General features: G+C 44.9%; 1 protein-coding gene and 1 pseudogene across 1 annotated transcript; one reads left to right on the top strand and one right to left on the bottom strand.

The window, feature by feature from the left end:
- Positions 1 to 2,649: 2,649 nt before the first annotated feature.
- Positions 2,650 to 9,117, bottom strand: LOC131272921 (protein S100-B-like). Its single transcript, XM_058292653.2, has 3 exons — positions 9,004 to 9,117; positions 6,254 to 6,392; positions 2,650 to 3,922 (listed from the first exon to the last, which is right to left on the bottom strand). The coding sequence occupies exons 2-3, from the start codon at positions 6,389 to 6,391 to the stop codon at positions 3,782 to 3,784; spliced, it is 279 nt and encodes a 92-aa protein (XP_058148636.1). The 5' UTR covers position 6,392; positions 9,004 to 9,117; the 3' UTR covers positions 2,650 to 3,781.
- Positions 9,118 to 35,855: 26,738 nt separating this feature from the next.
- On the top strand, positions 35,856 to 121,591 carry LOC131277613 (protein arginine N-methyltransferase 2-like; annotated as a pseudogene).
- The last annotated feature ends 17,987 nt before the right edge of the window (positions 121,592 to 139,578 follow it).

Below are 139,578 nucleotides of genomic sequence, written 5' to 3'. Positions count from 1 at the left end.
TGAACCATATCAAACTGCTTCACCCCTCAAGATGGTCCATGGGCAACCTTTCCTCACCCAGGACCTAGAAAGCAGGTTCTAATCAAAACCTGTCAAGGAAACAAGCCTCCCTTCTCAATTAGAGCCAAAGCGGAAGGAACCTTACTCTGTAGTTCTGATCATTCCCACATTATTAAAGGAATTGCCAGCTGTGTGCACTTATCTCAAGTGAAGCCAGCTACCCAAGGGAAGTGCCAGCTCACCAGAAGCACCTCATGGGACGTTAAGAGTACCAGTAACTGGGAAGCGGACTTGGCCCAGTGGTGAGGGTGTCTGTCTACCACATGGAAGGTCCGCGGTTCAAACCCCGGGCCTCCTTGACCCGTGTGGAGCTCGCCCATGCGTAGTGCTGATGTGCGCAAGAAGTGCCCTGCCACGCAGGGGTGTCCCCCGCCTAGGGGAGCCCCACGCGCAAGGAGTGTGCATGTAAGGAGAGCTGCCCAGTGTGAAAGAAAATGCAGCCTGCCCAGGAATGGCGCCGCCCACACTTCCTGTGCCAGTGACGACAACAGAAGCGGACAAAGAAACAAGACGCAGACAATAGACACAGAGAACAGACAACTGGGGGAGGGGGGGAGTTAAATAAATAAATATTAAAAAAAAAAAAAAAGAGTACCAGTAACTGGACAGCCTGAAATACCTCAAGAGACAAAGCTAAGCAGTGTCTGTGCCAAGGCCATATGTTCCCTCTAACCCTAGCCCAAACACCTATTGCCAGGGGGAGTACAAGCCACGCACCCCTTACGAAATCTTGTCTGTTTTCATATCCTACAATTTCACTATATACAATAACTTAAAGGGCAATGCCTCTTCTCATCCCCCTCTTAGCTCTCAGGCATAACCGCCACCATGGAAAACAGGATTGGCAATTTATATCAAACCCCACTGTCTATTACAGTCACTCTCTACAGCTAATTAACAGCATAAAACAAGCTAGGCAGGCTTAGAAGCTCTACAACAGCAGACTTGCTTATGCTGTGGTGCTGCAAAACCACAGGACACTTGGCATGCTAACAGCAGCACAGGAAGGAGCACGTCTGCTCCTTAAGGAGGAGTGCTGTCTCTATGTAAATCATTCTGGAATAGTCCTAGACAGCATTCGAAACCTGTAAGGTAAAACCCACCAACTGTGGGAGGATGCAGCCTTTGCAGGCACCTGGTCTTTTCTACTCTTGTGGTCCAGGAGCCTTTTAATGGGACCTAGATCCTCAAAATTCTGTTTGTATCTTGCAAAATCAACACCTTGTTAGCCACATGGGAATTTCATCCAGCTCCACCCACGGTGCCAGACTCGTCTTCCCCCAACCACGACAGAATAGCAGGAAGGGTTTGCACCTTGTCAGGCAGGCCCTACTGCCCCTCCCCAGCAGGATGCAGTTACAGGAGAAAGATGACCTCCTTCAGCACCCCTTAAGAGTAAAGGTGTAAACCCTGAGGGGGAGTTGAGGCAGGCTAGTTTAGGGAATGAAAAGACAAACCTGGGGCCTGGCAGGAAACCACGGCCGTGAAACGTGGCCATGGAGACCCCACAAGACGGCTGCTGGAAGAACCCCATGAGAACCCCCCATTCAGAGCGGGATTTCATCCGGGGTCAAGGAAAAGCCCTAGATATTAGCAAGGGGCCTTGTCATTGGGCCCCCGGGGGATTGGCAGGCGGGGTAACCAATCAAAACTGCAAGCAACGGAGGCTCCTCCCCTGGCATTAGCAAAGAGGCAGAATAATTAATGCTTGAAAGGGCAGTGCAGAGACTAAACGGCCTGTTTTGCCCTTTCTCTCCCTGCCCGAATTAGCTCTCAAGTGGACCTGGGGACTTGTAACCTGCAACAGGGACTTGTAGTCTATAAACCAGCCCTTTTCACCCCTTTTTAGCTCCGCCTGGGGCCCATAATCTGTTGTTTTCTCCCATTTCTCGTCTCTCATTTTCTTAACATAACCAAGAATCTATAGGAAATCAGCAACAGGGGGTGTCAGACCTCAGGGGCAGCCTTGCGGCCTCACACGAGCAAATACACACCTGGGGGATGCGCCCCCATCCAGTGTCAGATTCCGCATGTGGCCGTGGACTGAGCACATGACTCAGTGGGGAGGGGGTCTAGGGGTGGGGGAGGGGGTTGGGTTAATAGGGAGGGCGTTTGGGGGAGCAGGAGGGGGGCTTGAGGAAGGGGGAGGGCGTTTGGGGGAGGGGGTCTGGGGAGCAGAGGAAGGGGTTTGGGGGAAGGAGGAGGGTGTTTGGGGGAGCAGGAGGAGGGGGTTGGGGAAGGGGGAGGGTGTTTGGGGGAGCAGGGGGAGGGGCTTGGGGAAGGGGGAGGGCGTTTGGGGGAGGGGGTCTGGGGAGCAGGGGAAGGGGGTTGGGGAAAGGAGGAAATGGGGGAGTAGGAGGAGGGGGTTGGGGAAGGGGGAGGGCGTTTGGGGTTTGGGGGCTTGGAGCTGGAGCTGCGCCACAGGGTCGGGGCTCCCCTGGTCCATGTAGGGGCCGCCTCTTGCTCCTTGCCTTGAGGAGGGCCTGGTAAGTTGCGGGGCCAGCGCCACATCTCACTCCTGGGACTGTCACTTGTCTTCACGGTTGAGCAGGGCGATGGCTTTTATTTAGTGTTTAAGAGCTGCAGAGACTTGTTCAGTGCTATTTTTATTTAATGCAAATGCAAGCAATCAATGGAATTTTGAAGTTTATGCCTTTAGAAAATTAAACAATAACAGGAAAAGGGATGGGTGAAATTAATTAGAACCTTCCAGGAAGTGATTTTTATTATTTGTAACTTGATTTTTAAATTATTTGAAGCTTGGTTTAATTGAATTTATGACTACTAGGTGTAAAGTTAAGCTTTCCATGTACCTTGATTCCACAGCAGCGTGAGTAGACCCTGCCTCGGTGAGGTCAAGTCAGGAGGGACATTCGCCGACATCCGGCCGCCTCCAGACACAATCGAGCCAACAGCAACCGGCTGATGGACTTTGCAGTTCATTCACACACAGGAGACCAGGCCAGGGAGATGATGTTTCTTGCCACACAACTGCTTTCTCCAGATTGGCAGAGACTAAACCCCAGCTGTGAGCAGGGGCCGCACTGCTTCCAGTGCCCCTGCAGATCTGCCCAAGGGCTGGACTGCAGAGAATTCTGAATGAACAATTTCAATTCTCAGTTTTCAGTGTCAAGATACCTGTACTTGGTTTATGAAGCATATTTTCCACTTAGAACCATTTGAGTTAGATATTTACCCAGTAATCATAACTCACTAGGGAAAGAAACACACGTGAGCATACTGTTCACAGGTGGACGGGATGGTCAGACCTACTGTAGGTTTCAGTGGCACTAATGATGGACAAACGTAAGGAAGGGCAGCCTTTCAGGTGATGGTGGACAAGGCTTTGGGAAACCACAAATGCTGCAGAATTCTTTTTGGGGGTCATTTTTGTTCTTTCTGGGTTAGGATTCTACACAGCTTTACAGGCTGTACAGAACATGCTGTATAAATGGACCTTGGCTTTCCCAAACGATTATTTCCAAAAGTTGTTGGGACCAGTCAGCTTAAGCATATGCCTAACAATACAGCAGAAATAATGATGTGAACCAGTAAAAACAGCCCTCACAAAGAGGTTTTCATTTTTTCATTCACAAAGCAAATCAAGTTTCCTAATCAGCTACAGTGTGCCCGGAAAGCTCAGCTCCTCCTAGCCTGCAAGCCCTTGCCCTCTGCTGTCTCCTCCATCTGTTATAGGAACCGTTTGACTGCTTTGTCTATTTCACTCATGTTCAAATAACTCATGGCAGGCACTGGTAACCACGGCAACGAAAGCCATAAATTCCTGGAAGTCACATTCGCCGTCTCCATCACTGTCCAGCGTTTCCATGACTTTATCCACAACCTCCTGCTCTTTGATTTCCTAAAAGAGATCAGAAAAATGTCTAGCTTCATTTAAATGGGATTTGGGCTATCAAAACGTGATTAAAAGTACACTGGCTCCAACAATGTTTCTCAGAATAACCTAAGATATAAAATGCAAAATACCAGGAAAGATTTCTTCTGTGACTTGCTAGCCAGGCAGAAGTCTCTGGGTTCTTTGCTCCTCTCTACCACCATACTTTAGGGCCAGTGGGACCTAGGCAACCAAGAAAGGAAAAGCTTCAAGGTATTGTAATTATGCTTAAAACAAACCACCTGAAGAAAGGAATACAGGCTAGATCAGCCTGAGCATGTTACATGCCAATGTCTTGAAAGAAAAACTAGAATTCTATGCCTAAGTTTTTCATGTATTTCTGTGAGAAGGTCCATATAATGAAGACTTCCAGTGGATCTTAACATTGGGAAGTTTTCTTTGTCCAAATTTGTTAACTCCTTGTGTTCTTTCTTGTGTTGCTTTCTAGTCCTCAAGACTTTCCCTGACAGTCCTGCCTGACGCCAAGCGAGTTATTAAATGATGTACAAAATCTCAAGGGCTGGGCTAGAAGTGAGATGTGGGAAGAATGTGGGCACTGGACACTGAAGAGGAGCATAATGCAAGTTGCTCAAAAGAGCAAACCTCCAGGACAAGAGAGTTGGGCCTGAAGAAGTCAAGTCTGAAGTGCAGTGGCTGCCTTGAATAAAAACACAGAAAACTGATTCCCGTGGGAGCTGGGTGGGGCCTGTGAGTATCTGCTAAAAAATGGATGGAGGATTGTGTTAATTTCAATTACATGATTGATTTGACTCCAAACTGAATTTTCTTTGAGAAAGCCGGGTCAAGAAATGTTCATGATACCTGATGCACTTACCATGAATTGTGGTTCCCATAGGCTACTCTTTCATATGTTTTTAAATCCCTAATAATAGAGGCTACCACCTATTGAGCACTTGAGAAACACTGTCTGATTTCATCCCCACAATAGTCCTATTTACCCAAGAAGAAACTGGGACTTTTTAGTTGTGACATCAGCAGACAGAAATGGTGGAACTAGATGACATGGTCGGCACTGGCGCAGCTGCCATGCTCTGAACTTGAGAACCTGAGAAGGCCAGTCCCAGAGCCAGGCTTGGGCCCAGCAGGCCTGCAGGCCCTGCCCCTCCACCCTGGCAGTGCCACTCAGGGATGGAGTATCTCGTGGGGGCGAGGACGGGCTGCCGCAGCCCCCGAGCAACCCATAGACCTTGCCCCTGGCTCGTCCGCGCTGAGAGGTCGGGCTCTGGGAGCTGGGAGGGCGGCATGGCTGTGGAACAGGGCCCTGCCCTGGGATGCTGGGGGCTTCCCAGAATTAGGGCTTGTGCAGACCCCCGTGCACTGACCCCGTCCGCTGTGTCTCCTGTGTGCACGGCTCTCTAGAGGGACCCATTGGCAGGAGTCACAGCTCAGGCCTGTAATACCGTCACTTCAGTCCGGCTCAAGTCACGAGTGAGGCAGCCTTGGCTTGGGCCCTCGGGGGCCGCCAGCTGCTGGTGGATGACTGTCCATGGCAAGGGTTCGAGGCTGGAGGGCAGCAGACACTGGGCGGGGGCTCATGGACCAGCGTGGAGGCAGTCTGGGTTGGGGTAAGTCCGTCAAATTGGGTGTCTGGACGTGCTCTCACTGCATGCCAGAGGGCGAAATGTCCGGGGAAAGGGCAGGGCTCCTTGGGAGCTTCCTAAGTCGGGGACAAAACTCCAAGTTCCCTTCTCCAGTGTCACCTCTTGCAAGGCCCCAGCGCCTGAGGGACACCCATGGACCGCCCTGGTGCCCTGGGACGGTGTCGCCATCATTCACTGACATGCGCAAAGGCAGAGGGCCCGGGCCCTGGTGGTGCCCGACGTAATGCTGGGAAACGTTTGCCAAGTGCGCCCAGTGTCTCGTCACCACGGCGCCTGTTGAACTTCAACTAAAACCAAAATATATCCTAGACCCATGGACAAAAGCTTATTTCTTAACTGATTTCTCATGTTCACTATGACTCATAAATTATTTTTCCATCCCATTCTGCCATTGTCACTGTAAAACCTTAGATTTTCAGAAAAAGGTCAGCATTATTTGAACCTGTATTTTTGCTTTTGAGAGCAATTTTCCCTTGACACACTTACTATATACAAGTCAGAGGACAACAAAGTGAAAACTGTGGTGTTCCTCTAGTCCAGCCTCCAAAGGAGTGCTCGTTTCCACAAGTTTTCAGAAGGAACCGGCATCACCTTCAGGGCAGCTCAGATGAGAACGTCTACGAGGCTTTATAAATAGAAGAATGGATAAATTGTCCATTTAAAAAACCGGACTCACCTCTAAAAAGTGGGAAAGCTCGTTGTTGATGAGCTCCTTGAGTTCAGACTTCTTCAGCTTGTGCTTGTCGCCCTCCTTCCCGGAATACTGATGGAAAACATCGATGAGGGCCACCACTGCCTTCTCCAGCTCAGACATCCTAGGGGGACCAAAGGAAAGACGCCGTCCCTCACGCATTCTGCTTGTTCGTGCCCAGACCATCTCGCGTGTGGCCTGCACAGGCGAAGGCACAGGCGGCTGACCTCAGCTCCGCTTAGAGCTGGTGGGAGCGCCCGAGAGCGTCTGGGCCCTGTGGGGCTCCGCTCCCCTGTCCTAGCCCCTTCCTTCTCTGCCACAGGCCACATCAGTAAGTCCCTGCTCGCTGGCTGCAGGCTAGGCTGGGCCTTTGGGAAACGAGTGGAAACTCAGAGGAGAGCAGCAGGGAAGGTCGGGTGGAAGCCCTCCTGGCAGGCCCGGCCCTCTGGCCTCGCAGGGCCCCAGGGTGAAGGGACAGCACAGAGGAGCAGAGCGTCAGCTGCCAGCTGTTAGAATTAATAAGAAAACCGTAAGGTGACCAGTGACAGAATTAGGGCACAAAAATCAACAGCATTCCTATATTCCATAATTAATCGGAAAATATAAGAGAAGCCTATTCATAGAGCAATGCTCACGTGTGTTGTCTAAGAATAAATTTAGCAAGAAAAATTCAAGTCCTTCCATAAGATAAGGAACATAAAATATAGGAACTTGCTTTTCCTGAGTTAAAATATACATTTAAATCATCTTTAATAAAAATCTCAGTGGGGCATTTTTTGATGGGTGAGGAATATGATCAAAAACAACTGTAAAACTCATCTGGAAAGAAATCTGGTACCTGGTAGAATTGCCTCAAATTTTTTGCAAAAGAATAATAAGGGGTGCCTCAACCTACTAGAAATGAAAATGTCATATGTAGTAAGATTAAACTGCTGTGGTCCTCACACAGGAATAGATAGAATGCAGTAGGAGGCCGAGAGCAGCCCGAGGATTTAGTTTTCATCAAAGTGCCGTTTCAAGTGATTGGGGAAATGGTGGGTTATTCACAAATGTGACTTGGATAAGTGCGGGGATAAGTATTCTCCACAAATATCAAAGTTAGAAATGTCCCACTTTACTAACACTGTATGCTTCATTCTGTGCAGACTGTGCAGACGGAGGAAATATCTGTACAATCCTGGGAATGTGGCACATTTTACAAAGGACACTTGTTTCCCAAATCTGAAAAACTCAGGCAGAGAAATTCACCAACTTCTGAGCCTGCATTCTAGTTATGAAATCACACATGAACCTTTTCACTGTCATGATTACAACAAAATTAAATCTCATTTTTAGAAAAATCACTCCTGTGTTGAATATATCACTTCTACCCTAAAAATAAGTTACAATAAAATGCTTTAAGTCTTATTTACTTCTGATGCCTCAGAGGAAACAGCTAATTTGTCTTGGTTTGATCTTGCTATAAAAATTAGGACTCCAATCTAGGAATGCTGTTGATTTTGTGTCCTTGTTTCACCCCTACCTGCCTTTCGGCTTTCTCATTAATCCTAAGAGCTTGGGGCGCCCTGCCCCCTGCGCCCCAGTCTCCACCCTGGAGCCTGCAAGGTGGGGGCTGCTGGGGAGGAAGAAAATTGACCCACGGGCCACAGGCAGAGGTCGTTCTGTCATGGCCTGATCACCAACGCCACTCTATTGATGTCGCTCTGCTCTGTTTTGCTCTAAATTGCTAAAAATCAGATACATCACTTATACAAAAAACAATTCAGATGGATTAAAATATTTAACATTTCATACTTACCCATCCAATAGAAGACTTAGATTTTCAATTACTGATCTTTCAAAGAAACAAATTAAAAAAACAAAAAACAGAAAACATTTGCATTATCCTGATGTTTTTAAATTTCACTATGATTGGGAAGGGGATAAATTGTTCTTTTTAAATGCAGTTTCCTTCTTTAACACTGAAAATTGATTTTCCCTATTTACTTCCTGCTTAATTCTTCCCTTTGACTTAAGAAACAACTGGTTTAAAGAGTACCTTTAAAAGGAATGGAAATCCTGTATCCCAGGTTTCCTTCTCACTCCATTTTGTGAATGCTCTGCATTGACCTTGTCATATGAAAAATGAGAAGTTTTTGGCTTGACTCCTCGTATGTTCCACAGAATATGAGGGTCCACTCTGCAGCAGGGCTCTGCGCCCTGCGGAAAGTCAAAGCCGCCTAGCCTGACTTCTTTGACGCAGTTCACAGTTGTAACGGGTTTCTCACCCGCCGTGTAACTTCTGAGTTCTGTCCAAGGGGGCGTAGGGACCGTGGCATGTCAAACAGGGAAACTGGAAACCAAGAAGCAATTCTGTACCAGGCCCGGGGCAGTGGTGACCAGGAGGAGGGAGAGAGCGTTTAAGGCACCGGGCTCCGCCCTTCCAGCCCCCTGGCCGATCCCCTCTCCTGGGGCCTTAGAGACGCAGCAGAGCACTCGCCTGAGTCCTCACACCGGGGTCTCTGGTCTGTGGGCCTCAGACGCACAGGCGACAAGCGCTTCCAGCAGCCGGGCCGATGTGGCCAGTGCCCACCAGCGGGAAGCAAGCTCAGCCGCAACAGTGTTAGAGCGGAATGCCAGCGACACCCTGTGCTCTGCCGGGAGTCCTAAGGGGCCCTCCAGCCACCACCCCTCCCCAGCTCCCCCGTCCCTTCACCGCACCCGAGAAACGGGTGCTCCCCTCCGGCCTCGCTCACCTCCTGCTGCGGCCCCTGCAGGTTCTGAGGCAGGAGCCCCGGAGAAGGCAGCTCTTATTGCTCCTCCCGGGGAGGGGACTGCGGACACTGGCGCAGTCCCACTGCAGAGGCGGCAGCCAATGGGGGCCCGGGGCGGGGAGCTGGCTGGCGCAGCCGGGCTGCAGCCAGGCTCCCTGGAAGTGCTCCCTGGGAGCCAGGGCTGCACGCTGGGGCAGGAAGAGGGGCGTCAGCTTTCTGTGCGACGTTTTATTTATCACCTGGTGTTGATTGCTCCTCTCAAGCCAGGCGGGAGTGGAAAGAGAGAAGGATCAATTGATTCAAACAAAACAAACGCACAGGTCCGGGCAGGAGGCTTCCGAGCATTGGCTGGATGCAGGGGAGGAGGCGGCCAGGGCTGCTCCAGCGGAGAGGCCCACGGAGGCCTCCATCTGCCACCGTGCCCGCCTGCTTGTCTGGCCGCCGCTGGCCAGCGTGAGGCCCCGTGGACCTCAGGCCTCGGCAGGGGCTGGGCAGGGCTGCCTCAGAGGAGTTAACGAGCCCAGTGTCCACAGGAGGCCTGCTAAGAGTGGTGAAAAGGATACTCAATACCTTTTGGAAAGTCCTTGTTTTTATTTGGTGACACACATACCAATCACACCCCAAGTCCTCTCCTTTCACCCTGGGGTGGAAGGTCACAGCCTGCAGGAGTTGGACGGTGCCTTGGGAATGCCCTGACCAGGTGTGCCTCATAATCAGCCACCTCCCCGCATCTCACCACCTGTGTTCACCTGCGCTCTCCAAGCACTTGTGATCTGGCGAATCATCCCAAAGAGGCACAAAAGCGGTAACAAAAATTTGCAGATGAGTAAAGTATTTTGGGGTTGACATTTCAAAAGCTATTGTCAATCTGAGAACTTTGTAACCAGCGGGACTTGTGTTCGAATCCTGTCTCCTCTGTTTACTGGCTGAATCACCACCAGCAAGTCATGCATGTTTTCTAAGCTTCCTTTCCTGACCTGAAAAAGACCAAGGGAAGCAGCTTCCCGGGTCTCTGTGACTTGCTAAAGCTCTTACCTAGCCCTGTCTGGAGGTCACTTTCTCTTTCTGTTGTAATCTGGAATAGAGTAGTTTATTTTATTTTTTCCTCACTTGGTGCTCAGTAAATGTGCGGGGGTAAAAGAACAAGGACAAATGTGCCAGCTGCCAGCTCCTGCCTCTCGGCTCCCAGTCCACCTCCAGCACCTGCTCCGTGCAGCCTGCCAGCCTTTCGGGGCGTTGCAGGGGGGAGGTTTGCTTTGTCTCCCTTGCTCCTGCCCCGTGGTTTGTCAGCAGCGTGTGTGGGGCCATCTCTGCCCCAGCCGCACGCCGGCCACCTCGCCGCCTGGACTAGGCTCAGTGGCCATCTTCCCCGCCCCTCCTGACGCGGCACCGTGAGCTTCAGCACACCTTGACTGTGCAACGCAGATCGTTTCCCAAGCAACTGTGGAACAACTCTGGCCTCTTCCATCCAGTGTGCTGGAGCTACACCTTCCCCAGCAAGGTCTACCCCCAAATGGGGGAAAGGGGTCTCTCTTCCAAGTTTGCCCTTTCCTGAGTACCCTTAGCCCCAGGGTCCCTTTAGAATTCTCTTTGCACATTTATAGTTATTCTCCTATCATAGTTTAATAATTCTTTTTATTAACCCTGCCCTGAGTAAATTACTATGTGGTTTCTATCTCCTGATTATACTGGGACTGACACAGAACTGTAAGTGGTCTCAGGAGATAGACCCAAATGATGGAATTTTGGGAATGGTCTGACCATGTCCTTGGACTCAAATGCAGTGCTGAGTTTCTCATCAGTGGAAAACTGGATGCCAATATTCCATGGTGTTCAGTAACATAATCAACCGAGCTATCCCTTGTGGTTGTGATGAAGTTATTAAAGGAAGCACATGCCACAGTGTCCCAGGAGGCTGCTCTCCATGATCGTTATGGAAGCAATGTTGATTATTTGGACTGAGGTAGGGACTGGTTGCTTTCCAGTGCTTACAGAGGGAAAACGACAAGCTCAAGTCATAGTCTAGGAAACAGAACGGTTCCATGCCAGCCCTAAACAGGACCGATATTGCTGAAAAACCAAACACAAAATCTAATTATATGAGTTGTTAAATTACAACAGTTGAATTCATAGTCTTGCCAAATTTCTCCTGTGAAAATTAGGGCATTGATGGGAAAGAATGGGATTTTGAAACTTGGAATGGGGACATCTGGTTCAACTCGGATGAAATTGAAAATCTTGAACTTCCCCAAGTCATTCTGAGACTCTTACCTTTGGAAGGAACTTTCCCGCTGCTGTCTGAGGACACTTGCCTTCCTCCACTTGAAATCCCCGTGACCATCTCATCTGGCAGATGTCCTGAAAGGGCTGCTCCTTCTCAAGGGCACCCCAACCAACAATGTTGCCACTCGACCCACAGCTAGGGTGAACCAGCATGCTCCAGGGGAGGAGGGAGGCACACACTACAACCTAGGAAGAAACAACTTACACACCAGAAGAATTGCAGGATTCTGCTAGCTCTATTAGCAGAAGCCTGGGGGACATGTGTGGGAATGGGTTGATTCTAAAAGTGTTATACTAAGGAGGAATCTATCACTAGCTGGAAATACTTCATTGATATGGGTGCACTTACTAGAGATTCCAGACTTAATTTGTTAGCCCGTGCAGCTGGAGTAGATTCTAACAGCTTACTTGATTGGCTGACTGAAATATGAATTCAGTGGTAGCCTATACTCAATGATGTGGAGGAAGCTTAGAGAGATACAAATGCTGGACTGGATTTGTCACATGTGACACTTTCAATCCCCTCCCACATGACTGAGTAAAATACCTCTACCCTTGAAAAACTCTTTGGTTTGTAGCCCAGGTATTACCCTAGGGGATACTGCCATTGGGACTGGCTTGCTGATTCTAACAAGAGCCACAATAAGGTGTGAAATCAACTCCATGGGCAGAGGGGGTACCAGGACCCAGAACGCCATGGCCCATGGAGATCTTTGTCCCTCGGAACAGCCATCTAGAGTATTCCTTAATCTCCACAATAGGAAAAACTCAGTCTGGGCAGCCAAAAACCTGTCTTGAATCACCACAGTGGTAAATCAAGATTTCTCTTAGTTTTCAGACCTGACTTGGGTCAGGCCCAGAACCTCTTGACGTCCCTTTGGGAAGTCTGCTGCACTACTGCCAGGAATACATGTCCACATGTCCCCAAAGTGCCCTTAGCCGTTACTATGTCCCTGTGTGTTGGGGAAAAGGAAATGCCTACATCTTTTGGGGATTAATAAGCACTAGTTCTGAATTGACACTAATTCCTGGGGAACCAACACAGAACTATGGCCTCTGGTCAAAGTAGGAACTTAAGGTGGCAAAGTGGTAAGTGGAGTTCCATCTCACAGTGGACACATTTGGTCTGCCTGTGGTTATTTCTCCAGTTTCTGGCTGTATAATTGAAAAAGACAAACTTGGTCACTGGCAGTAAGCCCTCACGTGGGCTCCAACCTATGGGGTGAGGGCCATTATGACAGGAAAAGCTAAGTGGAAGTCCCCTTCTCACTATGATGGTAAACTAGAAGACAGACTGCATCCTTGGGAGAATTTCAGAGGTTAACGCTACTATTGAAGAGTTGAAATAAGTAGGAGTGGTGATACCTATCACAGCTTAATTTACCAATTTGACCTGTGCAGAAGTTATGTCTGGATTATGGAGAGACACTCGACTGTCTTGAACATAATCAGATTGTGATTGACTCTAACTGTAATTGCTATACCAGATGAGGTATATTTACTGGAGAAAATAAACAGAGTCCTGGCACTTGGTATGCATCTATTGACCTGGCTAATGGCTTTTCCTCCATATCAGTTCCTGAGAGCCACCAGAAGCAGTTTACTCTTACAGGGCCAACAGTACAACTTCACAGCATTGTCTCAGGGACGTGTCATTTCTCCTGCTGTCTTCCGTGATGTGGCCTGCAGAAGTCTTGATCATTTTGACCTTCCACAAAACACCACACTGTGCTGATGATAATGTGCTGGTTGTATCTGGTAAGCAGGGAGTAGCAAGTACTTTTAGATTCTCTTAGTAAGACACAAGTAAGCTAGAGGGTAGGAGATAAGTCCTACAAGAATGCAGGGCCCACCCTCTCAGTGACGTTCCTGAGGGAGTTCCGTGGTCTGGGCTAGGTAGAGATCTCCCCTCCAGGGTGAAGGGCAAGTCGCTGCGTCTACACTGCCTGCCACAGAAAAGAAGCCCTTGGCAGGGTACTGTAGACACAGCACTACGTCTGCATGTGCTACTTCAGCCCATAAGGCTGACGTTTCAGTGGGGACCTGAGCAAGTTTAGGCTGCAGTAAAAGGCCCTTGACCACTTGGTCCTTAGGACCTGCATAGCCAGTGATGCTGAAAGTCCGTGGCATGTAATGATGAGGTTTGGACCCTCTGACGGCACCAACAGGAGAATCACAGCATAGACCTCTAGGATTCTGAAGCAAGTCTACGACCCCTTTGGCAGCTAACTATTTTCCTTTTGAGAAACAGCTTCTAGCTTGCTCTTGGGCCTTAGCAGAGACTGAGTATCTAACCACGGGACATAAGATGGCCGTGAGCCTGAGTACTACCTGACCCATCTAGCCGTAAGCCTGAGTATTTGTAGCAACAATCTATTTTCAAATGGAAGTGTTACATGTGAGACGGAAACTTGGCCAAGTATAAAGGTACAATAAGTTTCATGAGTAGGTAGCTCAGACTTCTTTGACACCAAGACCTGTCAATTGTCTCTCCCCTCTCAGTCCACGTCTGTGGCCTCTTGGGAAGCTCCTTATGCCTCTGCGCCAACAGGCAAAAATGGTTAATCTCCTGGCTCAAGCACCTGATCCCAGAATCAAGGAAAGGTTGGGTCACTGCTATACAGTGGAGGCAAGGAAGACTATGTCTGTAACCAGGGGATTTTCTGAGGCAACTCTTACTACTTCCATTGCCAATATAGTAAAAGTTAATGGAAAACTACAGGAACCGGAAGAAAAAAAAAAAGGAAACTAAAGGCTCAGACCCTTCAGGAATGAAGGGTCTCTCCACCTAAGGAACCCAGAGCAATCGAGACAGAGGGCCAGGGAGCTATGGAATGGGTAGTTGAAGAAGAAATCCATAGTATCAGCTACAACTTCATGACCACTTACATCAAGAGGACTAGAGTAGCGTGGCACATTTTCTCTTTGCTTGTTATATACATGTGCTTATTTGTATGTACTAACCATTTTATTATCTCTCCTCATTTTTATTTTATATACCTGTTGTTGGAGGTTAACTTGTCAATTTAATATTTAGGTGACTGAATATTCTGTGGGCCTACAACTGAATTTGAACAATTAATATGGCCATCAACAGATACCATGACTGCTGGGATTGTACATCTTCTCAGTTGGGGAAAAGTGAGAACATCTTCACTTTTAATAAAAATAGTTGTATCTTTTTAGGTAGAAATAAAGAATTATTTTTTTATCATGAGGGAGTGCAAATGTGTAGAAGGTTGCTTGTGGAAGCTGAGGAGCTGAAGGGATGCATGGTGCCAGTTATCAATCTGTTACCTCTAGGCTCGAATGCACTCTTCAGGACTTGCCCTAGGTTGATGGACTGGACTATTTAATTACTTTTCCTCTACAGTGAGCATGATGTTAAGCTTTACTAGTGGAGGGTATTAGAGGAGCAAGGCTTCCTCGTTCTGGGGTAGTGTGGTTGGCTTTCCTGCCCCTGCCTCAAAGTTCTCCCTCAGTACTTACCCAGGGGCATGCCCAGGAGTGCCCTGCCCTGGCCATATGCCCAGAGACCTTGCAGCCCGGCCCAGGAGACGCCCTGCTCTGTGCCTCTTGACGTGGACCCTGCACACTCCAGAACCAGCCTGCTGAGCGGCTCCAACCTCTTCTGCGCGTCCACCCAACCTGCCTCGGCAGGCGCTTCCCACCGCCTTTGTGTGGTAGCTGAGCAGTTCAGGGCTCACACTCACAAAGCCACCCCAACTCCACGTGCACCCCATCACCAGCCCTGATCCTCTGTGCTCCAGAGGTTGTGCCGAGAATTGTGAAGGATCTGGAATTCCACCATGTGTTTAGGGTAAGCAGAGAGCTGGGTAAAGTGACAGCTTCCTGCCCAACGGAGGGGGTACCTCAGACCAAAGAGGCTCAGACACGCCCAGCTTGCAGAGCAGAAGAGCCTTCAGGAGAGGGTTTCCGTGGGAAAGACCTTCACCGGGCGGCGGAGCCGAGCCTGGCTGTGGCCTGAATCCTCATCCACGGCAGCGGGCAGAGCGTGGCGCTCCCAACGCTCACGCGCACTGGCCACAAAGCAAGAGGGGCCTTTGGGGGACGTGTCTACATGCGGACGGGGGCACGTGGCAGCGCACACACCGAGGACCGGGCGTCAGTGTCTCCCAGCAGGCGGAAGCTCCCTCTCAGTGGCCACGTAGAACGAGCCTTGACAATGTTGGTCCCTAAGGCTGAAGTTACCGTGAAGGTGGTCAGACCACGCTCAGATCAGATTATTCTGCGGGTTTCCTGGGAGAGGAGTCTGAGCTCACTTATAGCCACGAGCTCAGAAACAGCCATCAAGGCTGGCCGTGTCGCTGCTAAGAAATGAAATGCCGACTCAGAGGGGAGCGCGCGGGAGGGGTGCTGGGGATCACGCAGAGCCACATGTGCCACCCCTGCCTGCACGCTGACAACTCAGCCATCACTGTGGCAGGAGCAGGCGGCAGCGGGAGGACGGAGTCCCCACGGCAGGGGGGGCCCTGCGTCCTGTCATGCTGCACTCCTCACCCGAGCCGGACGCCGCCCTGGGCCCCGAGGCGCTGGGCGGGCTGCCGGGAAGCGGAGCGCTGACTGGTGAGGCCGCTGCGCTTTGTCCTGGTCACCGAGGCTGCTCCCTGCAGAGGCACCTCCGAGAAACGTGGAAGTGGGGCGGCCCAGGACAGCGCGCAGGGCTCTTGCTCTAACCCTAACCCTAACCCCAACCCCGCGGGTGCCCGCAGGGCTTGTCCTGCCCAGTGGCCGGGGGCCAGCCTGGCCTCGGCACCAGCGCGGTCTCCGGAGGTGAGACCCAGGCCTCGGGCACGTCTGGGTGTTCCTTTATATCATGGCAGGTGCTGTCGTAGTTTAACACTCCTTTATATTAAACTTTCCCCGTTTAAATTACTGGGTGGTTTCTGTCACTTGATTAGAGCCAGACTGATGCACTGACTAAAAAGAAATACAAATAGGTTTAGTAAATTTTTGCAACTCCTTGTTAGACTAAAATGACTTAAAAATAAAACTTTATGTAAAAGAGATAATATCTAGAAAGAGTAAACTTAGACAGACAAATGGAGAAAAACAGTAGCACTGATGCCTAGAATCAGTACTTAGGTTTTAAATATGTAAAATGTCCAAACTGACATAACGAGGCATCATCAATACAAATATTCCACGTATAAAAGTGAGCAATTAATTGAAAGCTCAGGAGGGGACGTGCGGAGCTGGTCATGGTATCGACCTTCAGGCGTCTCCTCCGAGGGGCAGCCGGGGCCTGGAAGGACAGCGTCCTGCACACTAACAGGCTGAGGGAGCCGCGTGGCCTCGCGCCGGCCCTGGCTGGCCGGCACCGCATTGTGGAGAACCCCCAGCATTTCAGTCTGCGGAACTGGGGAAACGGTGGAGGGCCGAAGGGACCCGCGCCGCGCCAACGAGTCCTTGTGGCCTCCGTCCTCCCCGACGGGCCTGGGAGCCAGGCTCGGCCTCAGCCAGGGGGAAGGGGCTGTGCTGCCCGCATAGCGGCAGGCCGGCTGGTGGGCACAGGGGCCTCCTCGGAAATGCAGCACGCGTCCCCGTCCTGCCCCGAGACGCCCCTTCCCCTCCAGCCCACCCCTCGCCCGCCCAGCCCGCCTTGGCGCAGTCGACCAGGGAACGGCGTCTGCTCTGCTGCTTTTCCAGGAGCAAGGTCCAGGCACAGGTGCAGCTCCCCGCGCCCAGGGCAGCGTGTCCACCGCGCGCTGCTCACGAGGCTCGCCGGCCACGGCTGATATTCCTGAGGAGAGAGGGGCCTCTGTGCGTGGGACGTGGGTGGCATTCACCGCAGGGTGGAGCAGGACAAAGCGCTTCTGTTGGAGAATGCAGTGAGAAGCAATTGTCCTTCCTATTTCAGAAATGCTGCCCCAGCCAGCAGGAAGCCGGCAGCAAGGACCCCTGCTCTGGAGCCTTGGAGCCGGGTTCAAATTCTGCCTCTGTGGAGAGACCTGCAGCGAGTGACATCCTTTCTCAGCATTGGAAAAAGAGGGGTGTTGGAGGAGTAAATGACATTTTAAACACAAACATGTACACATGGACAGAGTAAAGTGCCTGGTATAGGTGACACGCTCAATTAATGGTCATTATTATTATAAAATTACTACTCTTGCCTATCAAAAGAACCTGGACCTGTCAGGCGAACTCCTGGCACGTGAGGCAGATAAGGTGAAGCAAAGCACAGCTCATAACAGAGGTACAGATACTGCTTTCTGAGCCAGACCAGCAGGGCCCCAAAATGCAGAACAAACCCATGGGCTAGTTCGGATGCTCGAAACCCAGGAGCCCTGCCTGTGCTGGTTTTGCACCCCTCGGATCCCATGAATGCCGTTGGTTGTTAAGAGCCATCCCAGCGCCGGGAGCAGGCCAGGCCACCGGCAGCAGCCGCGGGGGTCCCAGCTGCACGCAGCCGCTCGCCGGAATCCATGGCAACCTTGGGGCCAGTTCCTAAAAATGAGGCTTTGTTTTTGTTTTTCTGTTCTCAACTTTTTCCTTTCTTCATGTTGAGAAGCAGCTGGAGGTTGGAGCGTAGAAAGCTGGCAGCGCACACCCAAACAAAGCCGCTCTTCACGGTACCGGCTCTGGGAGGCTGCTGCAGGAAGTGCGTTTCCATGAGCCGTGAGCAGCCGGGGAAGGCATCAACACTAAAACTGTGCAGTTCGCCCCTTGTAGAACTCTACTGCCCACATGTTTATTCCCATTATGCTTCTCATACCTTTAGGTGACTCCTGGAAATTTGCCATAAAATCATGTCAAGTTTAGCTTATTTGCTGTTTCTTCAACGGGAGCATTTTTGTTTAACCCCTACGTAAGCACCACACGGTCTTGTGGCTTTGTCCCATCCTTTAGGACACAGGACTTGACACGATATTCAGCCTCAATAAGCCAAATGGAAAAACAACCCATCAATAGGTGACACTGTCAGACATATTTAACAGCAGGGTTCATGCACCTTGATTTTTAAAATGCTTCTTTGGAATTGAACCATCTCCAGCAAGAATGATCCCGGTGTCGGGAGTGGGCTAATTTATTTGGAGAATCAGATGAAGAATGTACCATACAAAAAAGAATACTTGAAAGATAAGAACGTGTAACCCTGGAAGCCTAATCCTTAATAGTTTTCCTACCACAGGGCAGTAACATCTTTTACTTTAAAAAAAAACAAGCTTTAAGTTAAAGACACTATATTTAAAATTTTAAGTATAACTGAAATATATTCACTGGTATATTCAGTATCTAATAAGCGATGCTATAAATAAAAATTTAAAGGATACTTAGATAAAATCACAGGAAGGATAGTAAAACTATGACACAGTTGAATAAGTTGGTATGATTCTTGTAATATGCATATCAACATTAAACTTAACAGTTAAAGTTGACACCTCTTATACGTCTGAATGTGTCTTAGGTACTAGTTTTCTATCACTAGCTCGGCAAGTGTTTTCTTGAAGTATTGACACCTCTTTGCAGGTTCTTACAGCAAGCCTCCGGCTGTGGCCTCCGCGCTCCCACAGCACAGGGGCCCTCAGGGTCCCTGCAGAGGCTTTGGCAGACCACCGGCCCCTCCAAAGGCCCGGGGTCCTCTCCTTGCCTTCCCCACTCCCCAGCTGGGACCACGGGCACAGAGGCAAAGGAGCAGTTTCTAAAACAAAACGCAGCACCCAGGCATGGCCCGGGCACCTCCCCACTGAACCCCAAAGAACAAAACGAGGCAGCTGCTGACGCTGCTGCCTGTGACAGTGAAGGTCACCCCCGTACTCCTGTGCTCACTCCCCTCAGCCGCAGGGCGGGCTCGGGGTCCTCCTGACAGGAGCAGGGTGGGCTTGGGGCCTCCTGGCAGGTGTAGGGTGGGCTCAGGGCCCTCCTGGCAGGAGCAGGGTGGGCTCGGGGCCTCCTGGCAGGAGCAGGGTGGCTTGGGGCCTCCTGGCAGGAGCAGGGTGCATTCCTCCTGGCAGGAGCAGGGTGGGCTCGGGGTCCTCCTGGCAGGTGCAGGGTGGCTCGGGGCCTCCCCTGGCTGGAGCAGGGCGCGTTCCTCCTGGCAGGAGCAGGGTGGGCTCGGGGTCCTCCTGGCAGGAGCAGGGTGGCTTGGGGCCTCCTGGCAGGTGCAGGGTGGCTCAGGGCCTCCCCTGGCTGGAGCAGGGCGTGTTCCTCCTGGCAGGAGCAGGATGGGCTCGGGGTCCTCCTGGCAGGAGCAGGGTGGGCTTGGGGTCCTCCTGGCAGGAGCAGGGTGGGCTCGGGGGCCTCCTGGCAGGAGCAGGGTGGCTCGGGGCCTCCTGGCAGGAGCAGGGTGCATTCCCATCCCACCCAGGAGCAGGGCCTCCTGGCTTCTCCCCGGGCACACCTTGCTCGGGGGAGAATTCTGCAGCATGGTGGTTTGGGGGCTGTGGGCCCGTGTTCAGGCAGCAGTTCTCAACTTGTGTGCTCTGGTCACCCATGTTGCTGGGGAGAGCCAAGTTTGGGATTCTGGAGAGGGTTCCTCAGAAGGCGACCCAAGATGCACCCCGTTTGGCTGGCAGACCCACCCCTGACTCAGGGAGCGGCCCCAGTGACAGGGCTGAGGCTCCGCCGGGGGTGCACATGCTTGAGGAAAGCCCAGCAAGGCCGGGGAGGGGGGTGCTGGCAGCAGGCATTCCCTGCGTGAGGGAAACTGAGGCTAGAGAAGGGAGGCCCTTCCTCAGGTGCCATCACTGATGAGGGTCAAAGGCACATTTGAACTGGGAACTGTCTCCACATCCAATTCTAACTGCTGTGAAACGCTGCCGCCAAGCCCTGCAGCACAAGGAAAGCTCCTGAGAGAGACTATAACTTTCTGGGAGTAAATTTTGCAAATTCAACAATTTATTTTGATTAAGTCTTTTGGGGAAGATATGAATGAAAGTGAAAGGCAGGTAGGCCTATATTTGATTCCCTAATCTTAATTTTTCTAAGAGCATTTCTAAAAACAAAATAAAGTTTTGAATATATATCTGAATCACTTAATTTTTGCCAGAGATTCCTTATAAATAAAAATCAATCATGAATACTCCATTTAAAAACTTTGTGTGTTTTTACTCACAACTGCCAAAGGTGAATGAAAGACTTTATTAAGAAGTGGCCAGAACTCCATCATCAGACTGACCCCCTCCTGCCAGCGTTCTGGACCACATGTGTCACACAGCAGAAGAGTCCAGTTGCTATTGCTACAAACTACTCCAACCCTAGTGGCTTAAAGCAAAAAACGTTCTATTAGATCCCAGTGGTTCTACAGGTCAGGATTTGGGCTGGCCTTGGTGGGGCTATTTTTGTCCCATGTGGTGGGACTGAGGCCACTGGTTTATTCGGGGGCACTGGGCTTGGTCTAGGGGGCCAAGGGGGCCTCACTCACACTCCTGGTGCCTTGGTGGTGAGTGGTGAGCACCTCCCTGTGGCCTCTCCAGCACGGTGGTCTTGACAGGTTAGTATAGTGAAAGGGGAAAACTGGCTGGCCGGGCAGAGCACACGGCCGGCAGGGAACACGGCCAGGAGACCACTCGGCCAGCAGACCAAATGGCCAGGAGACCACTCGGCCAGGAGACTGCCTGGAAACCTCCTGAGAGATCTTGCAAGACTCTGGCCATAAGAATCTCATTTGGAATGAAAATCTCATTTGGAACAAGAATACCATTTGGGGTCAAGGGAAGCCCCGGATACCCTCAAAAGGCCTCACCATTGGCCCCTGATAAACTGACAGGTGGGAAAACCAATCAAAACAGCAAACAGCAGGGGTCCCATCCCAGCGTTATGAAAGAGGAGGAAGAGAGACTTTAAAAACCCTGACCTGGGCCCATATGCGGAACTCATCCATGCCTCAGACCATGCACTTTTCTCATCTTCTTGTTTCTTAATAAACTCTTTACTCCCTTGCCTACCTTATGGCGTGTTCTTAAATTCTTTTATGCAACTTAAGCCAAGAACCTAGAAGCCCAGAATCCAGAGCCATCTGGTAACATTATGTGGTGAGCCAGCCAGGAGACAGAGCTAAGTGGCACTCCCTGACCCCTGCAGAGTCTGATGAGTTCTAATTAAATTCTGTCTGTGCCCTCTTTTGTTTTATTAGCGAGGCCCAGAGATTCTCACCCTGGGCCGAGAAGTTTGCTCCTTAGCCCCCAGGAAGCCCTGAAGTTCTCTGAATCTATTTCCTCCAGGGAGGGCACTGAGGCTGTTGGCCTGTAAGCCACAGAACAGTCTCTGATTTTGAACTTGCCTTTAATGTCAGGTTTAACCGTGCAACTTGGTTCCTGGGCCTGGTCATGAGATGAGTTTGCTCACTGTTATTTCCCAAGACCTCTGCGAAGCAGACAAAAGAAAGTCCTAGCCAGGCCCTTTCCTAGCAGGAAAGCCCAATTTGGAAGTCAAGGACGGGGACCGGACCCAGAGGTCTCCGTCTAAGGCTCTGGGGATGCCCAGTCCCTGGAATTAGGGACAAGAGCGTGTTCTGGTACCCCAGGACCCTGGCTCAGTGAGCAATCTGGTCAACCAGGTCTAGCTGTGGAATGCCACCCAGACTGATGGATTGTTTCATCCTCCCTTAGGATAAAGGGTGCCTTCTAATTAGGATAACCTGCCTAATGGTGGTCTGAAAAGAAAGAGGCTAATCTTTTTCTGCCATACCATGAGGCCATAGTATGGCCAAGAGTGGGCTCTGTATACAACCCTTAAACCTGTGTAAGAGAGAAGGGAAGGACAGAGAGATCTGAGGGCCAGGACCATGTGGCCATGTCTCCTTAAAGCGGTGAGGAGATGCTCTACCAAACTGGAATGTCAGGTCAATTTCAATAAGCTCCAGGCAATTACGCAGAGGCAGAACCTGGCAACCCAGCCACTCTGCATCTGATATCCACAGCTACAGAAACTTTCCCTGGGCCCCCAAACTTCCACTGACTCTCTTTTAGAAGGAGCTTTCTCAGTTTTCAATGATCGAGACCATGTCACCAAGACTGAGAAGGTGAGGAGTGACAGGCACATGGTCTGGGACAGGCTCACCTTTTAACTGCTACCATTAAAGGCACCGGTCACCCTAGGGTTACCTGAATCTAGGCTCCCTGTCAGCAGGAACCTGGACCCAAGCTATCTCACCACCCAGACCACTGGGGCCTTGCCCAGGGGAGGACAGAAGGGGCCTGAAGCCACACGTGAACCATCAACCAGAGTAGCCCCAGGTGACCCTTGATGTCACAGGTGAGATCGTTAATTTCTTAAGTCAACATGGGAGCCAATTACTTGGTCCTGGCCTGTACTCTGGACCTCTCTAAACTTGGTTGTGCCTTATGAGGGGAGTGAAGGGGGAGTTAAGATCTAGGCCGTGTATTAAACCTCCCCGACCTCTGGGCCATGATTTAGATTACCCTGGCTCTCCTAGCTCCCTGCCTATTCCCTTGTAACACTCGAATACCTCCAGTGAAAAGGCCTAGCAGGGCTTTACCACTTGTGGAAAGTAACTAATGGAATGCAGCCCCCAGAACATCCCCAATTCATGTTTGGTCAGGGGAAGGGCTTCTTGGGACCCCTTAACTCCATACTTAGTGACTACCCAGGGATTTTCTTGGAGGAACAAAGCTGGAGGGTCCTGCATGAGATTTTTGCCGTGGACAGACACTGGAAGCTTTGTGTTTAGGTGATTCTAAAGGCAGGTCTTTCTGTAAGCGTAGTAAGTGTAGAATTCTCTATTATGTTCCCATCTGTGCTTAACTTTGTTATTAACTTTTAAATCTGTGTTTAACTTTGTCAGTCTGCTAGTGCCTTGGAAGTTGAAAATCAGATTTTGGGTTTGCCTGTTACAGATTGAATAGCAGTGAAAGGCAACCTAAACATGAGTCTTAAAAGACAACCAGTGGGAAGTGGATGTGACTCACCTGATAGAGCATCCACCTACCATATAGGAGGTCCAGGGTTCGAACCCAGGGCCTCCTGACCCGTGAAGTGAGCTGGCCCATGTGCAGTGTTGCTGTGCACAAGAGTGCCATGCCATGCAGAGATGCCCCTGTGTAGGGGAGCTCCACCCGCAGGGAGTGCACCCTGCAAGGAGAGCCGCCCAGTGGGAAAAAAGCCCAGCCCATCCAGGAGTGGCGAGGCACACACGGCGAGCTGACACAGCAAGATGACACACCAAAAAGAGACACAGATTTCCATTGCTGCCAAGAATGCAAGCAGACACAGAACACACAGTGAATGGACTTGGAGACCAGACAACAGGGCAGGGGGCAAGGGCAGAGAAATTTTTAAAAAAGACACCTAGCAGATAGCAGAGTAAGGAGATCCTAGAGTTAGTTTGAGCTACAGGGCAGTTAGTAATCACCCAGAGCTATCTAAAGCACCTGTTTGGGGGCTCCAAGAGACCAGAAGAGCATCCTGCAATGTCCTTGAAAGAATGGAAGGAGGAGACTGCCCACCTGCAGAGAAGACTCATGAGTAGAGGCTCCATGCGCTGGAGGCTGGTGCCCATCCTCCACTGGAGGCACAAGCTGCCTTGGGAGCTGCTCCATGACTGGAATTGGAAACTCCACCTCCCCAGAATGAGGGAGGAAGAGACAACTGGGCACCAACTTCAGCTACTGACTAGTAAATTTGTTGGGCTAAAGTATAATCCTGAGAACAGCTAAAGTTTAAACCTTTCCAAGTCAGAAAGAGGCAGGTAGCTGCCATCTTAACTCTGCTCCCAGCATGAGGGGAAGCGGGGCTGACTGAAAATCACAGTGGGGACTGGCTTCTTCTCATCCAGATCAAATTGCAGCTCTAGCATAAGTCCCAGCCCCACCTCTGACAGGGAGGAAGCTGGGGGGACCTGCGCCAGCCTCTCTGGGAAAATACAGACCACACCATGGAGGCCAGTGATCATCCTACTCTGGTGGTGCAAGCAGCCCCAGGAGCTGTTCTGTGGCTCGAACTGAAAGCTCCATTTCCCAAAAATGGGAGGAAGAGAAGGTTGGCCACCGACTTCAGCTACTGATGAGTCAGTCCAGCTAGCTAAAGTATAACCCTAGGAACAGCTAAAGTTTGAGCCTGTCCAAGTCAGAAAGAGGCCAGTAGCCTCCATTTTGACTCTGCCCCCAGCATGAGGGGAAGCCAGGCTAACCGAAAACCACAGTGATGGTAGGGACCGGTTTCTTTCACCCAGATTGGCCTGCAGCCCCAGCCTAGGCTTCAGCCCCGCCTCTGGCAGGGAGGAGGCTGGCAGGCTCCACACCAGCCTATTCAGGTAACTGCAGGTACACTCAGCTGGTACAGACTGAATAGATCGCTGCTCACATCTGTAGCTCCATCCCTGCCAAGGGTGTGTAACTTCCTCACTTTCTCTGGGCAACTACAACTAGGCCTGTACAACTTGGATTATTACATACAGCTGTGGCTCTGTCCCTACCCCTGGCAAAGATGAAACTTGGGAGAAGCTTCGTCTGTTCCCTGGGGAAATGAGGGCAGCTTGAACCTCCACAACTTACAGCATCAATTACATCCTTGGCTCCTACTACACAACCAGCAAGGGAGAAAGGGAAAGAAAGCCCTAAATTAAAGAGAGGAACTGCACCCAGAATAAAGACATCTAGTAAGCCAGATGCCAAGACATCAACAAAAAATTACAATTGAGAACAAGAAACAAGAAGATATGGCCCAGTTAAAGGAACAAGATTAACTTCCAGATGACATTAAGGAGTTGAGACAACTAATCAAAGATGTTCAAACAAATCTCCTTAACAAATTCAATGAGATGCTAAAGAGACTAAGGTTATTAAGACATTGGATGAGCACAAAAAATAATTTGAAAGCATACACAGAAAAATATCAGATCATATGGGAATAAAATGTACAATAAATGAAATTAAAAATACACTGGAATCATAACAGCAGCTCTGAGGAGGCAGGAGAAAAGATGGGTGAGGTTGAAGAAATGGACTCCAAAAGCAAACATACAAAAGAACAGGTGAAGAAAAGCATGAAAAAAAATTGAATGAGGTCTCAGAGGACTAAACAACAGCAAGAGACATGCAAACATACATGTCATGGGTATCCCAAAAGGAGAAGAGAAGGGAAAAAGGGGCAGGAGGAATATATATTTTTTAACAAGTGATTATTTTATTTTTCAATTCCCAAAGCACTTTATTTTGTTTTTTAGAAAGAATATTTTTTAAGAAATAATGGTAGAAAATTTCCCAACACTATTGAAGGACATAGATATCCATGTCCAAGAAGCACAACATACTCCCATCTGAAAAAATCCAAATAGACCAACTCCAAGACACATACTCATCAGAATGTCAAATGCCAAAGACAAAGAATTCTGAGAACAGCAAGAGAAAAGCAATGCATAACATATAAGGGATAGCCAATAAGATTAAGTGCTGATTTCTCACCAGAAACCATGGAGGCAAGAAGACAGTGGTATGATATATTTAAGAGAAAACTTCCAGCCAAGAATCTTGTATCTGGCAAGATTGTCTTTCAAAATGAAGGTAAGTTTAGAATATTCACAGCTAAACAGAAACTGAGAGTTTACAACAGAGACCAGCCTTGCAGGAAATACTAAAGGGTGTGTTACAGTCTGAAAAGAAGATACAGTAGAGACAGGCTTGGGAGAGAGTCTAGAAATGAAGGTTATATCAGTAAAAGTAACTAAAATTGTCAAAAGAGTGGTGAAAATAAAATATGACCGATAAAACCCAAAGGCAAAAATGGATGAAATAAGAACTTCCTTTGCATTAATAGCATTGAATGTTAATGGACTAAACTCCCCAATCAAAGACACAGACTGGCAGAATGGGTAAGAAAATTTGAGCCATCTATATGCTGTCTCCAAGAGACTCACCTTAGACCCAAGGGTACCAATAGACTTAAAGTGATAGACTGAAAAAAGATATTCCACACATGCAATAACTAAAAAAAAAAAAAAAAAAAAAAAAGCCAGAGTAGCTGTAGTTTTATCAGATGATATAGGCTTTAATAGGCAAGGACAAAGAAGAATTTGAAAATCTGAATAGAAAAGTAACAGAGCACAGGGGAATGAAATACATGATAGACAAGATAAAAAACACAAAGCTATAGCAGTTTGGTATTATTTATGAATTCCAAAAATAGATATTGGATTATATTTGTGGACTGCTCTGTTCTTCTGGGCATATCAGATTGTACTGGATTCAGAGGTTTCACTTTTGCTTGATTAAATTATGATAAAGGCTTTGATTGGGTTATGTCATTGGGCCCCACATGGCAGAGGAAGGAGTTGGAGTTTTTGGATACTGGAACCCCAGAAAGTAAATACAGGAGAAGAACAAAGAGGAATAGAGATGGCTCCATAGATATGGTAGAAGCCCTGGGAAGAGAGAGAGCCTGAGAGTTTACAGCTGACCTTGTGGAGAGAAGAGAGCAGCTGAGCCCAGACAGGAATGAGCCCTGGGAGAGAGATGAGACTTATCCCAGCCTACAGCCAATATTGGAAGAAGTGGGGACCACAGAGCCTTAAGAGGAAGAGGAAGGCTGAAACCTCACAGACATAGGCAGCCATCTTGCTCCAACATGTGGCAACAGACTTTGGTGAAGGAATTAATTTACACTTTACGGACTGGTAACTGTAAGCTTCTACCCCAAATAAATACCCTTTATAAAAGCCAACAGATTTGTGGTATTTTGCATCTGCACCCCTTTTGCTGACTAGTACATAGGCATACAAAAGCAGACTCAAAATGATTGAAGAAAGAATAAGTGATACATAAGGGAGAACAGCTGAAATAGAAGAGAGAACAGAAAGAGAAAAGAATCGAAAAAAAATTCAAACAGGGGCTCGGGGAGATGAATGATAACATGAAATGCAAGAACATATATGTCATGGCAGTTCCAGAAGGAGAACGGAAGGGAAAAGGGACCAAAAGAGTATTGGAGGAAATAAAGGCTTAAATTTTCCCAACTCTCATGAAAGAAATGAACTTACATACCCAAGAAGCGCAGCATACCCCAATCAGAATAAATGCAAAATAGACCTACTCCAAGACGCATACTACTCAGAACGTCAAATGTCAAAGAAAAAGAGAAAATTCTCAGAGCAGCAAGGGAGAAGCAAACAATCACATACAAGGGATGCCCAGCAAGATTTAGTGTAGATATCTCTTCAGAACCATGGAGGTGAGAAAACAGTGGTATGATAAAATTAGGATACTGAAAGAGAAAAACTGCCAGCCAAGAATCCTCTATCCAGCAAAATTGTCCTTCAAATATGAAGGTGAGTTTAAAATATTCACAAACTGAAACTAAGAGCATTTGTAATAAAGAAATCCACATTTCCAGGAGATATGAAAAGATGCCTTATAGCCTGAAAGAAAAAGACAGGAGAGAGAGAGGCTTGGAGAAGACTATAGCAAAAGAATAGCAGAAAGTACAGTAAAACCAAAAGAGTAAAATGACAGATAAAAATAAGATTTGATATATGAAAATCAAAGGATAAAATGGTGGAACTAAATAATGCATTTACAGTAATATCATTGAATGTGAATCATCTAAACTCCCCATTCAAAAGATAATAGGCTGACAGAATGGATAGAAAATATGAGATATCCATATGCTGTTTATAAGAAACTCACCTTAGACCCAGGGATACAAACCAGCTGAAAGTGAAAGGTTGGAAAAAGACATGCCACACAAATAGTAACCAAAAAAGAGCAGAGGTAGCTATACTAATATAGGACAAAATAGACTTTAAATGAAAAAGGTTACAAGAGATACAGAAGACCTTTATATATTAATAAGAGAGAGAATCCACCAGGAAGAAATAACAGTCATAAACATCTATGCACCCAATCAGGGTGTCCCAAAATACATGAGGTAAATTCTGGCAAAAACTGGAGAAACAGACATCTCTGCAATAATAGTTGGAAACTTCAACACACCACTCACACATTACATAGAATGACTAGACAGAAGATCAACAAGGAAACAGAGAACTCGAACAATAATAAATGGTTAGACCTAACAGACACATACAGAATGTTGCATCCAAACTCAGTGGGATATACATTCTTCTCAAGTGCCCATAGAGCTTTCTCCAGGATAGGCCATATGTTAGGTCACAAGGTAGATCTAATAAATATTAAAAGATTTAAATTATGCAAAGCACCTTCTCCGATAATAATGGAATGAAACTGGGAATCAATAATAGACAGGAAAAAGGTAAATTCTTAAATGTGTGGAGGCTAAACAACACACCTCGAAAAAAAATCAGTGGGTCAAAGAAGAAATTGCAAGTTAAGAGAGTAAATATATTGAGACAAATGGAAACAAGAATACAACATATCAAAACTTATGGGATACAGCAAAGGCAGTCCTGAGAGGGAAATTTATAGCTTTAAATGCCTATATTAAAATATTAAAAAAGAAGAAATAGCTAAAACCAAAGACCTAACTAACTAAACAGCTGGAGAAACTAGAAAAACAACAGCATACCATTCCCAAAGCCAGGAGAAAAAAATAATAATAAAGGTTAAGAACAGAAGTAAATGAAATTGAGAAAAAAAGTCAAGAAAGCCAACAAAACCAAAAGCTGGTTCTTTGAGAAGATAAATAAAATTGATAAACCCCTAGCTAGATTAAGAAAAAAAAAAAAGAGAGAGAAGATGAAAATAAATACAATCAGAAATGAAAGGAGGGAAGTTACAACTGACCCCACAGAAATAAAAAGGATCATAATAGGATACTATGAGAAACTGTATACCAACAAAGTAGTCTACCTAGACGAAATGGCCAAATTCCTAGAAATGCACAAACAACTGATACTAACACTACAAGAAATATAAGAACTTAACAAAGCAATCACATTTAAAGAGATTGAAGCATTCATCGAAAATCTCCCAACAAAGAAAAAGTCCAGGATCAGATAGCTTCACAGGTGATTCTACCAAGCATGTCCAGAAGCATTAACACCAATCCTGTTTAAACTCTTCCAAAAAGTTGAAAGGAGGGAAAAATTACCCAACATATTTTATGAAGCCAACATCACTCTAATACAAAGCCAGATAAAGACACTGCAAGAAAGGAAAATTACAGACCAATCTCTCTAGTGAACATACATGAAAAATTCTCAGCAAAATACTTGCAAATCAAATCAAACCACATATCAAAAGACTTAAACACTACAACCAAGTGGGATTTATTCCTAATATGCAAGGTGGTTCAATATAAGAAAATCAATTAACATAATATACCACACTAACAAATTGAAGGAAAAAACCCCATGGTCACCTTGATTGATGCAGAAAAGGCATTCAACAAAATCCAGTACCCTTTCTTGATAAAAACACTTTGAAAGATAGGAATAGAAGGAAAATTCCTCAATATCATAAAAGGTATATATGAAAAACCCACAGCCAACATTATAATCAATGGGGAAAGGATGAAAGTTTTCCCTCTAAGATTGGGAATAAGGCAAAGATGCCCACTGTCACCATCATTATTTAACACTGTTCTAGAAGTTCTAGCTAAAGCAATTAGACAAGAAAAAAAGAAAGAAAACTCATCCAAATAGGAAAAGAGGAAGTAAAACTCTATTTGCAGAATGCATGATCTGATATTTAGAAAATTCTGAAATGCCTGTGACAAAACTACTTGAGTTAAAAAAAAAAAAACTAGTTCAGGAAAGTGGGAGGATACAAGATCAACACATAAAAATCAGTAATGTTTCTCTACTCTAGTATTGAACAATCTGAGGATGAAATCAGGGGAAAATTCCATTTATAATAGCAACAAAAGACTCAAATACCTACAAATCAATTTAACCGAATAAATACAGGACCTATATGCAGAAAATTACCAAAAAATGCTGAAAGAAATCACCGAAGACCTAAACAAATGGAAAGACATTCCGTGTTCATGGACTGGAAGACTAAATATCATGAAGGTGTCCACCCTGCCCAACTGATTATAGATTCAATGCAATACCAATAAAAATTCCAAAAGCCTACCTTACAGAAATAGAAAAGGCAATTAACAAATTCATTTGGAAGGGAAAGTACACCTGAATAGTCAAAATCATTCTAAAAATGAAGAGCAATGTGGGAGGAATTTCACTGCCTGAACTTGAAACACATTACAAAGCTACAATGATCAAAACAGCATGGCATTGGCATAAAGATTGACACATTGATGAATGGAATATAATTAAAAGTCTGGAAATAAATCCTCACTTCTATAGCCAACTGGTTTTTGATAAAAGAACCAAATTCATGTTATTGGGACAAAACAGTCTCTTCAACAAATGGTGCTGGGAGAACTGGATATACATAACCAAAAGAGTGAAAGAGAACCCCTATTTCACTCCCCCTACAAAAATCAACTCAAAATGGATCAAAGACGTAAATATAAAAGCCAGGACATAAATACTAGAAGAAAATGTAGGGAAACATCTTAAAGACCTCATGATAGGTCATGGTTTCTTGGATCTTATGCCCTAAGCATGTGCAACAGAAGAAAAAATAAATGGGACCGCCTCAAAATTAAACACTTCTGCACCACAAAGGACTTTGCCAAAAGGATGATAAGACAGCAGACTCAATGGGAGAAATATTTGGAAATCACATTACTGATAAGGGTTTAATAGCAATGATATATAAAAAGGTACTACAGCTCAACAATAAAAAGGACCCAATTAAAAAATGGGCAAAAGACAAATGTCCACTATGGATGTGGTAACAATCAGATGATATTATCTATAACAAATGTTCCACCACAGTGTGGTATGTTGATAGAGGGGTGTTGTTTGAGAATTCTGCACATGTGCATGATTGTTTTATAAGTTTACAACTTCTGTCATAAAAAATATACTTGAAAATATTAATAGGGTAGGTTGGGGAAAAAACACACCAAATGTAAGATAAGGACTATAATTAGTAGTAAGATTTTGATAATATTCTTTCATAATTTGTAACAAACATCTCACGACAACCCAAGGTGTTGGTGGAGAGTTGATGTATGGGACCCCTGTATGATGATATGCATATTTGCTTTGTAAGTTCACAACTTTTACTATACTTATTGTTTATGTGTATTCACATATAAATAAATGATATAAAGATAATAATAATAGGGTTGGTTGGGGGAAAATACTTTGGTTAGTAGTAATATTTTGACAAAGCTCTTTAATCATTAGTTAAAAAGTTTTAACAACAATGCAAGGTATTGAAGGTAGGGTGAGTTATGAGAGTCCTGTATGATGCTATATATGTTTGTTTTGTAAGTTCACAACTATTAACTATACACTTATTGTTCATTTATGTTTATGTATGAGTGATATACATCAATAAATTAAATAAATTTTAAAAATGGGCAAAAGACTTGAACAGACATTTGTCCAAAGAAGAAATACAAATGGTGAAAAAACACATGAAAAAATGTTCAACATCACTAATGATTAGGGAAATGCAAATCAAAGCTACAATGAGGCATCATTTCACACCTGTCAGAATGGCCACTATTAAAAAGAAGGAACTATAAGTGTTAGAGAGGCTATGAAGAGATAGGAACACTTATTCACTATTGGTGGGAATATAGAATGGCACACCCACTGTGGAGGACTGTTTGGCTGTTCCTAAGAAGTTGAATATAAATTTGCTATGTGACCCTGCAATACCACTACTGGGTGTATACTGCTAGTTACCCTCATGTGATATATGCACATGGGTTAAATTGTATATGTAAGACCATCTTTCTTTGAAACTGAAGAAATGTATGTTTATACTACAAGATGTTAATATGGGACAAAAAATTATGCTAGGTGAAAGAAACCAGACACAAAGTACTATATATATTGTATGATTCCATCTTATAAAATATAGATATAAATCGATTTATAAAGATGAAATTAGATTAAGGGTTATGTAGGGTTGGGGAAGGCCTGCTAAGGGGTGTGGAATTTTTCTTTTTGGAGTAATGAAATTTTTCTAAATTTTTTTGTGGTGATGTATGCACCGCATTGTGATTATACTAAAAGCCATTGATCATACACTTTGGATAGATTGTATTGTATGTGTATTAGTCAGCCAAAGGGGTGCTGATGCAAAATACCAGAAATCTACTGCCTGTTATAAAGGGTATTTATTTGGGGTAGGAGCTTACAGATACCAGGCCATAAAGCATACGTTACTTCCCTCACCAAAGTCCATTTTCACGTGTTGGAGCAAGATGGCTGCCGATGTCTGCAAGGGTTCAGGCTTCCTGGGTTCCTCCCTTCCTGGGTCTTGCTTCTTCCTGGGCTCAGGGTTCCTCTCTTCCCAGGGCTTGTTTCTTTTTCCTCTATGTGCTTACTTCTCTGGGCTCCAGCTTAAGACTTCAACATCAAACTCCAACATCAAAAATCCTCAACTTCGTCCTTTACCATGTGTTTTATCTGTGAGTCCCCACCCACCAAGGGACTTAAGGCCCTAATGACGTGGCTCAAAGCCCTAATCATAACTTAATCATGCCCAGGCACAGATCAGATTACAAACATAATCCAATATCTATTTTGAAATTCATAACCTTATCAAACTGCTACAGTATGTAAATATATCTCAATCAAACTACTTAATAAACAAATAAATAAATTGTGCAAGAATAGCCAGAAATAGCAGCTCTGTAGAGCAGGGGAAGAATAGAGAGATTGAGAAGTGAAGAATTTTCCTGTGTGTCTGTTTTTAGTTTATTATTACTGAAATAATGAAAATGTTTTAATAATGATTCAAGTGACGAATGAACAACTATGTGATTATACCAAATACCATTGATTGTACACTTTGGATGAATTGTATGCTTTGTTAATATGTATCAATAAAATTGACTTGTTTAAAAAAATTATAGTTGGGTTTAATTACACCATCTTGCTACTTGTTTTCCATTTGTCCTATCCATTCTGTTTCTTGAGTTTTCCTTTACTGCCTTTTGTATTAATCCAAGAGGTTTTATTATTTCAGTCTATTTTGTTTGTAGTTTTTTGCCACTGCATTTTTATTGTTACCTTGGAGATTTCAGTATGCTCCCTTGGCCTATTTGCTTCTCCCTGATGCAAGTACAACACTTTTACTGTGTCCTAATAAGGGTACAGCACCTTACAATAGTTTAACTCATTTACTCCCCTCTTGCCCTTTGCACTGCTGTTGTCAAGGCAAGACCTCTACATGCTGTACAGCCCACAAGTCATTATTATTGCTGCTTTAAGCAAAAACTTTAAAACCATTTATCCATTTGCTTATGCATTCTAGTACTCTTTCCTTCCTGCAATTTTGTCCTTCCATTGGAGATTATTTTACTTCAGGTGAAAGGACTTTTCAGCTATTCTTAAGTGCCATTTGCTGGTGTCAGATTCTCTGACTTATCTGAAAATGAATTTACTTTGCCTTCATTTGTGGTGGATACTTTTATTCAGTTTAGATTTATAGAAGGGTAGTTTTTTTTAATGCTTCAAAGGTATAATTTAATTATCTTCTGGTTTACATAACTGCTGCCAAACCAGACAGTGGTCTTGCTGCTTTTGAAAAGTGATGTATCCCAATGATAAAAAAAAAAAAAAGTTAAAAAAAGATAAAAAAACAAAAGAAAAAGGTAAAAAAAAAGTAAAAAAATGAGGAAAAACAAAAGTAAACAACAAAAAAGATAAAAAATAAAAACAAAATAAGTTAAAAAATAAAAGTAATGTATCCTTTACTTTTGACTGCTTTTACAATATTCTCATTGACTTTTTAATTTTAAGCAGGCAAAGATGAATTTATTCGTACCTTCCCTTCCAGGGAAGAGAGGGTAGAACTCAACTTCATTGAAACAAAGGGCAGCAAGCGTTTTGTTTGTTTGTTTTAATTAGAGAAGTTGTAGGTTTACAGAAAAATCATGTATAAAACAGAGTTCCCATATTAACATCTTGCGTTAGCAGTGGATTTGTTACAATTACCAAAAGAACATTTTAGTTTTACTATGATGTGACTATGTGTGGTTTTCTTTGTATAAATTCTTAGATTTTACTGAGCTTAGAAAAATTCTCATCTATTTTCTCTTCAGCTATTCCTTGTACTCCAATCACTCTTTCTCTTTTCACATCTCCAATAACTCATACATTAAGCTTTCTGATTATTTCTTACATAATCTCTTACACTATTCATTTTACTGTTCCTTTTATCTCAGTGCTACAGGTCAGATACGAGCCTACCTCGTTTTATTGCATTTTTTTGTGCTTTACAGATATTGCATTTATTACAAATTGAAGGTTTGTAGCAACCCTTAGTCAAGCAAGTCTATCAGTGCCATTTTTCCAATAGTGTCTCCTTATCTCATGTCTCATTTTAATTATGTCTATATATACAGATATATATGTAGACATAAATGCTATTGCACTTAAAATACTACAGTACAGTATAAACGTAATTTTCACATGCACTGGGAAATCAAAAAATTTGTGACTCACTGAGATATTCACTTTATTGTAGTGGTCTGGAACAGAACCCACAGCATCTCCGAGGTGTGCCTGTAAATAAATTCTTCACGTTTGGGGTTCATTGCTCCTCCTGCCAGGTCTAGCCTGCTGTTAAAGTCATCCAATGTGTTTGTCCTTTTAGACATTGTATTACTTTTCAGTCGTAGATTGTTCACTTGATTAAAAAATATATATCCCAACATTCTATGTAAATTTTCCATTTTATCCTTTTTGTCCAACTTTTCCTTAAAGATTCTAACTTGTCAGTTTTCCTAATTTTAAGGTCCTTGTCGCTAACTTCTGTTGTTCCTCTCTATTGTGGCTCACATTTTCTGCCTCTTACAGGTGTAGCAATGTTTCAAATGGTATCTTCTCCAGTGAGGCCGCCCCCTTGGGGCACTGAGGGGCTCCTGGGGACTCAGCCCACGGGGGACTCAGCCCACGTGCGGCCAGAGCCTGGTCAGTCTTCCAAGACTCAAGGGCAGACGACTTCTGCCTCGTGGACGTCTCGGCCTAGCTCCTTGGCTTCCCACCCGACCCCCTGGACACCTGGCAGAGCCTGAGGGTGGACCCGCTGCGAGTCCTCTCTGGAGTGGGCCGGGGTCCCTCTGCCTTGCGCTCTGCCCAGGTTGTGGCCTCGCCCTCGGAGGCGCTTCTCCTTCCCGACCCACGTGCCAGCCCCCGCCTCCTCGTCCCGCAGCAGAGATCCCTGCTCAGCCCCGCGGAAGCGTCTCCGCCGCGGTCGAGGCAGCTCTTTTTGTTGCCCTTTGGGGACCTCAGGACGCCCCCTTCCACACCATAACGGGCGCGGACGTGGCCTTCTTTATTTTAATCTCAAACTTCCCCTTGGCTGAACACACGTAGCCACTTTACTTCCGATGGCCAGGCGGAGAGAAAGGCGCGCGGGCGGCCTAAAGGACAGCAAGAGGCTCCCCGATGCCCCCGCCCCATTTATACTCCCCGCGATCCCCACCACGCCCGTTCGGGACCCCACGAGCGCGCCCGAGACCGCGGAGGTGGGCGGGGCCGAGGGCCGAGGGGGCGGGACTCGAGGAGTGCGCCAGCGCCGCGACGTCTCCGCGACGGACTGCATGTACTGCGCCTGCGCAGGCGGAGGGCGGGGCCGCGGCTCGGGTCTACCCCGTACTCCTTCCTACCCGGCGGTGTGACTCAGAGGAGCAACCCGGCGAGGTAGGTCTCCCTGTCGGGCGAACGGGGCGGCGGGGCCCGCGAGAGGCCGACATGCCAGGGCAGGGTTTTCGCCCTGAGGTCCTCGCGTGCCTCAGGGAGCGGGCCGGGCGCCAGGAGGCGGAAGACCGACGCTCTACCCCGCCGCGGCCCCGGTGTCCAGGCCTCTCTTCCGGCCACGCCCCATTCGAGCTGCGCCCCAATCTTCCAGGCCACGCCCACTCCCTGCAGCCACGCCTTCCCTCCTCGGGCCACGCCCACTCCCCGCAGCCACGCCCTCCCTGTCGCCCGCCTACTTTTTCCTCCCCCCTTGCCCTACTCCTCTGGCCACTCGCCCCCCACCCTCCCTCCCCCTTCACCCCCCCTCCCCGTTTCCGCCGCGCCCTTCTCCCCCTCCCCCTCCTTGGGGCTCGGCACCCCGCACCCCGGGCCGGGTGGAGGCGGGCTCTGCGGAGGCGCTGCTCCTCGTGCGTCCCGCGCGCCGCGCCTGCCTCGGGGCTCCGAAACTTCCCCTGGTTTGCTTCGTCTGTGAGTCGATTCAGTGACCGACCTTCCGGGATCAAGTCTCTTCCGATGTTCTCTTCTTGCCGGCCCCCTCCGTATTTACCCGCCTAGAGTTCCCTCTCCCCGCCCCCCCCCCCCCGACCCCTAAGACCGAGCTCGCATTTTATCATTTCTCTGGTTTCCTTGGTTGTTTTTCCCTCTAGACTCTTAGAATTCAAAGGAATAAATAACCTTGTGGCCTCTCTGGAATTTTCTTGTCATGTTGTTTAACTTTTTGTAAGTTTATCTTATGACCCCAGGTAGGTTATGAGCAGTCTGTGTTCAGTGAGAATCTTGGTACAGAAACAAGCAGTTCCAGAAATTTCAGTGGCTGAAAACAATAGAGATATGTTTCTGTGCCAGTTGGGATGGGCTGATTATCCTGCAGAGAACAAGCCTAAATCGCTGAGATGTGGCCTCAAAAAACAGAGGTTTCTTTCACTCTAATCGGGTTAAGCTGCAGGAACAAACAGCCTGCACCTTGACACCTTGAGCTCAGTTTCCCTTGGGCTCCATGTCTGGGCTGGCAAGCGCTCTGCGTGGGGTCCATCTCCATGGAAACCACCCACTGACTTTGTAAAGTTTCCCCTGTGTCTCTTGTGCTTCTGTCCACATTTCATTGGACAGGGCAAGTCCCCAGACCTTGCCGACCTTGGAACATGCCCAGAAGGTGAGGAGAGCAGAGTATTTGTACCTTGTGGGTCCCAGCCCAGAAAAACTTCTTAATTACCTTGATCAAATTTGATGATGGGCAGTTCCACTGGTAACTTTTAAGCCTTTTTTGCAGTGTTCAAAGGAAATCTTTGGTAGAATCCCTGTATACGAAGCAGGTAAAGTCTTGGCCTTGTCACTGCTTCACAACCACTGGCTCTTGGAACAGAGACTGAGAAAACCAGCCTCCAAGCCAGAGGGGCCTGGCCTTCAGGAGGGGCTGGGCCTCCTGCTTGACCCTGCTCGGGTTTGAGTTTGCTCATTGCCTGGTGGGGTCCCAGCCCTGCTTCTCATGCCTGCCTCACCATACGGTTACCTCGTCTTTGCTAATCCTCGGCCACGTTGGAAGAAAATCACAATGGCTCAGCCTGAACCACGTTCAGTTTATGGTCACCACGTTTCAACAGAATTGAGGAAAAGAAATAAAACAAGGACCTTAAAGATTCATTTAAAAAATACCACTGAAAGGTGTTTATATGAATGATAGAATGTTGTCCCAATGAAAAATGCAGTGTGTATAAGTTAATACGGACGTTTAATTGCAAATGTCACAAAAATAAGTATTAGGTCTTAATTTGGAAGCAAAGCACCCATTTTAAACACAATTGCTGTGCAATTGAAAAAACCCCACATTCATCTCAAGACCAAGTTCTGATTACATTATCACTGGAAAAATAAGACTTGAGAATAGGAAGGAAAGCCTCTGGAAAATGACCAATGGTTACCCATTAGTAGAAAGATTTATTGCTCTAGATTGGGAAATTAAATTTGAATTAAAACTTTTAGAGTTCCAAGAAAAGAATTGACATCTATTGTTTTAAATCAACACGGAGATCTTATAGAAACTAACAGTTTTCAGCAAGAGGATAAGATTAACAGTCTTGTGAAGAAGATACACATTATTTGCAGTTCATAATTTTTAGTTTTAATTGTTTCTGTAAAGAGTTGTGATTATAAATTTCATTTTTACATCATTCTTCACACACTTGTATTTTGTTTCTTTTGGTAGAGGGCCTTTATCATGGACTTAGAGTTAAATGAATTTAATTATTAAGCAGGGTAACAAGCTCTTTCTCTTTTTATAGTAGAGGGGAGAATGGAGCTCTAAAGGCGGCAGCTATGAGGAGAGCCTTACAAAACTATGGCAAATCCAGGCGATGGCACCACAAAGGACCCACAGGTAAATTCAGTTCTCGTGGCTCGAGTGTGTGAATAAAGTGAACATCGCTACTGAGCAAGGGTGTGCCAGACATTGGAAGGTGGTTCACAGAATGGTGAGGCAGAGGAATTGCAGTGTTGGTTAGGGTTGCACATGAAATTCAGAGTTGGAGTTGTAGACAATGTCCTGGAAGTCTTTAGGATACCCCAAAACATCAAAGTCATCTGGGGTTCCATTTATGGGGCCTGCGCTGGTAAAGCAGTTTCTTATCCATTTAACAAAGTCCTTGTCATACAATACATCATACAATTCATCCAAAGTGTACAATCAGTGGTATTTGGTATAATCACATAGTTGTGCATTCGTCACTTGAATCATTATTAAAGTGTTTTCATTATTTCAATAATAATAATAAAAAAGCAGACAAAATTCCTCACCTCTAAACCTCTCTGCTCCCCCTGCTATACATAACTGCTATTTCTGGCTATTCTTACACAACTATTTATTTGTTTATTAAGCAGTTTGATTGAGATATAGTCATATACCATATAATCTATCCAAAGTATATAATCAATGGCTTTTTTAGTGGATAAAAAGTACTTTATTGTAAAATTGTAAAATAAATAGAAAAATAGACTGAAAGAAGTTACAAATTTTAAACGTGAGTGCAAGGCTGGGTTAGATTTAACATAATTATAAAAATAGATGGCATAGCAATAAATACTTGTAAATAAAAATTCTAATATAGTAGAAATTAATTATAACATAACTAATTTTTATACTGTAGTTTTAACTATTGGACATAATCTCTAAGAATGAATAAATTATTAGTTTATTTTTTAGTTATTTAATTTCCATTTAGGCCATAATTCTTTCTAGATAATCAAATTCCTTTTAGGAATTCTTAGCATCTTATTAGAATGAATATTACGGAAGATAACAATTTTCCAACTCATAATTTTATGAGGTAGAAGAGCTAAAAATCTTGTTTAGTAGTAATAATGCTAAATCATTATTGATCCAGATTATTTTAAAGAGTATGAATAAAAAAGGGTAAAGAAAATGTAGTATCCAAAAGTATATCTCTTTTGCAGCCCTCATCAATTAAAAGCAAGTGTGTGTTTTGTATGAAAAAAAATGCAGAATACTGTCACAGGAACAATTTGCCAGTTGCACTGAGTAATTATTGTCCATATACTGTAATGTTATTTTACATTTATCTGGTCTACTGCAGCTCTTTTTTGGTTACTATTTGCATGGAATGCCTTTTTCTAACCTTTCACTTTTTTGTTTTAAAGATTTATTTTTTATTTATTTCTCTCCCCTTCCCCTGCCCTCCCGTTGTCTGTTCTCTGTGTCCGCTTGCTGCATGCTCTTCTGTGTCCACTTGCATTTTTGTCAGTGGCCTCGGGGTGTCATCTTGCTGCATCAGCTTTCTGTGTGTGTGGTGCCACTCCTGGGCAGGCTGTGCTCTCACTGCAGGGTGCACTCCTTGCATGTGGGGCTTCCCTATGTGGGGGACACCCCTTGCCTGGCATGGCACTCCTTGCATGCATCAGCACTGCTCATGGGCCAGCTCACCACATGGGTCAGGAGGCCCTGGGTTTGAACCTTGGACCTCCCACATGGTAGGCAGATGCTCCATCAGTTGAGCCAAATCCACTTCCCATCCAGCCTTTCACTTTTAATCTGATTGTGTCCTTATGTCTGAGGTAGATCTCTTGTAGACAACATGTAGATGACTGTAGCAAAAATAGGTATTGGATTATGTTTGTAAACTGGTCTATTCCTTTGGGTGGATTAGATTGTATTAGAGTCAGAGGTTCCACTTTCACTTGATTAGATTAAGATTCGGGTTTTGATTTGGCCACGTCAGTAGGATGTTGAGTCCCTGCCCCCTGGTGGGCAAGGACTCAGAGAAAATGACACAGCAGAGGAGAGAGTTTGGGTTTTGATGCTGGAGCCCTGGGAAATAAATACGTAGGAGAAGAACACAGAGGAATAAAGACAACTCCATAGACAAAGTGGAGGCCCCAGGAAGAGAATGAGCCTGATAGCCTACAGCTACAGCTGAACCTAGGTGAGAAACAAGCCCCAGGAGAGAGACAAGACTTATCCCAGCCTACAACTGATATTGGAAGAAGCTGAGTCTTCAGAGGTAGAAGAAGGCTGAACCATCACAAACATCGCCTGCCATCTTGCTCAACATGTGGCACATGACTGGGTGAGAAAGTACCTCTTATGGTAGTTTGAGATGGACTCTAGGGCCTGGTAACTGTAAGCTTCTACCCCAAATAAATACCCTTTATAAAACCAGCAGGTTTCTGGTACTTTGCATCAGCACCCCTTTGACTGACTAATACAATGGCTCATATATTTTTATCCATTCTATCAGTCTTTTGATTGGGGAGTTCAATCCATTAACATTCAGTGTTATTACTGTAAAGGCATTACTTATTTCATCCATTTTGTCCTTTGGCTCTATGTTGTCATTTCATTGTATTGTCTGTCTGCTTATCCTTTAGTTTACCCTTCCTAATCTTCATTTCTAAACTCCTCTTCAAATCTCTCACCCTTATTTTTTCCTTTCAGGCTGCAGCACCCCCTTTAGTATGTCTTGCAAATCTGGTCTTTTGGTTACATATTCTCTCATTTTTTATCTGTGAAGACTTTGCACTCACCTTTATTTTTGAAGGACAGCTTTGCCAGGTACAGAATTCTTGGCTGACAGTTTTTCTCTTTTAGTACCTTAAATACATCATGCCACTTTCTTCATACCTCTGGTTTCTGATGAGAAGTCTGCACTTAATCTTATCAAATTTCCCTTGTACATGATGCTTTGCTTTTCTCTTGCTGCTTTCAGACTCCTCTTTATCTCTGATGTTTGTCGTTCTGAATAGTAGGTGTCTGGGGGTAGATCTGTTTGGATTTATTTGGTTTGGGGTGCGTTGTCCTTCTTGGATATTGATATTTATGTCCTTCCTAAGGGTTGGGAAGTTTTCAGTTATTATTTCCTCAAATATTCTTTCTTCCCCTTTTCCATTTTCTTCTCCTTCTGGGACACCAGTAATGTGAGTTTCACATTGTCATTCAATTCCCTGAATCTCTGTTCCATTTTTTTTCCCATTCCCTTGTCTTTTCCAGTTTAGATGTTCTGTCTTCAAAACCACTAATTCTGTTTTCAGGCAATTTCAAATCTGCTCTTCTGTGTCTCTAATGTATTTTTAATCTCATCCATTGTGTCTTTCCCATAAGGTCTGCTACTTTTCCTTGCAGGCTTTCGAATTGTTCTTTATGCTCTCCCACTGTCTTCTTAATATCCTTTTTTCAAAATTTTTTAAGATTTATTTTTTATTTATTTCTCTCCCCTTCCCTGCCCCCCCCAGTTGTCTGCTCTCTGTGTCCATTCGCTTTGTGTTCTTCTGTGTCCGCTTTGTATTCTTGTCAGTGACACCTAGAATCTGTCTTGTTTTTGTTGTGTCATCTTGCTACGCCACCTCTCCGTGTGTGCGGCACCATTCCTGGGCAGGCTGCACTTTTTTTGCGCTAGGCGACTCTCCTTATGGGGTACAGTCCTTGTGCGTGGGGCTCCCCTACGTGGGGGACACCTTTGCATGGCACGGCACTCCTTGTGTGCATCAGAACTGTGTGTGGCCCAGCTCATCACATGGGTCAGGAGGCCCTGGGTTTGAACCTTGAACTTTCCATGTGGTAGGTGGATGCCCTATCTGTTGGGCCAAATCGGCTTCCCTTAATATCTTTTATTTCTTTAGTCATACTTACTTTAAATTTTGTCAAGTGATTTAGGAGCGTTGAGTGATGCGGCTGGGGCGGCTAGGTCTGTGTGCAAGTCCGGTTTATTGCGGAAGGGGACACAGCTTTATAGGGTTAGGGACTGCGTGGAGGGATTTGATAGGTGCGGGCGGGTACTGCTTCCTGATAGGTGATTGTAAGCGGTTGCTAGGCAGAGGGCTGGCTGAGAGGTTTGGAATAGGGGAGGGGAAAGGGGGAGTGAGAGCTGGCCGGATGTTGGGCTAGGCGGGAGATAGAAAGGGGGAGGGCGGTGCCGGCCAGCCGCTAGCAGCAAAGGCCTAGTCAGGCGTAGTCACCTTATCTAGGCCCAGTGGGCAGAGGCGGTATCACCTCTTGCCGCACCGTTTGCTACTGTGGCAAGCCGGGCGCCCTTCCTCCCACAGAGTGATTATCACTAATTGTATTAAATCCTGTATCTCTTCAGGATATTTGGTTTGTTCTTTTGGCTGGGCCATCTCTTCCTGTATAACAAGCCTAGTATGGCTTGTTATTTTTTTTGCTGAAGTCTAGACATCTGAATATGTTGGTAAATTTACTCTAATGGTTAATTTCTCCCTCTTGCCTATTTTTTTTTTCACAGTTCTTCTTTGATATTTGGTTCAACTTATTCTCAGTCTTTAAAATTTTCCAGCTAAAGTTTTCAATATCAGGCCAGGAACTCACTAGTGGGGTGCAGATTTTCTCCCAGGGGTTGGATACAGAGAGCACAGTTGTTGTCAATGCAATTTCCAGACTGGCCAGCAGATGGCACTAGTCAGCACACCTTTCCACAGAGGTGTATGTCTTGGCTTTCCTGTGTTCCTGTGTTGACTCTCCAGATTGGAGATTCAGAGCAGTCTCTGCTGGCTGAATTCACTGAATTCACCCTGATCTCACTCTCCCCTTTCCCTTGAAACAGCTGACAGGGAGGAAGATGTCTGCTCCCCTTTCAATCAGCTGCAGTGAGGTCAGTGTTTTACCCCAGCTTAATATTTGGGGGTGGGGGAGAGGAGCTCTTCCTGGCCACCCCAGGGCTTTGTAGCTCAGGTTTGTCATTTCGGCTTCTTCGTCTCTCTGTCCCTCACCCTCCTGGGAGTGGTGTAGTACTGTTGTGGTCTGCTGATCCCCAAAGCAGGTCCCTCAGACAGCTTTTGGTTTTTTCTCCATTGTTTTCGTGAGAACATTTGACTCTGCCTGTTAGTTCATCACCATCTTCTCACAGTCCTTTAATGTATCTTTAAAGCTATAGATTTTCTTCTAATCACTGCTTAAGCTGCACTTTATCCTTTTTGATATATTTTATTTTCATTACTTTTTAGCAAAACATAATTTCCATTGTAAAATCTAATTTACATTATGGAAATAGCACAATGATAACTAGAAAATGTCTGGGCTATTTAGAAGTGTGGTTCTTAATTTCCAAATATTTGGAAATTTTTATTTATCTTTTGTTACTCATTTTTTAAATTGTGTTTTGATCTGAGAACAGACTCTGTATAGTTGCAGTCCTTTGAAATTTACTGAGTCTGCTTTATGGCCTAGTTTTATGGGCAATTTTGGTAAACATTCCATGTGGATTTAAAAGAATATGTATTTTGCAATAGTTGGGTGTAGTGTTTCATAACTGTTATTAAGGTCATATAGATTATTATTATTGTTTAAATCTTCTTCACCTTTTCTTTTCTTTCTAATATTTTTAGTTCCACATGGCAAACTATAGCAGGTCCTTTTTTTTTTTTTTTTTAGATTTATTTATTTATTTATTTAATGTCCCCCCTGCCCCGGTTGTCTGTTCTCTGTGTCTATTTGCTGCGTCTTGTTTCTTTGTCCGCTTCTGTTGTCGTCAGTGGCGTCAGCGGCATGGGAAGTGTGGGCGGCGCCATTCCTGGGCAGGCTGCACTTTCTTTCGCGCTGGGCGGCTCTCCTTACGGGGCGCACTCCTTGCGCGTGGGGCTCCCCTGCGCGGGGGACACCCCTGCGTGGCGCGGCACTCCTTCGGCGCATCAGCACTGCGCATGGGCCAGCTCCACACGGGTCAAGGAGGCCTGGGGTTTGAACCGCGGACCTCCCATGTGGTAGACGGACGCCCTAACCACTGGGCCAAGTCCGTTTCCCTCTTCACCTTTTCTGATTTTTTTTTTTGTCCAATTGCTCCATCGATTACTGAGAAAGATATGTTAAACCTCTACTATGATTGTGGATTTCTCCAGTTCTCCTTTTGGTTCTGTAATTTTTTATTGCATATATACATATATATGAGTTTAATGCTGCTGTTTTTAAAAATTTATTTTAAAACATTTAATTCTTAAAAACAAATACTCCCTTACCTTTATCCCCATGAGCTCGTAACTTCTAATCTGTTTTCTTTCTCTGCAATTTTGCTGTTTCTAGTCATTTCCTTTAAGTGATACCTTATAGTATTTGTCTTTATATAACTTGTTGATTTCACTGGGCTTAATGTTTTCAGTGTTCTTCCATGTTGCTATATATCTTATAACTTCATTCTTTCTTCTGACTGAATAATATTCCATTGTGTATATGTACTATATTTTGTTTATTCATTTATTTGTTGATAGACACAGGTTGTTTCACATTTTGGTTATTGTGAATACTGCTATGATAAACATTAGTGTACAAATATTTGTTTGAGACTTTATTTTCACTCCTTTGGGTATATACCTAGAAGTGGAATTACCAGGTCATATGGTAATGTTGTATTTAACTTTTTGAGGACTTGATATATTGCTTTCTACAATTGCTGCACCATTTTTCATTCCACTAACAATGCTCTAGAGTTTCAGTTTCTCTATATCCTCTTCAACACTTGTTATTTTCAGATTGTAATATCATGGATGTGAGATGGTATCTTATTGTGGTTTAGATTTGCATTTTCTCAATGGCTAATAGTGGTGAACATCTTTTCATATGTTTATTGCCTATTTGTATATCTTCTTTGGAGAAATGTCTGTTCAAGTCCTTTGCCCATTGTAGGGTGGCACCGTGTGGGAGCGCGGCGACAGCAAGGGTCAGCTCGTCTCCAGGCGCCGGTGCGAGTCGGACCCGGGTGGCGGGAACGGGCGTTAAGGCCCTCCGCTTGGGGTTCGGGCGTACTGCCCGCCCCTCTGCCCAGCTGCACCCACTTCCCCCTTGGTGGCCTAACCCCGCCTCTCCCCCGAGGGCCACCGCCGCGCCATGACAGCCCCGCCTCGCTGCCGCCGAGAACCCTGGCTACCCCGTCTTCTGCCCGCAACCAGTGATGCACCCTGCACGAACCTATCAGCCGTCTGCCGCCCCCCGGCCACGCCCCCTGCCCCTCCCCCGTCTTCGCCCTATATTAACCACTGTACTTCCTGAATAAATCAGACTTGCGCACAGATCCTGGTCTCCTCGGTAGTCTTCTTCCTACCGCGCGTCCTCCGCACCTTGCCGGCCCCGGAGCGCCTTCTCGGAAGGCCCCTCCGTGTGTTGCAGCCCTCTGCCCGAGCCCACACCGCCCCTGCAGCGGCCCTCCGGGCGAGCCCACACTGCGACATTTGGTGTCCAACGTGGGGGCAACAACTTCCCGGCCGGACCCCCACCCGCCTCGCCCACAAGGTAAGGACCCCCGTCTTCGCTAGGCCCCGCCGTCGGCGCCATGGGCGGCCGTCTTTCCTCCCGCCAGACGCCTCAGGTTAGGGCCCTTGCCGGCCTTTTAGACACCAATCATATGAATGTCTCAGTAAAGCAGTTCCAAACGTACTGGGACCTTTTGCTGCCTTTCAACCCCTGGCTCTCCACTTGCCAGCTGTGGGACCCGGACACATACACTAACCTCATTGACCACGTCACGGCGGCTATGGAGTATGAGAACAAGCGTTTTCCCCCCAGCCTTCTCCCCACGCTCATCGCCATTCGCTCGTGCCTCCAGGGCACCCCCGTCAATCGGGACGCTTTCCACTGCACCTGCGGTAAGAGCAAGGGAGAGGGGTCTCAGTCAGACAGTGATTCCGACACCGAGTCCTTGTCCAGCCGCCTCAACAATGCCCTGGACTCTTGCCCGCCCAAACCGGACGCGCCTACCTCGCCCCAAGATGGCGAACTTCCGCCTTCTTCTTGGGAGGATAAAGGGAAGTCCCTCCCCCTATACCCGCCCCCTCCAGCCACGGCGCCATCTTGGACCCCGCCAGAAGAGGAGCGGCCGCCATCTTACAAGCCGCCTACCCCCTGGGGCAGTCCGCCATCTTGTGAGGCGCCGCCATCTTGGGACGAGCCATGTTCTCGCCCCACCCCCTTGGGCACCCCCCGCCGCGGATCCCTCATCCGCCAGAGGGCCCATGGGTACTTGGCCCCCGTGGGCAGAGGCCCCCGCGCATCAGATGCCGCTCTTATACCCGCTGAATGCCGCCCCCTCGCGGCACCGTCCGCAGGATTGGTACCCCTTTACAGCCGACGAAATAAAAAACCTCCGCAAGGCTGTTAAAGAGGACGGCCTCGGTAGCCCGTACGCCCAACATTTGCTTGAGGAGCTTAGCACTCAGCTCGCGGTTCCGTATGACTGGGTTTCCCTCGCTCGGGCCATTCTAACCCCCGGCCAATTCATCGACTGGCGTGCTCACTTTATATCAGAGGCAGAAAAGCAAGTGGCACACAACGCCCGTGTCGAGGCTCGCCATCCCCCGGACGCTTACACAGGCACGGGCCAATTCGCCAATCCAGCCCAATATCACAACGCCCCCCCCCCGAGTTCTGGCTCCAACTTCGCGAGCTGGCTTTCCGCGCTTTCCGCAGCTGCTCCGCCACCAGACCTGAGCCACTTGCCAAGCTAGTCCAATGAAAAGACGAAGACTTCGCCGACTTCGTATCCCGGGTTCAGGAGGCCTGCAAGCGCAAGGTCCCTGGCGAGCATGTGCAACAAGCCCTTGCCCGGGAACTCATTCTGGAAGGGGCCACCAATGCCTGCCGACAAGCCATCCTACCAATGAAGGAAAGGGGAGTACATGACTGGATCCTGGCCTGCTCCCACATAGACCTGCAGGCCACCGTGCTGGCTCAGGCCATAGCCACAGCCATGTCCCTCTCCTCCGACTGCTTCAAATGCGGAGAAACCAGACATTTTGCCCGCGAATGCCCTCATGCCGCCCAACCACGACCATCCACGAACACGCCTCAAGACACCGGAGGAGCCAGACCATGCGCGCCTCCCACCCCATGTCCCCGCTGCGGCAAAGGATACCATTGGGCCCGTGACTGCCCGCACCACCAACAGCCAACGACAGCCTTTAAACGCGAGAGGGCGCAGGCCTCAGCCCCGCCAGCAAGAGGCCGCTCACCCACGCCACCACCCCCTGCCGTAATGTGGACCGTTCCACTGGGACCCAAGAAACCAATAATGGAGTTAGAGGTTGAAGGCCAATGGTTCGAGGGAATCCTTGACACCAGGGCAGAAATATCCTGCTTCCCAGAAACAGCCGCACACAACTGGGGTGTGCTCCCCGGCCCCCGCGTCATTGGAGCCACCGGAACAGCTCCCTCATTTCAAACCAGCCGAGATCTTATTTGGAAGGACAAGGAAGGCCGCCAAGGCACCTTCCGCCCCCTTGTCCTGCCCGGCATCGACAATATCCTCTGGGGCCGGGATGTCCTCTCGAACTGCGGAGCCATTCTATCCACGGCTCCCCTCCAATGATATACGCCACTGCTCGCATTACACCTCCAGCACCCACTCCTCTTGAATGGGATACCGAGGAGCCCATTTGGGTGGAGAAGTGCCCATCTCATCCCAGAAACTGTTAGTTCTCCGAGCTCTTGTCTATGACCAGCTCGACGCAGGACACATTGAGCCATCCACCAGTCTGTACAACTCACCCGTCTTTGTCATTCAGAAGAAGTCAGGCAAGTACTGGCTCCTCCACGACCTGCGTGAGATCAACAAGCACATCCGCCCAATGGGCTCCCCCCAAACGGGGTGCCCCCACCCCACGGCTGTACCTAGACACTGGTGCGCTGCCACCATCGACATCAAGGACTGTTTCTTCTCCATTCCACTGCACCCAAAAGACCGTCCAAAATTCGCCTTCACGCTCCCGTGCACCAATCACCAAGAAGTAGCTGAGCGTTACCAATGGTGAGTCCTCCCGCAAGGAATGCGAAACAGCCCGGCCATCTGCCAGCTTTATGTCAATAAGGCAATTCAGCCATTAAAGAACTTTGCATACATTGTTCATTACATAGACGACCTTCTCGTGGCGCACGAAACCCCCGGAGGCCTCCAAGCCATCGTCACGGCATTACTGCGCCATCTCAATGACCTTGGCCTACAAGTCCAACAAGATAAGGTACGCATGGAGCTCCCCTTCACCTTTCTAGGCTTCAACATCCACAACACCATCACGCCTGCGGCCCCCCAACTGGCCATTCCGCAGAAGCTATCTCTGACAGAGCTACAGAAAATCTGTGGGCACATCAATTGGCTCCGTTTGGCTCTCCCGATCACCACCGCTCAACTACAACCCCTCTTCGCCCTCCTGCAAACCGACCAAGACCCTCCGCAGGCCGTAACAAAGAAAATCGCTATTACCTCGGCTGCACAGGAGGCCATCTGAGCTGTCAATGATGCCCTGCGAGAATGCCAACTGCAGCGTCACGACCCCAACCGAGCCATCTTGGCGCTGATCCTGCCTACCACGGGTACGCCCACCGGGCTCCTCTGGCAGAAGGGGCCCCTTCTCTGGCTCCATACCACCAAAAGCAAGCTCAGAAAAATCAGCCCGCAAGTCACCCTCTGGATCTCCTTGGCCATTGACCTCGTCCGGCAATGCACCCACACATATGGTACTCCCCCTGACACCATTGTGTGGCCGCTTGATGCCAAGAAAACCACTGTGCTGCTTCTGTCCAGTCCAGACATGCAAGTCCTTGCGGAACTCTTCCATGGCGAATTTGACAACCACTACCCCAGCCGTCGGCTGCTTCAGGGCATCTCCCAGTTATCCTTCATCCCTCCGCCACACCAACCCTTCCCGTCTCGCCGCCCCTACCCACATGCCACCACCGCCTTCACTGACGCCTCCAAGCACAAGTTCGCAGCTGTCATCTACTCGCCTGGTACGTCAGAGCCTCAAATACTCATCCACATCAACGTGAACTCTGTCCAGGTAGGAGAGCTCCAAGCCGTCGTCCTAGCTCTCCGCGTCTGTCCCGACAGACCCCTCAACATCTTCACCGACAGCCTGTACACCTTGCAAGTCTGCCAAGTCTTGGCTTTCGCCACGTTTTTTCCTGCCAAAAGGCCTATCGACCAAGCACTCCTAACTCTCCAGAGTCTCTTGGAAAACCACACGGCGCCCTGGTACATCGCCCATGTGAGGAGCCATTCTGGCCTTCCTGGACCTATCGCTGCCGGCAATAACCTCGCCGATCAAGCCGTCCAAGCCCTCCCAGCCTCAGTAGAGCGCTCGGGAGGTCGACCACCCGCCCCTCCACCTGGCAACCTCCTCATCCAAGCCAAGCTACTCCACTCTCGATTTCACTTCTCTGCCAGGAGCCTTCACAAGTTGTTCCCGGAACTTTCCATCCAGGCCTGCAAGCACATGGTCAGATGCTGCCAAACCTGTGCACCCCTTCTGCCCCTTGGGCCGCTACAGCCGCAAGGAGTTAATCCGCGAGGGCTACGCCCCAATGCCCGAAGGCAAATGGACGTCACCCACGTGCCCCAGTTCGGCAGGCTCAAGTATCTCCATGTGGCCATCGACACCTTCTCCCACCTGTGCTATGCCGTTCCCCTCCCAGGAGAAACAGCCAAGCACTGCATTCAGGCCCTCAGACAAGCCATCCTCTTCATGGGAGTCCCATGGGACCTGAAAACCGACAATGGACCAGCATATCGCAGCGCTTCCTTCGCCGCGTTCCTGAGGCTATACAACATCACTCATCACTTTGGAATTCTGTTCAACCCCCAAGGTCAAGGCATGGTTGAACGCACTCATCTCTTCCTCAAGCATCTTATTCAAAAGGAAAGGAGCAACCATCCCCGCCACACACCTGGAGAAATTGTCACCTCTGCCTTAATCCACCACAACCTCCTCTGCTTTGATGAGGATGGCCTTTCCCCATTACATGCTCATTGGGGCCCATCCTACCGGCCCACACAGGCCCCCCTTGTTCAGTGGAAAGACCCCAAGACTAACATCTGTTCAGGGCCTGCCCCCCTCCTTGCCCAGGGTAGGGGTTTTGCTTGTGTCTTTCCAGATGACGCCGCCCAGCCCATCTGGATCCCAGGACGCCTCATCCGGCCCGCCACCGCTGAACCGCCCGACCCGGAGAGAGAAACGTCGCCAGCGACACCTCGCCCCTCGGATGGCCATGATGACCCTGAATGCTGAGCCCGACCCTCTCTGCCAACAAGTTCTGCGGCTACTCCACCTAGCCCAAGCTGAAAGGGCCTGGCGGCCGCCGCCACCCACCTTCACCCCCCCCCCCCCAAGACAGGCTTCTCGAACGCGCTGCCTGGCGAGGCCCCCCCCAACAAAATGAGCGCTGGCCCTTCCTCTTCCACTTTCTTCGGTGCTTAATAAAAGAAAAGGGGGAAATGTAGGGTGGCACCGTGTGGGAGCACGGCGACAGCAAGGGTCGGCTCGTCTCCAGGCGCCGGTGCGAGTCGGACCCGGGTGGCGGGAACGGGCGTTAAGGCCCTCCGCTTGGGGTTCGGGTGTACTGCCCGCCCCTCTGCCCAGCTGCACCCGCTTCCCCCTTGGTGGCCTAACCCCGCCTCTCCCCCGAGGGCCACCGCTGCGCCATGACAGCCCCGCCTCGCTGCTGCCGAGAACCCTGGCTACCCCGTCTTCTGCCCGCAACCAGTGATGCACCCCTGCACGAACCTATCAGCCGTCTGCCGCCCCCCGGCCACGCCCCCTGCCCCTCCCCCGTCTTCACCCTATATTAACCGCTGTACTTCCTGAATAAATCAGACTTGCGCACAGATCCTGGTCTCCTCGGTAGTCTTCTTCCTACCGCGCGTCCTCTGCACCTTGCCGGCCCCGGAGCACCTTCTCGGAAGGCCCCTCCGTGTGTTGCAGCCCTCCGCCCGAGCCCACACCGCCCTGCAGCGGCCCTCTGGGCGAGCCCACACTGCAACAGCCCATCTTTAAATTGGGTTTTCTTTTTGATGTTGCATTTTGAAAGTTCTTTGTATGTTCTGGGTATTATGCCCAACAATTTTCTCTCATTCTGTTGGTTGTCTTTTCAGTTTCTTGATAATTTCCTTTGATGTACAAAAGTTTTTAATTGTGATGAAATCAAATTTACCTATTCTTTCTCTTGTTGCATGTGCTTTGGTGTCATATCAAAGAATCCATTTCTAAATCCCAGGTCCTGAAGATTTCCCCCTATGTTATCTTCTAAGAATTTTAGAATTTTAGCTCTTATATTTAGGTTTTTGACCCATTTTGAGTTGATATCTGTACATAGTGTGAGGTTGGAGGTCTGACTTTATTCCTTTGCATGTGGATATCCAGTTTTCCCAGCACCATTTGTTGAAGAGACTGTTTTTCGCCACTGCATGTACTTAGTACCCTTGTCAAATATCATTTGGTCATAAGAGTGATATTATCAACATGGTGACATAAGACATCTGCTGAAAAAGTTTTCCCTCAGAAACAGTAAAAGGACAAATCCCATTTGCTTGGAACTGTGGAGGATGATAGAGACTGGAGGAGGACCCCAGTAATGTTAAATTGAAGAAAAAGAAAAAACACCAAAAATGGTAGGAGATCTATGACATGAACCTGCTAGTTCAGAACCCTTCCTTTCACTCCGTCCCATGCAGCTTAATAGAGAGGCAGCATGGCCAGGGTACCTCCTGCCTGTGATGTAGACCATGGAGCCACTCCCAGTGATGAGTTAGAACCCTGTGCATATGGTCCACAGAGACCCAGGGAGGAACAGGAGTGACTGACAGCACATACACAGAAAGGCCCCCAGGAAAGAAAAGAGAATGCAGTGGAATTGTTGATGGGGGTACACACTCTGGTATGTTGGGTCACCTAAATGAAAAAAATGGACCTTCTTCAATTAATCCAATTTGGCTCCCTAGGGTGAGATACTCTAATGGGGAAGTAACAGGAAGCAGAGAATCTGAAAGAAGGGAAAATGGAATTGCTATAAGGCCGGATAGGTCCCGGAACTGGAAAGTATAATAAAAATGGGGCACTGAGTAAGGGAGAGAAATTAAACTAATCTAAGGAGCTGAGGAGAAAATCCTGCACAAAAACAAACAGAACAGATCAGGATTCCCAGAGAAGGAACAGAATAAAGGAAGCTTTCTCCTGTAGGTGAAACAGTTGCACATAAACAGGCAGTCCTAAAAGTTGTACTTCATATCAAGGGCAAGATTCAGGTGCAGAAGACTTGAGAAAATTGCAACACTTCAACATGGGCCACTCTACAGGTCCAGTATAAGTTGGACCATGCGTCAAAGAAGAGCCTTAATGCATTGCTAAACAGTAGGCAAGAGGGAGAAACGGGCCTTCAGAGTTAACACATAATCAGATGCCCAAACATCAGCAAAATTTACAAGTCATACTAAAAAACAGGAAGATCTGACTCAGTGAAGGGAACAAATGAAAACTTCAGAGGTGACACAGACTTTGGAACAACTAATCAGTGATGTTCAAACAAACCTTCTAAATTAATTCAAGGACATGAAGGAAAACATGGCCAGAAAGAAACTAATGGTGGATAAGAGCTAAAGGATATTAAGACAATGTGTGAGCAAAAGGAAGAATTAGAAAGTTTGCAAAGAAACATAGAAATTACAGGGATGACAGAACAATAATGGAGATTAAAAATACACTAGAGGCATACAACAGCAGTGTATTAGTCAGCTAAAGGGGTGCTGATGCAAAATACCAGAAATTTGTTGGTTTTTATAAAGAGTATTTATTTGGGGTAGGAGCTTACAGATACCAGGCCATAAAGCTTTAGTTATTTCCCTCACCAAAGTATTTTCACATGTTGGAGCAAGATGGCTGCTGACTGCTGTGAGGGTTCAGCCTTTCTGGGTTCCTCCCTTCCAGGGTCTTGCTTTTCTCTGGGTTCAGGGTTCCTCTCTTCCTAGGCCTGGCTTCTCCTTCCTCTGTGGGCTTACTGGGGCTGCAGCTTGAGGCTTCAGCATCACGCTCTACTATCAAAAACTCAACTTTAGAAACCCCCAAATCTGTTCTTCGCCATGCCTAGGTACAGATCAGATTACAAGCATAATCCAGTATTTCTTTTTGGAATTCATCAATTATATGAAACTACTACAAGCAGATTTGAACCAGCAGAAATAAGAATTAGTGAACTAGAATGCAGCACAATCGAAATCATATAATCAGAAGAACAGTTAGATAAAAGAATAGAAAAAAAGTGAGCATTGTCTTAGGGATTTGAGTGATAGCATGAAACATGCAGACATACACGTCATGGGTGTCCCAGAAGGAGAAGAGAAGGGAAAAGTGGCAGAAAGAGTGTTTGAGGAAATAATGGCCGAAAATTTCCCAACTCTTATGAAAGACGTAAATATACATGTCCAAGAAGCTCAGCATATTCCAAACAGGGTAAATCCTAATAGACCTACGCCAAGACACATACTAGTCAGAATATCACATTCCAAAGATAAGGAGAGAATTCTGAAAGCAACAAGAGAAAAGTGATTTGTCACATACAGTGATCCTTAATAGACTAAGTGCTGATCTCTAATCAGGAACCATGGAGGCAAGAAGGTAGTGGTATGACACATTTAAGGCACTGAAAGAAAAAAACTGCCAGCCAATATTCTTTATCTGGCAAAACTGCCTTTCAAAAATGAGAGAGATTGTACATGTCAATGGAAGAACTACTAAAAGATAAACTTGGAACTTTATAACACTGTGACCCAGTGGTGGATAAGGAACGTGGTTAATAGTACAAATACAAGAATATTCTTCCACGAACCAGAACAAAACTTAGTATTACAAGGTGTTAATAATATGTTGATATATGGGGAAATATAACTAATGTAAATCATGGACTATAGTTAAGTAGTGAAAATGTTCTAAAATCGACTGTGGTGAAGAGGGCACAACTCTGATGATTGAGTATACATTTTGGATGAATTGTATATAGGACTGTATACTCAGTGAACCCTGTTGTAGATGATAGACTGTGGTTAATAGTAAAAATGTTAATATAAGAATGTTCTTTCATGAATTATAACAAATGTACAATACTACTTTAAGGTATTAACTTTAGGATGGTATATGGGAAAAGTACATCTAATATAAACTGTGGACTCTAGTTAATAGTAATTTTTTAATATTCATTCATCAGTTGTAACAAAGGAACCACACTAATGCAAAGAGTCAAGAATAGGGGGTATGTGAGAATATTGTATTTTTTTGCATGACTTTTCTGTAAACCTACAACTTCTCTAAGTTAAGAAATTATAATAAATAATAAAACCACAACATTATGCTAAGTGAAAGAAACCAAACACAAAGTACTACATATGGTGTGATTCCATTTATATAAAATGTAAGTATAAATAAATTTATAGAGACAAAAATAGGGAGAGTTTAAAATTTTCACAGATAAACAGAAACTGGAAGAGTTAATCAACAGAAGACACACCCTGCAAGAATTACTAAAGGGAATGTTGCAGGTTGAATGGGAAAGACAGGAGTGACTTGGAGTAGTGTGAAGAAATGAAGATCATCAGTAAGAATAACTAGGTTAAATGCAAAACCCAATAGTACTGTATCCTCAATCTAAAACTCTTTTTTTTTTTTTTTTTTTCTTTTTTGAGGTACTGGGGGCCAGGGATTGAACCCAGGACCTTGTATGTGGAAAGCTAACACTCAACCACTGAGCTCCATTGGCTCCCCTGAGTAGGTTTTTTCATTTGTTTAGCTTGTTTGTTTTGGGTTTTTTTAGGAGGCACTGGGGACTGAACCTGGGATCTTCCATGTGGGAAGCAGGTGCTCAACCACTTAAGCCTCATAAGCTCCCAACTCTACTTTTTTTCCACCAAGCAGAATAATTATTTTAATTCCACGTTGATAAACATCACAGCAAAATTCCCAAACATTAAAAGCAGAAATAATACAGTAAGCAACCAGAGAGAAAAGACCATAGTCAAAAAATAACTATCATACTCCTAAATAATAATAGTAGAAAACAGAAGGTAGTAGAAATAATAGCTTCAGTATTATGAAAGGCTAAAGAACTGATGGATGTAGAGGGGGAAAATGACAAATTTATGGCTATAATTTTGAACTTGCAGTTTACCTTCCTCAATTATTAATAATTTTAAAAGAAATAAAGATATGGACAATTTGAACAAGGAAATTAACAAGCTTGACAATAAAAATATATAGAACTCTGCATTCAACAGAGGAATGATTTTTCTCAAACATGAATGGAACATTCACAAAAAGTGACTATGTATTAAACCATAAAGCAGTTCCTAACTTTTTAGAGAACTAATATCATATAGAATATGTGCCCAGTCTATAATATAAATACTTAGTAATGTCACACAAAAAAGAAAAATACTCAAAATTGAACAGAAATTTCAACTAAAAATGCATGGGCGCAGTGAAAACAGTATTTTAATAGAAAAATTTAACCTGAAATGCTTCTTATAAGGAAAGAAAAAGTATTGAAAATAAATTAGATAAGCACTAAACTTAACAAAAGACAAGTAAAAGGAAGGAGACAATGTATATGAGTAAAAAAGTCAATGACATGGAAATCAAATAATGAAGATAAAGCTGATTCTTTGAAATATTGATAAATCTCAGAAAAATGACCAGGAAGAAAAGAGATAAGGCACAATAAAACAATATTAGGGATGAAAGGGGACCATAATTAGAGATATAATGTAGACTAGAAAGTAATAAGAGAACAGTAAGACCAACTTTATGCATTGAAGCTTTTTTTCTTTTTTTCATTTAGACAAAATGAACAAATTCCTAGGGGGGGCGGGGGAAACTGCCTCCGGAAGAAATCAGAAGAATGGAAAATAAACCATTAGGTAAGATTATAAGTAGTAAAAACCTCCCAAAATAGAAAATGCCTAAGTTCAGTCAAACCTTCAGGGAACAAGCATTTCAGTCTTACGCAGACTTTTCCAAAGACAAGAAATAACTGACGATTCAGCTTTTGAGTCTAGTATATTCGTCTTTTAAAAAATCAACCTCATTGAACTGTATTCATAAATGATACAGTCCATTCAAAGTGTACAATTAATGGCATTTTGTATAATCAGAGTTGTGCATTCATCACTTTAATCAATATTAGAGCATTTTCATTACTCCATAGAAAAAGAAAAAAAAACCCAAAACAAAAACAAAAACAATTGTTCTACCCCTTAGTAGTCATTTCCTAATCTCTCTTTCCTACTGTACATAGTACTTCTTGTCTAGTTTCTTTTAGCATGCTTTTTTTCTTTTACCATTGATAGATGGTTATTAGTATATTACCATAAACAACTCTCCATAGTTTGCTTTGGTTGTATTTTTGCCAAAATATCACCCTGATAATAACATTTTGTAACATTAACAAACATTTGTTTTGTTTCAGAGAAAAATATTCTTTTATATGCCCTATTAACCATACTCATTTTTCACATGAGAGTTCGGTCTGATTTACAGTCCCATGTTTCATTTTTAAGCTTTTCTTCTAGTGATATATATTTTCCTCTCATCCACTATCATACCCATATATTAGCGTTGCTAATTACAAACACTTTGGCGTGCTTTCACCATTTCTATTCATTTCCAAACATTTACAAACAACCTTTTTACCAATTCTGCATAGAGTAAACTTTGGTCTTCCATTCTCTAACCTCGTTCCATTTTCTGGTGTCTTACATTTAACTCTTCCATGAATTTGCTCATTATATTCATTTCATAATAGTGAAATCATACAATATTTGCCCTTTGTCAGACAATATTTGCCCTTTGTGTCTGGCTTACTACTAAACGTAATGTCCACCAGGTTCATCCATTGTGTTAGGGTTGTCTAGGGAAACAATTAATAGGAGATATTTGTAAATAGTATGAGATGTTATAATATTCTCTCACATAACCATGGGGATGTGCAAGTCCAGATTCCGCAGGCAGGCTACACACCAGGGGGCTCTGAGGAAGATCTGATGAAGGTCCTCGATGAGTTCCCAGGAGACATTGGCTGTCCAAAGACAGCTGGAAAATTCTCTCTGAATGCTGAAATCACTTCCCTTTTCAGTTGATTGGATCAAACATCACTCATTGCTGATGTCGATCTCCTTGATTGATTGTAGTTATAATCAGCCATCTATGGAATAAACTCGCTGATGACTAAAGGCCATAAATGTCCTTGTATTACAATTGGCCTAGTACTTGCTTGACCAAACAGCTGGGCACAATTACCTAGCCAAGATGACATAGTAGCCCTCACAGTCCACCCCTTGTCAACTTGGCAACCATACACATCACCTTAAACCATACTTAGTCTCCAAAAAAAACCAATAACAGACATGCGTATATATTTTTTGCCTAATAATATTCAGCTGTCCCTCATACAACCAGAAACACATTAATTCCCTACAGAACAGGGCGTAAGTCCTTGTAATATACGCTCTTAAACTTGACATCCTTAAATATGAAATAAAACTAATACAACTTGTCATATGATAAGGGAAGGGGTTAGGGAAGAAAACAAAGATACTCGTTTTATGTACGTATACAGTCATACTCATAACAAAACAAGGAAGAAAGATTTCATGACCATTATAAGTTCTTGTTTCTGTAACTGACCACATGGTTGAAGTTCATACTGATCACTACCACCTTCCATACCCATTCCATGCTCCTGTTACCCTCAGCAAGCACCTCAACTGACTGTGGTTCTTTGCCCGGTGCAGTGACCCAAACTTTCATTCCTGAAGATTCTGGACCATAGTTAGTCCTGCTTGGATTGCTTTGTTGCAATTTCCCATTGACTTTAATCATGGTGCATGGCAGTACTAGGAGATGTCCTAGAGGATCTCCTGTATTCCCTGCAAACTCTTCTTTACCCCCATTATTCAGATGCAATCCTATTTCCCCTTGATAGGATCAATCACCCCAGCCAGTACAATAATTCCCTTCTTTGCCTGTTGATTCAGAGGTAAGAGGAGCCCCAAGAGGCCAGTCTTAACTTCCAGTTCAGCGGAATCATAATTGCGTTCCCTGGTAGAAGCACTCCTCTTTTTGGAACTAAGACCTGTAGACCAGCAGAGCTTAAGGTTGCAGGGACAGAAAGCAAAATTTTTCTTAGTGGATCATTAGGGGTAATAGTGAGTGGTGCCACTCCCCTTTCTACCCTTTGATTCCTGGACCTGGATGCTGGTTATGGAGAAATAGGACCATAGAGTGGATGCTGATTTAGAGCATACACAACCTCTTGGAAAACACTTCTCCAGCCCTACAAGGTATTTCCACCTTGTTGGTGCTGTAATTGACTCTTCAAAAGACCATTCCATCGTTCTGTTGATCCAGCTACTTCAGGATGATGGTGAACTTGTTAAGACCAGTGAATTCCATTGGCATGTGCCATTCCCACAGTTATTTGCTGTGAAATGGGTTACTTGTTCAGAAGCAACGCTGTGTGGAATGCCATGGTGGTGGATAAGACATTTGGTAAGTGAACGATGGTAGTTTTGGAAGAAGTATTGTGTGCAGGGAACACAAACCCTATCTGGAGTATGTGTCTATTCCAGTTAAAACAAATTGCTGCCCCTTCCATGGTGGAAGTGGTCCAATGTAGTCAACCTGCCACCAGGTAGCAGACTGGTCACCTCGAGGAATGGTGCCATATCGGGCTGTGTGTGGGTCTCTGCTTCTGATAGATTGGGCACTTGGCAGTGGCTGTAGCCAAGTCAGCATTGGTGAGGGGAAGTCCATGTTGCTGAGCCCATGCATAACCTCCATCCCTACCTCCATGGCCACTTTATTGATGAGCCCACTGGGCAGTGACAGGAGTGGCTGGGGAAAAAGGCTGAGCCTTAGCCACAGAGTGGGTCATCTTATCAACTTGATTATTAAAATCTTCCTCTGCTGAAGAAACCCTCTGGTGAGCATTTACACGGGACACAAATATTTTCATGTTTTTTTTGCCCTTTCAGAAAGGTCTATCCACATCCCTCTTCCCCAGATCTCTTTGTCACCAATTTTCCAATCATGTTAACTTCCAAGTCCCTGACTATTCAGCCAAACCACTGGCAACAGCCCATGAATCAGTGTACTGACTCACCTCTGGCCATTTCTTCTTCCAAACAAAATGAACAGCTAGGTGCACTGCTCAGAGTTCTGTCCACTGGGAGGATTTGCTCTTACCTCTGTCCTTCAGGGATGTCCCAGAAAGGGGCTGCTGTGCTGCAGCTGTCCACTTTCGGGTGGTACCTGCATATTGTGCAGAATCGTCTGTAAACCAGGCCTGAGTTTTCTCTTACTCAGTCAACTGATTCTAAGGAACTCCCCCAAGAGGCCAAAAGGTATGGACTGGGAAAGAGAAGGTAACATGGCAGGGGTATTGACCATGGACATTTGGGCTACTTCCTCATGTAACTTACTCGTGCCTTCAGGACCTGCTCGAGCCCTATCTTGTATATACCACTTCCACTTTATTATGGAGTGCTGCTGTGCACGCCCAACTTTATGGTTTGGTGGGTCAGACAATACCCAGCTCATGACAGGCAACTCAGGACTCATGGTAACTTGATGGCCCACAGTTAAGCGTTCGGTCTCCACTAACACCCAGTAGCAGGCCAAAAGCTTTTTCTCAAAAGGGGAGTAGTTATCTGCAGAGGTTGGCAGGGCTTTGCCCTAAAATCCTAAGGGTCTGCATTGTGATTCTCCTATAGGGACCTGCCAAAGACTCCAGACAAGATCCCTACTTGCGACTAACACTTCCAGCACCACTGGATCTGCTGGATCATATGGCCCAAGTGGCAGTGCAGCTTGCACAGCAGTCTGGACCTGTTGCAGAGCCTCATCTTGTTCCGGTCCCCATCAAAACTAGTAGATTTTCTGGTCACTTGGGTAAACAGGCCAGAGTAGCACACTCAAATGAGGAATGTGTTGTCTCCAAGATCCAAAGAGACCAATTTAGTGTTGTGCCTCTTTTTTGGTCATAGGAAGAGCCAGATGCAACAGCTTATCCTTCACTTTAACAGCAGACACCCTGAGATTTTAGTTTCCTTTGTAACTCTGCTACTTGTACAATGAGAGTCTGAGTCTGTTTTTCAGAGATCTCAAGCCTGTGGCTGCAGGAAACAAGATTTTCTTTCAGAGTACACACAGGAACTTTTGCATCCTTCATGCAGTGTTTAAGTTGCAAATTTGAAGCCTTTTGCTCATTCCTTTCTTTTGTAACTGTATCTAGAGTATCTAGGAGGAGCCAGCCAACATCACTGTACCTTTTGACTCCATAAAACTCTGTTAAGTTGTTGAAAACACCCTCATCCAGATCCTTGCAGCTTATAAACATGGAAATAGGGGAATCCAGTAATGATATTTTATGTCTCTCCATTGCCAGCTCACTCCATGGTTGTTAGTGGCCTCTTTGTTATTGGAAAGGGAGTCATTAGTACACTTGAGTCCAATTAGATTAGAGAGCCAATTGCAAAACTCCCAGAACCGCTTCAGAAACCCATGTTTCAGATTCTGTTCCTCAAGAACCACTTCTGGTACCAAGCTGTATTAGTCAGGGTTCTCTAGGGAAACAGAACAGGAAACCTCTGTCAATAGTATGAGATTTTATAAAATTCCTCTTGTGACTATGGGAATGCACAAGTCTAGATTCTGAGGCAGGCTGCAAAGCAGGGGCTCTGACGTAAGTCCGATGAAAGTCCTTGATGAATTTCCAGGAGATGTTGGCTATCTAAAGACACGCTGGAAGATTCTCTCTGAAAGCTGAAATCACTCCCCCTTTTAAGTCATTTAACTGATTGGATTAAACATTACTCATTGCTGATGGCAGTGTCCTTGTTTGATTGTAGATGTAATCAGCCATCAATGCAGTAAGCTCACTGATGACTAAAGTTCATAAATGTCCTTGTATTACAGTTAGCCCAGTACTTGCTTGACCAGACAACTAGGCACAGTTACCTGGCCGAGTTGACACATTAGCCTACTATCATATCTATGCTGCCATTTGCGTCATGATTTCATTTCTTTGAATAGTTGTGTATTGAACTGTATCCTCATACAACTCTACTCTTTAATTCCTATAAGAGTCAGAATACAGCTGAATAAGCTTAAAAAGGTATTTTTCCTGATATCAGACATGCAAAATATAAAGTGGTAAAGTGGGAGAAAAGCAACATAAAGAGAGAAAAAGAGAGAGGGGAACAGAAAATGAGTATGCTATTGAATCTGAATTGGTATTTTTTTCAGATTAGTAAGTTATATAATACAAACCCCAGGGTAACCACAAAAATAGTTAAAAAATAGAAATGGAAATGAGACAGGGGTCCATCAGATACATCATGAAAGATTGATTATACAGTTTTTTCTTTCAGTACTGTGCATATATCATACCACTGCCTTCTCACCTCTGTGGTTTCTGCTGAGAAATTGGCATTTAATCGTATTACTACTGTCCCTTTGTATGTGACACATCACCTTTCTCTAGCTGGTTTCAGGATTCTCTATCTTTGGCATTCTGTTTAGTATGTGTCTTGGAGTAGGTCTGTTAGGATTTATTTTGGAGTACATTGTGCTCTTGGACATGTATATTAATGTCTTTCATAAGAGTTGAGAAATTTTCAGCCACTTTTTCCTCAGATATTCTTTCTACCTCTTTTTTCTTCTCTTCTCCTTCTGGGACTCCCATGAAACGTATGTTTCTATGTGTTGTGCTGTCATTCAATTTCCTGAGACCCTGCTCAGTTTTTTCCATTCTTCTATTTGTTTTTCTTTCTGAGATTTCAAATATCCTATCTTCCAGTTCACTGACTCTTTCTTTTGCCTGGTCAAATCTGCTGTTGTATGTCTCTAGAGTATTTTTAATCCCTTCTATTGTGCCTTTCATTCCCATAAGATGTTATTTTTTCTCTGTGTACCTTCCAATTCTTCTTTATGCTCACCCAGTGTCGTCATCTTTTTTTCTTCCTCCTTTATTTTTAAAGGAGCTTCAGATCACATCAATGTTACATTGAAAATAAAGGGGACTCCCCCACCCCTCCCCCAGCCCACCCCACCCACAACGTCTTTCATCAGTGTGGTACATTTGCCACTATTGATGAACACATATAGAAGCACTGGTATCAGGCATGGTCTGCAGTTCACATTATGTTTTACATTCTGTATTGCACAATTCCACGGGTTCTGACAAGATGCATAATGGCTTTTATCTGTCATTGCAATGTCATGCAGAACAATTCCATGCCCCCGAAATGCCCCATGTTACACCCATTCTTCTCTCTCCCACCAGTTGTCTTAATATCCTTATTTCTTTAGTTATATTTTCCTTCATCTCCTTAAATTGATTTAGGAGATTTGTGTGAACATCATTGATTAGTTGTCTTAAATCCTGTGTCTTTAGGGATTTAAATTTGTTTCAGGATTTTTAATTTGTTCCTTTGGCCTTATCTTCCTGTTTAGTATGGCTTGTAATTTTTTGCTGATGTCTGATTATCTTCATGAGCTTACTCTGAAGGTCAGTTTCTGTTTCTTGTCTAGAGTTTTGTTGTTGGTTGGCTTTGTGTTAAGTCTCTTCTTTGACACTTGGTTCATTAGTATTTCCCAGCCAAAACAGGGCCAGGCACCAGACCAGTTCCAGTGGGCTCCTCAAGGCTATGCTTTCCTGGTCTTCCCAGCAGATGGTGCTCTTTGGCCAAAAGCCTTCTTGTCGGCTCATGGAAGGTGCAATTTCCTGGCCTGCTCAGCAGGTGGTGCTCTTCAGCAACCTATTCCCCACAGGGAGGGTGTTTCTAGAGCTCTGTCTGCTCTGCCCCTGTGGGGTTGAAACAGTGTGTGGTCATACCTCTCCATGACGGGCGAAAAGAGTGGGACCCAGCTTCCAAAATTGCCAGCCAAAATCTGGATCAGTCCTGGGCTTGCCCCCTCTGTTCTTGGGGGGAAGACTTCTGCAGCCCTCCGGGTCCCCAGCAGCAAGCTCAGCAGGGGCTGACCTGGCAGGCACAGGGGTGGGGCTGGGTGCCCGCAACTGCGGCCGAGTGGTCCCTCCGGCTTCCCTGGATGCTGCACAGCACTCCTCGGGCTCCGGAGCCCAGAACGATTTTCTGCCTGTTCACTGATCATTTTCAGAAGTCCTCCCACTACCCTCTGGCCTCCATGGTTTTTATTGAAAAATTCAGTGTTTATCTTATGAAGATCCCTTATAAGTGATGTATTTCTTCTTTCTTGCTGTTTTTAAGAGTCTGTATCCTTGACATTTGACAGCTGTTTATAATGTGTCTTGGTATATAAACCTCTTTAGGTTCATTCTGCTTGGCGTTTGTTCAGCATCTTGAATTTGTACATTTGTATCTTTCATCAGAATTGGGAACTATTCAGCCATTCTTTATTCAAATATTTTTTCTTGCCCTTTATCTCTTTTCCTTCTGGGACTCCTATGATGCTTATTTTAGCATGCCTGTTAATGTCCCATGGGTTTCTCAGACTCTTCACTTTTTAAAAAATTCTTTTTCACTCTGCTTCTTACCTGGGCAATTCCAGTTGTTTTATCTTCAAATTTGCTATCCTTTCTTTTGTCACCAATCTGCTATTGAACACCTTTTTTGAATTTTTCGTTTCAGTTGTTTTACCTTTCAATTCTAGAATCTGCATTTTGTCTTTTATTTCAATCTCATTATTGAAATGATCATTTTATTCATATATTGTTTTCCTGATTTCATTTAGTTCTTTGTCCACACATTCCTTTAGTTCAATGATCCTATTTAAGAGAGTTTTTCTGAGATCTTATATTCGTAATTCCAGATATTTAACTTCCTCTAGATTATTTGCTGTTGAATTCATTTTTTCCTATGCCTGGGCCTGTCTCCTTGTATGTCTGGTATTTTTTTGTGGAGAACTGGGCATTCTGAGAATATACTATGGTGATTCTGGAAGTCTTCTACCTGCAGTCTTCAGTCTGCCAGACCAAGAACAACAGGAAAAAGGAAAGGAAAGGAAGGAGGAAAGGTAGCGAGAAGGAGGGAGAAAGAAACAGAAAAAAAATACCACAGCCAGAACACCTGCACTCAATCCCTAGGGAAAAATAAAGAAAAGGAAGAAGCTGCACTGCCTCTCCAAGCCTTTGCTCTGTTTAATGGAAAGGACACTGCTGCCCTCAAGGCCAAAACCTAGACCAGTGTTGCTGTTGATCCCTCAGGGGCATGCCAGACCCAAAAGCACAAAAAAGAGGAAGCTTGAGAAAGAAAAACGAAGTCCATTGCCCCCACAAAGGGAAAAAATAAGAGGTCACTGGGTCTTCATGTCCTGGTGGATTTTGATGGGAGCTTAGAAGCCACTGCTGCCCAAAGGAATGAAACAGGCCATGTTCTGCACTGGTCGCTCAGGGTTCCTCGACAGACCTGACCGTCAGTCCTGCTTCAGAGGAGGCTTCCTCTGCCCACCTTGGCCCACCAGCTGCTGCTGGCACTGGACACAGGGCTGAAGACTGGGGGCGGGTCATCACTTCATCCCCTCACTCACTCACAGAAGCTGAAGTTCTGGCAGGTCCTCGCCTCCTCGGCCCCCCGTAGTTGTTCTCACATCCATTCTGGTTCCAGGGTCACCACCTAGTTGATGCTGATCTCTCTTCCCACCTCTCGTTTTTCTAGTATAAGGGCAATCTGTAAAACTCCCTGCTCTGCCATCTTACATCTGTGTGACTTGCTTCACATATTATGAAACTCAGTTATTGGATACATACTGTTAGGATTGTTTTTGTTTTCTAGATTAACTGACTAAGTTCAGTGAAATTTCCTCTTTATATGTGATCATACCCCTTGCTTTGAAGTCTGCTTTGATATTAATACGGCTGTGTCAGCTTCTTATAGGTAGGGTTTGGATGGCATGCATAAATGTGTATTTTCAACCTAAGTCCTTACGTGTAAAGTGTTCCTCTTGATAAGAGCCTATTATATTTTTTCCCCCTCATCAGCCAACCTTTGTTTTTTAATTGGAGTTTTAGTCCATTAACATTTTATGTAATTACGCATTTAATGATGTCTGTCATCTTGCTGCTTGTTTTCTGTTAGTCACATTTCTTCCTTGTACCTTTTCCATTCATGCCTTCTTTTGGATTAATAAAACACTTTCTCTAATTCCACTTTGTCTCATCTATTGACTTGTTCTGCTATATCTTTTTATATTATTCTTTTAGTGGTTATCCACAAAATTGTGATATGTGTCCTTAACTTATCCAGTACTTTTTAAACCACCTCATAATTTAAAAATCTTGGAGTCTTCCGTTTACTGGCCCCTGCTTTTGTGCTATTGTAACATATTTTAATTCTGTGTTACAAACTCCATAATAAATTGTTGTTGCTTTATATTATTGAAAGTCTTTTTTAAGAAGTAAGAAGATAATCTTCTCTAGTTCCTCACTTACCTTTTCTGATGTTTTCCCATTGATCCTGCAGTCCTGGTTTTCCATGTAGGACCTTTTCTATTTAAACTAAATAACTCATTCTAGTGTTTAGTAGTGTGTTTCTCCTTGCCTCAGATTGTCAAGTTTTGTTTGAATGGAAATGTGTTTTGTCTACATTTTTTAAGAATATTTTTGCTTGGTGTGGAATTTTAGGTTTGCAGTTTTTTTTTCTTTTAACTCTTTAAATGTCCTTGTCTTCTGGCTTCCATTGTTTTTTATTTACAATCAGCTATCATTCTTACTGTTGTTCTCCCAAATGTTGTGTTCTCTTTTTCCACTCATTAGCTAGATCAATGTTTTCTATTCATTTATTTATTTATTTTACACTTTTAAAAATTCATGGATCACAAAGAATGCTACATTAAAAAACATAAAAAATCATGAGGTTCCCATATAACCCACTCCCCACCCCCCCACCCCATCATTTTTGTAAATTTTATTTTTTTGAAGATATATACATAACAAAAAAAATGTTACATTAAAAACATAAGAGGTTCCCATATACCCCCCACCCCCCAACCCCACTCCTCCCACACCAACAACCTCCCTCATCACTGTGGTACCCTCTTCGCACTTGGTGAATACATTTTGGAGCACTGCTGCACTACATGGATAATAGTGTAGCATGAATGTTTTCTACTTATTTTTAATATTTATTTAAGTACTAAAAATAAATAAATAGAAAATATTTAAACAAATGGATAAGTAAATAATTTACATAGAGATACTTAAACCAATAGGTTTAAATTTATTTAAATTTATTTATTGTATTCATCCTTCTTGTGTTTAGTCAAGTTTCTTCAATCTGTGAGTTTATGTTTTTCACTAATTTCAGAACATTTTCCCTCATTTCTTCAGTTACTTCTTCTGCATCATTCTTGCTCCTCTCTTGGTAAGCCTCCACTTACACATCAGTTAGTTTGTTATATGTCTCAGGTTCTGTTCTCATTCTTTTTTCTTTTTGTGTTTCAGTTTAGATAATTTGTGTTGATTTGCCTTTGAGTTCATTGACTCCAAACAAAATAACTAGAAAAACAGTAGATTTGCAAAAATGTTTGCATCAAGATGACAAATAAGGTTCATATTTTATAAAGGGTTCTAATCTGAAAAGAAAAAAGTGACTAGAGCAATTGGGAAGATAAATAAATTTGGAATTCACAGTAGAACAGATCCAAATGGCCAATAAATGTGAAAACCTCATATTTAAGAAATTGGTATTAAGTAACTGTGAGGTACCACTTCATACCTATCATTCTTACAGAAATTAAAAACAGTGAAAACGCTGCTGCTGCCAAGTATTCAGGCAGAAGGTGCTTTGTAAATTGTTGGTGTAATGTGAAGTGTTAATAACTTCCATGAAAAGAATCTGACATGTTATCCTTCAGCCATGGCAATTTATCCCATAGAAATAAAATGCCACCGTGCATGGGTATATATGTACACATACTTATTACAGCATTGTATGTGATGATAGAAAACTGTATACCAAGAGAAAGATATCAACAGAGGGTGCCTGAGCAGCCAAGCTGAATTCATACCATGGAATATTATGTAGCCTTTGAAAACAATTAGAGTTCTCACAGTTGGGGAGTTTTTCACAAGGTATTGGGTGAGTAAGAAAAGCAAGATGCATAAAAGGATCTGTGATATACTTTTTAAAAAAGCAGTGCTGAAAGATAAAACAGCAACCCATGTGTGTGTGTTATAATGAGAGTGTATATGTATATGGCATGAGCTTGAGGAAAGTACGGAAGGATGAAAATGTACCAGATGGCGAGGGGTGAAGGATGGTGAGGTGGGTGGAGCAGACGAGGGTGGAGGCCCAGCTAAAGAAGAGACCCTGCTCTAAAGCAAGTCCTGGGAAGCAGATGTAGCTCAAGTGATTGAGCTCCCTCCTGACACATGGTAGGTCCCGGGTTCGGTTCCCAGGCCTCCTGGAGAAGACGAGCAAGAAAGCGAGCTGGTGTGACAGGCTGGCATGACAAGCTGATACAACAGGATGATGCAACAAAGGAGACACAAAGAGGAAACACGAGAGGCAGCAAAGCCGGAATGGACTGGGCACCTCTCTTCCACGTGGGAGGTCCCAGGTTCAGTTCCTGGTGCCTCCTAAAGAGAAGATGAGCAGACACAGAGAGCAGATAGCAAGTGCAAACAATGAGGGGGGAATAAAATAAATCTTAAAAAAATAAAGCAAATCCTTTTACCTTACTAGGACAAGTACAAAGGATTCCGAAAGGCAGTTAGCAGAAAAAAAAAATAACTCAGTAAGTTCTTAAAGTCATGGTTGCCCTCACTGGTGATCCAAAAAAAAGGCAAATAGAAGTAACAAAGGAAGTAATTTTTACCCATCAGATTGGCAGCCTGGAAAGTGCTTGGCAGTGTCCGTTTGTGCCAGGAATGGGCCGTGCCTGCACATGGCTGGGCAGCATGAGGCTCAGCCTTCCTGGGGGCATGTGCCAGCAAGGTTCAGAGTCATTGTGTTGCATTGGTTCGTCAGTCCTGGAAAATTGTCTGGAGTGCAGAAGCATGACTTTGATTAAGAAAGTTCATCTTAACATAATGAATGTGTAATAGTAAAAACTGGAAACACTATATGTCCACCACAAGGAGATTGGACAATTTATGATAATTCAAAGAATGGAATACTCCGTAGGTATTAAAAATTGTGGTGTTTAAAAGTATGTTTAATCATAAGGAAAAATGTGTGGAATTTAGTGACAGGCCACTAGGCAGAACTGTGTCATCCAACTTAAACTATATGCATACTCTGTCTACATTTTTAAAAAGCCTGAAAGAATAGCAACATGCTGACAGTGATTATTCCTGGTCAGTTACAGATAGCTTTAATTATCTTTTTTGTACTTTTGTGTTTTCACACATTTTCTAAAATGAAAATGGCTGTTTAGGAAAATTTGTTTAAAAAGTATACTCTGGGCACTGGAATGTTCTGGTTATGGAGTGTATGGTTTGGCAGTCTCCCCTTCCAGTGGATGCCTTCCAGGCAGCCTTATTGTGAAGATAAAGTGGGGGTGGGGCCTCGGCAGAGCCCCAAGCGTCGGGCTCCTTCTGGGTTCCGGGTCGTCATGGGTGTGAGCTGAGGTTGCCCAGACCCCACGGATGCAGGGGCTTCCACCATCACACCCACCTTCCACGTGCCTGCTGCCCTGCAGCCTGCCTGCCTGGGGTGCTGGCCCACCCTACCCCCAAGATCTGCCCTCGGATGGGAAGAACGCTGGAGCACGTGCCCCCGACACTACAGGGTCCTTTACAAGTGCTTTTCTTGACTTTAAGCAGGAAAGAGAAGAACCAGTTGAGCTCAGTGAAGAAGGAAGCTTCCAGGAGGCTGTGCAGCCGGAGGAGTTCGTGGCCATTGCAGACTATTCTGCTACTGATGAAACGCAGGTAGCTGTGTGTGCCGCATATGAGGAGGCTGTGCTCCTTGGAGGCCCCTTAGGGCTTGCAACGTTAGGGGGCTCAGTTAGATGCAGATTTCGCCTATATGGGCATCTGAACCAGAAGTCATACCAAAATTAAATAAAGGTGTACTCTCTTCACTGCCTAACGAATTGATCCCAAGCATGGGAACCATCAGCAGGGTGGGGGAACATCATCTGTTCCAGTTTCCGCTTGGAAACCTTATTTAAAACCTATTCCAGTTAAAGAGTAAGGCTATAAAGTGAAAATATCTACTTATAGCTTTTCTTCCTAAGTTACAGTGAAGAGCTTGTTCAGAAATTCTGCCTTAAGCCGTGTTGAAAAAGCTGAATCTTTAATTTTTAAAAAAAATATCAAATAAGCTGTGCTTTTCTTTCAGGTAAATGCTCCACAAAAAAGCTCTGAACCCTGGTATAATTTTCTAAATTGTCAGTTGCTGTCATTACCCACTGACTAATTTTTGAAATTGCCATGGTTTGAGTACCAGTAATGGGAAATTTATCACTAATTGCTGTTATTTCTACTGAATTTTCTCCAGCTGAGTTTTCTGAGAGGAGAGAAAATCCTTATCCTGAGACAGACCACAGCCGACTGGTGGTGGGGCGAGCGTGCGGGCTGCCGTGGGTACGTCCCGGCCAACCATGCGGGGCCCCTGCAGGAGCTCGGGCCTGAGGACACCTGGCAGGACGGAGAGTGCTTGGGCAGCTACAGAGCTCTGGTACTGCTTTCCTGCCCTGTTCCGTGGGCTTCCTCTGCTTACTGCTTGGAGCAGGGCCACAGCCTTTCTCCTCCGCTTAGTGGGCCGTGCGTCCCTACCCCTTCTCGTCACTGCAGAAGAGGCTGCAATACCTGTAAACAAAGGAGCGTGGCTGTGTTCTGGGAGAACCTTGATTATGGGTGCTGAAAGTTGAATTTCTTATAATTTTCATGTGTCACAAAATACTATTATTTTTTTAAACACTTAAAAATATAAAAACCACGCTTAACTTGCAGCCTAAGCAAAAGTAGGTGGTGGATTAGATTTGACCCATGAGCTGTGTGTAGTTTTCCAGCCCCTGATTTAGACATATTATTTAAGCAATAGGATTATGAGCCTTTCTCAGTGTTAAAAAATAATAAATTTTACTTTAAAAATAAAATATAAAAAGTTATGTAAATTAATAGTATCTTTAAACAATGAGTTTTAGTTTTTTTTTTTTCAGTGGAGAAAGGTCCATGTCAGTTTGCCACAGGGCTACCGATGCAAAGTACCAGAAATATGTTGGCTTTTATAAAGGGGATTTATTTGGGGTAAAAGCTTCCAGTTCTGAGGCCGTGCAGTGTCCAAGTAGAGACACCGTCAGAGGTGCTTTCCGACCAGTCAGCTACTGTCGACCTGGTGTGTCCCCACGTGGTGAAGCACGACGGCGGCTGGTCTCCCCAGGCACCTGCCTCCCCTCCAGAACCTGCCGTCCCCTGGAGCTCAGCTGTGGCGACAGGCACGGGGCGTCGCTCTTTCCGGGCCCCCTCAGTCTGGCTGCTGTGTCTTCTTCCTGAGTTCGCTGGTAAGCTCTGAGGCGTACGGCTCACCCCCCTTGAGGTGCTGCATGGGCTAACCCCTCGGGTGCTTCGTTCCCAGCCTCTGCGCTGCTGGCTCCAGACCCCGGGACCTCTCCCAGCCTCTCAGGGCTTCTCTGTTTTCCTGCAGTCTTCTCTCTCACAGGACAAGATGAAAAATGATTGTGCTCCCTTTTCCTGCATGTCTCTGTGTTTCTGTTTCGTACAAGATCCAGCAGAAGGGTGGAGACTCAACCTGCGTCAGGTCTCACTGATGTAGTCCAGTCCAAAGGGTCTCATACTCACCAGAATGGATTAGTTCAAAAACATGATCTTTTTTGGGGGTTCACAAAATTCAAACTATCACAGCCCATAACCCTATGACCCAGACAATAACCCCTATTGACAGTATTTGAAACTTTTCATTATTGAGGTGTAATTCAAATATCATAAAATTAACCATTTAAAAGTGGACAGTTTAGGGGCATTCAGTACATTCACAGTGTTGTACAATCATCACCACTATCTAGCTCCAAAACGTTTTCATCCCAAAAGGAAAGTTTGTACCATCAGCAGTTGCTTCCTATAATAATAAATAAAAACAAAAAAAATCTCATTGCCTCCTACCCTCTCTGTGCTTCCCCTGCTATACAAGCTGCTATTCTGTTTCCTTCTCTCTAGTTTATTTGTATTTATATTTTGTGTGAACAGTCTTATATGCAATATTGCCCATTTTCATATTTCACATGAGGTTTTACTCTGCTGTACATCCCCATGTTACATTTTTCAGCTTTCCCTTTAGTAATATACATGTCCTTAGACTTTCCTTTTTAACCAAAGCCCTGCTAGTTAAAAAGACAATGATGTACTTTCACCATTTCTATTCATTTCCAGAGACTTATAAACAACCTTTTTACCAGTTCTGTACTAGTTAACCCTCAGATTTTCCATTTTCTATTGTCACTCTATTTTCTGGTGACCTATATTCTAATTATTAACTCCATGAGTTTACACAGTATGTTTAGTTTATAGTAGTGCAATCATACATTATTTGTCCTTTTGTGTCTGGCTTGCTTCACTCAACATAATGCCCTCCAGGTTCATCCATGTTGTCATATGCTTCATGACTTCATTTCTTCTTACAGATGCATAATGTTCCACTCTGTGTATATACCACAATTTGATTATCCATTCATCAGTTGATGGACACCTGGATTGTTTCCATATTTTGGCAGTCGTGAAGAATGCCACTATGACCATTGGTGTGCAGATGTCTGTCTGTCTCACTGCTCTCAGTTCTTCTGGGTATATACCCAGTAGTGGTACTGCAGGGTCACATGGCAAGTCTATATTCAACTTCTTCAGGAACTGACAAACAGTCCTCCACAGTATCTGGACCATTCTACATTCCCACCAACAGTGACTAAGTGTTCCTATCTCTCCACATCCTATCCAACACTTATAGTTCTCTCTCATTTTAATAGTGGCCATTCTTATAAGTTTGAAATGATGTCTCATTGTGGCTTTGATTTGCATTTCCCTAATCACTAGAAATGTTGAACATTTTTTCGTGTGTTTTTTTTTTGTCATTTATATTTCTTCTTTGGACAAATGTCTATGCAGATCTTTTGCCCATTTTTTAATCTGGTCCTCTTTCTTTTTATTGTTGAGTTTTAGTATCTCTTATCTTTTTATATATCATGGATATTATACTGTGATTTCCAAATATTTCTCCCATTGAGTCTGCTGCCTTTTCACCCTTTTGGCAAAGTCTTTTGTGGTACAGAAGTGTTTAATTTTGAGGAGGTCCCATTTATCTGTTTTTTCTTTTGTTGCTCATGCTTTGGGTGTAAGGTTTAAGAAACTACCACCTACCACAAGATTTTGAAGATGCTTTCCTACATTTTCTTCCAGGAGTTTTTATGGTTGTTACTTTTATATTTAGGTCTTTGATCCATTTTGAGTTAATTTTTAGATCAGGTGTGAGATGGGGGTTCTCTTTCTTTCTTTGGGATATGGCTGTCCAGTTCTCCCAGCACCATTTATTGAATAGACTGTTTTAGCCCAGCTGGGAGGGCCTGACAGTCTTGTCAGAAATCACTTGACTGTAGATGTGAGGGTCTATTTCGAGTTCTCAGTTCGGCTCTATTGGTCTGTCTGTATTTCAGTACCAAGCAGTTTTTACCACTGTAGCTAAGTAATATGCTTTAAAGTCACAAAGTAACCAAATAAGTTTTTCTTTTTAAAGATATTTTGGCTATTTGGGGCCCCTTACCCATCAAAATACATTTGATAATTGATTTTTCCATTTCTGCAAAAAAGGCGGTTGGGATTTTGATTGGAATTGTGTTGAATCTGTAAATTGACATCTTCACTTTATTTAGCACTGACTATTCTTCCATTTAAGTCTTTGGTTTTTTCTAGCAAGGTTTTGTAGTTTTCTGAATACAGGTCCTTTGTATCCTTGATTAAGTTTATTCCTAAATATTTGATTCTTTCAGTCACTATTGTATGTTTTCTTCTGATATCCTCCTCAGATTGTTTATTAGTAGTGTATAGGATTGCTCTTGACTTTTGTGGATTAGTCTTATACCCCACCATGTAGCTGAACTTGCTTGTTAGTTTTAGTAGCTTTGTTGTGGAATTTTCAGGATTTTCTAGATACAGGGTCATATCATCAGCGAATAATGGAAGTTTTACTTCTTCCTTTACTATTTGGCTGCCTTTTATTTCTTTATCTAGCCTAATTGCTCTAGCTAGAACTTTTAATACAATATTGAGCAACTGGTGACAGTGGGCATCTTGTCTTATTCTTGATCTCAGTCTTTCACCATTGAGTACTATGCTAGCTATAGGTTTTTCATGTATGCACTTTACCATATTGACAAAGATTCCTTCTATTCCTGTCTTTTGGAGTTTTGTTTTGTTTTTTTTTTTTTAAATCAAGAAAGGATGCATTTTGTCAAATGCATTTTCTGCACCAATCAAGAGGATCATGTGATTTTTCTTCTTCAATTATTAATGTGGTTTTATTGCACTAATTAACTTTCTTGTGTTGAACCACCCTTGCATACCTGGGATAAAATCCACTTCATTGTGATGTATAATTCTTTTAATGTACTTTTAGATTTGGTTTGCAAGTATTTTGTTGAGGATTTTTGTATCTATATTCATTAGAGATACTGGTCTGTAAATTTATTTTTTCATAGTATTTTTATCTAGTTTTGGTATTAGGGTGATTTTGACTTCATAGAATGAGCTTGGTAGCATTCTTTCCTGTTTAGTTTTTTCAAAGAGCTTAGCAAGATTGGCATTAGATTGTCTTTTTTCAAAAAATTTATTTATTTATTTATTTATTTATTTATTTATTTATTTATCTCTCCCCTTCCTCCCCACTTAGCTGCTCTTTGTGTCCATTTGCTGTGTGTTCTGTGCCCACTTGTATTCTTGTCAGTGACACTGGGAAACTTCGTCTCTTTTTTTTGTTGTTGGTTCATCTAACTGCGTTAGCTCTCCATGTGTGCGGTGTCACTCCTGAGTGGGCTGCGCTTTTTTTGCGCAGGGTGGCTCTCCTTATGGGGCGCAATCCTTGCGCAATGGGCTCTCCTACCCGGGGACACCCCTGTATGGCACAGCATTCCTTGAGTCCATCAGCACTGCTTGTGGGCCAGCTCACCACACAGGTCAGGAGGCCCTGGGTTTGACCCCTGGACCTCCCATGTGGTAGGCAGATGCTGTATCAGTTGAGCCAAATCTGCTTCCCGAGATTGTCTTTGTTTTTTTTTTTATTTAAGTATTTATTTCTCTCCCTTCCCCCCCCCCCCGTTGTCTGTTTTCTGTGTCTATTTGCTGCATCTTCTTTATCCGCTTCTGTTGTTGTCAGCAGCATGGGAATCTGTGTTTCCTTTTGCTGCGTCATCTTGTTATGTCAGCTCTCCGTGTGTGCGGCACCATTTCTGGGCAGGCTGCACTTTTTTTCGCGCTGGGCAGCTCTCCTTCTGGGGTGCGTTCCTTGCGCTTGGGGCTCCCCTATGCGGGGCATACACCCGTGTGGCCCAGCACTCCTTGTGCGCATCAGCACTGCGCATGGGCCAGCTGCACACGGGTCAGGGAGGCCCGGGGTTTGAACCGTGGACCTCCCATGTGGTAGATGGACACCCTAACTACTGGGCCAAGTCCGCTGCCAAGATTGTCTTTGGTGATTGGTGAAATTTACCTGTGAGGCCATCTGGTCCTGAACTTTTCATATTTAGGAGGTTTTTGGTGACTGTTTCAGTCTCTTCACTTGTGATTTGTTTTTTGAGGTCTTCTGTTTTTTCTAGGGTCAGTGTAGGTTGTTTGTGTGTTTCTAGGAATTTGTCCGTCTCCTCTACATTGCCTAGCTTTTGGCATACAGTTGTTCACAGCACTCTCTTACGACCTCTGTTACTTCTGCAGGGTCAGTGGTAATGTCCTCCCTCTCATTTCTGATTTCATTTATTTGTGTCTTCTCTCTCTCTTTATTTTTCAATCTAGCTAAGCATTTGCTGATTTTTTTTTTTCCTCAAAGAACCAACTTTTGATTTTGTCGATTCTATTGTTTTTTTGTTCTCGGTTTCATTTTTTTCTGCTCTGATCTTTAATATTTCTTTCCTTTGGCTTGGTTTGGGATTAGTTTGCTTTTCTTTTCTAATTCCTCCAGGCGTGCAGTCAGATCTTCAATTTTAGCTTCTTTTTAAATGTAAGCCTTGAGGGCTGTAAATTTCCCTTTCAGCACTGCCTTTGCAGAGTCCCATAGGTTCTGATACGCTGTGTTCTCGTTTTCATTCATCTCAAGGTATTTATTGATGCTTTTGCAATTTCTTCTTTGACCCACTCTAGTAATTTGATATATTTATGAATTTCAGAAAGAGATATAATGTTTATAAGGTAATACCCTCTGATTGTATTAGATTCACCTGAGATGACTTTGATTAAATTATGTTAAGATTAGGGCATGCAGGTTTGGGTCCCCAATCGCTTGGTGGGCTATATAAATGGATGCTCAATCAAGAACACAGAATTAGATACACAGAGAAGATACACAAAGGATCCTACAGCCCCAGAAGAGATGAACCTGATAGTTTACAGCTGACCCTGTGAGGAGAACAGAGCAACTGAGCCTGGAAAGAAACAAGTCCCAGGAAGAGAGACGAGCCTTATGCCAGCCTATAGCTGAGACTGGAAGTAGCTGGGACCACAAAGCCTTAAGAGTAAGAAGCTGAACCGTCGCAGACATCACCCACCATCTTGCTTCATCACATGGTAATAGACTTTGGGTGAGAAAGTACCTCTTATGGTACCTTGAGTCGGACTCTTTAGGGCCTTGTGACTGTATGCTTCTGCCTCAAATAAAGACCCTGTATAAAAGCCAACAGATTTCTGATACTTTGCATCAGCACTCCTTTTGGCTGACTAATACACCCGCTGATTATTTAAGAGTGTGTTGTTTAATCTCTATATATTTATCAACTTTCCCTTCTTCTGTCCATTTTTTTTTTAAGATTTATCTATTTATTTCTCTCCCCTTTCCCCACCCTGGTTGTCTGTTCTCTGTATCTATTTGCTGTGTCGTCTTTGTCCGCTTCTGTTGTTGTCAGCAGCACAGAAATCTCTGTTTCTTTTTGTTGTGTCATCTTGTTGTGTCAGTTTTCTGTTGTGTGTGGCACCATTCCTGGGCAGGCTGCACTTTCTTTCATGCTGGGCAGCTTTCCTTATGGGGCGCGCTCCTTGCGTGTGGGGCTCCCCTACGCAGGGTCACCCCTGCATGGCAGGGCACTCCTTGTACGCATCAGCACTGCGCATGGGCCAGCTCTACATGGGTCAAGGAGGCCCGGGGTTTGAACCGCGGACCTCCCATGTGGTAGACGGACTACCTAACCACTGGGCCAAGTCCACCTCTATTCTTTTCTATTTCTGATCTCCTCTCTTTTCTAGTTCGGATATTCTGTCTTCAAGCAATTCAATTCTGCTGTTATATGCTTTCAATGTGTTTTTAATCTCATCTATCATGTCTTTCATTCCCATAAGCTCTGTTACTTTTCTTTGCAGACTTTCAAATTTTTCTTCTTTTTTTATTTTTATTTTTTAGTATGTACCGGGGATTGAACCCAAGCATTCAACTACTGAGCTACACCACCCGCTCCACTCAGATTTTCCTTTATGCTCACCCAGTCCCTTCTTAATATCCTTTATTTCTTTAGTTATATTTTCCTTTAATTCTTTGAATTGATTTAGGAGATTTGTGTGATTATCATTCACTAGTTGTCTTAAATCCTGTATATTGTCAGGATAGTTGGTTTCTTCCTTTGGCTAGGCTATCTCTTCCTGTTTTCTAGTATGGCTTGTAATTTTTTGCTCATGTCTAGGCATCTGAATATCTTGGTTAGTTTATTCTGGTGGCCAATTTCTCTCTCTTGCCTAGTGTTGTTTTTTTTTTTCTTTCCATAGCTATTCTTTGATTTTATAGTTCATTGTATTCTAAATCTTTAAAATTGCCCAACTTAAGTTCTCAAGATTGGGCCAGGGACTCACTAATAGGGCACAGACTTTATCCCTGGGGACTAAAGAGAGACCTAAAAGCAGTTTTTCTCCTTGCACTTTCCTGGTTGGCCAGTAGATGGAACTCATCAGTGCACCTTTCCACAGAGATGTTTCTTTCAACCTCTGCTTTCCAGCTCTGGTCTGGCCAGAGCTGAGATTCAAAAAAGGCTCTGCTGGCAAAATTTACTGAAGAGAAGCCCTCTGACCACCCTCTCTCTTCTGTTGAAGCTTCTGACAGGGAGGAAGACATCTGCTCCCCTGTCATTCGGCTGCAGTAAGTGTAATGTCTTTAGGGTGGGGAATGGGGATATAAATGATATCTTTGTACTTGGTATGAATCGAAGCATAGGTTTAGCATTATTTTTATGCATTTGCATTTTATTCCTGTCAGAAGTAAAAAGTGGAGTTATAATCCAAAATTACATTAGTACTGGTGTTCATAATTACCCTTTTAGTGGCTTCACAAGAGTTCTTTTTTTCTTTATGCATGTTCATTCTATCTGTTCATTCCTTTCATTCTGAAGACCTCATTTTAGCTTTGCTTATTGAGTAGGTTTAGTGGTGTTGAACTTCTTCAGGTTTGTTTATCTGGAAATGTCTTAATCGCTCCCTTGTTTCTGAAAGATAGTTTCATTGGTTATAGAATTCTTGACAATTTTTTGTCTTATCATTTTGAATGTATTGTCCCACTGCCTTCTTGCCTCCATGGTTTCAGATGAAAAATCACCACTTAATTTTATTTGGGCTGCCTTGTATATAATGTATTGCTTCTACTTGCAATTCTCAGATTCTCTCTCTGTCTTTGGCATTTTACAGTTCGATTATACTTTATTTTGGTGTAGATCTCCTTGAGTTTATCCTGATTGTGGTTCATGGGGTTGCTTTGATATGTATTTTCATGTCTTTTTTAAAATTTGGGAAGTTTTCAGTCGTTTTGCTTTCAGATATCCTTTCTGCTCCTTTTTCTCCTTCTTGGATTCCCAAAATGCTCTATTCATATGATTGATGGCATCCCACAGGTCTTTTAGCTTTGTTCACTTTTAAATTTCATTCTTTTTTTCTTTCTGCTTCTCATTCTGAATAATTTCAGTTGTCTTATCATCATCTTCTGATTATTTTTTCTGCCAGCTCCAATATGCTGTTAAACCCCTATAGGTAATTTTTTATTTCAGTCATTGTGATCTTCAATTCCAGTTTTTGTGTTTTGTTCCTTCTATAACTTCTCTATTGAAATTTTCATTTTGCTCATAAATGGTTTCCCTGATATCCTTTGGTTCTTTATGTGTGTTTTCCTTTAGCTCTTTAAGAATATTTAAAACCATTTTTAAAAGTCTTTATCTGGTATTTGGAAAGTCTGTTCTTAATTGATGGTTTTTGATATTTTTTTCTTGCTCATTTAGTTTGGCCATCATTTCTAGTTTCTTTTTATGCCTTGTAATCTTTCCTTATACATTGGACATTTTAAAATTTTCATGTGATAACTCTGGAATTTTGTATCTGAGATGTCTGTTCCTTAAATTTATAGCTAGCTGGTAATACAACAGATTTTCATGAAGTCAGGAACTAACAAAAACAAATAAACAAAAAAACACCTTTCTTTAACATTCCTTGCTGATTGGAGCTATGTTGACTGATGGACCCCTTCAGAGCTTAGCTTTCCTAAGAATGAAACTTAAGAACAGCTCAAAGTTCTTTAAGTTGGGGTCCTCCTCAGTGTTTTTCTGAGCATTTGTCTTGTCCTGGGCATGTGCTCATGGCCTTAGGAATTCTCCTGTTTACATGGATCTGAGTGTCCCCTCTTCTCCCTGTGAACTAGCCTTTCTTCTAGTCTGGGGAGCTCTGTTCCATGTCTTAAAGCTGGTAGTTCTTTGCCCCAGGCTGTTACAATTTGTGCTTTGGCCTGCAGGGCAGGTTCTGGCACACCAGATCGGAGACTTCTTTAGTTAGCCACCAGGTAGACAGGTACAGACATGCATGCATGCCACTGTAGCAGGATTACACTGTTCCCTCTGAAACTTGCACCAGAGTCCTGCAGTGAGAGCACGTGCTGGCTGTGCACCAAGCTGGGGACGGGGTGGAGGAAGGGCCAGCAGTGGTGCTGGGAGGTTTTCTATTCTTTTAAAGTGCATTTTTCTTGATGAGGCATTCACCGAGTTACTGCAAGCCTTTGTTGCAGTGACTGTGAAAACTGTTTTCCAGAGCTCTGAGAAATATGGTTCTGCTAGTTTTCAAAGATTCTGTGAGGGGATGGAACCTTGGAGCCTCTCACTCACCATCTTGGTGAACATGAACCTTGTAATTGATTTTTTTTTTTTTGAGGCATCCAGGCTAGGGATTGAACCCGGGACTAATATGTGGAAAGCTGGTGCTCAACCACTGAGCCACATTGGCTTTCTTGAGTTGGTATTTTCACTTGTTTTACTTGTTGTTTGTTTCTCTTTTTTCAGGAGGCACTGGGAACCGAACCCAGGACCTCCCATGTAGTAGGTGGGCGCTCAACTGCTTGAGCCACATCCACTCCCTGCAATTGATTTTTTTTTAAAGATTTATTTATTCCCACTCTCCCCCACCACCTCATTGTCTGATCTCTCTGTCCATTCACTCTGTGTACTTCTGTGTCTGCTTGTCTTCTCTTTAGGCAGCACTGGGAACTGATCCTGGGACCTTCGAGAATGGGGGAGAGGTGCTTAATTTCTTGCGCCCCCTCAGCTCCCTGGTCTGCTGTGTCTCTTTTTGTCAGTCTGTGTCTCATTTTGTTGCGTCATCTTGCTGCTCCAGCTCTCTGCTCAGGCCAGCTTGCTGCGCGGGGCGGCACTCCTGCACGGGCTAGCACTCTGCTTGGGCCAGCTCACTGTGCAGGCCAGCACTCCGTGGGGGCCAGCTTGCCTTCACCAGGAGGCCCCAGGTGTTGAACCCTGGACCGCCCAGATGGTAGATGTCATTTGAGCTACATCCACTTCCCTGCAATTGATTTTTGTATTTTGTAGCCTTGTTAATGCTTGTTTATTAGCTTTAATAGTTTTTAGTGGGTTCTTTAGGATTTTCTGTATACACAATTATGTCGTCGGCTGATGAGTATAACTTACTTCTTCCTTTCCACTCTGGAAATCTGCATTTTATTTTTTTTCCTTGCCTAATTACCCTGACTAGAACCTCAGTGCTTTAGTCATCCAAAGTGGTGCTAATGCAAAGTACCAAAAATCTGTTGGCTTTTATAAAGGGTATTTACTTGGGGTGGAAGCTTACGGTTACCAGGCTCTAAAGAGTCCACGTCCAAGTTATGTCCTCACCAAACTCTGTTGCCACGTGTTGAAGCAAGATGGCGGGCGATGTCTGTGAGGGCTCAGCCTTCCTCTTCCCTCTTAAGGCTCTGTGGGCCCAGCATCTTCTCATCTCAGCTGTGGGCTGGCATAGGGTGCATCTGTCTTCCCAGGGCCTCTTCTGTATCTGTAGAACTGTCTCTCTTACTCTGTGTATCTATTTCCTGTGTCTCCTTGATTGAGTGAACATTTAGATAGCCAACAAAGGGGGGGGGGGGACTCAAACTGAGTTGCCCTAATGAAGTGATTGAATCAAAGTCCTAATCTTAACATAATTTAATCAAAGGCATCTCAGCTGAATCTAGTATGGTCAGAGGGTATCAGGCCAGAGGAACAGACCAGTTTATAAACATTCATAAGTAATCTCAAACTGCCACACTCTGGTACAGTGTTGAATAGAAATGGTGAGGACAGGCATCCTCATTGTGTTCCTGATCTTAGGAGGAAAGCGTCCAGTCTTTCATCCTTGAGTTTGTTGTTAGCTGTGCATTTTTAATAAATGCCCTTTATAATGTTGAGAATTAATTTCCTTTTCTTTTCTAGTTTTCTGAATAAGAGAAGAAAACAACAGACCAACATCCCTTATTATCAAGGATGCAAAATTTCAAATAGAATACTAGCAAACCAAATCCAACAGTGTATTAAAAGGTTGTACACCATGACCAAGTATGAGTGCAGGGTTAGGTCAGCATAAGAAAACTAGTCAACATAATATACCAAAGTAATAGAGCAAAGGGGAAAAACAAAACAAAAACGCTTTCGACAAAATCCACCACCCCTTCTTGTGGTGTCTTTGTTTGGCTTTGGTATTAGGGTAATATCCCTGTTGACATTTTTTAAACTACGTAAAAACAAATACTTCAGGATGAACCTAAAAACATAATGCAGAGTGAAAGATGCAAGACATTAAAGAATATGTAGTATTTGATTCAATTATATAATGTTTCAGAAGGTAAAGTTAAAAGTTTATGGATGTATACATAGGTGATAAAACTATAAAGGAAAGCAAGGCAGTGGTTCCCATAAAAATCACGATAGTGGTTCTTTAGTGGGGAGGGGTCTGTGATCAGGAAGGAGGGTTGTGGGAGGTTTGGGGGTGTTGGCAGTGTTCTGGTGTTGGGTATACAGGTATTTCCAATATAATTGTAGTTGAAAAATGCTACAGGAACTTTCTAAGGTACTTTTCATGTATGTCATATTTCAAAATGTAAAATGTTAAAAGAGAAAAATTACTGTGCATGTACATGGTTATAACTTTCAGCTCCTTAAGTTAAGGTAGATAATGAAAAGTATGAAAAGTCCTTGCTCTACCAGGCTCTGACTCCAAAGATAGCTACCATTTAACGAGGTTTATGCTTATAAGCTACATCTGTTTATTTTTTAAAAATTTGTACAAAAGGAATAGCTCACACACACTGATTTTCACTTTGGTCTTTTCTTGTAGATGTATTATTTTGATGTTTCTTCCATATCAGCACCTATACTTTGTAATATCTGCACAGTGTTATGCTTGATTTTATAAGAACCATACTGATGAACAGCGATTAATATCTTTTATTATGACACAGAATGTTGAAGTGAAAATCATCTGTATATAAATCTTGTTAAATTTTGGTTAGAATTTTCATAGGGTAAATTAGAGGGTGTATGCATATATATATATATTTTTTTTTCTTTTTCTTTTCGTAGGTAATGTGAATTTGCCCTTCAGAAAGATTCACCAATTATAGACTTATCAATTATGTATGAGATTGCTTATTTCCCTACCATAAATAATCAGTGTAAAAAAAGATCTCCAATCTTAATTAAAGGTGAACATGGTACTTACCATTTTTATTTCCATCTTTAAGTGAGCTTTGATTATCTTTTATATATTTTTTCACCTTTTGTACATTTTTAAATATTCTTTTATGTCATTTCCCCATATTTCTTTTTCCCCCCCAACCCACCCTATTATTTTTTAATTATGTTTTTTATGACAGAAGTTGCAAGCTTATAAAACAATCATGCAAATGTGCAGAATTCCCAAACAACACCCTTCCATCAACATACCGCAGTGTGGTGGAACATTTGCTACAGATAAGATAATATCATCTGATTGTTACCACGTCCATAGTGTACATTTGGCTCACATTTTCCATACTGCCTCAGTATCAACACAGTACATCTTTTGCATAGATGCAAGAATATTATATTACCACTCCTAACCATAGTCCATAGGTCACTTTAGCTGTATTTTTCCCATGCTCCTCCACATTCCCAACACCCTGCAACAGTGATGTACATCTGCTCTAGCTCACAAAGGGCACTCTTGCATCTGTACCATCAACCACAGTTCTCATCCACCTCTTGGTTTACTGTGCTATTCATTTCCTAGATTATTCTCTAGCATTCTGTCAATTGGCATTTACATACCTTGACTACCATTTTCAGTCACATCCCCATATATAAACTAGCAGTTACTCACTGTGTGTTACCATTCATTCCATACATTTCTACACTTTTACAGTAAAGGTAATTAAAGCTTCTACATACGTTAAATGTCAGTAGTCCATCTCAGTTCTCGTCTCCTTTAAAAATCCACCATCTACCACCAGGGTGTACAGATATTTTCCTACAATTTCTTCTAGAAGTTATAGTTCTTCCTTTTGTTTTTAGGCTTTTTTATCCATTTTGAATTAATTTTTGGATAAGGTGTGAGATAGGGGTCCTCTTTCCTTCTTTGGCTGTGGATATCCAGTTCTTTCAGCACCATTTGTTGAATGGACTGTTCTATGCGAGTTCTGTGTGTTTGACAGGCTAGTCAGAAATCACTTGACCATGTGAGGGTCTGTGTCTGAACCATAAATTTGGCTCCATTGGTCTATATGTTTGTCTTTATGCCAGTATCAGACTTTTTACCACTATAGCTGGGTAATATGCTCTAAAGTCTGGAGAAGAGGGTTTGCTTTTCCTTTTTATAATGTGTCTGGCTATTCAGGCCCCCTACATTTCTTGCTAAACGTATTGTTAAATATTTTGTTTATTATTACCATTGTAAATGGTTGGGCAAATTGTTCTCTGTATATCAGTTAAATTAAGTTGATCAATAGTGTTGTTCAAGCCTTCTCTAGCCTTACTAATTTTTGGTCTATTCCTGTCAATTATTGAGGGGAGGCTGTCAAAATCTCTACTATAATCGTGTATTTGTGTGTTTCTCTCTGCACTTCTACCAGTTTTTGCTTTGTATATTTTGAAACTCTGATATTAGGTGCAAACATATTCAGAGTTATATCCTTTTGATGATCTCTCTATCATTTTGAAATGACCGTCTTTATCCCTGGGAATTCTCTTCGCACTGAAATGTGCTTCGTCTGGAATTAATGTAGCTACTTCAGCTTTCTTTTGATTGGTATTAACATGGTATGCCTTTTTTCAACCTCTTGCTTTTACCTAGTTGTGGCTTAATAAAAGTAGGTTTGGGAAGTGGCTATGGCTCAGTCAGTTGGGGAGGCCCTGGGTTCGCATCCCGGAGTCTCCTCCTGAAGGCAGGCTCGCCCGCACGCTGTGGAGAGCCGCTGGCTTGGGTGCCACGGGGTATCGTCCCGCCCCCAAGCACCGCCTCAGCAAGGTGACGCAACAGAAAGGGAGACAAGCGAAAACACAGAAGAGCGCGCAGTGAACGGACACAGAGCAGTCAGCACGCAAAAAGCTGCAAGGGGGGATAAAAAAAAGTAGGTTTCTTGTAGGCAGGATAATTGTGTCTTGCTTTTGTATCCTTTGTTGGTTATGAACTATAACTCTGTTCTGCTTGCTTGGTGTTTGCTGGAAGACTGGAGTCTACATCTTTAACTTGTTCTGCCTTCTAACTTGTGTTCCATTACTGTCAGACATTTTTAGACTCATAAGCATGTATGTTGTTCTGTTTTCTTTAGACAGTTTCCTTTTAAAGAAGTTGAAGTAACAAGACAAAGTCCGTTTCCTCAGGAGTCACCTCTCTGGTTCTTTACCACTTCATGTGGATCCAAATCTCCATCTGGTGTCTTTCTTTTCCTTTATTTTTTTCTGTAAAGGATTTCCTTTAACATTTCTTGTAGTGCCCAACTTGCTCGTGATGAATTCTTTCCATTTCAGTTTGCTTGAAAAGTATTTAATCTTTGTTTTTGAAAAATGTTTTTGCTGGTTATAGAATTCTAGCTTGACAGTTTTTCCCCATTTCATTACTTTAGAGATACTGTTCTGTGATCTCCTGGCTTGCATGATTTAGGACCAGAAATGTGCTGCCCTTAATTTCTCTGTGTCTCTGTGTTAATCTGTCTCCTTTTTCAGGCTTTTTTAAGGATTTCTCTTCATTGCATGTTTGAGCTATTTTTTTTTAATGTACTTTGGTTTTTTTTTTTTTTTTTTTTGGTCATGTTTCTTATGCTTGGGATTTGTTAACTTTCTTTTGTAGTTTTAATCAGATTGGGAAAAATTTCAGCCCTTATTTTATCAAACATTTCTCTACTTTTCTTTCCTTTGTGGATTCCAGTTATACATGTATTAGGCACTTGAGGTTCCCCTTGCCCCACAGCTCACTAATGCTCTAATTTTTTTATTTTTCTCTCTTTCATTTTGGATAGCATGTTTTCAAGTCCACTGATCTTTTATCGTACAATGTCTAATCTGTTGTTAATCCCATAGAGACATCATTATCATCTCCAGAAGTTTGATTTAGACTTATATTTCTAGTTATTTCATGTTCAGTGACAATGTACTAGGAAGATATTCCTGGATTACTTTGTTTTCCTCGGCATTTTGGCCTTCAGGTGCTATGGGGAAGTATGAGCACCAGCTGATCTCCTCTGTCCCTTAAAAGGGGCTTCCTGCATGAGCCTGAGGAATCTTTTTTTCATCCTTGAAAAACAGTGACTTAACAAAGATAGTAAGTTCTGTGTGTTTGGTTACGCATTGTTTTCTGGAAGGTACACCCTTCCTTTATGGAGAGCTGGCTTTTCCTTCTCTGAATAAACTTTTTGTGCGATTTGCTGGCCTCTCCACCTCGGGAACACCAGCTGTTCGTCCCCCCAGCCACATCTTTCCAGGATTGCTTTCCTCCTCCTCATTCCCAGCAGCTGTGGTTCCTGCCCAGCCTTCTGCGTGGCCCGAGGGCGCCTCCATCACCGTCATGCTCATCTCAGCTGCCCTGGACCCTCAGGCTTGCCTCACTGGGCCGTGCAGGCCTGGAGCCCTCAGGATCCTCAGCTGGGCGGCAAGCCCAGACCTGGGCAGATGCAGGAGGACCCAGGCCATGAGTCTGAGCCTCCAGGCCTGCGCAGGAGCGGGCACCGAGCTTCCCTGCAGGTCTGCAGCAGAAGTGGCCGGCGAGGTGTCTGACCAGAGCTAGCCAGGCGCAGGATGGGCCTCTGCCCGCAGCTCTGGGGGGGAGGGGTTCGGTCCTCCCTCTTGGCCCCAAACTCACTCTGTACATTTTTTCCTCTCCTCTTTCAGCTCCTACTTTTTTCCCTTTATGCCTGTTAAACATTATACTGTATTTCAAGTACTAAAGGCTCTGTCCAGATCAGAGTGACCTGCCCTGGCTCTGTTCCCACCTGCTGGTTTGTCCTGCCCTCAGAGCGATACCCCTGCCTGCTGCGCTTCCGCAGCTGGAGTGCTGGGGAGTGGGGACTGGGCCAGGGGTGCTGGGGGGGAGGGGGCAGGAGTGGTGCCAGAGAGCAGGGCTGGGGGGGGGAAGGGCGGGGGTGCTGTGTGCTCTGCCGGGGGGATGGTGGGGGGTGCCAAGCACTGCGCTGGGAAGGGAAGTGGGGGGAAGGGTGGGCGTGCCTTGCGCTGCACTGCGTGGGGTGGGGGGAAGGGCGGGGGTGCTGTGCGCTGTGCTGGCGGGAAGGCGGGGTGCTGAACACTGCGCTGGAAGGGGAAGGGTGGGCGTGCCGTGCGCTGCACTGCGTGGGGTGGGGGGGGAAGGGCGGGGGTGCTGTGCGCTGTGCTGGCGGGAAGGCGGGGTGCTGAACACTGCGCTGGAAGGGGAAGGGTGGGCGTGCCGTGTGCTGCACTGCGTGGGGTGGGGGGGAAGGGCAGGGGTGCTGTGCGCTGTGCTGGCGGGAAGGCGGGGTGCTGAACACTGCCCTGGAAGGGGAAGGGTGGGCGTGCCGTGCGCTGCACTGCGTGGGGGGGGGGGGAAGGGCGGGGGTGCCGTGCGCGGCGCTGGAGCCTGGGCAGCTTCGGCGGCAGCTCTGACCTCCCCTGGGCCTTGGCGGAAGGCTGGTGTCCTCCCGGGGAGGGGCAGCGCTGGCCCAGCGCGCTCGTCCTCCTGTCCTAGATGCCCCCTCCCTGGGGCGTGGCTGGGGCCTCGCGCATCCCCGCAGCATGGGGTACCCCCTACTTAGCCTACCCCCGACCTGTACTAGTCTATCAGCCCCGCGAGCAAACGGGAAGTTCCTGTGTGAGAAGGGGCCTCCCGCCCGGGTGTGCGGACTCTGGGGGCTCGGCCATGAGCGGGGACACGGTGGGGACGTGGCCAGGAGGGTGTCGCCCGCCCCCCCCCACCCGTCCACGCCTGTCCCAGGCTCTGGGCGGCACAGGGAGACGCTGCGGGGAGTCCCGAAGCTTCTGCCTCGCTCCTCGCTGGCCACTTTCCCTAATGTCTCTTGATGTATTTTTGTTTTTATTTCTATTTTTTGCTGATGTATTTTTCCATCTGTTTTTTTTGTTTTGTTTTGTCTTTAATACAAAGCAAACTACTCCTTGACTTAAATTCCCCCAAGACAGCTTCCTCGCTTTCCCATGGAGTCATCCTCCTTGCGCCTCTGGCAGCCCTGTTCCATACCCTTTAATCCTACTAAAATCTATAATAGTTTTTTTAAATGTAATAAACTTTATTTCAACTTCAAAAAATAAAATAGCAGAAAAAAGACAGCTTAACACATTATGGTAACATTACTTTAGAAAATTCTGTCCAGGTACATTTATCTTATTTAATTCTAAAAATAAACTCATTTGTTTATCCAACATTCAGAAAGACACACGAATGAGCACAGATTTGCTAAATGACATGACCAGGATCTCCTTGTTAATGAAGGGAAAAAAATGCTTGATCATATTCATCTCCTAAAACTAAATCCCGTACTCTTTTTCTTTTTACATTTAGCATTAATACCTTACCTTCTTAGCATTTGCTACAAAAATATTACATTATTGCTGTTAACTATAGGCTATAAGTTACATTAGTTGTATTTTTCCATGTATTACCATATTCTTAACACCATATAATAGAGGAATATTCTTGTATTTTTATTATTAACCATAACCCTCATCCCCCACCTAAATCACTATGGTATATAGTACCTAGAGTATCCTCTAGCTGTCTTTCAATAAACAATCTCCCTACACTACCCCTTTCAGCCACAGTCACGTTTATAAACATCATAATGTGCTGCCATCAACTCCATCCATTCCCACGTATTTACAGTCAACCTTATGAAACACTCTATCCAGAATCAGCTACCCCTTCTCAACCGGTGCTCTGTCTCCTAGTAACCTGTACACTATTGTTTAACTCCCTAAGTTTTCTCATACTCAGTTCATAGCAGTGTGACTGTGCAATATTCGTCCTTTTGTATCTGGCCTGTTTCACTCAACATAATATCCTCAAGGTTCTTCCATGTTGTCATGTGTTTCCCCGGTTCATTTCTTCTTACCGCTGAACAATGTTCCATCGTGTGTGTTCACCACATCTTGTATATCCATTCACTGGACACTTCGGTTGTTTCCGTCTTTTAGCTCTTGGGAATGATGCTGCTATGAACATCAGTGTGCAAATGTCTGTTTGCGTCCCTGACTCCAGTTCTTCTGAATATATTCATAGTAGCAGGACTGCTGGATCACACAGCAGTTCTGTTTTCAGCTTCTTGAGGAGCAGTAATCTGTCCTCTGCAGAGGCGTCACCCTTCTGCATTCCCTCCTGCAGTGAAGGGGTATTCCCCTTTCTCCACAGCCTCTCCAGCACTTGTAGTTTTCTGTCTTTGTCATGGCTGTTCTATAAGGCGTGAAATGACATTTCATTTTAGTTTTGATCTGCATTTCCCTCTTAGTTAGTGATGTTGAGCATCTTTCAATGTGCCTTTTGGCTATTTGTATCTCCTCTTCGGAAAACTGTCTGTTCAAGTCTTTTGCCCATTTTTAAATTGGGTTGATTTTCTTGTTAAGTTGTGGGACCTCTTTCATTCTAGACAAATGGCAATAATTCTAAATGTCTCATTTTCTCTAGAAACTTCACTTGGAAATGTTGGCAGACCAGCTGCACACAACTAAATAGTGCAACGTTATCCTGCAGAGTAAAGAATCCCTGAAAGATAAAGTGATCTTGGACGTTGGCTGCGGCACTGGGATTATCAACCTCTTCTGTGCACATCACACAGAGCCAAAAGCAGTGAGTAGGAGCGGGGCGGGCAGGGGCCAGAGCGCTGCCTCGGAAGGTTCTGAGCTTGGTGCTTCCCTGTTGGGACCCTTGGAGTTGTGCATCCGTGCAGCAGACCGGCTGGTGGCCACGATGGGATGTTCTCTATGAGACGTTTATTTCAGCTAAATACAGGGCACAGGCGCCGGCTCTGGGTGGGAGTTGCCCTGCTGTGCGTCAGCACGTCCAGGCCCCAGAGTGCTGACCGCCTCCACACTCCATGGAGCACGCTGGCCCCCGACCTCTTTTCTGGCGTGGCTGGATGGGGTGCCACCCCCAGGCAGGAAGCTCCCAGCAGGCCCCAGCCTCACGCAGCCCCGGCAGGCGGGCTGAGGCGATTAGGCCGTGGGTCAGGTGGACTTCCTACTGTGGGGGAAGGAGGGAGGAGAGGTGGCTCCCATGGCACGAGCCTTCCCAGGAGCTGTCCCCGCCCACATCTTTCCTGGTTTCCAGGTGTCGTCGGTGCTTGTTCTGGTGCTGCTGCCTGAGTTGACGCAGGCCTGGGTCGCAGCTGGGGTCGCTGCCTGGCTGAGGGTGCCTCTGCCCGCGTGCAGGTGTACGCCGTGGAGGCCAGCGAGATGGCCCAGCACACGGGGCGGCTGGTCGTGCAGAACGGCTTCGCCGACACCATCACCGTGTTCCAGCAGAAGGTGGAGGATGTGGTGCTGCTCGAGAAGGTGGACGTGCTGGTGTCAGAGTGGATGGGCACCTGCCTGCTGGTAAGGGCCTGGGGGGCGCGCGGGGTGGGGGCCAAGGTGGGGGGAGAAGGGCTGGGGGGAAGGGCCCGGGGTGGGGGGAGGAGTGTGGGGGGCTGTGGAGGTGGTGTAAGGAGCCCGTAGAGGGCTGGATTTCACTTGGTTTCTAAACATGAGTATCTCAGAGATCTTCACAAATCATTACTAACTTTATTTTTTTTCCTAAGATGAAATGTAGTGAATTTCTTGTGTGAACACTGCATTTAGTGTCTTGAATTTTTAACTGAGTGGAAAAAAGTGCCTTTATGGGAAATCTAAATCAGAGTTGAGGTGACTTTTTCATGAGTGATTTATGTAAAATAGTTTTCCTTTGAGAAACCCTGAATGTCATTCCTGGGTGTGCCTGCGCAGGCTGTTTCTGAGCGAAGCAGGCTTTGTCCTCCCCACAGTCTGGGCACCTCTCCTCCTAGAAAGCCTAGACCACCGTTTGTGAGGCCAGCTTTATGGCTTGGCCCTCCTTTGAGTGTTTCTTTACCCCGCATGGATGCGGACAGTGGCCGGGCTCTGCCCATACAGATGTTTGTGTGCCCCTGTGAGCTCCGTCTGTAACCTCTCCTCGGCTTGGCGTCTTGGGACATGAGGTTTTTAGTGAAACACCCTCATCTGAAGTCCAGAAAGTTAATATCTGGATGAAGGTGAGAGGAACAGGGCAGCTGTTTCCAGCAGAGAGCCCATTTACATATTGAGCAGATAGCTTCTAGTAGATTGTTAAGATGGGGGAAATGGTAGCAAATGACAGTGGACCTTCAGCCATGTTGAAGTTCTGTTTCAAGACAAAGTGCCCATGATGGGCCTAGGTTGATTGGTGATACTGTGGGCTCCCAGGACAGCAGGGGAGCAAAAGGCTGGTGTCAGTGGGCACGCCGTGTCCCCTCCAGAATTACCTGTTGGGCACCCCTGGAGCTGGCAGTGGGGACGGGGTCCATTAGGCAGGCAGTGAGCCTGGCTGCAGAGGGACAGGCCTGTTCCTGGGCTGGGTGGGGGGAAGGAGGGTGTTTGGTGAGGTGGGCAAGGGGCAACCCGTGGGGAGTGCTATGTCCCCGGGACTTGGCACTTGCCTGGCATGCAGCCAAGAAGCCCTCCAGGACTTAGATGATGGAGTATATGATCGGATTATGTTGGGAGGACCTGGATGCCAGTGGGCATGAGTGGGCAGGGCCAGGCCACTCAGTCTCCTTAGAGGGAGACATCCTGGGGCTGGCCTGGGGGAGTGGCCCAGGGGAAGGGGATGTGAGCCTGGGGGTCGGGGAACTGGCTTAGGTAGCTGGGTAGATTGACTTTTCATTCATTTGTTTTCCAGGTGGTTTTTGAGCACTTAGTGTATGCTAGACATTATTCTGCTGGGCATAGCCATGAAAAAAACAGGGACAGGCCCTGCCTCCCTGGCACTCACATTCTAGAGCAGTCAAGCAGCTGGTCAGCAGGCCTGCTAACTAACAGTGTAGTGCTCGGCTGAGAAAGAGGGAAAGCAGTCGCGGGGTGGAGGGAGGCCTGTGGCTCTCGCCAGTGCAGGTCAGAGGACCCAACCTGGGGTCACAACAGCACGTGCAGAGGCCTGGGGACGCGGCTGTTTGTGGGGGTTCATCTGTGGGCTCGTGGGCTGGGTCGGGGCCTCTGGTTTCGTTTCAGGTAGGTGGAAAGCCCTTGGCAGGTGATTTGGTGGACTGTTGAGAAGGATGATTCGGAGTATGATGAGGGAGCCAGGGAGACCAGGCAGGTTGGAGTGAAGGTGAGATGAGATGGTGGTGTAGTCTGGGGCAAAGCAGAGGAAGGGCCAGGTCTGGGGAGGATTTCCTGGTGGACTGGGTCTAGGTGTGAGAGAAAGGGAGCAGGATGGTGAGCTGTGGGGTGGCTGGATGTCAAGCGTTCCGTCTTAAGCAGGTTGTTTGTGATATGTGTTAGGCATGCAGGTGGAGAGTTCTTCTCTGGTCCTGACACTGCACAGGGCAGAGGTCCTGCAGGGAGGTGGCTTACCTGGGGCATTGGGCAGGTAGCTGTGTGAAGGGTGAGTGGAGTTGAGGCGGCAGAGCAGGGGAATATGCAGGGGGCAGGAGGACAAGATGTGATCTGGGCTCCTGGGAGCAGGGACCTGCTGGGGCAGTATCAGGCTTCTTTGCTGCGTTTGCATGCTGAGAGCAGGATCCCTGAGGTGGCAGTGGGCAGTTTCCTCTCCCCACGTCCTTCCCCTGGACCTGCTCCCCTTCTCCGGGAGCACCCCCACTCTTCAGCATTCCCTCCATCTGCTCTCCTCACAGGTCCCCAAGTCCTTCCTGGCTCTTCTTCCTGCTCCACTGCCAACATGCAGTACTAAATCAGACAGTGAGGCAGAACAGAAAATCTAGAAATAAACCCTCAGACATTTGCATTTAATGAGTGAGGAGGAGAGATTTCCAGACAGGAGGAAAAGATGTATAATCCTTCAAAAGTGGTGTCGAAACAATGATTATTTTGGAGTAATTAGTTAGATCCTTCTTTACACTGTATGCTAAAATAAACTCCAAATGGGTATTAAGAGAAAAAAATAAAAAAGGAATCCAACATCCAGCAAGATGACAGCAGAGTAAGGAGCAGCTTGTCCTGCAGGCAGTTAGTAACCACCCAGAGCTACCTAAAGCACCTGTTTGGGGGCCTCCAGGAGACCAGAAGAACATCCTGCAACATCTCTGAAGGACTGGAAGGAGGAGACTGCCCATCTGCAGAGAAGATTCGTGAGCAGAGCCCATCCTCCACTTGTGGCACAAGTTAACTTGGGAGCTATTCTGTGACTCGAAATAGAAGCTCCACTTCCCAAAAATGGGGGAGGAAGAGACTAATAATCAGATACTGATTATTAAGTTCAGCAGGCTAAAGTATAACCACAAGAGCAGCTAAAGCTTGGACCTGTTCAAGTCAGAAAGAGGCTGGTAGCTGCCACAGTGACTCTGTCCCTAGCTTGAGGCGAAGCCTGGCTGACAGAAATCACAATGACAGTAGGGACCAGTTTCTTTCACCCAGACCAGCCTGCAGCCCTAGCCTAGGCTTCAGCCCTACCTCTTGTCAGGGAGGAAGTTGCAGGACCTGCACCAGCCCATCCAGGTAACTGCAGGTACCTTTGTCTGGCACAGACTGAAAATCGGAAGTCTACTGGGGCAACTGCAGTCATCTGGAACCCACACTGCATAGATTGCTGCTCACCCCTGCAGCTCCATCCCCACCCCAGGCAGGGGAGACAGGGGCAGGAAGCCTCATTCAGTCTCTCTGGGCAACAACAGTCTAGGCCTGCATGACTTGGATTATTCCACACAGCTGTGACTCTGTCCCTACCCCGGGCAAAGGAAAAAGTTGAGAGATGGCTTCATTGGTCCCTTGGGCAATGAGAGCAGCCTGAGCCTCCACAGCTTACAGCACCAACTACATCCTCTGTTCCTACTATACAACCAGCAAGGGAGAAAGGGCAAGAAAGCCCTAAATTAAAGAGAGAAACTGTGCCCAGAATAAATACTCTAGTAAACCAGATGCCAACACACCCACAAAAAATGACAGTCTACACCAAGAAACAGGAAGCTATGGCCCAGGTAAAGGAACAAGATATACTTGCAGATGACATTAAGGAGTTGAGACAACTAATCAAAGATGTTCAAACAAATCTCCTTAACAAATTCAATGAGATGCTAAAGAGACTAAGGGTATTAAGACATTGGATGAGCACAAAAAAGAATTTGAAAGCATACATAGAAAAATATCAGATCATATGAGAATGAAAGGTACAATAAATGAAATTAAAAATACACTGGTAGGGAAGTGGACTTGGACCAGTGGTTAGGGTGTCCGCTACCACATGGGAGGTCAGCGGTTCAAACTGTGGGCCTCCTTGACCTGTGTGCAGCTGGCCCATGCGCAGTGCTGATGCACACAAGGAGTGTCATGCCACTCAAGGGTGTCCCCCGCATAGGGGAGCCCCACACTCAAGGAGTGTGCCCCATAAGGAGAGCCGCCCAGTGCAAAAGGAAGTACAGCCTACTCAGGATGGTGCCACACACACGGAGAGCTGGTGCAGCAAGATGACACAACAAAAAGAGACACAGATTTCCATGCCGCTGACAACAACAGAAGTGGACAAAGAAGAACACGCAGCAAATAGACACAGAGAACAGACAACTGGGGCTGGAGGGGGGAAGGGGAGAGAAATTAAAAAAAAAATACACTGGAATCATATAATAAGTTTAAGGAGGCAGAAGAAAGGACTGGTGAGCTTGAAGAAATGGCCTTAAAAGTGAACATACAAAAGAATAAATGAAGAAAAGAATGGAAAAAATTGAACAAGGTCTTAGGGAGCTAAATGACAGTAAGTGACGTGCAAACATATGTGTCATGGGTGTCCCAGAAGGAGAAGGGAAAAGGGACAGAAGGAATATTTGAAGAAATAATGGTAGAAAATTTCCCAACCCTGTTGAAGGACATGAATATCCATGTCCAAGAAGCATAACATACTCCCTTCCAAATAAATCTGAATAGACCAACTCTGAGACACATACTAATCAGAATGTCAAATGCCAAACACAGAATTCTGAGAGCTGCAAGATAAAAGCAGTGCATAACATATAAGGTATACCCAATATGATTAAGCGCCAATTTCTCATCAGAAACCAAGGAGACAAGACAATAGTGGTATGATACATTTAAGATACTGCAAGAGAAGAACTGCCAGCCAAGAATCTTATATCCAGCAAGACTGTCTTTCAAAAATGAGGGTGAATGTAGACTATTTACAGATAAACAGAAACCGAGAGAATTTATAACCAGGAGACCAAATCTGCAGGAAATACTAAAGGGTGTGCTACAGCCCGAAAAGAAAAAACAAGAGAGAGGCTTGGAAGAGAGTCTGGAAATGAAGATTATACCAATAAAAGTAACTTGAAGTGTCAAAAGAGTGGTGAAAATAAAATCTGACAGATAAAACCCAGATATTTAGGAATAAACTTAACCAATGATGTAAAGCACTTGTATTCAGAAAACTACAACTCATTGTTAAAAGATATTTAAAAAGACCTTAGTAATTGGAAGAACATTCCATGCTCACAGATTGGAAGACTAAATATTACAATGCCAATTCTACTCAAATTGATATACAACTTCAGTGAAATCCTGATTAAAATTCCATCAGGATTTTTTTAAATAAATGGAAATCAAGACTATCCAATTTATTTGGAAGAGTAAAGGGTCATGAATAGTGAGAAACATCTTAAAAAGGAAATACGAAGTTGAAGTACTCTCACTTCCAGATTTTTTTGTCTTTATTTCCCCAATGTTACATTAAAAATATATGAGGTCCCCATATACCCCCCTTACCCCCCCTCCTCACAACAACAACCTCCTCCATCATAATGAGACACCCACTGCACCTGGCGAACACATCCCTGAGCACCGCTGCACCCCATGGCCAATGGCCCACACCACAGCCCACACCCTCCCACAGTCCACCCAGCGGACCATGAGAAGACACACAATGCCCAGCAACTGTCCCTGCAGCACCACCCAGGACAACTCCAACCCCCAAAAATGCACCCACATCACATCTCTTCCACTCCCCACCCCCAGCAGCCACCATGGCCACCCTCTCCACACCAATGCTACACCTTTTTCGACTACCAATCACAATAGTTCATGAACAGAACATCAGTAAGTCCACTCCAATTCACACTCCATTCCTCCATCCTCTGGACCCTAGAATGTTTGTGTCCACTCCACATCTATATCAAGAGGGGGCCTAGATTCCCATGGATGCTGGACGCAACTCTCCTGCCTTCAGTTGTAGGCACTCTTGGCTCCATGGTGTGGTGGTTGACCCTCTCCACCTCCATGTAAGCTGAGTGGGGTAAGTCCAAAACACCAGAGTCTAGGAGTTGCAAGTCTGTTGAGGCCCAGGGCCTGGCTACCACACGGTCAGTCCAGAGATCTAGGTCCCCTGGGCACACACCAAACCCCAGCACCAAACACAGCTCCAGTAAAAGTAACAGGAGAGGCTTGTGAACAAAGATTCCATCTGAGTCCAGCTCTACCACACAGAAACACTAACTCCAAAGTAGGGCCAACTGACATGGCACTGAACTCCATCCTGTGCCTGTGGGTCTCTGCAGCCTCCAGAAGAACCAACACCTGGGGGCTGTATCCACTCCATCTGTCTCTGGGACTCTGCTGAGGCGTGCACAAGGGCAACCCCTCTGATAACCTCCCAGCTCTTCTGGAGACCCATAGCCACATAAACTCATTTGTCCTTTCCATTTCCCCCTTCCATTCAGGTCAAAAAGCATTTTTAACTCCTAGTATTACATGCAGACCGAGATATTCTGCTGGTCCTAGTTGACCCCTTTATTCAAGGTCATTTTCTAGCCACATCATCAGCTGGCACTTGGCAGTAATCCCTTGGCACCAGGGAGGCCCATCCCCGGGAGCCATGTCCAATGCTTGGCGGGGGGTAGGCAACACATCTACACGCCGAGCTTGGCCTTGAGACCAGCCACACCTGAGCAACACAGAGGCTCCCAGAGGAGTCTCTGGGAGGCAACTCCCAGGCACCCCGCAGCTCCAGGCCCCGTTCTTATCTCAGGTGCACAGGCCTACAAGCATAGTCACCAGCATCAAGGGCTCATTGTTGGACCTTCCTTCTTTCTTGGTCCTTGCCGTTGCACTTGGGGGATTGTTGCCGTTCCTTTAGGGACCATGAAAGAGCCCCCCTACTTCCAGATTTTAAATCATATTACCTAGCTACAATGGTAAAAACAGCATGGTATTGGCATAAACACAAGACACATAGACCAGTGGAACCAAATTGTTGGTTCAGAAACAGACCCTCACATCTAGGGTCAAGTGATTTTTTACAAGCCTGTCAAAAATGGGTGGGCCCACCCAGCTCATGGAGAACAGTCCATTCAACAAATGGTGCTGAGAGAACTGGATATCCATAGCCAAAAGAAGGAAAGAGGACCCTATCTCACACCTTATACAAAAACTGAAAATGAGGAAAAAAAAAAAAACTAAATATAAAAGCAAGAACCATAAAGCTTCTAGAAGAAAATGTAGGAAAATATCTTTAAGACCTGGTGGTAGATGGTGGATTCTTAAAGGAAATAGGAGAACTGAGATGGTCTACTGATGTTTAATGTGTATAGAAGTTTTAATTAACTTTACTGTAACAGTGTGGAAATGTATAGAGTGGGTGGTAATATATTATAGTGAGTAACAGCTGGTTTATAAATGGGGATGTGGCTGAAAATGGTAGTCTAGGTATGTAAATGCCAGTTGACAGAATGCTAGAGAATAATCTAGGAACTGAATAGTACAGTATACCAAGAGGTGGATGAGAATTGTGATTGATGGTACAGATGCAAGAGTGTCCTTTGTGAGCTAGAGCAAATGTACATCACTGTTGCAGGGTGTTGGGAATGTGGGAAAAATACAGCTGGGGTGACCTATGTACTGTGGTTAACAGTAATAATGTAATGTTCATGCATCTATGTCAAAGATGTCCTGTGTTGAAAATAAGAGAGTATGGAAAAAGTCTGCTAAATGTATGCTATGGACCTGGTAATAGCCTGATGATATCATCTCATAATCTGTAACAAGTGTTCCACTATGGTGTGGTGTGGTGCCAAATTCTGTATTAGTCAGCCAAAGGGGTGCTGATGCAAAATACCAGAAATTGGTTGGTTTTTATAAAGGGTATTTATTTGGGGCTGGAGCTTACAGATAGATACCAGGCCATAAAGCATAAGTTACTTCCCCTCACCAAAGTCTATTGCCACGTGTTGGAGCAAGATGTCTGCTCATGTCTGCCAGGGTTCAGGCTTACTGGGTTCCTCTGGGCTCAGCTCCTCTGTTTTCTCCACAAGGTCAGCTGTAGACTATGAGGCCCTCTAGGCTTTGCCTCTCTCCACAAGGTCAGCTGTAGACTATCAGGCAAATGGCCCTGTCTCTTTCCTTGGGGCCCCAGCTTAAGACTTGAGCATCAAATTCCAATATCAAAACTCCCAACATTAAAAGTCCCCCAACTTTGTCCTTTGCCCTGTCTTTTATCTGTGAGTCCTCACCCACCAAGGGGCGGGGACTCAACATCCTACTTGCACAGAGGTTTACCTAATTACTTAATCAAGTAGACCTCTGAATCCAATATAATCTTATATGCCCAGAGGAAATGATCAGTTTACAAACATAATCCATTATTTCTTTTTGGACTTCATCAATAATATCAAACTGCTACAGATGGGGAACAAGGCAAGGAAGGCCACTCTTCCTCTCCTGTTCAGCCTTGTGCTGGAAATCATAAGTGAAAGGAGTGGAGATTGAAACAAAGAAGGAAAGCTTCATATTCACAGACAGCAGCACAACTGTCTGTATAGAAAATCCCAAAGAACTAATACCTGAGTTTAGCACAGTCACAGAATGCAAGGGTAATGTACAGAAATCGTCTTATCTGTATATGTTATGTGTAGTATATATTATATTGTGTATATAATAAAAGGAAATAATATGTAAGTATAAATCTAACAGAACAGCAGCGCAGGTATAGTTCAGTGGTTGAGTGCCTGCTTCATATGTACAGGGTCCCAGGTTCAATCCCTGGTACCTCCTAAAGAAGAAAAAATCTAACAAAACATGCATTTTGTATGCTGAAACTAAAAGTGCTAATGAAAAAAATCACAGACTACTTAAGTAAATGGATTGGGAATCTCAATCTAGTGAAGATGTATTACTCCTGATATAGATATAATGCAATTCCCATCAAAATCCCAGCAGGGCAATTTTTTGTGGATATAGACAAGCTAATTCAAAAATGTATGTGGAAAGTAAAGGAACTAGAAATAGCTGATACAATATCTTAAAAGAAGAATAAACTTGGGGGAGTTACACTATAGATTTTAAACTTCATGTAAAGCAGTAATCAAGAAAGTGTACTGTTGGTGAAGGGATATACATGTAAGTCAATAAACAGAATGGAGAGATTGGTCCATGCAGATAATGACTAGTTGCTTTTTAACAAAGGTACAAAAGGGTATTCAACAGATAACATTGGCACTATTGGCAACCCATATGCAAAATAAATCCAAATATAAACCTCATACCTTATAAAAAATTAATTCAAAATATTTCATACATCTATGTGTATAAAGTGTTAAAACTATACCATTTTAGAAGAAAATTTCCGTTATCTAGGACTAGGCAAAGATTTTTTAGACATGACTCCAAAAGCACAGTTCATAAGGAAAGAGTAGGTGTGGGAGGAGGGGCACCCGGCTTGCCTCAGTGGCAAACAGTGCGGCAAGAGGTGACACCGCCTCTGCCCACTGGGCCTAGACAAGGTGACCACGCCTGACTAGGCCTTTGCTGCTAACGGCTAGCCGGCACCGCCCTCCCCCTTCCTATCTCCCGCCTAGCCCAGCTCTCACTTCCCCTCCCCCCTCCCTTAAACCTAATCTCTTAGTACGCTGTTTGCCCAGCAACAGCTTACAACCACCTATCAGCTTAGTAACAGTGTCAGCCTATCAAGAGTTAGCACATACTCTACTGGCCAATCACTAGCCCAATGCCAGAACATTGCCTTATATGGAAACAGCATTTGCCCTAGCCAATCAGAACCCGCCACACCACTCCCCAATCCTATAAATCTGCATCCCCTTCTGCAATAAACCAGACTTGTGCCATCAGCCTGTCTCCGTGACTTCTTCCTGGGTCGTGCGCCTTCCACGCCTTCGGAGCCCCCAAGGGAAGCCTCAGCGGCCGTACGAGGCTTTCTTCCCCACACCAGGGACCCCTCTCATCCCACAACGGGACCCCACTCATCCCGCAACAGGGACCCCGCTCGTCCCATAACAGGGACCCCGTTTCATCCCTCAGTAGGTAAATAGGACTTCATTAAAATTTGAAATGTCTGCTTTTTTTTTTTTTTAAAGATTTATTTATTTATTTAATTTCCCCCCCTCCCCTGGTTGTCTGTTCTTGGTGTCTATTTGCTGCGTCTTGTTTTCTTTTATCCGCTTCTGTTGTCGTCAGCGGCACGGGAAGTGTGGGCGGCGCCATTCCTCGGCACGCTGCACTTTCTTTCACGCTGGGCGGCTTTCCTCATGGGCGCACTCCTTGCGCGTGGGGCTTCCCCACGTGGGGGACACCCTTGCGTGGCACGGCACTCCTTGCGCGCATTAGCACTGCGCATGGGCCAGCTCCACACGGGTCAAGGAGGCCCGGGGTTTGAACCGCGGACCTCCCATATGGTAGACAGAGGCCCTAACCACTGGGCCAAAGTCCGTTTCCCTGAAATGTCTGCTTTGTGAAAGATGCTGTTAATATCACAAAAAGACAGGTGAAGATTGGTGGGGGGGGATCACATATCTGATAAAGGACTATCAGAAAATACAAAGAAATCTCAAGACTCAGTAGGAAGAGAGCAAGCAAGCTCACTGGAAACTGGCTCATTGTTAAACAGGCTCTCAACACAAGTGGATATCCAGGTGGCAGATAAGCCCGTGAAAGGATGCTCAGCATTGTTAGCCACCAGGCAATGCAGCTCAAAACCACAGTGAGGTACTGTCACATGCCTACTGGAATGGCTCAGGTTTTCAGAACTGCTGTCAAGACCAAGTGCTGGCAGGGGTGAGGAGCAGCTAAAACATTCATTGCTGATGGGATCATGGAATGATGCAGCCACTGGGAAACGCGTGGCAGTTTCTGATAAAGTCATGCACACACTCACCACTCCTGAGCGTTTATCCCAGGGAAATTCAAGCTTATGTGATCACGTGGCTACCTGTACATGAATGTTTATAGCAGCTCTATTTGTAATTGCCAAAACTGGAAACAAGCCCAGTGTGCACGGATAAATGAGCTGGGAGTCAGCCACACCCTGGAATACTGCTCAGCAATAAAAAGAAGCAAACAGCTTGGATGATCTCAGAGCCTCTTGCTGAATAAAAGAATTCCGTCTCAAAAGGCTACATTTAGATAACATTCTTGAAAAGGTGAAGGTTTAGGGACCAAGAATGGATGAGTGCTTTCCCTGGGGGGGGGGGGGTGATTGCAAAGGGGCAGCATGACATTTCTGGGGTGATGGAGCTAATAAAATTCATAGACCATAGACCAAAGAAGGTCACTTTTATACTAGGGTGATAAAGAATAAAAATAAAAATTACACGTATATACTTTTCCTGTGTGTGTACATTTGTGTCTATGCCTGAAAAGAAATACTTGGTGGTAAATCCCAGAATAATAGTGGTTCTCTCTGGGTCCTGGGTTTATCAGTGATTCTTATTTTTTTGGTGCTTTTCTCCATTTTCTAAAATTTCCACACTGAACATGTATTACTTCTATAATAAAACCTGCTTGATACAGGATGTTAATAATTAGATGGGTTGGAGGAAAATACACCAAAGTAAAATATGGACTATAGTTAGTAGTAATATGTTGATGATGCTCTTTCATAGTAGGTAACAAATATTTCACAACAATGCAAGGTGTGGTGTGGGTGATGCATGGGAGCCCTGGATGAAGTTATGCGTTTTTGTTTTATAAGTTCACAGCTTTCACTATACACTTGTATGCTCATGTATGAATGATATACTTCAAATTTTAAAAACCCTGTTTGAAGCTATCTGAAAGCAACAACACCCCTGCTGTTTCCGACCCACATCCTGGCGGCCCCCCCCCGGGTCCTCTCCTGTGAGAGGTGCCCTCCGGGAGCTCCATGAGCCCCAGGGCCCCCCCTCAGGCATCCTCTTCGCCAGACCACGGCCCTGCAGGGGAGAGGCAGCTGCAGACGGGGTGGGCTCATCGCAGAATGAAAGGGCAAAGTCTCTCAGAAAGTGGGAAAAAGGCACTTTCTAGACTTTTCTTCTGCCATCTCTCAACTTGTCATGGTACTTTTTATTTGCTAATTAATGCTGTTCTAAGTAAAAAAAAAAAAAAAACCGTAAATGGTTGATGTGAGTTTTACCATTCATCTTTATATTGTGCAATGCCAGCTTAAAATGCAAATATAAGAACATTTAAAGTGAATGTGGAACCTCTGAAATTTGCTCGGTTTCTATTTCGTTGTTTGTACATGCGTACTTATTTTGTTCTTAGCAGAACACAAAGCTAACTCGACTGATTGTATCTCACCATCCACGGACACTCCCGCCCTTAGCTCACTGAGGGGTGAGGGGCCACGGGCTGCCCAGCTGCCTGTCCTGTGCACTGTGCATGGGGGTTGGCTGACATGGGTAGCAACACGGAGGGAAGGGCACAGGGCTCTTGGACCTGTTTCCTAGGGCGCCCTCGTCATCTCTGCGATTCAGCAGAGCTGCCGGCGCCCGACACTCAGCTGTGCCCACTTGGGCCCCAGGATTCTGCCAGTGCTCAGCAGAATGGGAGAACACACACGCTGCATATGTCTGCTCACACTGTCTCCATTGTCCCATTGCAAGGACACACACACGTGTAAAATCTCACAAAATTTGACTTTATTTTGTGTCTGTATCGTGAGAAGGGACGACAGCTTTATACCAAGTGCTGGCCTTCTGAGCGTGGCCCTCCTCAGCGTGGCCCTCCCCACTCAGTGTGGCCCTCTGAGCGTGGCCCTCCCCACTAAGTGTGGCCTTCTGAGCATGGCCCTCCCCAGTGTGGCCCTCCCCACTCAGCGTGGCCCTCTCAGTGTGGCCCTCCCCTGTCAGTGTGGCCCTCTGAGCGTGGCCCTCCCCAGTGTGACCCTCCCCAGTGTGGCCCCCCCAGCGTGGCCCTCCCCAGCATGGCCCTCCCCTCTCAGCGTGGCCCTCCCCACTCAGTGTGGCCTTCTGAGCATGGCCCTCCCCAGCGTGGCCCTCCCCACTCAGTGTGGCCCTCCCCTCTCAGCGTGGCCCTCCCCAGCATGGCCCTCCCCTCTCAGCGTGGCCCTCCCGAGCTGGGCCCGGGTCCCTGCGGGGGCCCCACACCTGCAGAGCCGCTCTCTGTGTTGCTGGCACCGTCCTAGCGAGGGGGCAGCCAGGAGTGCCACACCGAGGTCGTGGGCATCCCGAGCTCACAGAGAAGCTGCCAAAGGGCCCCGGGCGTTCCCACAGCGGGGAGGGGGGAGCCCCTGTGTGCTTTAGGAGACCCCTCCCCACACTGTAGTGGACTTGGGTGGGCCCAGGGGACCAGGGAGGAAGAGGAAGGCGTCCAGGGAAGGGGGCCTGCTCAGATGCCACGTGAGGCTGCCCCTGCGCTGGGAGAATCCTGAGCAACCCAAACCAAATTTACTTTAACAGTTAAAACCCAAGGCCAGTGGTGACAGCATCTGGTCCTGGGGTGTGTGAGCAGCGCTCTCACGCCGGTCTTCACTGTCTCCACAGTTTGAGTTCATGATCGAGTCCATCCTGTTCGCCCGGGACGGTGGCTCAAGGAGGACGGGGTCATCTGGCCCACCATGGCCGCGCTGCACCTGGTGCCCTGCAGCGCCGAGCCGACAGGGACTACCCAGCAAGGTGCTCTTCTGGGACAACGCCTACGAGTTCGACCTCAGCGCCCTCAAGTGAGTGGGCACGGGCGGGGCCGCCTTCCTCCGTGGGGGAGGCGAGCACCTGCACCCCGTGGCCCCAGGCCCCGCGGAGACCTGAACCCCCCGCGGAGACCCCCGAGACCCCCGCGGAGCCTGCCGAGCCCCCTGTGGAGCCCCTGAGTCCCCCGCGGAGCCCCCCGCGGAGCCCCTGAGCCCCTCATGGAGCCCCTGAGTCCCCTGCGGAGCCCGCCGAGCCCCCTGCGGAGCCCGCCAAGCCCCCGTGCCTCCTTCCCACCCTGTCAGTCCTGTCCCGGGTGGTCCCGTCCCCCCGCCCCTTGGTGCCTTTAAACCTGCAGCAGCTGGGATGGGCGTGGAAAGTCTTTCATTCTAGGATGTTTATTGTTCCTGGAATTCCCAATAAGAATGGGAAAAATAAGGACATGTTTAAAGATGAGGCCTTTAAAATACCCGTGGCCTCTAAATCAGGTGCTGCTCCAGGTAAGAGGGAAGCATTTTTTGTTGAGAACCAGAAAATGTGCTGGTAGCATCAATCCTGGCATTCTACAAAGAAAACAGTGCTCCGAAAGAGTCACGGTCGAGGTTTGGGTTTTTGACGTAGACCACTGCACAGCTGAGCTTCAGATTCCCATTAACGTAGATGGTTTTCTGGAAGGCTGGTCTGGGAAGGACGGTGGCACGAGCAGGGCCCTTCCGGGGGTTGCTGTGGAAACTCAGGAGGAACCCAGAGAGCCCTGGAGATGCTGAGGGGCGTCAGTGCCTGTGGCGAGGTCGGGTGGGATGAGCCTGGGTGGGAGGCTCTGGGCCTCTTGACTCGTTAAAAAATGTAAAGAAGAAATAGTAACTATGTGAGGTGCTCCCCAGGCAATCATTGCAATCTCACCCAAAATACCAAAGGATTGTGGAGAAAGGTATCCTACAAAGATGCTGTGCTCATCCAGAAGGAAAGGAGGGGTGAGAATGACCGGGAAGTGTTTGGGAAGGACAGTGCTACCAGGTTAAAATATCTTATAAAGTTACAGGAGTTTGGGATAGAAGGTGAGGATGGACAGGGGAAAAGGTGCTGGTACGACCAGGAGGGGATGAGGGAAGATGGCAGGTTGTCCTGGGACAACTGGGTTAGCTCTTTGGGAAAGAATTCTTTTCTTACCTCACAGCATACATTAAAATTTAATTCTGCATGGGTTTTAGGATTTTTTTTTTTTTTTGTTATTAAAACAGCAATGACAGTTATAAGAGAGGTGGGTGCAGATCTTATAAGGGTGGAGAGGAAATCAGGAGTAGAAACAAAACCCAAACAGGCGACATAAAAACTGACATCTGTGTCAGAAATGAGTGAAAACACAACTCTAAAAGGCAGTAACTAATTAGAGAAAGTTACTTGCTGACAGTCAATTAGAAAAAGGTGAATATTAAAATGAAAGTATGAGTAAGTTCAAAGTCCAGGCAAGCCACACACAAAAATAAAATTACCAGTGAATAGTTACAAAACACAAGGTCATTAGTAATTAAAATGCAAATTAAAATCAATGTCATTTTTGCCCATCAGATGAGCAAAAAGTACAGTAAAATACATTCCGTGCTTGCGCAGCTGCAGAAGTGCTGAGGACCTCGGGAGCTGCTGCTGGGCATTCACAGCCTGCCTTGTCTGAGGCCTTTAGAAGTGGGGTGTGCACAAGCCAGTGAGAGCAGAAGCGAGGGGCTCTTTTCAGGAAGCGGAAGATATTGTAACCCAGTTGATAGAATACTGCAGCTGTTTTTAAAAGTAAAAGTGGCAGGACTCACACCTTTATGCAGTTTGGTTCCTATTTTCTATACCCAAAAAGTATTTATCTATAGGAGGAGGAGAATGAATAACTGTCAAAATGCTAAGGTAATGGATTTTGTTTTTTTCTTTGTATTTTTCTGTTATCCAAATTTCCTACAAATGCACAATTACTTTACCATCAGAAAAAGTATAACTCAAAATGTGATAGCCAGGTCCTGAGCCTCAACAGACTCCAGCACCTACAATCTGATTTATTGGGCTCACCACACTCAGCTAAGATGGAGTTGAAGAAGGACAACCACCACACCATGGAGCCTTGAGTGATTACAACTGAAAGTGGGAGGATTGCATCCAGCATCCATGTGGAATCTGAGCCTCCTCTTGACATAGAGGTGCAATGGACACAACCAATCCAATGTCCACATAGAAAAGGTGGCATTGGATTGGGAAAAGTAGACATGATGGCTGATGGGTATGGGGAAAGGCAGGAAGAGATGAGAGGTGAAGGCGTCTTTGGGACATGGAGCTGCCCTGGATGGTGCTTCAGGGGCAATCACCGGACATTGTAAATCCTCACAGGGCCCACTGGATGGAATGGGGGAGAGTATGGGCCATGATGTGGACCATTGACCATGAGGTGCAGAGGTGCCCAAAGATGTACTTGCCAAATGCAATGGATGTGTCATGATGATGGGAATGAGTGTTGCTGGGAGGGGGGGGGAGAGGTGGGGTGGGGGTGGTGGGGTTGAATGGGACCTCATATATATATATTTTTAATGTAATATTATTACAAAGTCAATAAAAAAAATAAAATAAATCACTCAGAAAGGAAAAAAAAATACCTGTGTATAATGGAAGCTTTAGTAAAATGTTTGCTTTTATTTGCTATTTTAAGTTATCAGTATGCTTCCTTTTGGAAATGTTCCTGTGGTAAATAATGAATTACTTTCTGGTAAGCATGTGGTACAGTAAACAAAATGGGAGCGCCGAGGGCTGTGAGTCTCGGCTGTCTGTTTCTGGGATTAATTTATGTAGCCACAGCACAGATATTTCAAAAGATTCAGTCTCCAATGGGCAGCTTCAGCTCTTTTGATTTATTGTAGCGTAACCTAGAACAGGAATATCCTTTCTGTTAGCTGTGAAGAGAAGAGCCATGGAAGATCATTTGAAATAGGAAACAGTTGTGAAACTAAAGAAACTGCACGGCATCCCCGTTTCTCGGAGGTTATACGTCTGTGTGGAGATCCTCGCAAATACGACAGGAAAGGGGGTGGCCCAGTTCCTCGACAGGCTCAGTCCTCCAGCAGTGAGGGAGGGAGGGGCCCCTCACAGCCCCCAGCCCCACAGTCCTGCTGTTCAGGGAATCAGGCTTCCTGCTTACTTGGAAGAAAAAAACACGCTAAGTATTTACGTTTCAGAGCCTAAGATGCTCGTTGTAATGATTGTGACCTCTTCCCAGATCTTTAGCAATTAAGGAGTTTTTTTCAAAGCCCAAGTATAATCACATTTTGAAACCAGAAGACTGCCTCTCTGAACCATGTACTATATTACAGCTGGACTTGAGAACTGTGCAAATCTCTGATCTAGAGGTGAGAAAAAGGTGAACTGTTTCTGTTTTGTTTTGTTTTTCTTAAGTAAGCAAAGCCTATAAACCTGAGAGTGGTACCTACAGGGGAATGTTGGGGCATGTGTGATTTACCATTATATATATGAATATAGAAACTTTTTAGCATTGATTTTTTTTTCAGTCATTTTTCTGTTATAGTTTATTCTGATTTTCTGTTTTTATATATTTTTTACATTTTCTTTATAGATACTCATTTCAGCATCCTCAATTATTTTCGGACTGTAAGTTTAATATTCTCAGCATCTTCAGATTCAAATTACTTATCTTCAGTTTCATCATGGAATTTGAAATAAATTTTCAAGTCTTTTCTTTTTTTTAAATTTTATTTTATTCATTTTGTAAAAATATTACATTAAAAAAATATGAGGTCCCATTCAACCCCCCCACCCCACCACTCCCCCCCCAGCAACACTCCCATCATCATGACACATCCATTGCATTTGGTAAGTATGTCTCTGGGCATCTCTGCACCTCATGGTCAATGGTCCACATCATAGCCCATACTCTCCCACGTTCCATCCAGTGGGCCCTGGGAGGATTTACAATGTCCAGTAATTGTCCCTGAAGCACCACCCAGGACAACTCCAAGTCCCAAAAATGCCTCCACATCTCATCTCTTCCTCCCATTCCCCATACCCATCAGCCACCATGGCCATTTTTCCCACACCAATGCCACCTTTTCTCTGTGGACCTTGGATTGGTTGTGTCCATTGCACATCTATATCAAGAGGAGGCTCAGATTCCACATGGATACTGGATGCAATCCTCCTGCTTTCAGTTGTAGGCACTCTAGGCTCCATGGTGTGGTGGTTGACATTCTTCAACTCCATGTTAGCTGAGTGGGGTAAGTCCAGTAAATCAAAGTGTAGGAGCTGACCCTAGAACATGTGGGTCTCTTTAGCCCTCAAAAGAACCAATACCTGGGGTTGTATCTACTTTATCTGTCTCTGAGACTCTGCTCATGTGTGCATAAGGGCAATTCTTCTGACATCCACCAGACTCTTTTTTAGAGACTCATAGCCATATAAACTCATTTGTCCTTTCCATTTCCCCCTTAATTTAGGTCAAACAGCATTTTTAACTCCTGTTATTATATGTAGACAGGGATATTCTGCCGGTCCGTGTTGAACCTTTAATTCAAGGTCATTTTCTAGTTGCATCATCAGTTGGTACTTGGTAGTGATCCCTCGGTGCCAGGGAGGCTCATCCCCGGGTGTCATGTCCCACGCTGGGGGGAAGGCATTGCATTTACATGCTGAGTTTGGCTTTGAGACTGGCCACATTTGAGTAACATGAAGGCTGTCAGGAGGAAACTCCTAGGCACAGTGCTGCTCTAGGCCTTGTTTTTATTGCAGGCATATAGGCTCACAAGCATAGTCATTAGTATCATGGGCTCACTGTTGGACCCTCATTCCTTCCTGGTCCTTACCGTTGCACCTGGGGGACTGCCGCTGCTCCCCTAGGGACCATGACAGAGCACCCCCGGCCAGGAACCCAGTACCCCCCAGCTGTAGTTTTTAATTGTTGCCACTATGAGTATATCCAAACATTACCATGCACCCTGGACATATGCCCTGTATAGCTCTGTCAATAGCATCCTATATCAGTATTCCTCTGCTGCCATTGTTGAACCACTCTGTGATCCAAAGCTTCCTGAAAAGTGAAGCCCAATATAATGTCAGGATCCCTTAGTAGTAAAATGGAATATAGCAATGGGTTTAAAGGTTAGATATAGAATACGTATTGATTTGGAAAAATTCTACATCCTATCTTTTTCTTTTCTTTTTTCCTAATTATTGAGCTTCTCTTCACAAGAGCACTAGATCACAGTAATTCATATATACAATATACAGTACTCCCACACATCTACCATAAAACCTTTTCCCTTCCACAGCGATATTCTTGTAACTTATTCATATCATATTAAACTGATGTACAGACTCTGAGACAATAGCTTTCAAACAAGGTGACATCTGTGCTTACATTGTGGTCCATACTTTAGGATATACAGTTTTCTAAATTTTTACTTATCCTATGTTTTACATTATGGTTTACATTATTAGTCTTTCATCCCCTATATGTTTTTGGTGTAATATTACATGTTTTATATCCATCCTTGTGTACTCTCGCGAAACTCCTCTCTTACCCCACATTTACCTTGGTTCCATCCATTCAACATCCATTTTCCCCTCTCCTTGGGGCCCGCAGTGACAGCCAACCTCCATTTCCTGAGGAGCCATGTCCAGAGATACTTGCAACAGTGTTTAGGGCCTGACTTGCTCAACTGCCCTAATGCCCTGGGAGCCACCCTTTCTCTCGAGAGATACAGTTCCCTCTATTTGATGGCATTAGTCCTCCCCAGGATGTGGGTCCACCCCCACTCTCACTACTTGGGTCTCTACCCAATGGTACAACCCAGTCTGGCAAAATGAGCATTCAGACATTCCCCAGGAGCCCGTCCCACATCAGACCATCCCCTCCGAGCATCCTAAACAGGTACTACCAAATTCTTTCTAAAAATTCTTTCAGTTACTTTCCTTTTCCACAAGGTGGCGCTGCTGTGAGTCCAAGAGGAAGCCCCCTTTACCTGGGCACTGGGGGGGCAGGGGGCAGTGTCCGTCCCTGACAGAGGTGTTTACTCAGATCCAGGAACAGCTGGTTAACGCAGCCAGTCCACTCCTGCTCTCTTCTGTGAGCTGAACTTTTTAGGTTTCAGTTAATTTTGGATTCGTGGAGGTCCAGTCTGGAGCTCTTGTTTTCTACCTAATGCAAAGTACCGAGCATAGAAAGTATTCTGTACATATTTGGAGACATCGAGTTAGGCAAACAAGGCCTAAAATGCTTGAAAACTTCTCTGATTATCTGCAGTGTTTGAATTTACAATGTAAGGTTTGATTTTTTTTATTAGAGCAGTTGTAGGTTTACAGAAAAATTTTGCAGAGTCCAGAGTTCCTACAGACCTCTACAGTTTTCCCCACCATTAACATTTGCCTTAGTGTGGCACCTTTGTTAAAACTGATGAAACAACATTACTATTGTACTAACGACAGTTCATGGTTCACATTAGGGTACACGCTTTGTGTTGTACATTTCTGTGGGTTTTTCTGTTGTAGCGTATAAACAGCCTAACAATTATTTACCATTTTCAAGTATACGGTTCAGTGGTGTTAATTACATTCACAATGTTGTGTGACCATCACCACCAGCCCTTACCTAAACTCGTCAGTCACTCCAGAGGAATCCCATTTCCCACCCACTCCTGCCCCTGTGTACTTGCCTTAGGAGGAAATTTTGTAGGATTTCCATGTGCTCAGCTAACTAGCATGTTGCAGTGTTTCATAATTACTGAAATAGCACAGCTATTTAGTTCAGAGTAGGATGTGGTATGTTTTGTATAATGTTCAGTGAGCGAGGGACACACTGATACAGAAGAAGCATCTTACCAAGTGGACACTTACTAGACTTGGGCATTTCACATGCTTATGAGATGGGTGTTTATTTTCTTATTCGTTTATTTGAACACAGACAATGAAAGGCGAATTGTGCTTCGATATCAAAAAGCTGGTACTCTGCATGGATTTACTGCCTGGTTTAGTGTAAGATTCCAGAATCTGGAAGAAGACAAGCCGCAGCTGGTGTTGAGTACCGGGCCATTCCACCTGTAAGTGTGGTCTGTGTCTGGGCTGCTGTGCAAGCACAGCTCTGATGAGTGTAACGTGATACACGTTTGCCTTCACTGTTAACATGCCAGGAAGTGTGGCAAAAGGTGTGAGCTTAGGGATTTCTCCAGGCCAGGGAAATCCCTGTAATGAAGAAGTAGGTGCCTGGGTGATGGTGGGTCGCTGGGCAGGTGCAGGGGGCTTGCTGGGCTGCCCAGGCCCCAGGTGCAGTCGGGCTCTGTGGGCTGCGAGATTTCCGCTTCCCCCGTGGGTGCCCCTTGGCTCCTTTTGATGAGCACGTGTGGTGTGTTAGGGTTTCTAATAAATTGAGATTTAGCTGCATTGTTGGAAATTCAGAGGAAGGTGAAGTTGAACTCCCCAGAAGAAACTGGCTAGCTTAATTACAGATAGAAACTCTTCTCTCTGACTTCTGAAACCCTCAGTTCTAGCTTAAGGCCTCCACCTGATTGGATGAGGAGACTCCCCTCAGCGCTGACAGCAGTCTCCTTTGTTGACTGTAGATGCAGGTGTGTAAATCCGTCTATGAAATACCCTCACAGTAACCATCAGGCCAGAGCTTGCTGGCCCCAGCAGCTGGACACCATAACCCACCACGCTGACATGTGGCATTAGCTGTCATGCTTGGGGCTGCGCAGGTGCATGTTTCATCTTCGCTCCAACTCTCCTAAACTCTGCTGTAATTCCTGATTGTCAAGCACAAAAACAGAATTTTAGAGTTTGCTAGACTCTTTGGAAGGCAGATGTTTCAAGGGACAAAATTTCTTTACTAACTTCCCCCACTCCACCCCCAAAATGGCTCCCTCACCTGTCTGCGTATTGTCTGCTCTTCTTTAGGAGGCACCAGGAACTGAACCCGGGACCTGCCATCTGGGTGCCCACCCACTTGGTTTACATCTGCTTCCTGCTCATTGGTCACTTGTGTCTGCTCATCTTCTTTAGGAGGCACTGGGAACCGAACCTGGGACCTCCCATGTGGGAGGCAGGCACCAACTGCTTGAGCCACCTCTGCTCCCCCAAATTCTTTTTAAAGGAAAGAGTATGTCTTCATCTGACTGCCAGAGATTAGCTTCCTTGTGTGCAGGCTGGCTTGGGTGCAGCGTGTTTAAGATTCTAAACCCAGGAGCTCCTGTGGAAATGGTCCTTCATTCACACTGGTTTCTCATCTCCGCCTTTTCATTCCCCTCAAACGTGGTGGTCAGTGGACAGTGGCTGGGGCACCAGGGAGGAGACTGCAGACCCTCTGGACAGAGGCAGGCTGTCTTCTGACCCCAACCCCCATGTCTTGCAGCACGACGCACTGGAAGCAGACTCTGTTTATGATGGACGACCCCGTTACGGTCCACACGGGGGACGTGGTCACAGGCTCGGTCGTGCTGCAGAGAAATCCCATGTGGAGAAGACACATGTCGGTCACACTGAGCTGGGCCGTCACGTCCAGACAAGACCCCACATCTCAAAGAGTAAGAGACGCCAGCCTCGGCTGTTGGTTTCCATCATGTGCAATGGATGCTGCTCCCCAGGAGGTGGGCCAGACCTGGGGCAGGACCCCCCCCAGCTGGACCTGCCGCCTTTGTATTTAGCCCTCTCAGCAGGAAGGGGGGCATCCACTGTTCAGAACAGCAAACGGAGGTTCAGGCCAGAAAGTATTTCCTTAAGGAGACACAGCCAGTGAGCGGGAGCAGAGGCTCAGCCCCAGTGTAGACGAGCCCTCTCCAGGAGAGCAGGAAGCCCAGAGCCAGTGTAGATGAGCCCTCTCCAGGAGCACCCAGAGGTGGCATGAGGGAGGAGCTCAGCCTGTGCTCATCCATTACATGATACTCGTGTCATTACACATGTAGTTTGTCTTGATATGTGACAGGAAATACATTCTTCAGCTCTGGGGCAGTGGGTCATTGAACACGTGGCTTCACATACAGTGGTGGGGAGTGACAGTAGGGTGACAGTGGGGTGACTGGGTGCCTTTTCAGTTTCTATGATGCTGCAGGAGACTTCTCTGGTTTCATTTCTCAGAGACTAGTGAACAGTGAAATTCTCTTCTTCAGACGAGAGGAAGAAAAAAGAATCAAATATTTTTCCTTTAATTTTTAAAGCCTGTATTGTGCTTTGCTTAATGTTAAAAGTTTAAATGTCTTTTAAAAAATATTCTGGACCAGAATACCATTCTCTTGTCCAATATTAACTTATTATAAAATACTGAATGTTAGTCAAGTTGAAATTATTAGATTTGTTTACTTCTGCCTTTTTCAGGTTGGAGAAAAAATCTTTCTAATCTGGAGATGACGTTTCGTGGTGTGTTTGAGAGTCAGCTGCATATTTGGAGGGGATGGCACGCCAGGGAAGACTCACCTTGGAGCTGATGTTTGCACTTCCAAGTCTGAGCACCTCCACCGCAGCCCGATATTACCCGCAAGCTCACGGCTCAGGCTCCTTGCCGCCCAGCATTCCCACAGGCTAGTGTCTTTTCTCGTAGAAATAGCCTGTGCTTTCCAGGTGTTCCCCCAGTACTGTGCACGGCACCCACCATAAGCACGCCAGTGGCGTGGTGTTCCCGAGCCAGAGAAGTTCCACCCTGAGTCCCTAGGACACACACATCCACTGCTGTCTGCTCCTGTGAGAGTCGTTCATCTCCCCAACATGGAACATGAGATTGCATAAAGCGGTCCTGGGGTGTGTGGGCTTGACTTGGCAGGAGAGCTGGAGAAGGGAGTGCATGCGATGGTCATCCACATGGGGTAGTTCTGCATAGATTGTCTACCAGCCCATAACAGGTGCCCAATAAATATTCTTAAATAAACGAATGTTAGTGTATATCCTATTTCTGTTTATAAAAAAAAGCATGGGGTCATTCCACATACAGTGCTTTGTAACCTTTTCTTATCTAATACATATATATCTACACTGTTTTTGTTTTGATTTTAGTGAACTTTTTATTGAAATGCAAAATATACACCAAAAACTGCTGAAGTCATGACTATAGTGGACACACATGTAACCAGCAACAAGACCAAGAGACTCCTGCTCCAGAAGCCTGACGCTGCCTTCCAGAGTCCTCGCCCCCAAGGGCACTGCCCTTTCCATCACGACAGATCACAGTCGATGGTTTCTGAACTTTTTCTGAATGGATTGGCACACGGTGTGTTCTTTGGTGTCTGCCTTCTTTAATTCAACATTGCTTGTGAGATGCATCCATGATTTTGCAAGTAGTCTGATTTACATTCTTATTGTTGTATAGTGTGTACTACTGAGTGAATGTGCTGCATTTATGTTTCTCATTTCATTGCCCATGGATGTTTGGGTCGTTTCCAGTATTATTAGTGCAAATATGAACATGTCTGTACATACTTTTTGGTATACTTACATACACATTTTTGCATTGTGTTTATACCTAGGAGTTCAGCTTTAGTAGATACTGCCAGAGTTTTGCAAAGTCAAATTTGCCTTCCTATTGTTTTAGTTTCCTTGGCTGCTTAAACAAATACTTAAAATGGGTTGGCTTAAAAAATGGAAATTTAATGGCTCAGTTTTGAGGTTACGAAAAAGGTTCAGATCAGGGCTCCATAAGGCGATGCTTTCTTCCGAGTCTGTGTGGGACTGGCTGCGGGTGACCCTTGGTTCTTGGCTGGCCCATGGTAGCCTCTCCTGGCCCCTCCCTCCTCTTCTGGGTTCCACTAACATCCCACTTCTGGCTGCTCCCTCTGTGGCTTTTTCTCTTTCTCTGAATTTCTCTCTGCTTACCAAGTAATAGGATTAAGGCCCATCCTGCAGTGGCCCACACCTTCACTGAAGTGCCCTCAACAAAAGGTCCTACTTACAATGGGTCCACGCCCACAGAAGTGGATTAAGTTTAAGAACTGTGCTTTTTCTGGGGTACATCTCCAGACCACCACATATCTTGATACTCCATATCTTGTCAACACCTGGTGTTGTCTTGTGTTTTTCATTTTACTTGTTCTGGTGGGTGTGAGGATTTGATAGGCATTTCCTTGATGACTAATGCTGGCTCACATTTTCCCAAATCATGTAGCTATCCTATCTGTGAAGTGCTTGTTGCTCTTTTGCCTGTTTTACTGTTAGGGCCGTCTGTTTCTAATTGGTTTTCTAGGAATTCTGACTAGGAATCCTTTATCGGTTATTCATTTTGTGAGCACCTTCTTGCCTTTAACTTTCTTAATAGTCTTTTTGAAAAATTTATTTAAGTATATCACTCATACATAAACAATAAGTGTATAGTAATAGTTGTGAACTTACAAAACAAACATATGTCATACAGGACTATGGTACCTCACCCTACCACCAATATCTTGAATTGTAAACATTTTTAACTGATTGAAGAGCATTGTCAAAATATTATTACTAACCAAAGTATTTTTCCCCCAACCCACCCTATTTTTATTATCTTTATATCACTTATATATGAACATACATAAACAAGTGTATAGTAAAAGTTGTGAACTTAACAGAGCAAACATGCATCACATCATACAAGGGTCCCATATATCAACCCTCTACTGACACCTTGCATTGTTGTGAGACGTTTGTTACAAATTATGAAAGAATACTGTCAAAATCGCACTACTACTTATTGTCCTTATCTTGCATTTGGTGTATTTCTACCCCTACCCATCCTATTACTATTTTAAAATATATTTTTATGATAGAAGTATAAACTTATGAAACAATCATGCACATGTGCAGAATTCTTAAACAACACCCCTCTATCACCACACCACACTATGGTGAAATATTTGTTACAGATATCATCATCTGACTGTTACCATGTTCATAATGTACATTTGGCACACATTTTCCATACTGCCCCATTATCAACACAGTACATCTTTGGCATAGATGCAAGAATATTATTACTGCTAACCACAATCCATAGGTCACTCCAGTTGTATTTTTCCCATGCTTCTGCACATCCCCACCACCCTGCAATAAATGATGTACATTTGCTCTAGTTCACAAAGGACACTCTTGCATCTGTACCATCAACCACAATTCTTATCCACCCCTTAGTTTACTGTGCTATTCAGTTCCTAGATTATTCTCTAGCATTCTGCCAATTGGCATTTACATACCTGGACTACCATTTTTCAGCCATATCCCCATTTATAAACTAGCTGTTACTATGTGTTACCATCCACTCTATACATTTCCACACTTTTACAGTAGCGCTAATTAAAATCACATACATTAAACATCAGTAGTCCATCTCAGTTCTCTTATCTCCTTTAAGAATCCATCATCTACCACCAGGTCTTGAAGATATTTTCCTGAAATTTCTTCTAGAAGCTTTATGGTTCTTTTATTTTTAAGTTTTTGATCCATTTTGAGTTAATTTTTGGATAAGACATGAGAAAGGGTCCTCTTTCCTTTTGAGTATGGGTGTCCAGTTCTTTCAGTACCACTTGTTGAGTGAACTGTTCTGCCTGAGCTTGTGGGTTTAACAGGCTAGTCAAAAATCACTTGACCAAACATGTGAGGGTCTGTTTCTGAACCATCAATTTGGCTCCATTGGTCTATGTGTCTGTCTTTATGCCAGTACCATGCTGTTTTTACCACTATAGCTAGGTAATATGATTTAAAGTCTAGAGAGGAGAGTTTGCTTTTCCTTTTTAAGATGTTTCTGGCTATGCAGGACCCCTTATCCTTCCAAATAAATTTGATAATCATGGTTTCAACTAAAAATGCTGATGCAATTTTTATTGGGATTGCATTGAATCTGTATATCAATTTCAGTAGGACTGACATCTTAATGATATTTAGTCTTCCAATCTGTGAGCATGGAATGCTTTTCCAGTTATTTAGGCCTTTTTTTGAATTAACACTGAGTTGTAGTTTTCAGAATACAAGTGCTTTACTTCATTGGTTAAGTTTATTCCTGACTATTTGTGTTTTATCTGTCATTTTATTTTCACCACTCTTTTGACACTTTTAGTTACTTTCATTGATATAATCTTCATTTCTAGACTCTCTTCCAGGCCTCTCTGTCCTGTCTTTTCAGGCTCTAGCACACTCTTTAAAATTTCCTGAAAACCTGCTCTTGCTGCTTAGAAATTCTCTCAGTTTCTGTTTACCTGTGAATATTCTAAACTCACCTTCATTTCTGGAACATAATCTTGCCAGATATAAGAATCTTGGCTGGAAATTTTTCTCTTGTATTATCTTAAATATATCGCACCACTGTCTTCTTGCCTTCATGGTTTCAGGTGAGAAATCAGCACTTAATCTTATTGGGTATCCCTTATATGTTATGCATTGCTTTTCCCTTGCTGTTCTCAGTATTCTTTCTTTGTTTTTGGCACTTGACATTCTGATGAGTATGTGCTCGGAATTGGTCTATGCTTATTTTTTTGGATGGGAGTACATTGTGCTTCTTGGGCATGGATATCTATGTCCTTCAATAGGGTTGGGAAATTTTCTACCATTATTTCTTCAGATATTCCTTTTTCCCCTTTTCCCTTCTCTTCTTCTGGGACACCCATGACACGTATGTTTAGTCTGTCATTTAGTTCCCCGAGACCTTGTTCAGTTTTTTCCATTCCTTTCTTCATCTGTTCTTTTGTATGTTCACTTTCAGAGGCCATTTCTTCAAGCTCACCAATCTTTTCTTCTGCCTTCTCAAATCTGCTATTATATGATTCCAATGTTTTTTAAATTTCATTTATTGCACCTTTCATTCCCATATTATCTGCTAATTTTCTGTGTATGCTTTCAAGTTCTTTGTGCTCATCCAGTGTCGTCTTAATATCCTTTTTAGGGTGGTGCTTCACGGAAAACTACGGGACATTGTAGATCCCCCCAGGGCCCACTGGATGGAACGTGGGAGACTGGGCTATGATATGGACCATTGACTATGGGGTGCAGCGATGCTCAGAGATGTACTTACCAGGTGCAATGGATGTGTCATGATGATGGGAGAGAGTGTTGCTGTGGGGGGAGTGGGGGTGGGGGTGGTGAGGTTGAATGGGACCTCATATTTTTTGAATGTAATATTTAAAAAAAATATATATATATATATCCTTTTTAGGCATCTCATTGAATTTCTTAAGGAGATTTGTTTGAGTATCTATGATTAGTTGTCTCAACTCCTTTATGTTATCTGGAGGCTTATCTTGTTCCTTTAACTGGGTCATAGCTTCCTGTTTCTTGGTGGGGGTTGTAATTTTTTGTTGATATCTTGGCATCTGGCTTATAGAGTATTTATTTTGGGTGCAATTTTTCTTTTAAGTTTAAGGCTTCCTGCCCTTTCTCCCTTGCTGGTTGTGCAGTCAGAGCCAAGGATGTAGTTAGTGCTATAAACTGGAGGCTCAAGCTGCCCTCATTGCCCCAGAGACTGATGAAGCTTTCCAACTTTTTCCTTTGCCAGGGGTAGGGGCAGAGTCACAGCTCTGTGGAATAATCCAAGTCATGCAGGCCTAGACTATAGTTGCTGAGAGAGACTGTTGAAGCTTCATCCTCCTTTCTCCTCTGCCTGGGGCGGGGATGGAGGTGCAGGTGTGGGCAGCAGTCTATGCAGTATGGGCCCAAGATGACTGCAGTTGTCCCAGTAGATTTCTGATTTAATCTGTGCCAGCCAAATGTATCTGCAGTTATCTGGATAGGGTGGTGCAGGGCCTGCCAGCTTCCTGCCTGCCAGAGGTGGGGCTGAAGCCTAGGCTAGGGCTGCAGTCTGATCTGGGTGAAAGAAACCAGTCCCTACCATCACTTTGGTTTTCAGTCAGCCCGGCTTTCCCTTATACTAGGGGTGGAGTCAAAATGGTGGCCACCAGCCTCTCTCTGACCTGGAGAGGTTCATATTTTAGCCGTTCTTAGGGTTTTATTATAGCCAGCCGAATTTACTAATCAGTAGCTGAAGTCAGTGACCAGCCATCTCTTCCTCCCCTGTTTTTTTGGAAATGGAGCTTCCAATTCCAGCCACAGAACAGCTCCTGGGGTGCCTTGCACTGCCAAAGTAGAATGATCACTGGCTTCTGTGACTTGGCCAGTAATTTCCTGGAGAGGCTGGGCAGGTTCCCCAGCTTCCTCCCTGCTGGAGGTGGGTCTGGGGCCTAGGCTAGAGCTGCAATCTAACCTGGATGGAAAGAAGCCAGTCCCCACCTGCACTGTGATTTTCAGTCTGCCCTGCTTCCCTTCCTGCCAGGTGCAGAGTTAAGATGACAGCTGCCAGCCTCTTTCTGACTTGAACAGGTTCAAACTTTAACTTTTCTTAGGATCATACTTTAGCCCACTGAAATTTTCTCATCAGTAGATGAAGTTGGTGCCCAACCATCTCTTCCCCATATTTGGGAAGTGGAACTTTGAATTCCAGCCACAGAATAGCTCCTGAGGCGGCTTGTGCCTCCAGTGGAGGATGGGCACCGACCCCCATGGCATGGAGTACTCTACTTACGAATTTTCTCCACAGATGGCCAGTCTCCTCCTTCCACTCTTTCAAGGATGTGGCAGGATGCGCTTCTGGTCTCCTGGAGCCCCCAAGCAGGTGCTTCAGCTAGCTCCAGAGAGCTCTGGGTGTTTACTAACTGCCCTGTAGCAGGACCTGGCTCTAGGAGCTCCTTTCTCCACTGCCATCTTGCTGGTTGTCCTCTTAATAGTCTCTTGATACACCAAAATTCATAATTTTTATGCAGTCCAATTTGACAATTTTTCTTTTACGGTTAGTACTTTTTGTGTCCTGTTTATGATTCCAAGATCATAAAGATATTCTATATTTTCTTTTAAAGCTTATTGAATTTGTCAGCCAAAGGGTTGCTGATGCAAAATATCAGAAATCTGTTGGCTCTTATAAAGGGTATTTGGGGTAGAAACTTACAGTTTCCAGGCCATAAAGCATAAGTTACTTCCGTTACCAAAGTCTGTTGCCATGTATTGGAACAAGACGGCTGCCAACATCTGCCAAGGGTTCAGGCTTCCTGGGTTCCTCTCTTTCTGGGGCTCATTTCTCTCCAGGCTCAGCTGCTTTGCTTGCTCCACAAGGCCAGCTGTAGACTATCAGGCAAATGACACTGTCTCTCGCCCTGGGGCTTCTGCTGTGTGTTTATCTATTCCTCTGTGTTCTTCTTCTTTGTGTTTACTTCCTGGGCTCCAAGATTAAAACTCCAACCTCCCTTCTCTGTGGTGTGGTTTCTCTGTGAGTCTTCACCCACCAAGGGTGCAAGGATGCAACATCCTACTGACACGGCCCAATCAAGAGCCTTAATCATTATTTAATCAAGTAAAGGTGAAACGTCTGAATCCAATATAATCTAATATGCCCAGAGGGACAGACCAGTACAAACCTAATCCAATATCTATTTTTAGAATTCATAACCATCAAACTGCCACACATTATTTTATCTTTTACACTTAGATCAACAATTCATCTGGACTTGATTTTTGTCATTGATGTGAGGTAGGGGTCAGGATTCATTTTCCCTCCAAGAGATAGAAGCTTGGTCTATAGATTTCTAACCTTTTTTTCTCATGCATGCATTAAAACTCTAAATAATTTTCCTCTAAAACTGCCTTAAGTACAACAGCTGATTTTTATATAACTTCATTGTTATGTGATTTCAAATATTTTTAAATTTCTGTTGCGATTTCTTTTATTATCCTACAAGTTATTTGGAAGTGTGTAAGCTTAATTTCACAAAGGTGATCTTCTCTAGTTATCTTTTTTATTGATTTCTAGCTTAATTCCTCTGTTGTCAGAGAAGAAACTCCACGTGATTTTAAACCTATGAAATTTGTTGAAGCTTGTTTTATGACTCAGAATATGCCAACTGTATTGTGTACTTGTAAATAATATATTCTGTCATTGGATTCAGTGCTCTAAATATGTCATGTGCCTCCACTGGAGGCACAAGTTTGTTAGCCACGTTGTCTGGAAGTTGGATTTTTACTGATTTTTTTTATTATTCATTTTTTTAAAATATTACATTCAAAAAATATGAGGTCCCCATTCACCCCCACTGCCCAAACCCCACCACTCCCCCCACAGCAACACTCTCCCCCATCATCATGACACATCCATTGCATTTGGTGAGTACATCTCTGGGCATCGCTGCACCTCATGGTCAATGGTCCACATCATAGCCCATACTCTCCCACATTCCATCCAGTGGGCCATGGGAGGATCTACAATATCCGGTAATTGTCCCTGCAGCACTACCCAGGACAACACCAAGTCCCAAAAATGCCTCCACATCTGATTTCCTCCTCCCATTCCCCACACCCAACAGCCACCATGGCCATTTTTTCCACACCAATGCCACATTTTCTCGATTACTAACCACAATAGTTCATGAGTAGAATATCAGTAAGTCCACTCTAACCCTTACTGTATTCCTCCTTCCTGTGTACCTTGGATTGGTTGTGTCCATTCCATATCTATGTCAAGAGGGGGCTTAGATTCCACATGGATACTGGATGCAATCCTCCTGCTTTCAGTTGTAGGCACTCTAGACTCTATGGTGTGGTGGTTGACATTCTTCAACTCCATGTTAGCTGAATGGGGTAAGTCCAATAAACCAGGGTTTTACTGATATTTTAATTGCTTATTCTATCAGCTACTGACAAGGAGGTTTTAAAGTCTCCCAATATGATTATATTTCTCTTTTTAAGTTGTTTAAGAATATTATAGATATAGTATCTTTATATTATTTAGAGTTATTTAAAATTGGTCCATCACTGTGGTGGATTGACCCATTGAAGTAACTCTTTCCATGTTTAATGATTGATGGCTTAAGTTCTATATTTATCATTCCATTTTCCCCTCCATCAATGTGTCACTTACATATAATTGTATTATTCTTTTATCATTTACCTGTGGTAATCTTTATTTACCAGAATTACCAGAATTTTAGGAGAGAATTAAGCCCTGATGCCTTCAGATTTCTATTTTGTGGAATGGATGAACTTTTCTCCTATGATTCTAGACTTAGTTATGTATCATTCATGGGAGAATTGAAAAAATAGTCATTCAAATTAATTTTGTGCTCTGTGGTTTAGTTGAAGAATCCTGGTTAAGCAACAACATGCATCCTCAACTTGCTATATTCAAATATAGTATTTCCCTGTAAATGCCTTAGAATATACTACATCTATTTATTACCCTCCCACTTTTTTATATTACTGTTTTCTTAAATTTTAAGTATATGTATATTTAAACCCCATAGTGTACATTATTATTGTTTTATACAATTAATATAATTTATAAATATTTGCACATATATTCATTTGCCTTTTCTGTTATTCTCTTGACCTTCCTGCATTTCTGTGGTTCTGTCTGAGATAATTACTTTTTGCCTGGAGAACTCTCTTTAGAACCTGTTTTGGCTCAGATACATAGACTCTTAAAGTTATTCCAGTTTTGTTTACTTGTTAGGGTTAGGGTTAGGGTTAGGGTTAGGGTAGGGTTAGGGTTAGGGCTAGGGCTAGGGACCCCTGGGCATGGGGGGTCTGGGAGGAGGACCCAGAGCCCAGCCAATGACAGCTCCTGCAGCCAGCAGGGCGGCATGCTATGGGGGCCAGCTCTTCCAGGTTCCCCAGCTCACCCACACAGCACCTGCCATGCCTCCTAACAGCCGTCCACGGGGGTGTTTCTATTATTTACACAAAAGGAGACAGTGCAGCAGCCCAAAAGGAGGGAGCTGAGAGGGCAAGCCAAGCTCCTCACTCCAGCTCCTGTTTGGGCTGGGTGGAAGTATGCACCCCGACAATGACATATTCTAAACCTGAACCCTCATTCCTGCGCTGTGGCCCCACTCCGGCAGGCGGGACCTCCTCCCCTATTCCTGGAGGCCGTCTAAAAGGCCTGAGGTTGGGGAGACTGAGGACAGTGCCCTGGGTCAAGGAGCCCTGCGATTCAGAGGCCACAGGCCTTGGGAGAAGGCGCAGCCTGGATGACCTTGACTTGACTTTGGACTTCTAGGCACCAGAGCAGCGAGTCAGTAAATGCCTGTTGTGAAGCCAACCCCTTTCTGGGGTCTGCTACAGCAGCCCTGGCAACATGGGATGGCATGGATAGAAAGGCCTGTACTCCACCCAGCCTCACCTGTAGGCGGGCCTGCTCTCCAGCCCCTCCTGGGTGCTCCCAGGCTAGCGGGGTGGGAGCATGAATAGAGCAGAGATGCCGGCCTGGCTGGCACAGGTGCCCTGGCCAGGAGAGCTTACTGTTAACTGCTTTCTTTTTTTTTTTTCTCCCCACACCATACTTGTTATTCTTTTTTTTTTTGTCTTTATTTATTTTTTAATATTACATTCAAAAAATATGAGGTCCCCATATACCCAATACCCCCCTCACGCCACTTCTCCCCCCATAACAACAACCTCCTCCATCATCATGAGACATTCATTGCACTTGGTGAATACATCTCTGAGCACCGCTGCACCTCATGGTCAATGGTCCACACCATAGCCCACACTCTCCCACAGTCCACCCAGTGGGCCATGGGAGGACATACAATGTCTGGCAACTGTCCCCACAGCACCACCCAGGACAACCCCAAGTCCCAAAAATGCCCCCACATCACATCTCTTCCTCCCACTCCCTACCCCCAGCAGCCACCATGGCCACTTTCTCCACACCAATACCACATTTTCTTCGATTACTAATCACAACAATTCATGAATAGAATATCAGTAAGTCCACTCTAATCCATACTCTATTCCTTCATCCTGTGGACCTTAGAATGGTTGTGTCCACTCCACATTTATATCAAAAGGGGGCTTAGATTCCAAATAGATGCTGGATGCAATCCTCTGGCTTTCAGTTGTAGTCACCCTTGGCTCCCTGGTATGGTGGTTGACCTTCTTCACCTCCATGTTAGCTGAGAGGGGTAAGTCCCATAAACCAGAGTGTAGGAGCTGAAGTCTGTTGCGGCTCAGGGCCTGGCTATCACATGGTCAGTCCAGAGATTCAGGTCCCCTGGGTATACACTAAACCCCAGCACCAACTACAGATTCGGTAAAAGTAACAGGAGAGGCCTGTGGACACAGATCACATCTGATGTTAACTGCTTTCTTATTGTCACTGTCCTGGAGGTGGTTCATTCAGAGGATGAGGATTAGAAGTTTGATTTGTTTTTGCAGATTCTCTTTGCTGTCCCAAACTAAATGAAGAAGAAGAGAAAAGAGGACTCTTTTTCTTTTCTTTTTTTAAATTTATTTCTTTTATAATAAACTGTCTTTTTTAAAAAAAGATGCATAAATCACAAAAAATGTTACATTGAAAAATATAAGAGGTTCCCACATACACTACTTCCCACTCCCCCCACATCAACAAGAGGACTCTTTCTGAGTTTACTTCTGGGTTTCTTATAACGGCCATAGAGACAGCTGAGTTTTGTCTTAGGTGAAGATTAAGATGGATGCCTGGCAGTGTTAATTATGCTCCATAGGAAACTTCCCTAAAGGCCATCAAAGAGACCAAGCAGGAAACTAAGTAGGATCCTCAGCCTGAGGGGAATCAAATGATGGCACAGGGGTAGGCTGCCTTGCCACAGCGCTGGTTACCAGCTGGGCACCGCGTGGCTTCTGTTTGGAGTTCTCACATTGTCCAGCTGATTGCCAGGCAAGGCAGACCAAGAGCAGCAGCAGCCCAGGGCTGCTCAGGATAGGACAGTGGCACAGGGCTTCCCCAGAACCTAGCTTAGCAGGGGAACTTTCTAAGAGTTTTTCTTCTTGCCCCATTGCCAGAGGATTACAGATGAAAGAGAAAGTTCTTTCAAAAAAAGTAGTGCCATGGCAGAGAGGGCACGAGTCCTCCACAAGAAAGCATGCCTCCTCTCCCTTGGGGAAAAAAATCTCACCAAAGGGGCACAAATGAGGATGTTTTAGCCCCTTTACAAAAATATGACCAGCCAAGAGAGCTGATCTGAGGCTTGAGCTCACAGGAGAAAGCAATGAAATCTCTGAGAAACTGTAGATGTATGTAAAAACAACAACAAACTGAATAATAGAATTGATAGACCAATCTGGGCATGAATTTAAAATAAGTACCCTAAGTATTCTCAAAAAGAAAAAAGACAATACTGGAAACATGAAACAGAAGCCAGAAGTTGTAAAGAATCAACTGAAGATACTTGGTATGGAAACAATTACAGCATAAAAAGATAATACAACAGATAGGTTGATCTTAGCAGAAGAATGGATTGGTGAGCTGGAAGATCAAGCCAGAATTCCCACCCACCCCCACAAAGACACACAGAAGGAATAAAGTTTAAAAACATAAAGATAAGTACTGTGCTCCACATTCATATAATCAGAGTCCCAGAAAAAAAGTTTTTAATAAAAATTTTTAAGAAAATACATTTTTTAAAAGCCTGAGGAAGAGGCAAGATGGCATCTGAGTATGTACATTGTCGTCATCTCCCTTACAAAAGACCGGCTGTGTGGTGACGGAGTCCTACCAGAGCAGGCTGTTTCAGGAACCTGCAGGGCGGGAGGTGTCTGGACATCGAACTGGAGAGACTGCAGCAGAATTGGTGTTTGCTCAAGGTAGAACTGTGGGTTTCTAACACTGAACGCAGAAACTGTGGGAAGGTAAATCCCTCCCCTCCTAGGGCTAAGAGCCACAGTGTTCACTGAGAATGGCCGGTCGTGGGTCAGAGTCTCCAGGCCCCGTGCCCCCAAATGCATGAACCCCAAGCCTGTGTCCCCTGACCCCCATGGCCCACGCTAAATACCCTGAGTCCACATTCTCCCAGGTCTCTGTTTACTGAGCCCAGCACTCCTGGAAATCTGGCATTGCCCTACCCCTCAGGGCACAGACTAACTCCAGAAGGGGGAGAGTTTAGGTGGGAGGTGCAGAGGCACCAAGGAGTGCAGGTTCAATTTTCTGGTTCCCCCCTTCCTAGGAATAGAGAAGAGGCAAATCTGGTGAGAGAGCCCAATTTACCTAAACGCCCTGGAGTAAAAAAATTAACCAGCCCCTTTGTAGCACACCTAAGGGAGAGGGACAGTAGGACATGATTTACAGGCTTCCAATAGCATATTTAGGGGTCCTGGCAAGAGATGGGTGCTCTCTCAAGAAATTAAGAGTCATTTTTTCAGGTGAATTGATTCACCAGGGACCCATTTGAATTTCCTACAGGAGCCCTCAGGCAGCCTTCCTGCTATCTTGAGAGAGAAGGAAGTTAGGAAGGGAGAAAGAGGGAAGGTCAGACTCCTAAGCAGTTTATTCAATTGCAAAGAGGATTCTTTGCCTGAGGCCTTGTCTGGTCTTTTTTTTTCAGTCTGTTTTCTTGTTTTTCTTCCTCTTTATCCCTCCCCCCACCGCCCTTTTTTTTTTCCTTTTTTCCTCCCCCCACTCTGCTTTTTTTTCTTCTAACTTTTTTCTCCTTTCCCCTCCCCCTTTTTTTTCATTTTTTATATTAGTGCTGTAGGCAACATTTCTTATTTGCTGTGCTTCCTCATCCTCAATTTTCTCTTTTCTGGGTGTACTGATTTTGGCTTCCAATGCTATCCCCTTTCCTTTACATCATTCTCTCCTCCATCATTTATTCTTTCTCTTACATTCCACTTCTCTCTGTTTAGCCCCCAATATTTCTGACTTTTATCTCTAATACCTCTAATCTGTTTTCTACCACTTTTTCACTCTTTATGTTATTGTCCTCTCTTTTCTTTATCCCTCTCACCTGATCACACTGACCTTTTAATTAATAGTATATTCCTCCCCATATTCAGTTTAATATCTCATTATAGGTACTCCACCTTTTTACAGTTATAATTATACACAGCTTCCATGAGTTCTATATCCATTCTCCTAGATCTCATATGGTTCTGCTGCTAACACTCACTATCAATACTATTATTATATTTTTCTTTTCTTGCCCCTTTTGCTTTCTCCAGACTTAATATTTTCCTTCAAGGGAACTTAGCCAACAACAAGGAAATAGAATAAGAAGAAAAAAGTGACAAAGAGAAGACTTAACACACACACACACACACACACAAAACTAATTAAACCCCAAGGCTAGAATAAGAAGATAATCAACAGAATAAACCCAACAAGATAAAATGATGACCAGACAGCAACAAAAAACTACAGACCATACCAATAACCGGGAAAACATGGCCCAATACAATGAACAAACTAAAAACCAGGAAGAGAAGTGGAACACCAAACAAGTAATTAAAGTTCTCAAAACATGTATCACGGACCAATTCAATGAAGTGAAGGAAGAGATTAAGCATATTAAGAAAACACTTGGAGAGCATACAGAAGAAATTGTGATCATGCACAAAAAGATCAGAGATGATGGGGATCAATAGCACAATCCAAGAAATCAAAAATACACTCTGCAAATAACAGCCAATTTGAAGAGGCAGAGGAAAGAATTAGTGATGTAGAAGACAGTATATCTGAAATCAAACAGATAGTAGAATTAATTGATAAAAAGATAGAAAGAATCCAGCAGGGAATTAGGGATCTGTATGACAATGCAAAATGCACAAACATACACATTATAAGCATCCCAGAGGAAGAAGAGAAGGGAAAGGGGACAGAAAGGGTGTTGGAGGAAATAATGGCTGCAAACTTTCCAAACCTATTGAGGGAGAAGGATGTACATTTCCAGGAAGCAAAACACACCCCAAACAGCATAAATCTTAACAGGCCTACCCCAAGACATATACTTGTCAAATTATCCAATGCACAAAACAAAGAGAAAATACTAAAAGCAGCAAGAGAAAAGAGAACCATCACATACAAGGAAGGCTCCATAAGATTAAGTGCTGATCTCTCATCTGAAACCATGGAAGTAAGAAGGCAGTGGTATGACATAGTCAAGGTACTAAAAGAAAAGAATTTCTCATGAAGAATACTCTATTCAGCATTCAAAAGTGATGGGGAGCTCAAAATATTCAGAGATAAACAGAAACTAAGAGAGTATGCCAACAAGAAACCTGCCCTTCAAGAAATACTAAAGGGAGTTCTGCAGGAGGAAAGAAACAAACAGGAGAGACAGAGTTGGAGGAGAGTGTAAGAACAACTAAAACTACAAAAGAAAAATCAAACAACATAAGACAAACACAAATCCAAAGAAAATATGGCTAATATAAGTAATTTCTTGAAAGTAATAACACTAAATGTCAGTGCAATAAACTCACCTGTTAAGAGACACAGATTGGAAGACTGGATGAGGAAATATGGCCTATCTATATGTTGTCTACAAGAAACTCATCTTAGACCCAGGGACTCAAGGAAGTTGAAAGTGAATGGCTGGAAAATAATCATACAAGTAAACAATAACCAAAAAAGGGCAGGAGTACCTATATTAATATCAGACAAAATAGACTTTAAATGCAAAACAATTGTGAGAGACAAAGATGGACTCTACATATTAGTGAAACGGATAATCTTTCAAGAAGAATGAACAATCATAAACATTTTTGCTCCTGACAAGGGTGCCTCCAAATATGTGAGGCAAACACTGGAAAAACTAAGTGAAAGAATAGATGCCTCTACAATTATAATGGGGGACTTTAATACACCACTATCAACTTTGGACAGAACATCTCAAAAGAGAATCAATAAAGAAACAAAAACTTTGAAAAGTATATTAGAGGAGTTGGACCCAATAGACATATACCGAACGTTACACCCAAATACAGCAGGATATACATTTTTCTCAAGCGCACATGTATCATTCCCTAAGATAGACCATATGCTAGGCCACAAAGAAAGTCTCAATGAATTCAAAAAGATTGAAATCATACAAAATAATTTCTCTGACCATAGTGGAGTAAAGCTGGAAATCTGCAAGGGCCAGAGGCCCAGATTTCACAACAAGATATGGAAATTAAACAGCACCCTCTTAGAAAAACAGTAGGTCAAGGAGGAAATTGCAAAAGAAATTAATAACTGCCTTGAAACTAATGAAAATGATAACACAACATACCAAAACTTATGGGATGCAGCAAAAGCAGTAATGAGAGGAAAATGTATAGCCATAAATTCATACATCAAAAAAGAAGAAAGAGCTAAAACTGAAGAACTAACTGCACACTTGGAGGAATTAGTAAAAAAAAAAAGAAAGTAACCCCAAAGGAAGAAGAAAGAAAGAAATAACAAAGGTAAGAGCAGAACTAAATGAAACAGAAAATAAGAAAGCACTTGAAAAGATAAACAAAACCAAAAGCTGGTTCTTTGAGAAGATCAATAAAACTGACAAACCCTTAGTTAGACTAATAAAGAAAAAAAGAGGGAAGATGCAAGTACATAAAATAAGAAATGAGAAAGGAGATATCACCACTGACCCCACAGAAATAAAGACTATCATAAGAGGATACTTTGAAAAACTATATTCGAACAAGAAGGACAATTTAGAAGAAATGGATAAATTCCTAGAAACACATAAGCAGCCTCTATTGACAAAAGAAGAAATTGGTGATCTCAACAAACTAATCACAAGTAAAGAGATAGAATCAGTCATTAAAATCCTCCCAACTAAGAAGAGCCCTGGGCCAGATGGCTTCACAGGAGAATTCTACAAAACATTCTGGAAAGAACTAATGCCAATCTTGCTTAAACTCTTCCAAAAAATTGAAACAGTAGGAACATTGCCTAACTCATTCTATGATGCCAACATTACCCTAGTACCAAACCCAAACAACGGCATAAATAGAAAGAAAAATTACAGACCAATTTCTCTAATGAACCTAGATGCAGAAATCCTCAACAAAATATTTGCTAATCATATTCAACAACACATTAAATGAATTATACACCATGACCAAGTGGGATTCATTCTGGGTATGCAAGGTGGTTCAACATAAGAAAATCAATTAATGTTATACACCATACCAACAGATTGAAGGGGAAAAAATCACATTATAATATCTATAGATGCTGAAAAAGCATTTGACAAAATACAGCACACTTTCTTGGTAAAAACACTGTAAAAGATTGGAATACAAGGAAATTTTCTGAACATGATAAAGGGTATATATGGAAAACCCACAGCCAACATCATTTACAATGGGGAAATCCTAAAATCTTTCCCTCTAAGATCAGGAACAAGACAAGGATGCCCACTATCATCCCTTCTATTTAACATTGTCTTAGAAGTACCTGCTTGAGCACTGAGGCAAAAACCAGATATAAAAGGCATCCAAACTGGAAAGGAAGAAGTCAAAATTTCATTATTTGCAGATGACATGATCCTACACATAGAAAACCCTGAGAGGTCTACAAGAAAGCTTCTAGAACTCATAAATAAGTTAGTACAGTCACAGGTTATAAGATCAATGAGCAAAAATCAGTAGCATTTCTGTACACCAATAATGAGCAATTTCAGGAGGAAATCAATCAAGAAACAAATACCATTTGCAATAGTAAATTAAAAAATCAAATACCTAAGAATAAATTTAACTAAAAATGTAAAAAACTTATACACAGAAAACTACACAACTGTTAAAGGAAATCAAAGAAGAACTAAATAAATGGAAGAACATTCCCTGTTCATGGATAGGAAGACTAAGTATTATTAAGATGTCTATCCTACCAAAACTGATATACACATTCAAAGCAATCCCCATAAAAATAAATACAGCATTCTTTAATGAACTAGAAAAACTAGCTATGAAATTTATTAGGAAAGGAAAAAGACCCCGAATAGCCAAAGATGTATTGGAAAAAAAAAAAATGAAATTAGAAGAATCACACTACCTGACTTCAAAACATACTACAAAACTACAGTAGTGAAAACAGCATGGTATTGGCACAAGGGTAAACACACTGAACAATGGAACCAAACTGAAAATTCTGATATGTATCCTCATATATACAGTCATATAATATTTGACAAGGCCACCAAACCCTCTCAACTGGGAGAGAATGGCCTCTTCAACATATGGTGTCTGGAGAACTGGATATCCATATGTAAAAGAATGAAAGAAGATTACCAGCTCACACCTTATACAAAAATCAATTCAAGATGGATCAGAGACCTAAATATAAGAACTAAGACCATAAAGACTTTGGAAAGCAATGTTGGGAACCATCTACAGGAACTTGTAATAGGAAATGGCTTCATGAAATTCACACCCAAAGAATGAGCAGCAAAAGAACAAATAGATAAATGGGACTTCTTCAAAATTGAAGCCTTCTGCACCTCAAAGGAATTTGTCAAGAAAGTGAAAAAAGAGCCTACACAATGGGAGAAAATATTTGGCAACCGTATTTCTGATAGGAGACTTATATCCTGCATATATAAAGGACTCCTATATCTTGAAAATAAAAAGACAAACAACACATTTAAAATATGGGAAAAATATTTTAAAAAGACATTTCTCCAAAGAAGAAATACAAATGGCTAAAAAGCACATGAAAAAATGCTCCAAGTTTCTAGCTATTAGGGAAATGCAAATAAAAACTACAATGAGATACTATCTTACTCCCATAAGATTGGCACCTATGAAGACTACAAGTGCTGGAGAGGATGTGGAGGAATGGGAACCCTCATCCACTGTTGGTGGGAATGCAGAAGGATCCAGCCATTCTGGAGGACAGTTTGGCGGCTTCTCAAAAAACTAGCTATAGATTTGCCATATGACCCAGCAATTCCACTGCTGGGTATATACCCAGGAGAACTGAAAACAAGGACACAAACCACTATATGCACACTAATGTTCATAGCAGAATTGTTCACTATTGCCATAAGTTGGAATCAACCCAAATGCCCAACAACAGATGAATGGATAAATAAAATGTGGTATATACATACAATGGAACACCACTCAGCTTTAAGAATGAATACAGTACAAACACATTTGATAACATGGATGAATCTTGAGAACCTTATGTTGAGTGAAGCAACCCAGGCATTGAAGGACAAATACTACATGACCTCAATGATATGAAATAAGTAAACCAAGCTGCCTCAGAGAGCTAAAGACTGGATGATAGGCTTAAATGAATTTGGGGGGGGGTAGAGGAAGGTTGCGAGCTGACACCTACCTGGGTAAAATCTATGATAAGCTGGAGGTAAGTATTTGTACAGGGAAGGGATAAAATGGGGGCATAGGGATACCTTTGGGTGGGGCTTTGTGGGCTTGAGGGGAGCTAGGGATGGGAGGAAGGGTCAGATGACCCAAGAAATTGGGGGGAGGGTGGGGAGAACATTTGAACATAGGAGATTGTCAGGTATGTGGTTGAAACTATAATGTTGAGAAAACTTAGAAAATATAATAAGGAAGGTTACCTGTTTAAGATGCTTTGCGGTCACCCCTCGGGCTGAAGTGTGGTTTGCTGGCCTGGCGAGGGGAGTGGCCACGGTAGGCCTAATTCCGCTGCCCCCATAATAGGGTGGTTGGTCGGGCCCACCGCCACCCCTGAAGGAAGCTCGGCATGGGCGCAGAGTGCCCTCGGGTCTCCCCTTCTCGGCAGCCATGCTTCCGCGGCCGCCCCTCCTCCCAGATGGCGCCACCCGATGCCTTGTGGGGTGGCACCCTTCTTCTTCCTTCTCCCTGCACAGGTGCAGGGCAGAAAATTCCAGTCTGCCCTTTTCCCCTCCCCCTACAGCAGCAACAGCCAGGCGTGGGCGGAAAAATCCAGTCTGCCCTTTTCCCTCCCCCCGACAGCAGCAACACCCAGGCGTGGGCGGGAAACTCCAGTCTGCCCTCCACCCCAGCAACAGCAGCCACCAATCCCTAAACCCTGCCCCTTCCCCCAGCAACAGTGACAGCCAATCCCTTACCACCACCCCTCCCCCATCCAGTACCGCCCACTGACCTTTTGCCGGCAACCAATCAGAACAGGGTGTGGCTTCGACCAATCAGCCTTCCCCAGCCCCTATAAAACTGTTGCCTCTCCCTCAGTAAAGTGGACTTGCGTGTTTACCTTGTCTCCGCGGTAGTTCTTCTGCCGTGCGCCCTCCAGTCCTGAGAGCCCCCGACAAGGGCCTGGCCTCCCTTGTCCCCAGTTCATCGCCTGCTTCTCCGGGCGACCCCTTCGTCGCCGGCTTTGCCGGGCGACCCCATCAGCCGAACCGCGCAACCCCTGTGAGACCGATCCCTCGTCTGCTGCCGGACCGACCCCTCGTCCCAAGTGGGACCGACCCCTCATCCCGAGCGGGACCGACCCCTCGTCCAGAGCTGGACCGACCCCTCATCTGCAGCCAGACCCCACCTCTACCGACCGAGCAAGCCGCCGCAATGCTTAAGTGGGGGCATCTGACACAGGGCAGGCTTCTAGGGATGTGTGAGTGCTCATTTTGTCATAGTGGGTTATATCATTGGGTGGAGACCCATACAATGACTGTGAAGGTATACCCACATCCTGGGGAGGACTGATGTTCTCAAATAGAGGGAATTGTATCTCTCGAGAGAAATGGTGACTTCCAATGCATTAGGGCAGTTGAGCATGTCAAACCCTCAACATTGTTGCAAGTATCTCTGAACATGGCCCTTCAAGCAATGAAGAGTGATTGTCACTGTGGGCCCTGAGGGAAGGGGGAAAGAGGTATTGAATAGGTGGAATCAGTGTAACTGTGGGGCAATGGAAGTGTTCCACAAGATTATGCAAGGATGAATATAGGACATGTTAAATTACACCAAAAATGTATAGGAGCCTATAGGCTAAAATGTAAATCATAATGTAAAACATAAGATAACTAAAAATTTAGAAAATTGTATAGTCTAAAATATAGACCACAATGTAAATCCAAGTGTAACCTTGTTTGAAAGCTATTGTCTCAATAGCTGTACATCAGTTGCAGTAAATATAGTATGAACATGTAAAAGATTATTGCTGGGGAAGGGACAAAGTGTCTGATGTTGAATATGTGGGAGTACTATATATTGTATATATGAATTACTGTGATCTAAAACTTTTGTGAAGACAAGCTTAATAGTTAGAAAGAAAAAGAAAAAAAAAAAGAAAAAGAAAGGATGTAGACCCTGAGGAAGAGATGGAAGAAGTTGCCTTCCCAATGCGCATACAGGGCAACACTTATTGCAGTGATGGAAGGCAAAACATCAAAAACAAAGCTTTTTCATTTTTTAATTTTTTGATACCCCAATTTATTTTTACTTTAATTTTTCTAAATTAGTACATATTCTAAATCTAACCTCTAAACCCATCACTATATTCCATTTTACTATTAATGGAACCTGGCAATATATTGGGCTTCATTTTCAGAGAGGCTTTGGACCACAGAGGGGTTTGATGATGGTGGGGGAGGAATACTGGTGTGGAGTGTTATTGGTGGGGGGTGCATGGTTGGGATGGCATTCTCCAGGGCATATGTGTAGGGTGCATAAAAATGTTTGGATATTTTCATAGTGGTTACAGTTGGGAGCAATGGCTGGGGAGTGCTGAGTTCCTGGCCAGGGGAGCTCTGTCACATTCCCTAATGGAACAGAAACAAACCTCTGAGTGCAATGGCTAACACCAATAAGGAAGGATGGTCCAACAATGAGCCTTTGATGCTAATGACTATGCTTGTGGGCCTGTGAGCCTGAAATAAGAACCAGGCCTAGAGCTGCAGGGTGCCTAAGAGTTACCTCCTGAAAGCCTCCGTGTTGCTCAAATGTGGCCAGTCTGGAAGCCAAATTCAGCAGGTAAATGCATTGCCTTCCCCCCATCCCAGTGTGGGACATGACTCCTGGGGATGAGCTCCCTGGCACCAAGGGATTACTACCAAGTACCAGCTGATGATGTGGCTGGAGAATGACCTTGAATAAAAGGATCAACTCAGACCAGCAGAATATCTCAGCCTACATGTAATATCAGGAGTTTAAAATGCCTTTTGACCCTGAATAAAAGGGGGAAATGGAAAGGACAAATGAGTTTTTATGGCTATGAGTCTCCAAAAAAGAGCCGGGAGGTCATCAGAGGGGTTGCCCTTATGCCCTCAGCAGTGTCCCAGAGACAGGTAAAGTAGATACTACCCCAGGTATTGGTTCTTCTGAGGGCTACAGAGACCCACAGGTTCTATGGTCATGGCAGATGGAGTTCAGAGCCATGTCAGTTGGCCCTACTTTGGGTTTGTGTTCCTGAGTGTGATGGAGCTGGACTCAGGTGTGATCTTTGTTCACAAGCCTCTCCTGCCACTTTTACCAGACCTGTGGTTGGTGCTGGAGTTTAGCGTATACTCAGGGGACCTGAATCTCTGGACTCTCCATGTGACAGCCAGGCCCTGAGCCTCAAGAGACTTGCAACTCCTACCCTCTGGTTTATTGGAGTTACCCCAACCAGCTAACAGGGAGGTGAAGAAGATCAACCACCACACCAGGGAGCCAAGAATGCCTACAACTGCAAACAGGAGAACTGTATCCATCATCCAAGTAGAATCGAAGCACCCTCCAGATACAGAGGTGGAGTGGACATAACCATTCCAGGGTCCACAGAATGGAGGAATAGAGTATAGATTAGAGTGGACTTACTGATACTCTATTCTAGAACTAATGTGATTAGTAATCGAAGTAAATGTAGCACTGAGATGGAGAAAGTGGCCATCGTAGCTGCTGAGGGTGGGAATGGGAAGAAGAGACGTGATGTGGGGGCATTTTCAGGACTTAGAGGTGTCCTGGGTGGTACTGCAGGGACAGTTACTGGACACTGTATGTCCTCCCATGGCCCACTGGGTGGACTGGGGGAGAGTGTAAACCATAATGTGGACCATTGGCTATGTGGTGCAGCAGTGCTCAGAGATGTATTCCCCAAGTACAATGAATGCCTCATGATGATGGAGGAGGTTGTGGTTATGGGAGGAGTGGGGTGAGGGGGGTGGGGGGTATATGGGGACCTCATATTTCTTCAATGTAACATTAAACATTAATTAATTAAAAATAAATAAAACAAAAGTAATTTAACAGAAAAAAAAGAAAATCAATTAAAAAATAAAAGTCTGAAAATTTCATAGAATTATAGTAAAAATGTAACACTCAGATTGTTACAATAGCTCAGAGAGGGCCAAACAAAATAGTTAAGGAAAATCAAATACAAACCTAGACAAATGAAAGTTCAGGGAAGTAGAAGAGAATATGAGCATGGCAAACAGAGAAATGTGAGCTAGAAAACAGACTCAAATGAAACCTCTAGAGATGAAAAATACCATATGTGAGGTAAAAAAAATCACTCGATGGAATTAACAGCAAATTAGATAGGGAAGAAGAAAAGATCAGTAAATTTGAAGAAATGATAGAAAGTATCCAAAATGAAGGGCAAGAGAAAAAAAAGAATAGGAAGAAAATGAACAGAGCATCAGTGAGCTGTGGGACAGTATCAAAAGGCCTTACAACTGTGGAATTGGAATTACAGAAGGAAAGGATAAGGGGCTGGAAAGAGAGAAAATAATTGAAAATAATAATGGCCAAAAACTTCGAATTTTGTGGAAACTGTAAATCCACATATCCTAGAAGTTCAACAAACAAGCAGAGGAAACATGAAGAAAACACGCCAATTCACAGCATAGGCAAATTGCTGAAAAACCAGGAGAAAGCTCAATTAACAATATTAATATCATACAAATTAGACTTCAGGATGGAAGACATCATAGGGTAGAATACTATATAGTGTTAAAAGAGTAATAAAGCAAGAAGATATTAAATGCAAAACAAACAAACAAACAAACAAACAAACAAACCAAATTCTAGAACTTGAAAGTAAAACATTAAAATAAAACCTTCACTGAATGGGAGATGAAATAAAGAAACATGAACTTGAAGATAGATGGGTAGAAATTATCCAATCTGAGGAGCAGGTTAAAAAAAGATTGGTGAAAACCCAAAACTTTGGTGACCTAGAGAGCTGTATAAAAAGATCTAACTTATGTGTAAATAGGAAAGGAGAGAGAGAATGATTCAGAAAAATATTTGAAGGAATAATGGTCAGAATTCTTCCAAGTTTAGAGAAAGACGTAAATTTGTGCATTCAAGAAATTCATTGAAACCAAGCACCTCACTTCCCACTCAAACTACTGCAAATCAAAGATAAATTATACTCTTGAAAGCAAGCAGCCAGATAAAAACGGATCTTTTCAGAGCAAAAGAAAACAACTTTATTTTAGTCCACATGGGAAGACGTGTATAAATAGGGATATATACCATGTTCACAGAAGATATGACTTGACCTTATAGATAACAGTTTTCTCCATTTTAATCTACAAATTCATTGCAATTATACAAACAATTCTAGTGAGATATTTTAGGAACCTGACAACATAGATGGAAGAATAAAGCCAAAAATAAGACACTTTAAAAAAGAAAATCAAACAGAGTTTCACTCTAACCAATATGAAGGCAATTACAAATTCATAATAAAACCATAGATGTTGTCTAAGGAACAGACAAATAAATCAGAGGAGCTACAATAAGAAGTTCTATTATTTTAGTGGTAACACCACAAGCCAGTGAGGACAGGATAGAATGCCTAGCCGATGATATGCAGAGAAAATTTTCTCACTTTGTAGAAGAAAATAAGGCTGAACCCCAGTATTATATCATACATTAAAGGTGAACTCCAGATGCATTAAACACAATGTGAAAGGAACTAAAAAGATACTAGAAGAAATGAAAGCACTGCTATTAGAGTTTCCAGCTTACAGCCTGCCATACAGAATTCGGACTTGCCAGCCTCCAGAGTTGGGTGAGCCAAGTCCTTGTAATAAATCACATATATGATTTATCCTACCAGTACTGTTTCACTGAAGAACCCCAACATAACAGCCAAGGACATATTAGAGTGGGTCCTTGGGCGGGGGAGGTGGGGAGTCAATGAAAAAGGGGGAATAATAATAAAGTAAAATGTAAAAAGAGAAAGACCTTGTCCCAACTGGTGATGGTTGGTGCCAGGAACCAAGAATTCTGAATATAAGATGCTAGCAATCCCATTTCACAGAGGAAAACAATAAGGTTCAGAGAGGACCGCTGACCTGCTCCAAGTCGACGGAACCAGGACTCAGCCCTTGGGCCTCCTCTGACTCCTCGCCTGGTGCTGGCTCCCCATGCCAACTAACCCACAGCCAACCACAGCGCTAGTCGCCCTTTCCATCTGGCTGCACCGGCCCTCGGGTGTCAAGGCCACCCGGGGCGACCCCTCCGGAGGATGGGGCAAAGAGTGCCTCAGGACAGCTGCCGTTCGTGGGCACCCGAGGTGCCAGGTGTGTCTACTCTTTCTCATCCGGTCCTCACAGCCCCCAGGAGTGAGGGCAACTACCCAAATTTTAGAGATGCGGAAAGAGAGTCTGGGCGAGAAGTCGCCCAGGGGCAGCTGACAGGTGGCCCAGGCTGGGATTCACACCCAGAGCTCTCTGACTCCAGAGAGATGATCTTTTGTTTTGTTTCAAATGTTTACAGCAGCTTCAGTCAAAATCACCAGTCGCCCCAAATTGGAACCACCTGCCTGAGAGGAGAGCCCCTCGCCCGTCCCCCCGCAGCTGACACAGGGGCGGCTCCGCAGGGCCCAGGCGCCGCCTTCTCGCTCGCCCCGGGGAAGCGCTGGCCTCCCCGCCACGAGCGCCGCCTGCGGGCGCACGGCCAGCCCAGGCCAGCCCCGCAGAGGGGCCCGAGGAGCCCACGCGCGCAGGGGGCTCGCGGCCCCAGCACGCGGGTCTCCCGGGGCCTCCACCTCCTTTATGCCTGTCTCCCCGGACGGCGGGCGGGCGGCGGGGGGCGCCCGAGGCCCGCCAGTAAGGACGACCCAAGCACTCGGCGGCCGCCCGGGCTCGCACCCGGCTCCCACCGAGCACGCCGAGCCAGGTGACGGAAACCCGGCCGCGCGAGCTCGGGGGGCCGCGCTGCCCCGCTCCCGGCTGGCGAGGTGGCGCAGGCCGGCCGGGCACGCTGGCCGCAAACGCCTGCTGCTGGGCCCACCACCCGCTTCCAGAGCCTGCTTCCCGCGCCTGCCCGGTGCCCACCCTCAGCGTCGGGTTTAGCTCCAGACAGAACTCGCCTCGGGTTAGCCAAGGTTTGCAGCCCACGGCGGGCGCTCCGCGGCACCTGCCACCCACCAGCACAGGCCCCGGGCACGACCGTCCCCCGAGTGTCCCCCACCGGCACTCAGGCCTTTCGGGGGCTGTGGGCAGGGTTGAAGGAAAAGTTGGGCAGCAGAGGTGGTGGCGGCCACACAAGGTGGGGAACATAACGGATGCCACTGCAGTGTTTATTTGAACGTGGTTTAAAAAGGGGGAATGTCCAAGAATGCTACTAGAATAACATTTCTTTAAAAAACCCTAGGACTGTACAACACAGTGAACTCTAATGCAAACTAGGGACTGTAGTTAATAGTACAGTTATGATAATACTCTTTCATCAACGTAACAAAGGGAGCACACTAAACCAAGGTGGGAATGACAGGGTGTTACATGGTAACCGGTATGTTTTCCAGGGTTTTTCTGTAAATCTACAACTTCTCTAATAAAAAATAAATAAGTAATACTAATGGGGGGGTATGTGGGAACTTCGTATTTTTTTTAAATTTCTATCCCCTTTCCCCCCCACCCCGGTTGTCTGTCCTCCATGTCTATTTGCTGCGTGTTCTTCATCTGCTTCTGTTGTCAGCGGCACAGGAATCTGTGTTTCTTTTTGTTGCGTCGTTTTGTTGCATCAGCTCTCCGTGTGTGCAGCGCCATTCCTAGGCAAGCTGAACTTTCTTTCATGCTGGGCGGCTCTCCTTATGGGGTGCACTCCTTGCACGTGGGGCTCCCCTATGCGGGGGACACCCCTGCATGGCAGGGCACTCCTTGCGCACATCAGCACTGCGCATGGGCCAGCTCCACATGCGTCAAGGAGGCCCGGGGTTTGAACTGAGGACCTCCCATGTGGTAGATGGACGCCCTAACCACTGGGCAAAGTCTGCTTCCCTGTATTTATTTTTTAAAGCATCCACCTCCTCCCTGTCGCCTCTCCCCTCCCCTCCCTCTCTGGGTCGCTCGCATGCCAGAGTCAAATCTCAGGAGCACATGGCAGGCACCGGGGAAGGAGGAAGGGAGCGACTACACAGCCCGAGGGCCATAGCCAGGATCTGCCCTAGCCTGTCCCCATGGGAACAGACCCCCTGTTTAGCAGGGAACCATGACTGGGGTGGGGGTGCCCTTAGTGTCCCCACTTCCCTAGCTCAGTGCCTCACACACAGCAGGCCTCAAGGTTTGCTGAATAAGTGAATGAATGAGTGCTGCATGCCCCGGGGCCAACCAGAAGCTACAGGAGAGTGCAACAGGAGGCTGCTCATGTGTGGGGCCACCATGGCTTCCGGCTTCAGCCAGCAGAGACAGG

Source organism: Dasypus novemcinctus, unplaced genomic scaffold, assembly GCF_030445035.2.
Source record: "Dasypus novemcinctus isolate mDasNov1 unplaced genomic scaffold, mDasNov1.1.hap2 scaffold_183, whole genome shotgun sequence".
Classification (NCBI taxonomy): domain Eukaryota; kingdom Metazoa; phylum Chordata; class Mammalia; order Cingulata; family Dasypodidae; genus Dasypus; species Dasypus novemcinctus.
Note: the sequence above shows the minus strand (reverse complement) of the source record. Positions and strands in the feature narration are given on the sequence as shown.

Bases quoted from the DNA above. Each gene is read 5' to 3' on its own strand.
- LOC131272921 (XM_058292653.2), bottom strand. From the start codon at position 6,391: ATGTCTGAGCTGGAGAAGGCAGTGGTGGCCCTCATCGATGTTTTCCAT. The intron at 3,923-6,253 runs GTGAGTCCGGTT...GATCTCTTTTAG, and splicing joins AGCTTTCCCACTTTTTAGAG to GAAATCAAAGAGCAGGAGGT.